The sequence below is a fragment of the Castor canadensis genome, chromosome 1 (genome assembly GCF_047511655.1).
Source record: "Castor canadensis chromosome 1, mCasCan1.hap1v2, whole genome shotgun sequence".
NCBI lineage: Eukaryota > Metazoa > Chordata > Mammalia > Rodentia > Castoridae > Castor > Castor canadensis.
The window spans coordinates 69,202,935-69,347,113 of NC_133386.1; the positions used below are offsets into that span (position 1 = coordinate 69,202,935).

A 144,179-nucleotide genomic window follows, 5' to 3' on the forward strand; every position below is an offset into this window, starting at 1 on the left:
TTCAGTGAATGTATAAATGTCCTCAAGAACTACATTCTTGCATGTTGCACAAAAGTACATTTAGTGGCTAAGTTGATCATTGCTAGTTTTCAATTAACATCACTGAATTTATTATATTTGGCAGCTTTAGGCATTTTTTTCAAAACAACTACCCTACAGAATAAATACTCGGTTCAAAATGCTGAATAGAAATTTCCTTCTCACCATTGTAGCTCATTGAAGGTATGTAGCTTAGTTGCTAAAATGTCAGATACAACCCCATAAGTGAGTTGCTTTTAGAAAATCTCCCCTATGGAGAGAAGTGGAGGGGGGAAAATAGAAAAATAAAAAAACCACTCCCCTACGGGGTTACCTTTCCTTCTACCTAGCAATTGCATTAATAGGTGCTTTTAAAAGGCAGCTAGTCCTCTCAAGATGTTGGCTTCTTTTTCAAATTCTTTTAATCATGATCTGCCTCTAATGCTCTTCATTTACTTTCTTAAGTGAAAGTATAACATGAAAGCCAACTCCAAGCCACTGGGGGAGGGGAGCGTAACTGTTCTAGGGGCTGGACAGAAACAGAGACCCAGCACTTCCTCTTTGAAGTGTGGCCACCTGTGAGGTCTTATTGATCTTGGGCAGCCAAGCTTCAAAGAGATAAGGCTGTACTTCTCCCCCACCTGGCCACTGCATGTTATAACACTTTTGAGTCGGCAGGGGCTACTTTCAAGTTGAAATTTGGATTAAAAAGCTGAATTGTGAGTGTTGAATGGCTCATAAGGTAACTTTTAAAACATAAATATGATTTGAGATCTGCTCAGCAGTATCTCCTCCACCTCATTCCTTTGCCCTCTTGTCACCCTCAGTATTTCAAAGGTCGGGCTTCTTTCAAATTAGTTTCTAAATCAGAATTTAATGAAGTCACTAACATGAAGGTGAATAGTTGATATAGCTACAGCAATCAGGAAACTGAAAAGCCACAATAGCTTCCCACCTACATCTATTGACCTTGTAATGAAAAAAGAAAGTCAGTGGAGAAACTAAACTTTTTTTTCTTTTTTCTTTTCTGTGCGTATAATAGGAATGGTGATTTATTTATAGATTTAAGATAAATTTTGAGAGGTCGCTGCATTTTGTGATTATGCATATTTACTAAAATATATATATTCAGACTGTTTTTAATGGTGTGTTATAATCTTAAAAGATTATCAACCCTTTATGGGGTCCTTTTAGTATGTGAGAGAGTCAGAGAGGGAAGAAAGCTTAGCATGAAGAGATTGTGATATTAAGGTTTAGTAGTTGGATATATTTTGCTTTGTATTATGGAGATTAAGATATAGTTAAGAATAAAAAACCTACTATCTTACATCTGTAATGATAGCATTTTCCTTTAAATTGGACTATTATGTTAAACATTTTTTAAATGTATCCACAAAGAAAATTCCCACCTTTTAAATTTTCATTTCCATTTTAATCCTCAGAAAATGACTGTCCTCATGTGATTATGATTTGAAATGATGTTTTCCTGGACAAATGCCTGAGCCACGGATGAGTAACACCAAAGTTACAACTGGCTGAGAAGAGCAAGGACAGCTTTTGGCAGTGCCAGCATGACTCTAAGATTTGGTTCAAACCAGTTTCTAGAAACATCTCTAAACTGTACTCCAGCCTTTCATCTGTCCCTAGAATTAACTTGATTTCTTATATTTTTCATTAGGAAAGTGAACAGAATTGCTCGCATATTTTTGTGTTCCACAATACATAATCTTCAATTTGGTGGAGAAAGGAATTATAATCCTAGATAAAAACATGACAGAGAAAGGAAGGAAATAGATTCAAGAAACGTGTGTAACTCTTTCAGTCACCTTAAAGGCAGTCACATCATAGAAATAAATGGCAAAGACTGACAGAAATAGTATTGACTGTTACACAATTTGGGCAATTTTCAATTACTTCGTATTTATGCATCTATAGACACAAAGTTTTCAAAGAACTTTTGAATTTTGCACATTTTTTATAACAAAATGTTAATGAGTCTGCACTTTTAGAAGGTGAAGAAACTGTCAATTTTATGCTGTAGAAGTAACATTTCATTTTTGCCAACACTAGCAAGTATAATATAAAACCCTCACTTTTTTTTTTAACATTTTAAAGTTATATGGCAATCACAGAGTTTTGCTCAGACTCTGTTAATAGAAATACTTGTGTGATGTGCACAAAGATCATTTCAAAAGTTTTATTCTGCTGCTACAATGAGTTGTTCTTGATTTTGTATTATAAAGTAAGTGACTTCCCACATCCTTCTTTTCTGTTTTAAGAAAATGTGGACAGAACAGACACATAAGAATGCCAGCCCTCTGTTTGTATTTATTTCATTTAATCCATAGCCCTCTATTGATTGGCTATTTATTTGAAGCAATTTTGACAAGAATTGCCATTGTTCTGTGTACTTTTGCCTGAATCATACATTTTTTTGGAATCACTGTTGGATGACTTTTTATTTCTTCTCTAGTTATCAAGATTTTGTTATTTGTGAAGGAAACACTGTCCAAATCAATAGGTATTTTAGTTTTCAGGAAATGAATCACAAGTGCATAAAATAATGGAAGATATAATTTATATGCTAATTTTAATAGCTCAACATTCTATTTTAAATCTTTAAAAATCTGTACTTCATTAAAAAGTTCTTTTAGAAAAAGTTCTAAGAATACTATTGAGAAAAGCATTATCATTACCCTGCTTGTTAATTATACCTTGTACTAAAGGAAAAATATTTACAAATATTTACAATATGTACAAATAAAATATTAACATTGCAAATAATAATAGACTACTAAACTCTTCTTTGACAAATGTGAACAATTCAAAGTTTCCAAGCCAAATTACTGAAACCTTCATCAAAGGTGGTTATATTTTACCTTTTGAACATATTCATTCTGTTTAGACAGAATCTTTCAGTACACATGGTCAAAAACTATTAAAACTACTTAGAAAATTAACTTAAATATTAGAGATTTAGTTAGAATTTATGAGTATGAAAGTATAGAAAAGTTATAATTAACACTTTAATGATTTTCAAGATTCTCATAAGAAAACTCACATTGTTTTATAGTCATATCTAGAATAATATTTTTTTATATTACCATAAGAGAGAATAATACATAAACTATTCAAAATTAGTGATTCTTTTTCTTCTCTCAGCAATGCCTGAGCTATAGGACATAGCTAGTTTAAAAATGAAGTCATGATTTTTAAAACAATCATTATGATTTCAAAAATATATGATATTTGACATTGTACATGAACATTTTTTACATGCACAATTTTTTTACATACATAACTTTTTACATAACTTGTGGATAATGAAAATGATATAAATTCACAGTATTATTAATTATAGTAATGATTTTTATACTATTAATGATGTATTTCATAAATCTTTGCTTTCAGAAGACAGAAAAGCAAAATAATAATACTACTACTTTACTTACTTTCATAGCTTATAAAAATTTGAGACAAATAATGGTAGTTTGATTTTTTTTCTTTATTCTTCCTAGAAATATGACTGAGTAGAAAAATGTCCCTACAGACTCTAAGAAGTCTTCGAAGGTAAGAGGAACAGATAAAAAAAACAGCTTTGCCAAATTGTAGGTATACATCACTTTTGTTGGAGAATAATGAAAAATAGTTGAGATAGTATTCACATTGCTACAATATTTCCACTTAAGTAACATAACAAAATTATAACTTCTGGATCTATAAACCAGGTGTCTTGCTCAAGGTATGGATTTCCAGTCTAGCCTTTGATCTGTTTAGTGAAATAGCAGAGATTTTAATCTGCTGTGTGTTAGACGCTAGAAAAGACCAAGATGGTTTACTGAATTAAATATAAAGGTTGGTGCACAGTAGATCGAAGCAGATTTGCAAAAATTCCATAATCCTGAGATAGAGGGTGCTAGGTAAAGTTAAATAGTTAAAAGTTAGGAAATACAAGAGTGAAAGTAGATCCCTATCATTCACCATTTTTGAAAACTAATTAAAAATAGCTTAGAGAGTTAAAAATGTAATACCTAAAACTACAAAACAGCTAGAAGAAAAAAATGAAAATGCTATACGACATTGAAATAAGTAAGGAGTTTTTGGACAAAATCCCCAAAATACAGAAAGTAAAAGCAAACAGAAATAAGATTATTTTGAAGTAAATGCATCTGCATAAGAAAGAAAGCAATCAACAGAACAAAGAGATACAACCTAGTGAAAGGGAGAAATATTTGAAAACTGTACATCTGACAAAGCATTAATAGAATATATAAGGAGCTCCAAAACCTCAGTAATAAATAAACAAATATAAGCAATTGAAAAATGGGCAACAGGTCTAAATAGACTTTTCTTAAAAGATGATATGTAAACACCTGAGAAGTATAAGAGAAAATGGTCAACATCACTAATCATCAGGGAAATGCAAATCAAAACCAAAATGATATACCACCTCACTCCAGGAAGAATGCCTACTATCAAAAAGATAAAAGATAACTAGTTCTTAGTTAGTATGTGGAGAAAAGGGAGCCCTAGTAACCTTTGGGTTACTAGCTATTGTGGGAGACAATATGGAGATTCCTCACATAAGCAAAAATATAACTCCCATGTGATCTTGCCATCCCACTACTGGGATACAAAAAAAATGGTATCAGTCTGCCAAAGTGACATCCATACTCATGTTTTTAATGCAGCATTATTCAAAATATCCACAAAATGGAAGCAATCTAAATAAGTAAGGGGCAGGGATGAATGGATAGGGAATAATTGATCAATGAGTAACTAACTTATAATTATAGGGGAGTAAGAATCTTTGGTATTCTACTGCACAATAGGGTAGCTCTAGATGATTATAACATAGTATATACTTCAAAAAGCTAGGAAAAATAATTTTGAATGTTTTCACAATAAAGAAACGGTAAGTATTTGGGGAGATAGATATATTTAACTTCATTTAAGCATTACACAATGTGTACTTATGTTGAAACATCACAGGGTACCCCCAAAATATGAACAATTTTTATGTTTTTATGCATCAGTTAAAATGAATTTTAAAATGACCATGCTAGTCTACATAAAACCATTATAAACGAAGGCATAATTCCTTAAAAATTAAAAAGTAAGAAAATAAATTATAATTAATTAAATTTCATATCATAAAATCCTTTAAACTTTCTGCAAATTGGTTGCTCATCTAACAAGCCAAAAATAGGGCATGAAGGAGAGGAAGTTTTATGATATTATTCCTTACTAAATCACGACCTCCTTTTTATGCATATGTTTATTCTTAGCTCTAACATATGGGTGGATTCTTTGAAACGTGAAAATAAAACTATCATTAAAAACAACATGACCTTTACTGTTTTCAATTCACATTTCTTGACTTCCATTACAACTATATATCTATATTCATTACCAATTACCTGGCAATAGAAGTAAGTTGTAGAAATTCAGCTCTTAAAGACAAACCTGTAAAAGATCATTAGATATGGTAGCAAACATATCTAATCTTCCATAGAAGCCAATGAAGTCTTCTTAGAGAAATTACTCCTTTACCAAAATTTGAAGTATTAATAAACCGGGAAAACTGAAAGACATATTTGAGTAGAAACCAAAGAGGGACATATGATTGTTAGGTGCATGCCTACTTGAGCACACATTGTATTTTGAATGTTTATGATGATCTTTCTTCTTCTTCTTTTTTTTTTTTTGTTACTGGGGTTTGAACTAAAGGCCTCACGCTTGCTAGACAAGCACTCACCTCTTGAGCCAATCCATCAGCCCTTGTGACGATCTTTTATTGCACTGTTGTCCTCATCGCACAGGGCTATATATAGCAAGGTGTTTAGTTAAAAAGTTCAAGAAGGATGGGTAAATGAAGGACAGAGGCAAGCAGACCAACATGTTATTCCATAAACAAAAATATTGAACAGTATTACATATCAGGTATTTGAGGGAACTACAAAGATAAGGACTATCACACTAGAAAATGAGAATGCGCTGGCAAGAGTGATGATGGCAACAGCTACAGATGGACAAAATGATTTTTACTTTATTAACTATTCTGCTTGCTTTGCTCCCCTGAGATAATATATCCACTGACTTTTATTTCTTCCAATTACCTGAACAGGACTCTTCATATTACAACATTCAGTACCCAAAAGGCTTACACAGCTCTCATTTATAAGTAAATGTGCAACACATCCCATCATGATAACATTCCAGAATTATAGCATATCTAAGTTTAAGTTATGTCTTCTCCAACTATTATTTTTATGATAGAGAATAAGAATTATTGTTAGTAGTGATAGCCATAGTGATCTGAAAGATGAAAAAAAAGGAAATTGAAATTGTTAGTAACCATAAATTTACCTTAAACTTTTAATGAAAAAAATGATAATAATTTTTCATAGGAACACATTTTACATTTGTGTGTGCTTACCACTATATCTAAGCAAACGATAAAATGTCTTGAGACTGAGAGAAGAAATATTCAGTAACCAAGAAGCAGCATTAGGTCTCCACTTCTGTGTGTTTATTTGAGATTTTTCATAATGCTGTGGCCTCAGAAGTGTTTTTCTTATCAAATTCCCTCTCCTCTTTATCAGCTTCAGAGTCCATGCACTTTGTCATACACATCATCATCCATTATCCATTTTTTTTTTTTTTGCTAGGCCAAGAAAACACTGAAGGATGAAAACACTGTGGACTGACATTGTGAGAGCTAAATAACACTCTGAAGAAGCAGTTGTTTAGGGACTTTATTTCTTCCTGGTGTGTAAATGCCTGCTGCCATGCTGTTTGGTAGATTGATAGAAAGATGAAGAGACTGAGTAGCCTATGTTCCACCAATCTTTTTCAATGGTGACAAAACCCCTAAGGCCCCGGAAAGGACATTTCTAGTTCCTCTTTCTTTCCTTTTTTATATTGCACTTTTTAAATATTAATGAAGAGAAGTGTTGGAAACATACAGTGAAATGCAAAGGTAATAGCCTTAAACTATCACATTTGGCTTAGTGTAGATAGCCTAAAATATTCAGCTTTTGGTAGGCAGAAAACAAAGTGTGGTATTTCTATGAAACATAGTCAGCTGGAGAGGATTTGGTCTAATTGAACAAGAATGCATGTAATAATCATTTGTATTTTCAGGACCTCTGTAGAATAGCACTTGAAATTAAACAAATACGTTCAAATTTACTAACATTTTTAGCCTCATTTACCTAATACTGAATAACGCAAAAACAAAATTCAATAAAGAACAACATAATTCTTAAGCCTATGTCAAGTTTGTTACGAAATATTTTATGAAAATGGAAAGTGAAAGCCTGTGCAACTTTGAAGTTCCCAGGTATTTGATGGTGATGTTTTCTTTGTGCTTCTTAGAGCACTTTGTTTGTTTTTTTTTTTTTTTTTTGCAAAATAGAGCTGGATCTGATCAAGAAAGGTATGGGAGATTTACTTTCTTCTTCAATTTATAATCATATTAAACAGTTCCCTCTTACAGAGTCAGAGGAAAGTGACTGTTTAGTATTTCTTATAGTTCCATAATAGATACTCCCCAGGAAAAAACAAAAAGACAAATCTATAGCAAAAATAGTACAAAAAAATTTCCTTTCAATATCAGGCAAAACACAAAATGCCTAAAATCTGACAGACTCTTAAGTTATTAAAGAGATTTTATGTTATGTAGTTTATATTGCATATCATTTGGATAACACTACACAATTCAAAAGTATATTCAAAGGAACAGCAAATATAATACAACATAACTTTCTGCCTGTTACTTCTGATATTAATATTAGCCAAGGTTTTCTGAGAGAACATTATTTGCTTTTCAAACTAGATAAAGGGAAGATAAATATTAGAATAAAATTTAGCTTTGTAAATAAACCTTTTAATGTTCTAATATCACTGATAAAAGGGTATTTTCTAAAATAATTTTTATGGAATCAACTAATGTCCAGTATACTTTTAAAAACCTATTTCCCACCAAAAGAATAAAACAATAGGGGAATTCAGTTTTAATATTCAGCCTAATGTCTTGGGAAAAATAAGAAATAAATGCATTTAAATAGATTTATAAATTTTGGTTTGGAAACTGGATAGGAAAGTCAGTAATCCATTTGATTCTAGACCTTTCTTTTAAATTAAAGTAATTTTAATAGATACGTAAAACTTATACATATTTATGGAGTACTGTATTATGTCATGACACATGTATACATTATGTAATTTTTAAATCCAGGTAAACATTGCTATCTTCTTCTACATATGTCCTTTCTTCTAGGTTTTTGAAGTACATAATATATTATCATTGTCTGTAGTCTCCCTGTTATGCAATAGCACACCAAAACTTTAAGTTTCTATCTAACTGTAACTTGGTATACACTGGTAAGTCTCTCCTCAATCATCCTTTTCCCTGTTCTCCCCAGTCTCTGGTAAACAGCATTCCACTCTTAATTTCTATGTGATCAACTTTTTTCAATCCCACATTTGAGTGAGAATAGGCAATACTTTTTTCTGTTCCTGTTTCATCTCTCTTAACAAAGTGATCTCTAACTGTATCCATGTTATTGCAAGTAACAGAATCTTACCCTTTTAATAGCAGAATAGTATTCTATTGTGTGTATCACATATACACAGTCCCAAGGTTAGTATAAGATAATAATAATCACTAGAGCAGATATAGACAAAACTGGAAAATAGAAAAAAATAGAGAGAGAATATCAATTCAATAAAAATGATTATTTTTTAAAAAGCAGCCAATAAAGTTGAAAATCTGAAAAAAAGAGAGAGGACTCAAGTTCGTAGATTCAGAAATTAATGTGAAGATGTTAACATATACTACACAGGATTATAAGAGACTTCTTTCATTAATATTATGCCAACAAGTTTGATAATCTAGATGAAATGGACAAATTCGTAGAAATTCAAAACCTACCATGAATAATTCACAAAGAATCAGAAAATTTGAATACATGTATAATTTGTAAGGAGAATTAATTGGCAATAATAATAAAATGTCTGATAAAGAAAAGTCCCAAACCAAATAACTTCTGTGGTGAATTATACCAAATATTTAAAGACCAACTAATGCTGGGTCCTTTCAATATTTTTCAATAAATTGAAGAGAAGTGAGCCATGTATGGTTGTGCAAGCATCTAAGTCCAGCTACTCAGGAGGTGGAGATAGGAGGCTCAAACTCTGAGGCTAATCCAGGGAAAAGTTACTGAGATCCTACTTCATTATTGATCCAGGTGTGGAGGCATATGTCTATAATCCCAGCTTCTCTGGAGCCAGAGGAAGGAGGCTCTCAGTCCAATGCAAGTGTAGGCAAAAGTGCAAGACCCTATCTGACAAACAAACTAAAAGCAAAAGTACTGGGGTCCTGGATCAAGTGGTAGAATGGCTTCCCAGTAAGCAGGAGGCTCTGAGTTCAATTACTAGTACTACAAAAAAGAAAACAAACAAATAAAAAAACTGAAGAAGAAGGAACACTTCCTAACTCTATGAGGTCAGTGCCAAAGTCAGGCAAAGACATTACAGTGAAATTACAAACCAATATCCCTATGAACATTGACACAAAAATCTCAATAAAATTCTAATGTAATAAACTCAGTAGCATGTTAAAATTTGTAATGTCAAGTCATAAATTAATTCTGGGTTGTTAATATTAATTCAGTACTGGGAAGAAATGAATGGAATTTCTCTCTGGAAGAAATTATTGGGTCGAGATGTTCTGGGAACAATTCTGAGGGGACAAATCAAGCTCTATAATACTTTGAGTGTTGCAGGTATTTACAGTTACTCAGGTTGAATTTCTTCCCTATTTCCTGGCAAAGAGATGGAGTGCTTACTTTAGGTCTTTCTGCCTCTGTCTCTCTTTCTCTCTCTCTCTCTTTCTGGAGTTTTCATTAAGGACAAATAAACCAATACATTTACTAGAAATTGGCAATCAGAGACACAGATATTTACACTGGAGCAATCCTTTTATCACTGATTTCTAATTTTATTGAAATTTGGACAAAGAGCATAACCTTTAAAAAGATATCTAAGGATGACTCTTTAAAATATATTGGAATTTTATTTATTGTCTAAACATCATTGATTTTCATGAATATTTAATTTGTTTAGTTAAAAAAAGTTCATTTGCTGTAGACAACTTCTCATTCATTTGACTGCATTTCATATGAAAAAAAGTGAGAAAATGTTCAATCATCATTTGACTTTTGCCAAAGTAAGTTTAAAGGAAAATACTCTATGATGGATCTTAGCAAAACATTTTCCATGATGATTCCTAGATAAAGCAAAACATACTATCTATTAACGTTACTGTTTATGAATTCATTCTTTTTTTTTTCAGTGAGTAGATTGTATCACAATATTACTCACAAATGAGAAAGTACTCTTTGAAAGCCTAGTATGTGTTTGCCATTTGCTAAAATATGGATCTGGAATGTCCTGCCAAACCTGTGTGTTCAAGGCTTAGTCCTCAGCATGGTGCTGCTGGGAAGTGTGAAACTGTAAGAGGTAATGCCTAGTGGGAGGTCTTTGGATCATTGGTGGCATGACCATATAATGGATGGTGGGATCTCAGTGCTTTTCTCTTACACTTTTTTGTTCTGACCCTGAGGTGAGCAGCTTTGCTTCGCCAGGGACTCCCTGACATGATGTACTTCTGCACTGCAGGCCCAAAAACAATGGAGCTGATCAACCACAGAGAGAAGCCTACAAAACTGTGAACAGAACATCTGTTTTTCCCTTTGAAAGTTTTTTACCTCAAGTATTTGTTATACTATCAGGAAGCTGGCTGACCCACTACTTTATTAGATAATGGAGGCTAGATCACAGTGAAACTATTGATACAGGTCTAATTTTTTCAGAATATTCAATTAGCAAAAAAAATCCCATGATTTCTAAAAAATTAAAGTAACACTAGATAATATAATACCTAATAATGCATAGCAATTTCAAGGATGATTTCTACAAGTTATATATGCTTCAGGAATTCAATTAACTATTGAGCATTTAGGCAAATAATTGTGGATTACGTATATGGAAAATTGAGCTTAAAAATGGATAGACTTGATGGGAACATCAGAAGACAGTAATTGGAGAGGAAGATCAAGAGTAATTTATTTTCTAAACTGCTTAAAAATGACATAATTGCTTATCTATCTAGGTGTGTCTATGAAAAGTCTCCTTCCTATATGCTAATTGAATAAAATGAATGGATTACTGAAAATGTTTTCTTTTTATCTAAAATTTGATATGCAGTAAACTTCTTTAAGAGATTACTCTTATCACTGTATTAGTTACTGAGGATCAACAATCTATTAAAATTTGTTTTAATCAAACCAATAATGCTAAGCACACAGCCACTTCTCAAATTATTTTTTAAATCTTTTATCTATTGAAGATGTTAAACTGAATATACTTTGCCATTTATTCTATACCAAGTAAATTTTGTTTAAAATATCCTTAAGGTAAAAAAATAGAGAACAAGAGAATATAGGTTGTGAGACATTAAAATTCAATCATTTGGTTCCTAATGAAAATGATAGGGACTCTCTGTAGTGCAACTAAACTAAGGAAAAAGCATTTAATTTTTTCTATCTTTCATTTAACTTATAATTTTAATGCAGGCCCAGATAAAATTACCACAAAACCACTGTTGGAAATAAAGATAGCTGTAATAGTCAACATTCAAGGTGGAGGAAGAAGTCCAAATTCTAACCTGCAGATGTTTTTTGCTTCTGCTGTGCTGGCAGTCAAGTTGAATGAAAGTGAATGAATTTTCCTTCTTTGAAAGTAACCATTTTTGGTAGGAACATTTGAGAATCTTTCAGTATTGCTCCCCTAAACTCCCCAAAATAGCAAAGCATTGAGAAAACAATAAAAGGAAAATAGTGTAACTTTTGCTTCACTTAAAAAAAAATTACAGTTAGAATTATTGTGATATATTCTTTTGATTTATAGTGGGTTTTGCTCTCTTTAATTGTCTTTCTTGAAAAATAACAATAAAGATTCAGAGAAAAATTAAGATAATAGTACAGAGTTCCCATATATCTTACACGAGGTTGCTGCTATGCTATGGTTTGTACATAGCTATACCCTTGTACACTCATGTTGTAATTTAATTGCTGTTGTGGTAGTGCTTAGAAGTGGGGCCTTTAAGTGGTGATTAAGTCTTTTAGAGAAATGAATGTCTTTATTGAAGAGTGGGCTCATTCTTATGACAGTGGATTCTTATAAACCAGTGTCTTCCTCATGGTTTGTCTTTTCTGTGTGTCCCCTTGTCATTTTGGTCTTCTGCCATGTTATGATCCAGTGTGATGCCCTAACCAAGATCAATTAGATGCTGGCACCATGTTCTAAGACTTCCTAGAATCCAAAACCATGATACAAGATAAACCTACATTCTTTATAAATCACTCAATCTCAAGTAATTTGTTATGGTAACAGAATAAATAAATAAAACATTTTATATTTTACATTAATAAAAAATGTGTCATTTTTTCACATTATGTCAACATTTCATGCAGCCAACATGATTTATCACTGTTGATGTTGGCCTTCATCCCCTGTGAGGTAATATTTGTCAGGCTTTACCACAGTAAAGTTATTAACACCCCCTTCCATACTGTATGCATTGGAAAGAAGTCACTGTGCATGCCAGACGCTTAAGGAGTGGAGAATATTATCATCTTTTTCAAACAGAGTATTTAGACAAATTACTTGGAATCTCTCTACATAGGAGACTTATAGTTTATTTATTCATTCATATGTTTATGGTAGTATAGACTAGATAGTCATGCATTATTCATTCTTTTACTTATAATCCAGTACTATTTCATATTTATCGAATTGTTCTTGCTGTGACCATCAGAGCACTTTCTTTCGGTGGACTCTCTGTCCCTTTATAATACTTCCATTTTGGGGAGGGTTTTCTGATGATTTTCTTAGTTTCGGGCTTTACAAGATGCACTAGACTTGTGTTGTATATTTATCTTGTGGACTCATCTCATGTATTCCTTACTCCTGTTCTAAAGTTAGGTAATTTCTCCAATGGCTACAGATTCCTATTATTGGAGAAGGGTATTAGAAACGAAGGCTTGTGTGCTAGGTGTGCTCACTTCTTCTTGAGTGTCATTAATTTTAGACTATCAGCTGAAAGAACAAAGAAATACATGTGTGAATATTAACCTTCATTTAGCACATATCTGTAAATATTCTGTATGTAACCATCTGCATTTATGTTAAGATAAATATAGATCCATCCTGATATCCCCAACTCTAATTATCACATGTATCATTCTAGTCTATTTCTCTTCCTTCTATGTAAACTCCCAGCATAATTGTTTACTCCATTCTACATGCATAACAATATTAGAATCGTTCACTTTACCTTAGTGAGAAACACATTATCAAATAGAAGACAGTGTTATTGTCCTTTTTGCATTCAGCCATGGATTCTTCTCTGCAGTAGTCTGAACATGTCTCTTCAAAATTCTTATGTTGAAATATGACTAACAATGTGATAGTATTAAGATGTGGGACCTTTAGAATATTGTTGAGTCATTAGGGCAAGGCATTCATAAATGAGAGTAATAAGCTTACAAAAGAGGTTCCAGGGAACTGTTTCTCCTCTTTGCCACATGAAGACACATGCTATCTCTTCTGCTATGTGAAGATACAATGTTTGTACCTTTTGTCCTCCTGCCATGTGAGGATGCAGGGTGAAGGAGCCATCTTGGAAGCACAGTGCAACACTCATTTGCAACACTGAATTTGCTGATGTCTTCTTCTTGGAACTTACCAGACTCCAGAACTGTGAGAAATAAATTTCTATTATTTATAAAGTACCCAGTATATTTTATTTGCTATAGCAGCAAGAATGGACTAAGACACTTTCATTTTTAGTTACTTAGGTCATCATCTTCCTGATCTCCCAAATTCTTTAATGGATTTCTTTCATTCATTTGTAATTAAGTAACTTCTCTAGTCACAGTCTGTACTCCTTTTCTAGAATTTTATGACATCCTAAAGTTTTTCTGCTTATTTTGTGATATATGATAGCCAATTACTTGTTTGTAAAGTTCTGACTGTTGACAAATGCAGAATGTCATGTATCTACCATAATAATACCACAGAGTATAGGTCACTACCTAAAATAAATCCTCCTTATCTTACTTATTCAATACTTCCCCATTAGATTCCAATCTTCTCATTGTTTATATAATTTGATCTTTTCCAGAATGCCATGGAATTGAAATCATACAGTATAAAATATTTTCAGATTATATGTGATTATGTTTATGTCTTTTCATGATTCACTAGTTCAATTCTTTTTAACATTGAGTAATATTCAGTTGTCTGCATGTAGCACACTTACTCATTTGCTGCTGATAGAAAGTCACTGCTTCCAATTTTGGGTAATTTTAAAGAAAACAACTGTAAAAAAAAATACATCATGTACTGGGTTTTGAGTGCACATTAGTGAACATAAATTCCAGATATTGTTTGTGACTTATAAATCCAATCCTTCTTGTATGTATATATGTGTGCAAAATTTCCTGATACATATCTTATATGTATGCTTCTCAGCCTACACAGTACATTCTGTAAATGTTTGAGGATAGAATATTCTACGATGGTCTACTGGGTCAAATTAATTGATTGTCTATTTAGGGTTTTTTTTTGTGTCCTTATTGATTTTTCTGCCTGCTTAATCTATCAGTTACTGAAAGTGAGGTTTTGCAGTCTCTTATATTAAATTTGTCTATTTTTCCTCATGCACTTTGTTGTTTTTCTATTAGCTACATACGTCTTATGGATTAAAATGCTTTTGTGGAAAGTTGAGGCCTTTACCATTTAAAATGTCCTATTTCCTCTGTTTTAATTTTCCTTGATCTAAAGTCTGCTTTGTCTGAAATAAGTATAGCTACTCAACCTTCCTTTGATCAGAATCCAAACGGCATAACTTTATACATTTACTTTGTAACATTTTCATAATCTTTAATTTATATGATATAATATTTATACTTATTTATGGGATTTAGAATTATTGCATACAATGTGTCATGGCCAAGTAAAGGTAAATAGCATTTCTATCTCCTGATACGTTACCATTTCTATGTTTTGGCAATCTTCAAATTCCTCTGTAGTTATTTTGAAATGTATAATTAGTTGTCTTTAGAGTATAGTACTCCTACTATGGTATAGAACATCAGAACTACTTTCCCCAACTGAATTTTGGCACCCAATATCCACCCTCTCTCTATTGCTTCTTCCTATTACCCTTACTAGCTCTAATGACCTCTACTTGTATGAAATCAACTTTTGTAAGTTCCACAAATGAATGAAAACATGTAATATTTTTCTTTATGTATCTGGCTCATTTCACTTAATATAAACCCAAACCAAAGTGAGTTGTTCTCTCATCCCATTGAGAATGGCTCTTATCAAAAAAAACCCAAAATAACACATTCTGGTAAGAAAGTAAATTAGGATAGCCATTATGGAAGATAGTATAGAAGTTCCTTTTTTAAAAAACTGAAAATAGGACTAACATGATCTAGCAATCCCACCACTGGTATATATTGAAAGGAAATATAATCATTACATCAAAGGAGCACCTGCATATCCTTATTTTTTGCAGCACTATTCACAATAGCCTATATGTGGAATCATTGATGGACTAGTGGATTAAAAATTGCATATATACACAGTGGAATATTATACAACCACAAAATGATGAAGTTTTGTCATTTGTGGCAGCATGGAAAGGTCTGCATTCATTTACTTTTATGCTCTCATGTCTTTATATTTAAATTGGGTTTTGTAGACAAGTCTATTAGGTCTTTTTAAAATCTACACTGAAAAGAAAATAACAACAAATTCTGGTGAGGATGTGAGGAAAAATGAACTCTTATTCACTGCTGGTGGGATGTTAACTAGTCCAGTCACTATGGAAATCAATATGTAAAGGTTCATATAAAAATTAAAATTATAACTCCCATATGATTTATACATATTACTTTTGGTTATATTTCCAAAAGAATCAAAATTATCTTACTATAGTGATACCTGTATACCACTGTTTATTGTAGCATGATTCACAATAGCCAAGTTGCAGAAGCAGTCTAGGTGCCTGTCAGTGGATGAATGGATAAAAAAAGGTATTGTATATACACAATGAAGTTTTACTTGCCATTAAAGATGAATGAAATTAAGTAGTTTGCTGAAGAATGGATGGAACTGGAGATCATCATGTTAAGTGAAATAAGAAAGTCCCATAAAGACAAGTAGCATATGTTTTTTCTCATGTTTGGAAGCTAGGTAAATATAAAACTAAAGTTATGAAACAAAAATTGGGTTACTAGGGAGGTGGAAGTGAAAGCAAAAAAGGGGGATGGAGGAAGGGTGATAATCATCGAGGGGTGAAATGATCAAGGTACAATATATGCAAGCCCAGAAATGTCACCTTGAAACCTCTTCTTTTATACAAATAATGTATGCTAATAAAATAAATTTTAAAAATCCACTCTGATAACCTCTTTTTATTGGTTTATTTAGAGCATTCATGTTTAAAGTGATCATGGATATAGCTGGATTAAAATGTAATATATTTACAACTATTTTCTATTTGATGAAATTTTGCGATTGTTCTTTGCCTCTTTTTCCTTCCCCTAAATTTTTGTCTTCTCTGGCTCCTGCCTTCCCTCCTTTTCCTTCCTTCCTTCCTTCCTTCCTTCCTTCTTTCCTTTCTTTCTTTATTGTTCCTTCTCTCTTTCTTTCTTCTTTTCTCCCTCTTCCTTCCTGCCTTCCCTTCCTCCCTCCTTTCTTCCTTCCTTCTTTCTTTCCAGTACTTTGATTTGAACTCAAGATCCTGTGCCTGCTAGGCAGGTGTTCACCACTTGAGCCATGTCCCCAGCCTTTTTTGTGTCACTTATTTTTTCTTTTCTGAGAGGATTCCATGATTTTATCTGGACCAGCCTGGACTATGATTTTTCTGTTTATGCCTCCCAAGTAGCTTGGATTACAGACACATACAACCATGCCCAACTTATTTGTTGCGTTGACGTCTAGCTAACTTCATCTAGGAGTTCACCTTGACTGGCCTCAAACAATGATCCTTCCAATCTCTGCCTCCAGTGTAACTTAGATTACTGGTATAAGCCAGCACACCCACATATTCTCTCCACGTTTAGCCTAATTAATTTGCTTTGTTTAATTATTTTATCACTTAATTATTTTATCCCTAGAATGCAAAATAGATACCCACAACTATTTTATGTCCATGTTAGAAGAATAGCATACTTTTTACTTGATAGTGCAAGCACCTTAGTTGCTGAGTATACTTTCGGGATCTGCGTTTTGGTGTCTATCATTAATTTTGGACAATGTTGAGTCACTATTATTTCTACCAATATTTCTATTGGTCTAGTCTGTCTTCTTTTTCTGATTTAGGTACCTATATGCTATATCTTCTATAATTGTTCAATTATTCTTAAATAATCTCTCTTGAGTCTTTTTCTTATGAGTTTTTATAGACAGATAAAAACCTTATTTGTTCCTTGTCTTTTCTATACTTCTCTTGAGCCTAACAAAAACATTCTTCATTTTTACATTATGCTTTCATTAGATAACATTCCCTTCTAATTATCAATTCCTATCTGTCTGTTTATATTAATGTGTTCTTACATATCATCTTTCTTTTTCTATAGGATTTCTTAGCTTATTAGTCATAGTTATTTTCAGTTCTCAGTCTGCCACTTGCTTATGCATTTTGTATGTGAGTCTGGTTGTGGTGCTAGCTTTGTCTACTCAGACTGTGTTTTTACTTGACTTTTACAATGCTTGTAATTTTTTTTGTAAGTCAGCCATAATGTACGGGTTAAAGATAGATAAATTAATCTTTAGTGTGAATTAATCCTTAGTGTGAATTAATTTTTAGTGTCAATATTGCTAGTTGCTGGACTGTGTTTAATGTTTGTTGTAGGTTTGGGCTCCAGAAGCCTCTGTTGCCTATATTAACTTTGTTTTTAATCTCGCCTGTTGTTTTTAGGGTTCTTTAAGATCTCTTCCTTAAATATAAGCTGGGCTTGCAGTTCTTTCCATTTTATTTCAGAGGTAAAACACTACAGCCCTGTGAATGTGGAGGTAGGGTAATGGAAAACGGAAACATTCTGTAATCTTATTTGTATCTTAATCTTTCAGTGCGAGCAGGTCACTGAGCTGTCATATTCACTAGTGTTTCTTAATCCATCCCCTCCCACCATTCCTATTTAGGTGAGTCAGAAAGGTTGGAGTTAAATGGAGAGAGAAAAATGCCTTTTGCCCTGTGTGGAATGAGGTTGTAATAAAGTCTTTTATCTTGGAATGTAGGCCTTTTCATGGAAAACATTCACAATAGTCACTTTTTTTTTCCCTGCCAGATTTGGGAGTTGAGACTTTTCTTGGTACCTTACCATGAGACATTTGCTGTGTTCCTCAAGTTGTGCTCACTCACACACATGGATTGTTCTCTATGACTGACCCCAGTTGTTTCTTGCTCTACTACTAGTCACAGTCGACCTCCAGCAACTTGTCAAAATTATTCTTTAAGTGTTTGCTTCATTCTATGTCTCTCATTGCTGGTAAGCAGATCTTGGCTATTATACACCTACCTTTCCAAGTTTGCAATCTGAGCCATTTGAGTCCAACAAGATTGTTAATTTTCAGTCTGCTCAGATTTTCTCTTGCTGTAAGAATAGAAGTGATAACTTTTAGGTTCCCTAGATGTTGGAGCTGAAATTGAAAATTCTTGCTTCAGTTTCGATTGATTTTCTTTTGGATATACCGTATCAGAGAAATCTATGATGTGACACCATGTGGGTGCAGGGCCAAGTGTTTGTTAATGAAACAAACTGAGTTATTAGTGATTTTCTTGGGCAATGGTTGGTCATGCAAAGGAAGATGGGCTTAAATGGTGTGAATCTTTCCAGAAGTTATTTTTTAAATTGTAACAAGTGCTGAGTTCTGGAATAATGGACCTCTGGTCTCTACTACTAAGACTGAGGCAGAAGAATGGTTTGAGCCAAGAAGATCAAGCCCAGGCTTGGCAATAAAATAAGATCTGCCTCATAAAAAATATGCTCAGAACTTGGTTTATTCAAAAGGCAATGACTAATGCAGTTCTAAATAAATAAGTTAGAATTTATAATTCTAACTAAACAATCCCTATTACATTTGTTGTTTAGCATTTTGTTACCAGGAAACTGAATGAGCAATTCTTGTCTTCCTACAGCAGTTATTAGCTTTTTCTATATCAAATCTACCAGGATTTTGTTTATGCTTTTATTACAGCACTCAAATCAATCTATGATAATTATCTTCATGTTTTTCTCCCAAATGAGAATAAGTTCTTTGAAGGGATGTATCAGATGTACAATTTACTTTTATACTTTCAGCACTTAACATATTTCCCAGGCCAATATAAGTACTCAAGTAAAGTTTCTTAATTGATTGAATGAATAAATTAATAAGTGGAAAATATTTTCTATGTCATCTTACTGTAACTGATTGTATGAAAAAATTTAATGCAAAATTCTATTATATTCATAATGTTTTGTTTTGTTTTATCTAAAAGTAGCCTACTGAAATATCAGTTTGAATATTACAGTTTCTTAATCTCATTACCTGAGCTATGTGCAAAACACAGTCTTCAAAAACAAAAAATCTGTGCTATCAAATAGCTGATTAAATTTTGGAATGCTAGGAACATTTATTTGTTGGTGTTATTACTATTGTGACTTGCTTGACATTTAACATTTGTTTTCAGTATGTAACTGCTAAATAAATTTGTCCTTGGGTTTGTGCAGGAAAGTACAATAATACTATTTAAGCACTTTCTAATTTTATTGAAAAAAAATTCTTCACTTCTCTGCAAAGATACTATAGAGGAAATGATGTTGACAGACCAAGGACTAGTACCAAAAGCAAAGATTGTACAGCTTAGTGGGTCTAAAGAGGGGGTCTACTCGTTACCTTTTGCCACAGAACAGTACATTAAGAAATAAGATATTGTTCATATCTTAAAAAGGCAGTTTTACCTTCAGTGATAGATTTCGTAAAAAAGTTTATAATGTTTGCTGTTAAAACCATAATGCCAATTTGCAAATACAAAATGGTTATCATAGCAATAAGAATTTTCTAATGAATGTATATTTAAACATTATCATTTTTGGTTTGTTTATTCACTTAGGTTTTTTTAAATCTATTTTCACTGATACATAAAAACATAAAAATTATGCAAGTTATGAGAGTATCAGGTAACGAAATCAGGTTAAACATATCTATCCCCTCAAGCATCATTCCTTTGTGATGGAAATACTTAAAGCGCTTTCTTCCAGCCTTTTGAAATTTTCAGTACATTATTTATATTCAGGTATATCAGATCTTCTTTTATCTAACTGTAAGGTAATACCCATTCATCAATTATTTCCCCATCTCTCCCTCCTGTTGCTACTGTCCACAGCCTCTGGTAATCACGGTTGTACTCTCAACTTCTTTGGGATTGACTATTTTTAGATTCCACATATAAGTGAGATCAGGTGGTACTAATCTTTCAGTATCTAGCTAGGCCATTTCACTTAATGGTTTCTAGTTCCATCCGTATTTCATGAAAGGCACAGTTTCATGTTTTTATGATTTAGTTTTATTTTATCAGATTGATGTACTGTATTTTGTTTATCCATTTGCTAGCTGATGGGACATTTCAGTTTTTTCCACTTTTTAGCTATTGTAAATACTTAAGTATTGTAAATACTTAACAATAGCATTAGTTAAGTATTATTGTGTATTACAACAAAAGAAGTATATTAGTTTTCTAGGGTTGCCGTAATGCACAAACAAAAAACTGATGGGTTAAAACAATGTAAATTCATTCCCTTATACTTACATTATCTAACATTTGCATTGGAGATATAGGTATGGCTATGGCCTCTGTGAAGGTTCTAAGAATGATCCTTTCTTGCCTCTTCTAGTATTTGGCAACCCTTTATATTTCTTGGCCTGTAAATGCATCATTACATGGTATTTTCTGTTTCTGTGTGCAAAAGAATAACAATATATTTTGAAAACATGCAAGATAATAATCAGTTTAACAAGTATTTGTTGTTCCTTATTCTAAGCAAGGTATCTTGTTGGAATCCCTGAACGGGAGAGTCATGAAAAGTTTTCAGTTTTTGTAGAAGATCCTGAGATAATTTTCATTGATGCCTATCTCCTGTATTTATACTGCTGAGTAGTCTCTTCCCACATGGTCTAGAATAAAATAATAGAGTATGGTAGAAGTAATGCTATTATTACATTTAAGATCAGGTTATAAAATACATCACGGTTTTGATCATAACTAACTTTCTCTCTCTTGCCCTCTCTCTCTTCTTCTCTCTCTCTCTTTTTCTCTCTTTCTCTCTCCTCCCCCCCTCTTTCTTTCCCTCTCACTTTCTCTCTTCCTTGGCAGTTTGTCAAAGTGAGACTATTCACCCTATTCTAAGTCTATAGTGCCCACAGATTTAGGATTCCAGCTAACAACCAATAAAGAAGTGAGACTTGACAAGAGTAATATGAGTATACTTAGGAGTATATTTTCCAAAGCAGGTGCAAACTTTAAGTTAGTAGTGTATTTATTCATTTTCCATTGAATAATGAAATACTTGAGACTGATTAGACTGTAATGAGAATACAGTTTGTGTACTGACTGGCCAGGATGCATAAGCCCCAAGGATTTAGCCTTTGGGGAGGGCCTAATGGTAGGTTGCATTGTGGCAGGAGTATGTGTGTAAGGAAAAAATCAAATGGAGAGATAGGAAGCCTAAAAGCAGGGATGAGCCAAACATGCTCTTTTATAAACACTAGCTCTCATGAATACTAACTCAGGGACCTATGACAGACAGCTCCTTGAATACTTCTGAAGTTATCACCCCAGTGATTAATGATCATGGACAAATCCCCATTTGTTAAAGATCCCAATGCCTCCCAACATTTGTATACTGGGGATCAAGCTTCCAACACACAAATACATGGAAGGCACACTGAAGTCATATATAGGTTATGGCAAGTAGAGCACTGAGTAGCAGGTCAACTGAAATCTCATGAGAGACATGAGGCAGGACAACCCCACTAATCTACTCCAGTATACCTGAACCCTAAAAACCAAGTCAGATAGTAAATATTGCTTTAGGCTGCTAAACTTCAAGATAGTTTGGTATATAGCCATAAGTAAATTATACAGTTTTCATATTAAAGGGAAGGGAGTTTTAAATGTGTACTACATTCAAACTTAACAAGATAACTATCAATGGCAGCATAAATACTAAGTTCTAAATGGACGACATGTAAAATAACTTTAAAGGAAAGAAATATGATGTTCAGCTCTACTGGTAGGGAAGGCTTTGCAGAGGAGAAAGAATTGTACCAGGTATGATTTGCATAGATCTTCTGAAAATGTGTGCATAAATCAATACACAGCAGATAGATAAGATTTTTATATATGCCTTGTGGAAACCAGTTTCATTACTTTATTGTTGATGCACAGTAATCTATGCAATTTTTCATGAATTCCCTCAGGTAATTAGTTTCCTGGAATATTGCTGGGTGGCATATTCAACTCTTGCTAGTTTGCAGTACTGTTGGAAATATGTGAATTATAGGACACATAGTTGTGTTAGAAAGTTATACTAAGAAGTTTCATTCACAGAAAATAAATAACATGTATAAGCCAACACAGAGCATATAGATTGTATACAGATACTGAAAGCTATTCAGGAGCTATCATCAGCATAACCTCTTCTCTTAATGCTTTCTTCGCTCTCCTGCAGGGATATGGGGCACTTTAGGGCTAAATGTTCCTGGAAATTTGTGGAATGTTATTGTCCATGTAGAATGTTGGAAGAGGCTGAAATTTATTGTTTAGCATTTCTTGAATGTAATTGTCACCGTTTTTCACAAATTGAGTTAATGCGGGTCCTGCCTCACAAATAACACCAGCCTGTGTTTTCTCCCAGGCCTGGAAAAGTCAGTTCAGTTGTAAAGGGTGTACTCTGCTTGTTTTATACCCAAGCCATGACGTTCCTGTGAGCAGGAAAGTCATTAAGAATTTTCATCTTTCTGCATGGTTCAGAAAGAAGACAGGGTTTGAGACAGGTAGAATGCAGTATTAATACCTTTAGTTGGCAATAGTCATCTCCTTTCTGTTCATCCCAAAGCTTGATTTCTGCTCCAATTAGATTCTTCATCCTCTGTTCTTCATGTCTTGGTGCAGTTCTATCAGACTTGTAGTAAAAGATTATGACAACGTATTGGGCTTGTAAGTAAAATCCATAATGCTTTAAAAACTTATGTTAGAAAGAATCTATGGGAAGATTCCAGGATTTATTCCCTGTATGCATGGGTTTCTCTAAACTGTAATTTATAGTAGTTGAAAAGTATATTGCCAATGAGATGGAAGATGTAATTAACAGGGGGACCTAATGTAAATATTTTGAACAAATTCTACAAAACATGGGAAATATACTTTATAAATAATAAAAATGATTTTTTCAATATATGAAATTGTTCAGTTTTGAAGGTGCATGTGTGAACAAATCATGAATATAGTGGTCTATCCTCTCCGATGCTCAGTTCATTGACTTAGTCTGTATGGCACTTGGCTTTAAGATGGAGAGAGTGAGGATGAGAAAGGGGGAAGTTGGAAAGGGAGAGAGGGTGCCTCAGATCACATGCAAGCAAAAGAATGTTGATGGGAAGATTTGATAATCTTTTAAAATAGGCATCCTATTAGCTAGTACACTATTCCACAAACTCAGTTGCGTTAGAAATCACAGAAGTAATTTAATAAATGCTCTCTTGCTTTCATAGTCATCATGTTCTTTATTGGCACTTGTTAAGAATTAATCAGTCCCATCAGTGTTGAGGAAAGAAAAAACACTGAGGTGCATTTGACATTCAGAAAAATCCTTTAGATTCTAGAGTTCTTCCACTCTCAACATATAAAAGGCAGAGGCACAAGCAGCATCTTGTTACAATTAGTAAGGGTTGCTCTTCTGCGTTCTTTTTTAGGCTTCATGCCCAGGCACTTAAAACCTTTAATCCCACTTTTGCATTCTGTGATAGATGGCATTTCAGTGCCACCACTCGGGGAATTTCCCGGGAAAGAGTCACCTAGCAAAGGGAAAAATGAGCTAATTGATCACAGTAGCATAAAAATTTCTGTTTAGAAAAATGACTGGTTGCTTTCTGCATGTTTCTAGTGGCTGTCTTGAACTTGAGTAAGGGCTTTGTGGCTGGAGCTTGTCATCTTGGCTCTTGGCCACAGTGTTCATTACCTCTATTAAACCATCCTGTATCCATCCTGGGAAATACTAATGCCCGAGCTTCTTTGTGTGCCTTTATTTGTCTGCAAAGCAGCACTCAGTAAAGAATAATTTATAGGGGATAGAGAGAAAATTCCTCCTACATCCTTCAAAAAATGAAATTAGCATACTGTGGGAGAGAAAAACATGATACTGTTCTAGTATGTATACTTGACAATTGGTCTTGTTGTAACAATAATCTAGAAGTGCTTGGGTGTGCCCTCCACTTTCCATTTTTAATTTCCTTGTTTTTCATCTGTATAATTCCTTTACCACAAATTCCTCTTTTCCTGTTACCCATCTTCTGTCTTCCAGTGAGATAATATTTTTTTCTTAAGATTGCATTTTTTTCTTTCATTTTAACAGGACTATGTCAAGAAACAAGCTCCAGAATAATTTAACTTAATGTTACAATCCAAAGAGAGACATCCTAGATTAAAAGCTCTACTTTTCAAACATTGAAGAATTTCTTCCAGGTCAATTGTGACATTCACAGTGATAGCTTCTGTTTATATATTCTTATCAAATTCTACGCAATTATAGTGACTAAATTAGGCATCCCATGTGCAAAAACACAGTCTTCATTTTTTAATGTCATGTCAACAAGAAAGGCCAAATGATATTTTAGATAACTGAAATGTCTTATTTAATTGAGATTGGGATATATGACACAAAATTTACCCTACTAGAAGCACATATGTATCAAAGAGATTGGTTGAAGCCCTTTGTACATTATATTTTACATACGTTTGGATTGAGGTCTATATACACCTTTGATTTGCTTTGACATGCAAATAATTAAATAATTTTTAAAAGTTAAATACATTTTCTGTGCAATCTATTTTAGTTGACCTTAATATGGAAGAAGATGTGTATTTTGGGGGTTCATATTTGATAACCTTCCCCAAAGTTTCTAAAAATCTGTGAAACTTCTGCTTAATAGTTGTATTATAATAATGTTAGTTGCTACTAAATATAAAGTATGTTTTATATTTGTCCTTTAGATTCTATCTTTTAGTGAGCTAGAACCAGTTTTTGAATATTTCTTCTGCAGCTTTTTATGGACAATGGATAAATATGAGAAGTAAATGATCAATAGTTGCATGCAGTTCTATTTCCATCTGTTTATTTTCCTTAGAAAAGCAAGATAAATTTATTGGCCACAGTGTATGTAATCTGTTAAACACAAAGAGGACTTGTAGAATAATTGTTTCTTTTTGTTCAGCCTTCCTGCTTCAGGATCTATAACCTCTTTATGGGTGATGAGCTGATAATTTCAAGCTTCTGTTTTTAGCTCTTCTCTTTCAGCTCCTTCAATAATTCATAATGTAAACCAAAGTCTGGATAGTTGAGTCGACAAGGATTCGAAAGTGTGTGCCTGTATCATGGACATTTCTTTGCTCTGTAGCATGTACATATTTCCCTATGAGAAATTGGATGGACTGCTAGCTTTATGTGCTTCTGAAGCCTGGCATTGTGGGCTTCTTTTGTACATAATAACTGCAGGTGCTTTCTGGCACAGAAACGATCCTGTGATCTGATAGCTGTTTTTCACATTCTGTGATCGTGGCTAGTTCACAGAATACAACAAAGGTGGAAGATTGTTGTCTTCCCCTGGGTTGCCTAAAGTTACAGTGCTGATCTTCTGACCCTTAATTTCAGCAAGTTTGATTGCTCAAGGAACCCTAGTGTGCACATTTGGAGCTGGTGTGGCATTTTGCCGTTCGGCTGATTGTTGATATCCTCACATCCTCACAGTTTTTGGAAGAAGGAAAATAGAACGTTTTCTGTAATCACCTTGCATTTTTAAATAGTTAAGCATAACCACTGTCACAAATAAATTACTTAGGTTCATTTGGGGGAATAGTTTAGGTCAATGATTCATTTAGGCAAATGATTTGGTGTGGTTAGACTGTCACTATGTTTTCTCCTCATGAAATAGAGCACTTCCCACCCCTAGGCGAGAGGGTCACAAAAGATGCAGTCAGTCTTTGTTGGAATGAAGCCAGAACATGAATTTGGATTTTTTCAAAAATGAAATTATTTTAATAAGGAATTTTTAAATAAGTAATGGAATGTGGAATTAAATGTCGCTAATCTTGCTTCATTACTAATCTTGTACCACATTAACATGAATTGGTTTTACTAAGTATTTTAATTGTTTCCCCTTCTGATTTTCATTTCCTCACTCATCATCAGCATCTCTCATCATCCAGAGTTTAAAATATTCTCTGTCCTTGTTCATCCCATGGAAATTGATCTGGAATTTAAACTATGAATTAGTTTCTCCATAATAACCAGACCTGATTCTACTTGCAAATCATTTAATTAAGACCTGTGTTAATTTTTGCCTCACTAGATGCTACCTTATTCTCATTTCCTGCTTTGTTTTTCAAAAGGTGAGTTGGTTGATGGAGTTAAATGCCGTTTCACCACTAGAGGGAAACACTAATCTGCTATGAGCAACGCAGTGTCTCCAAACGGTAAACATCCTCTTGCAACTGCGGGTCCTGTAGTTTGTTTTGTGTATATCTTTTCCCTCTGAATATTGACACCATTATAATGAGGAATCAGCAAAGGGTATGTATTGATCAAAATATTTAGTGAAGATAATTTTTATTGAATAATTTGGGACCTATTCCTTGCTGTAGCAAATTTATTTTTTAAGTGAGTAAATATCCCCAAGTCACTAAGGACATGTTTCTCCAATGCAAACATTCCTTTGCACACTAATGCTGAAAAGAAATGTTCTTTAAATGTTGATGTACTATACTCACAAGAAACATATTGAGTGAGTAAACAAGCTTTTACAGGATGTTACTTCATCATTACAGGCAAAAAAAAAATCTCTCTTGCATCAGATTCTGTTTACATCCTTTTAAAAGCATTTTACAGATTGTTCTCATTATTCTTCAGGCCCACCCATACTTTATTGAATTTATGATTTAAAAAAATTATCTGTGTTTATTATTTATACTTAGAAGTAACTAATATGGCCCCAAGCATTGTAACAATAGTCCTTGAGCGATAATGCAACTTGATTTCCTTTTCTCATAGCTTCATGAAAATTTGAAGGATGATTTTTGGGAAATTGAGGCTAGTATTAAAAGCTGAGGCTGTTGATATCAATACCCTTGGTTGATACAAGGAACCTAGAAAAAACACACAGGTGATTCTCTGTCGCTGAATGATGAAGAGATTTCAGCATTCAGGGAATCTCTGGACATCTAAGCATTATAAGTGATATTCCTAAATGTGCTAAATATGTTTTCAATGAATGGTGCAAAACATTTTGTTTTACTTTGTTTTTAATGTAAAGAAACAATGCAAGATGCTTATACAATTTTTATTAGGCTCAGATGGCTTCTGTTAGCAATGTATTTAGAAAAACATGTTATCTAAAAGATAACTCTTTGGAACACAGAGTACACTAGGTATCATTGTTTCATCTGTTCTGTGTTTTGTCATTTCCACTTCTCAGGCAAATCGAACTTCTCCTTTGATATGGTTACAAAAGAGCTTTCTTTATGTTAGAAATTATCCTCACGTTTTTGTCTACCATTAAATCAGTGCAGGCATTGGCAGCTATCCATATTGTACATGAACACAATGTGGTCAGGTTCTCCCTTAGTAATGGTGTGATAGCCACCAGACGAAGAGGGAATGAAGCAATGATGGAACTTGTAGTGCTGGAAACTTGCTTACCAGTGGTACCCTTCTATTTGCTGTAGAAGACTTGATAATCATAAATAAAATGTGCAGTTTGGTTTCAGCTTGTTTCAATTCAATTTCTCTTGCTTGTGACTGAAAGATTCCCAAATAATAATCTTGGTAAGAAGTTAACATCCACTGAGAAACTATGCTGCTGACAGACAAAGGAAAATTCCAAGACAGACAGCTATCTTTCTTGTTTAAAAAATAGAATACAGATTTCTTTTGAAAAATATTATGAGTACACTAAATATACAGCTGAAGTTTTCCCAGCTATGCAGATACTAATTTCAAGATGCTGAATCTAGAAAGGGAAGGGAATGAGAATTTATTCAGAAAGACAAACAAGTACATCACAGTTAAGTTTGGTCTCTTCAGAAATTCTTTCACCTCTTCCCACCACTCCTATAACCTCTTACACTTTAATACTGAAAATGAAACATGGATCACAGAGCACTATATTAGGAAAGACATTGACCCACTTACATGTCCTTTCCTTAATTCAATCATTATTTTTGTAGTCCTTACTGTGTGGTAGGATCTACTCTAGCAAATAGGAATATAAAGAAATCTTGATACCTAAAAGAGGAGTTTAAGAGTTATCCAGGTGACAAATTGTATGAGAAACCCTCTAGGTGTGTATTTAACTTAATAACAAGACCATAATTGGTGACCAAACTATGGAGCAAGGATGAACATTAAGTTAGGCTTCATCAGGTCCACTACAAATTTAATTTATTTTAGTATTTTTCATATGATAGTGCTAAAAATTAGAGAACTGCTCTAACTGGTATTCTTTTAGTTAAGAAAATTGAGTATAAAACTCCTGAACCTTTGGACTTCCAAGCAGGGTTACAGTCAGGTTTTTCTTCTTGAAGCAAAAATAGTGGGCAGATTATTTAACTTTCTGTCACTATAACAAAATACCCAGAATAATCAAATTGCAAAGATAAAAGATGAACTTTAGCTCATACTTTGGAAGTTCTAGTCCATGTTCAGGTGGTCTCCTTGCTTTTGGTGTGGTGCAAAGCAGTATATCATAACGAGCACATGGGCAACACTTACTTTCTGGTCAGGAAGAGAACAGTAAAAAGAAAAGAAAAAAAAATTCAAAAAAGAGAAAGAGGTTGGGGAGCCAAAATCTTCTCTAAGGTCTCCCACCCCGGTCATCTAAATATCTCCCACTAGGCCTCCATTTCTTAAAGATTCCACAACCTTCCAATAATCAACACTTGGTATCAAGTCTTTAATACACAGTCTTTTAGGAGACAATTGAAAATGCAACAAACAGCAGTGGGAATCATTTTTCAACATTCCTTTCCAGTCCCTTGTGACTTATATAATGTTTTCATCATTTGCTGTTAGACTTTATGTATAATTCAGTTCTTTTTACCAGTTGATTATTTATTTTTTCCTGAATGTGAAACTCCTGAAATAACTTCTGTAACAAACACAAACATATACACGTTGACTTGGGCATAAAATATGCTCCTTCAGCATTGATACCCATTTCTTTGAACTTGCAATAATTTTCCCTATAGTTCACATTGCAGAAATGCCTATAATTTTTTCCAACTGTAGTGTTATACAGTAGATATAATGAAAAGTAGTTGATGGTTATTTTCTCAAAACACTTTGAAAATAGTGTCCATTGTTTTTAAAAGAATCTTTTATTATTTTTTTCTTTTTGGAAACTTTAGATCTTTTTTGTCTCAGGATATCTACACTGAGACTTATCTCGTTATGATTCTTTTGAAAAAATGTGTTTATTGAAATTGATCAATAAAAATTCTATATATTTTATGTTATACAAAATTGTGTTTTTAAGAATACAATATATTGTTATAAATAAAAGTCACAGTGATGTAAAATATATCTCCTGAACTTATTATTCTTTTCTAGCTTAAATTTTAAGTTTCTATTTTCTTTATAGTACTAAATTCTACTATTCATATATTCTGAGTAATTATGTCTTTTACCAAATATTAAAAGGTTTTAGGCATTATTGTATTTAGCACATCTTCATTTAGTTTTTCTATTCAATTATTTCGAAATTCTCATTTTGTACTGGTTCCATTCCATTTTATCTTTATTATTTTTTAAAATGTTTAAAAAATAAAAGTAGTTTTTATTTCTTTTATTTTTTAAACATTTTATTGGCATCTATTAGTTGTACAGGGGGTTTCATTATGACATTTCCATATATGCTTAAAATGTGCCTTGGTTAACATCATCCCCACTATCATTTTCCTTCATCCCTTTCACCTGAACTTAAAATGATTTTGACAGGTTTCAATGTTCTTTCTTCATATATGCATATAAAGTATACAGGCCATATTCATTCTCCTTTATGCTCTCTATGCACCCTCTCCCTTATTCTTTATTTATTATGTTTCACATGATTTCTTCAGTATTCTCTCTTAGAGTACACATTCTCTTTGACTTTTGTCTAAGTGGTTCTCGACCTAATCAACTGAGTTTTACCATTTAGAAACAATTTACAGGACTTCTACTTTGGTTCTTTTAGAACCTGCCCAATTTTTAGTGTTTCTTGCTCATTGAAACAATACATTTTTTACAGATCATAATAAGCATATTGTTTTGAAATCAAGATCTAGTAATTCTAATATCTGTGGCCACGGAGTGTGGGAATATGTTTTTATTCAATTGCTTTTCCCAGCTGTCCTTTATGGTAGCTTGTTTCCTTAGATATTTCAAAATTTGAGATTGTCAATTTATGTCTGGCTAAGTTCATCTTTGGGAATTCCAAGTCTTGTTTCAAGGAAATTCCCTTCTGGGAAGAATTTGAGTTTCTTTTTTGCCAGGCACACAAAAAATCCATCAGCTAGGTTCAATTTATTTTAATTTATTCCTCTTATTTAAGACCAATATTCAGGTGGAAAATATTAGAACCTCAGATCTATATGAGAGCAAGTCTGGGATAACAATATTTCAGGGAGGCTTTCTCAGATGAAAACAAGCTTTCTTTTTCTCATGAGTGCTTTTCTTAGTTTATTTAAATGTTGTTGTAATGAAATATATAAGACTAGGTAATTTGTAAAGAATAGAAATTTATTTCTTCACAGTTCTGGAATTTAGGAAATATTAAATCAAAGAGCTGGCATCTGGTGAGGGCTTTCTTGCTGCATTATCCCATGGCTGAAAACAGAAGAGCAAGAGCAGTTGAAAGAGAGTAAAAAATGGGCCAGCTTTTCCTTTTATGATGAACATCCTCTCATGCTCACAAACTGCTCCATGGTGATGGCATTAATGAGTTCATTTTACCCTAATGGCCTAACTACCTGTCATTAGGCCCTACCTCTAAAAACTGTTGGATTAGAGATTATGTTTCCAACATACGGTTTTAGGAGGATAAATTCAGGCCACAACAGTGGTATTTTAAGTAATACTCTCTTTTCATTAATGTACATACTTTTAAGGGTCCTGACTTCATGCAGAAGTGTCTGTTATAGATCTCTAAATTATAAGTATCAAAAACATTTCCCCTAACTCCAAACAAACATTGTTATGCTTTGAATATGAAGTGCTCCCCACAGGCTTATGTGTTGAATGCTTGGTCTCCAGCTGGTCTTGCTCTTTGGGGAGATTCTGGAAAACAGGAGATGGATCCTAATTAGAAGAAGTAGATCAAAAGGAGTGTGCTTGCAAGGTTAAATGTACTCTGCAGTCCCTTTCTTGCTCTCTGCTACCTGGTTACCATAAAGTGAAGAATCTCTATGACCTTATGTACCCACCACCATGATGTTCTGCCCAAGTGCATGAAGTCAAGAAATCATGGACTAAACCCTCTGAGACCATGAGAAAAAAATCTTCCCTCATTTAAGTTGTTCTTTTAGGTATTTTCATCATAGATATACAAAAGCCACTAAAACCCAAAGCTATAAATTTTAGAAATCAGCAATCATCCCTCATCACTGTGAATTAAGAATCTACTCATTATTCTGTTTTTATGGTTGTATTTTTAGATCTTAGGGAGCTTTCTGTTTTGTGGGCTCAAATATAGAATGGCAATAACATGTTGAAAGGTTTTGCTTAGAATTTTTAGGAATTTCTAGGATTTCACAGAACATTTAAGCTAACGTCCATATTTCTTTATCTGTTTTGAAATGCATTATCTAAGTTATTTGTTGTAATCAGAGTATGTTCTCTAGATACATGCTTTTCTCTTTTCATAGATTTTCTAGTCTAATTTGATTGGATCTAATATATTATAAGTTAAGCTATCTTTGCTTTTGAAGTATGTTAACGGAGTTACATTAATTCTACAAGGGTTGACTTGCTAAGGTTAATACTTGTTATAGTCAAACAAAATTATAGGTCCTCATGGTGTTACTGAAATCAGAATGGTTAGTTATAATACACTTTATTTTCTTATATGCTTATATCAGACACTTCTATGGCTTGAATGTGTCACCCAAAAAAGTATGTGTTGGAAAGTTGATCTCCCACACAGCAGTGCTGGGGGTGGGGCCTAATGGGAGGTAGTTAGGTCACCAAGACTCTACTCTAATGATTAGATTAATTGAAAGGTCTGGAGGTTGTGAGTTTGATTTCTTGTTCTCTCACATTCCCTAATACTTACGCCTTCTGCCATGAAATGACACAGCAGGAAGACCCTTACTAGATGTAAGCCCCTTAGCTTTGGACTTCCCAGATTCTAGAGCTGTGAGAAATTAATTTCTATTCTTTATAAATTACTCAGTCTTGGGTGTTCAATTACAGCAGCACAAAACAAACTAAAACAAAAGCTATGTATTTTTAAAATATACACTGAAGAAATACTTCAACACATTGTCTACCAACCAAAAGATTGACAGTTTTCAAAATCAATATTATTATTTTATTATGTTAAAACTTTTATGTTAATGATGTCTTCAAGTAAAATAATATCAAATCAAACAAAACTAAAGCAGAACATACCATAACAATAAACAAAAAATTTTCATTATATGTATATATATACATACATGTACATGTGTATATATATCAGTTTTTGAAATACTGGAATCTGAAAACTTTTTTTTTGTTTATTTATTCACATGTGCATAACATTGTTTGGGTCATTTCTCTACCCTACCCCCTCCCTCAACCTTCTTCCCCTCCCCTCCTCAGTTTTGGGCAGGTCCCATTCTACCCTTATCACTGATATTGTTGAAGAAAGGACATATGCATAATAAGAAAGACAAAGTGTTTTTGCTAGTTAAGGATAGCTATACAGAAAGATTCCTACTATTGCTTTCATGTACCCATGTGTTACGACCCATGTTGATTCAACTCTAACTGATCTTTACCTGGGTTCCTGATCCTCTGCTCATGATAACCTGTCATTTTAAGGTTTATTAGTTCCTCTGGAGTAGGGACATCAAATGCTTTCATGCTTTGGGTTTTCTACCTATTCCTATATCTCCCGTATGTGCTCTCCCCTTTTCTTATGATCCAAGTCCAACAACATTGCTGCATTTGCTCTAGATCTAAAGTCCTCATATAAGGGAGAACAAATGATTTTTGGTCTTCTGAGCCTGGCTGACCTCGCTCAGAATGATGTTCTCCAGTTCCATCCACTTACCTGCAAATGATAAGATTTCAATTTTCTTCATGGCTGAGTAAAATTCCATTGTGTACAAGTACCACATTTTCTTGATCCATTCATCAATAGTGGGGCATCTTGGTTGTTTCCATAATTTGGCTATTGTGTTCTGCAATAAAAATGAGTGTGCAGGTGCCTCTGAAGTAACCTGTGTTGCATTCCTTTGGATATATCCCCAGGAGTAGGATTGCTGGATCTAATGGTAGGTTTATGTTTAGATTTTTAAGAAGGCTCCAAATTTTTTTCCAGAGTGGTTGCACCAGCTTGCATTCCCACTAACAGTGGATTAGGGTTCCTTTTTTTCTACATCCTCACCAGTACTTGTTGGTGGTGGTGTTTTGGATGATGGCTATTCTAACAGGGGTGAGGTGGAATCTTAATGTGGTTTTGATTTGCATTTCCTTTATGGCCAGAGATGGTGAGCATTTTTTCATGTGTTTTTTGGCCATTTGAATTTCTTCTTTTGAAAAAGTTCTGTTTAGTTCAGTTGCCCATTTCTTAATTGGTTTATTGATTTTAGAAGAGTTTAGTTTCTTAAGTTCCCTGTATATTCTGGTTATCAGTCCCTTGTCTCGCAAATATTTTCTCCCACTCTGTGGGTGGTCTTTTCAGTTTAGAGACCATTTCTTTTGTCATGCAGAAGCTTTTTAATTTTATGAAGTCCCATTTGTTTGTCCTTTCTCTTAGTTGCTGAGCAGCTGAGGTTCTATTGAGGAAGTCTTTGCCTGTACCTATTTGTTCCAGAGTGTTCCCTGCTCCTTCCTGTAGTAACTTCAGAGTTTCAGGTCTGATATTTAGGTCCTTGATTCATTTTGAGTTGATATTAGTACAGAGTGATAGACATGGATCTAGTTTCAGTTTCTTGCAGATGGATAACCACTTTTCCCAGCAACATTTGTTGAAGAAGCTGTCTTTTCTCCATCATATATTTTTGAGATCTTTGTCAAAAATGAGGTGGGTATAGTTGTGTGGGTTCATATCTAGGTCCTCTATTCTGTTCCACTGGTCTTCATGTCTGTCTTTGTGCCAGTGCCATGATGTTTTTATTGCTTTTGCTGTGTAATATTGTTTAAAATCAGATATTGTGATACCTCCAGCATTGCTCTTTTTACTGAGTATTGCTTTGGCTATTCACTATCTCTTGTGTTTTCAAATGAACTTTAGGGTAGATTTTTCAATCTCAGTGATGAAAGTCATTGGGATTTTAATGGGAATTGCATTAAACATGTAGATTGCTTTCAGTAGTATAGCTATTTTTACTATGTTCATTTTACTGATCCATGAGCACTGGAGATCTTTACATCTTCTGTAGTCTTCCTTGATCTCTTTCTTCAGGAGTTTGTAATTCTCCTTGTAGAGGTCATTCACATCCTTTGTTAAATTTGCTCCTAGGTATTTGATTTTTTTTTTTTGAGGCTATTGTGAATGGAATTGTTTGCATGTATTCCTTTTCAATTTTTTCATTGTTGGTGTATAGAAAAGCTAATGATTTTTGTAGGTTGAATTTGGATCCTTCCACCTTATTGTAGCTGTTTGTGGTGTCTAAGAGTTTTTGGATAGAGTTTTTTGGGTCTTTAAGGTACAGGATCATATCATCTGTAAATAAGGATAGTTTGACAGTTCCTTTACTTATTTGTATTCCTTTTATTTCTTCTCCTTGCCTAATTGCTCTGGCTAGAAATTCCAGTACCATGTTGAATAGGAATGGGGATAGTAGGCACCCTTGTCTCATTCCTGATTTTAGGGGAATGGTTTCAATTTTTCACCATTAAGTATGATGTTGGCTATAGGTTTGTCATATATAGTCTTTACAATGTTGAGGTACTTTCCTTCTATTCCCAGTTTTCTTAGAGCTTTTATCATGAAGTGGTGTTGGATCTTGTCAAAGGCTTTTTCTGCTTCTATTGAGATGATCAAGTGGATTTTGTCTTTACGTCTATTGATGTGCTGTAGTGCATTTATAGATTTGCATGTGTTGAACCACCCCTGCATACATGGAATGAAGTCAACTTTGTCATGGTGAATGATGTTTCTGATGTATTGTTGGATTCGGTTTGCCATTATTTTATTGAGGATTTTTGCATCGATATTCATTAGGGAAATTAGCCTATTGTTCTCCTTTTTGGAGGTGTCTTTGTCTGGTTTTGGGATGAGAGTAATGTTGGCTTCAAAAGATTTTCAAATTTATTAGAGTATAGGCTCTCAAAGTAGTCTCTGATGATTTCCCTGGTGTTTGTTGTTATCTCTGCTTTTGAATTTCTGATTTTACTGATTTCAGTTTTTTCTCTTCTCATTTTAGTCAGGTTTGCCAGGGTCTGTCAATCTTATTTATTTTTTCAAATAACCAGCTTTTTGTTTCATTGATTCTTTGGGTTTTTTGTTGTTGTTGTTGTTTCTATTTCATTGATTTCAGCCCTTATCTTATTTCTTTTCTTCTGCTTGTTTTGGGGTTTGTTTGTTCTTGTTTTTCTAGGAGTTTCAGCTGTAGCGTTAGGTCATTGATTAGAGATCTTTCTCTCCTTTTGATATATGCATAAATGGTTATAAACTTTCCTCTTAGGACTGCCTTTGCTGTGTCCAATAGGTTGTGGTATGTCATGTTTTCATTTTCATTAACTTCCGGGAACATTTTAATTCCTTCTTTTATTTCATCAGTGACCCGTTCATCATTGAGTAATGTGTTGTTCAGCTTCTAATTGTTTGCGTGTTTTTTACTGCTGTTTTTGTTGCTGATTTCTAGTTTTAATGCATTGTGGTCAGACAGAATGCATGGGATTATTTCTATTTTCTTATATTTGCTGAGGCTTGCTTTGTGCCCTAAGATATAATCAATTTTGGAAAAGGTTCCATGGGCCACTGAGAAGAATGTATATTGTGCAGAAGTTGGATAAAATATTCTGTAGACATCAGCTAGGTCCATTTTATCTATGGTGTGATTTAGTTCTAGGATTTCTTTAATGGTTTTTTGTTTGGATGACCTATCTGTTGGTGATAGGGGGGTATTAAAGTCTCCCACAACCACTGTGTTGGAGTTTATATATATGTTTGTAGACTCTGCAGAATATGTTTGATGAAATTGGGTCATTGACGTTGGGTGCATATTGTTGATAATTGTTATTTCCTTTTGGTGTATTTCCCCTTTTATCAATATGGAGTGTCCTTCCTTATCTCATTTGATCAAAGTAGGATTGAAGTCTACTTTGTCTGAGATACGTATTGCTACCCCTGCCTGTTTTTGGGGACCAGTGCCTTGGTAAATCTTCTTCCAGCCTTTCACTCTCAGCCAGTCTTATTTCTGTCAATGAGGTGGGTCTCCTGTATGCAGCAGATTGTTGGATCTTCCTTTTTAATGCAGTTTACAAATCAGTGTCTTTTGATGGAGGAATTTAGTCCATTAACTAATATTGATAAGTACGTGGTGATCCCTGTCATGTAGTTGTCTTTGTTGATTAACAGTTTGATTATGTTTAGCTGAATCAGTGTGACTCTCTGCTTTCTTACCTTTTCTGCTCCTGTGGTTTGGCACTGCCTGCCCTTTCATGGTTTTCTTGCTTTCATTTTCTGTGTGATGAATTCCTTGGAGAATCTTTTGTAGTGGTGGCTTGGTGGTCATATATTGTATTAGTTTCTGCTTATCATGGAAGACTTTTATTATTCCATCTATTTTGAATGATATTTTTGCTGGGTAGAGTATCTTAGGGTTGAAGTTATTTTCATTCAGTGCTTGGAAGACCTTACTCCATTCTTTTCTTGCTTTTAAGGTTTCCACTGAGAAATATGCTGTGATTTTTATGGGTTTGCCTTTGTATGTTATTTGTTTTTTCTCTCATACAGCCTTCAATATTCTTTCTCTAGTCTTTGTACTTGTGTTAATGGGGTAGTTCTATTTTTGTCAGGTCTGTTCAGTGTTCTGGAGGCTTCCTGTACCTGAATGGGAATAGTTTTCTCTAGATTTGGGAAGTTTTCTGTTATTATTTTGTTGAATATATTATGCATTCCTTTTGCTTGCATCTCTTCTCCTTCTTCAATGCCCATGATTCTCAGGTTTGATCTTTTGATGGAGTCAGTGAGTTCTTGCATTTTCTTTTCACTGGTCTTGAGTTGTTTAACTAATAGTTCTTCAGTTTTTCCTTTAATTGCCATTTCATCTTCAAGTTCTGAGATTCTGTCTTCTATTTGTTCTATTCTGCTGGTATGGCCTTCCATTTTGTTTTGTATTTCTGTTTCATTCTTTTTTCTGAGGTTTTCCATATTGTGGGTTACTTCCTCTTTAATATTGTCAATTTTGACCTTAATTCATTTATCTCTCTGTTGTGGTGATCTCAGTTTCAGTTTGCCATTTATTTAGGGCTTCTATTATTTCATTTGTTTGTTTCTGTGTTTTCTCATATTGTTTATTTTTGTCCTTTTGGAATTTCTTGAGTGCCTCCTGTACATTTTGGTTGACCATGTCCAGTAACATCTCTATGAAATTCTCATTAATTACTTGTAGGATTTCTTCTTTCAGGGTGTTCTCATGGGCTTCGTTGGGTACACTGGTATTGTTTATCTTTGTTTTGTTGGAGTGTGTGTCTGGGTATCCATTTTCTTCATTTTACTCTAAATCCTGTAGTACTTTATTTTTTGGGGTGGAATGGTTTCCTTCCTTTTTCTTCTTCCCATATTTCCACTAGGTAACGTTTCTATCCCTGAACTATGTATAACTTAGTATTGGCTGGATAACAATATTGATTCTAACAAAACCAAGAAAGAAGGATAAAAAAGAGAGAGAGATGGAAAGATAAAAGAAATAGAGTAGTGAGGAAAAGAGAGAAAAAAAATGGTAGAGATGGTATTTAATGAAATAGTAAACCAGGCAGCAAATCCCTTAAAAAAGGGAAAAAAATTAAAATTTAAATTTAAAAAAAAAATCATGAGTTCTGGAGCAGTAGAATTGCAGTCTTACTTGTTCTGATGTTAGTTCTTCAGCACCCAGACCTGTCTGTGTGTGTCTCTTAGGTAGGTTTGGAGCCTTCCTGTGGCAAATGGATGGTGGATGGAGTCCCACGGGCCTTCGGGTGGAAGCCTTTAGCGGAGGTGAAGTAGCAGGCCTTTGGAGTGTTGGCTTGGCATGTCTGAAAGGCACAGGCCAATGGAGTGGAGATCCTGCATGTCTATGGATCCCTGGCTTGACTGACTTGGGGAGTACAGTTCATCAGAATGGAGATCGTGTGTGTGTGTATCCCAGGTTTGGCAGGCCTTAGGGGCAAGGCTTGCAGAGTGAATATTGTGCAGGGCTGTGCAAGCCTGAGGGGGCGTGGCCTGGCAGAGATCAAAAATGTCTGTGCATCCCTGGCCTTAAAGGTTCATCCCACAGAGATCCTGCATTTCTGAGGGGTGGGAGTTTAGCATAGCACAGCCCTGCTGGGGTAAATGAACAGGCCTGGAGGATCAGAGATCCCACGTTGTATGGAGCAGTGGCTCTGTGGGCCTATGGGGCAGCACTTAGCATGCAGCGCCTGCTATTCTTTTAGTATAAGGAGGTATAATTCTTTTAGTATAACCCACGAGCTAGGAGTTCAGAGTGCTGATGTTTCAGCTCTCCCTGGTGTTTTACCTCAGTCAAGCAAGTCTCCAGCTTCCTATCAAAGTCCTTGGTTCATGGAGGTCAGAAGGTCTGTGGCTGTGTTCTGGTTGCCATCTTGGATCACAGAAAACATGTATTTTTAAATCCAGAAAATATAATGAGTGTTTTTTTTAATACTCTACTGTATGAGTAAATCAAAGACATATTCACATCCAATGATAGAATGTCCTAGAGTTTTGAGTTAAAGAGGGAGATATTCAATCTTTATTGACTGAGGATTTCCACACTTAAGACTACAGGGAAAGTATCCAGATAAGTTAATGTATTTGTTTCTCTCTTTCTCTTTCATCAGTATAAATTACTTGTAACATGCTTGTTCTATTTTTTGTAACCAGTCATAGAGCCTGGAGTCATTGTTTGTGCAGGGATCTGAGTTGAGTCCAGGATCAGGAAAGAAAACCCTGTGGCTCATAGATGAAGAACAAAGGAATGCATGAATGCTACAAGTTTGTGACTTGTGACCCTAAAAGTTGGCTTGCTCACTTTATGATAGATCTAGTTCTTCTACATCTTCTACATATTAAATTGAACAGTGAGAGTTAGGTTGGTTTTCTATATTAAAAGCTTTTAAGAGGAACCTATTTTTATACATAAACCACTTCAGCCTTGTCAAAGATTTACATAAGGCACATAGCTACACTGAATAACAGTAAGATTGAGCTCTCATGGAAATTGTTTAGTGATAGGAGAAAATTGAAAGGGTTTGGTCACTAAAATGTGGAGCATGTTGACCACTACATAGTGATCACAATTTAATTTCAAAAACAACAATTTGTTTTTCATGCCTAATCTTATATCTTTACAAACCCCAAAAAGAAAATCAAATTTAATGCTTCTGGTTAATACTAATGAGTATTAAGCCATAATTTTCTGAGACTAGTTTTAAGGTACTACTAAAGTACCTTAAATCAATATTGATCCTAAGTAGAAACTAAAGTGAAGCTTATATGCTATTGGGAAAAATAATTAAAAATCAAATTAATATTTATGCCTTTGGAGAAGACATAAATCTCTTGCACTGCTCCAGCTACTGTGAGACAATGACATGTAGGAAGATATAAATCAAGAAGGAACAATAGTAGCCAGTGCAATTTCATTTAATATAGGAGAAACAAAAATGACAATGATTATTGATTCTGGCAAATTGTATCACATCATATAGAGTACTACATGTGAATATCTTAAATTTTATTCTAAATGACAGGTGAAAGATTTAATTCATGTATTCCATAGTTATTTAGTACCTATAATGTAGTAAACACTGTGCCAGCTTCTATAACATACTGATGATTAACAAACAATTTAATCTAAAATAGTTTATATATTAATGAGGGAGACAGATGGGAACATTATGATTAAAGAAAACTAATGATGGAAACAGGTAGATTTTCTTTCTAGAGTATTCGGGTAAGCCTGGGAAAGCCAGAGAATTCTACAGCAAAAGCAATGTTCAAAGGACACTTAAAACATGAAGCAATTTCACTTAAATAGGTCAAAAAGAAAGGAATATGGTATTTTCATCATTATATAAAAAGTAGTAGAAACTGAAATTGATTTTGTCCTCATTCAACAATTAAGGGTAGGAAGTGAAGAAGAGCATGTATGAGAGAGTGAGAATGTGGAGGAAGAAGAAATGAATAGACATTAGAGAAGAATAGAAGGTGGAGAGGGAAAGAAGAGATATTTTAAGACCATATAGTTTGGGGTAATTCTGGGCTCCATGCTTGCCATTCAGAGTAGCTTGCTAATGTCAAGACTATTACTTGTAGACTTTTTCTTTTAGACCTTCAATGCAGTGAGTGCACCCATCATTTCTACTGATACACAATTTTGGATCTTCAGATTTTTCCAGCATAACAAATGCACACATCTCTTTCTCTTCATTATAGTTTAAATAATCAGAATCTATAAACTTGCTATTAAGGCTGTCCATTATTACACTGTCTCTGAAATTCTGCTTTGGACAGAGGAGCTCTGTTACTCCTTATTCTTTGTGTGGGTCTGCATGGACAGGATTTATATTTATGTCTTACCTGGGAAGTTTTCTTCAGGCCTTTACTACTCCCAGAACCCATGTGTTAGAATTTTTATATTGCCACAAATAAGTATTTCAAGTTATTTTAATTCATTGAGTTTTCATATGAGTTCATAGACAAGTAAGGGAGGTGGGAAGAAATCCCAGTAGGTTCAGAACTAAAGCTTATCAATAATTAAGATTTTCAGTATGCAACAGTAGCAATTCCCAGTCTGGAAGGAACTCAGATAACAAAGCAGAAACTGCATTAATTTGTCTTCTGAGAAGTGTGTTCCTTAGTTGAACGTCCACCATTGTCCTCTCTGTGTTTCTTTTCCTCTTGACTTTTATACTCTTTTACTGACAACATTTATCTCATTCTTGGCTCTTCTTACTCACTAAATGTGCTTATTTTTCTCTTTATTTATCTTTTTGGTTTTGCATCACATTTATCTGTGAACGCTTTCTCTGTATACCATAATAAAACTGTCCACGAGAGGAGATTTGATTAGATTCATTAATCACCACCAATATTTTAGACACCATCCTAGACCTAGGATAAACTACTGTAGCTTTGTCAACATCCAATGCTAGGAGAGGAATTATTAAAATAAATAAAATGCCTAACATGAGGAAATGTCTACCATAGTGTAGTATTTTGGAAATGGCAAGCATTCTATCTTCCTTTTAGTCTAAATTCCAAAACATTTACCATATATTTGACAAATATTGATTTGCCAAAAAAAAATTTATGGCATTAACAGTCCTCCTAATTTTAGTATAAATTTTATATTTTACTTCATTTTTCATAGCTTTGAGTTATGTTTCTCAAACTAGGATATAGAATTTTTAAGGGTAAGGAACGCTAAAATACTTGTTTGAATTTTTTTATTTTGATAGTTTTTTTATTGTGCATTTACAAAGGTTCTTATAATGTATCAACTATATCGTATTTGAGTGTACCCCCTCAACTGCTCTCTTTTATCCCCCCACCCCCTATTCCTGAAATAATTTCAGCAGGTATCATTTTTGCATTTACATACATGGCTACACAGTTTTTTGTACTGTATTCACTCTCCTATCTCCTTTCCCTGTCATCTCCCCCCTCCCACTGGAGTCAACCAGCCCTTCTTCCCCAGGCAGGAACAGTTCTGCCCTTCTGTTCTGAATTTGTAGTAGAAAAAAAGAAAATAAATGACATGTTTGCTTATGTGTTTGCTTCACACAGGGAGCTTCCTTGTGCTATTTCCATGTATGTATGTATTATAACCCTAATTGGTTGATCTCCTCTATTTTTCTTCATTCTACCTTAATCCCTTTTTTGAATTTTTTACATAGTAATTTACTTGACTTAATCTACTTTTTTATAACACTTCTTTCTTTCTCTCCTTCCCCCCTTCCCTGCCTCCTTCTCTCCTTTCCTTCTTTTTTCCTTCCTTTCTTTTCTTTTCCTTCCTTCCATCCTTCCTTCCTTCCTTCCTTCCTTCCTTCCTTCCTTCCTTCCTTCCTTCCTTCCTTCCTTCCTTTCTTTATAGTGAGGATCAAACCCAGGCCTTGCTCATGTTAAGCAAACACTCTGCCATTGAGCTATATCCCCAATTATTTTTATTTCATTTTGATGGAAGTTCTTACTAAGTTGCCTAGGCATCAATTTACAATCCTCCTGACTCAGTCACCTAAGTAGCTGGAATACAGGTGTGTGCCACCATACCTGGCTTTCTATAACACTTGTAAAGTGATTAATTGTTTGTGTATGTCATTTTATATTTCCCATAACAAGAAGTTATTCAAATTAGAAATTGCTGTTCATTATCACCTATTAACTGTGATATAAGAAATGACCAATATTAATAGAGTACAGTCATCCCAAACTTCAATGATGAAGTCCCTAATATGAAAATGGCACAGTATTTGCACATAAACTACACAATGCTCCCATGTGCTTTAAATCATATCTAGATTACATATAATATCTAATGCAATGTAAATGCTATGCCAATATTTGTTAGACTATATTGTTTAAGGAATCATGACAAGAACAAATGTCTGTACATGTTCAGATAGACAGAATTATTTCTGAGTATTTTCTAGCCACTCTTGGTTGCATCTGGGAATGTGGAACCCATGAAAACAGAGGATGAATGTGCATTTTGTTTTGCAAGACTTTATTAAATCCTTACATATAATTTCATTACAATTTTCACATATATTCTGTGAATGCCAAAACCTATGCTGGGTCTGAGATTTTTCTTTACTTGCAAATGAGTAAGTTAGCTTTCCACAGTTTAATAGATACTGGCTGTAAACATGAGACTCTTGGCTCAGAGAAAAAGGACAGTATTCTAGTCAAAGTAATTGTAGCTACCACAGTGAAACCATTTATGCCAGTTTGGTGAGCCCCAGTTCCCATAAAATGATGCACCCAGGGCCAGACGACCTTTGTATATACAGTGGATTGCATTACAGAAGGACCCCAAATTTAGGAAAATAACAGTCTTTTATTAAGGAGATGTTGGCCAATCTATCTCACCTTTACCCTCAAGGGAGACATTATCTTTATTATCCTGGACAGCAATAAAATCCTCCATCTGCCCCTCAAAAGGAAGTATCTTTTACCTTCTAATGCTCAATGCTCAAAGATTCTTGAGTAATCCAGAAGGAATGCTGCCAGTGCCTTTGCTCAAAAGATGGACAGAAATATGAGAGACCTAGGGAGAATCATCTCCCATGATGGGCATATTTTATGATGAGGAAACTATGTTTCAAAAAATTTAAGAATCATATTTCATATAAAAAAACTTGTAATTAGCAAAGCTATAATATGACCTCCTGTCCTGTAACTGCAGGCCCTTCACGTGACGGAGCTGGCTCTTACAGCGTCACTAGTCATTGCTAATGAAGTTGTTAGTCTCTCAGTCCTAGTTTCTTTCTCAATTATATAGTATATATTTGGATATCAGAAAAAAAATATCTACAGCAATTGTAGGCTCAGCCATCAAGAATTTACTGATTTTGATTGTGTTGAATTTTTTCTAAATGTCAATGTTGTATCTTAAACAAGTGAATAAAATCCTTGCATGTAGCCAACATAAACAGAGACCTAAATAAACCTTTTCATGTGCATGTAACAATAAAGAATTCTGCCTTTGTTGTTAAAAGCACACTGATTTTCTTGGGATTTTTTTTTCAAAAAGCAGACATTTGCTTTTATTCCAATTAGAACTGAAGTTTACAAGTGTTAATCCACCAATGACATAAGACCCAGGGTTCATACTGGGGAGGACTTTTGACACATGTATTTGCAGTAATTTTTCATGTAAAATATAGCAGAGTGTTTTCAGAGAAAGAAGTGTGTCTGGATTATTTCAGCAACATAATTGACTGTTTTTATGTGTGTCATGGCATTTCTTAAAACTTTGGCAGGGATTGTGGCATTTCACATCACAGAAAAGGAAATAAAGCTGTATTGTAGTTTGCTTACATCAGTACATAAAAAAAAAAATCCAATTTCAAAGGAGCAAGAGTTTTTCCTTGTGGAAAGTAGGGGTCTGGGTAGCATTTTCATTTCCTGTCTTTTTGACTTCCAGTGCTCCCCTTCAAAAAGTTCTGAATACAGAAAACAGAACTTGCCTCCAGCACAAAACCAAAGACCACTTTTATTATTGTTGTTGTTTCAGGGCTCCTGGATCTCATGCTGAACCTTAAAATCCTATTCGCAGCTCAGCTGCCAGCAAGCTGTGAGCAGAGCAGTGAAAAGTGGAAGAAATAACAGGCTTCACCATGCAATCAGTAGTTCCCTACTGAAACCATATGTCATGCATAGAATTCAGGAGACTTGAAAAGTGTTGAAAAACTGCTATGCCACTAGTGCTTCTAATGGGAATTAGTGATGGGCAAGTGCCTGTCAGAAGGGTTAGAGAAATATAAATGAGCAAAAAAACAATGGTCATGAACTAAGGAAAGTTCATGAGGACAAATCAATTGTCCTCTATGGATTTGATCATTAAGTAACTAAAACTTCTATGAAATAGCTCTTGATCCCAGAAATCAAGTTCTAAGTACCTAATACTGAAGAAGTAGCAAACATCTTTTCTAATAATATAGTGCAAGTCACAGTAACATTCAAATCATTACCAGTTACATTATAGTGAAAATCTTCCTCTTTCACCAGCTGCTATTTTTAAAATGCAAAGTATCGTGGTGGTTAAGCATACAGTCTTTGAAATCAAGGAGAACAAGGATCTCTTATTCTTCCCTCTCTAGGGAAAGCATTGTTTTGTCTCTTTGAGCCATAATATCTCATCTGTAAAATGATAATGATGATACTTGCCTACAGTTTTACTATAATGATTAAAGAAGAAAAAAAATTTATACAACATTATATCAGGTTTGGGGTACAGAACATTCAGTAAATAGTGCTATCATAAATAATAATTATTGGAAAATCACAATTTTTAAAAATTTTACATTTGCAGATTTTTTCAAAGGGGATGAAAATGTATTTGTGCTGCTTATAGCTAGTGTATTGGGTATTGATTAAATATTAGAACTTTTCCAGCTATATTTTGTATGTGATAGAGAAATAATTTATCCTTTTCCTTTATCTAAAGATAAATTAGTGATTACTTGTATGGATTTAATAGAGACAGTTACCTATATGTAGTCCTATATAGTATTAATTTTACATTTTAGGGTATTGTTAAATGTTTAGAGTGTGTGAAACTATTCTGTCATTTTCAAAGTTTTGAAAATAAAGGTCATGAAACTCTGATGTATATGACAAATTTTATTTTATGTTTTATGAATAATAATTTTAAAAATAAAAGTTGAGTACATATTTTGGACAATATTGGAAATAAAATCAAAGATATAATGGCAGCTAAAATATTATTTTAAACACATGTGCTTATTTTTATCACCATTTTTGTACAGTGATAACTGTAGAAAGTTCCCTAATACCTACACTTTGTAGAAATTTATATAAAGCAAATAAGTATTCATAATATACACCTACACATACATTTGAATTTTTGTGAAACTGAAACTACACTTCAGGCAATTGCAACCTATAATTGGATTGCATTTTAAAGAGTTATTTTGGAAATCCATTATTGGGATTTTAGGACCCATTTTCTCTTTGAAATAATGCTATAAATTGTGGTAAAACTCCCAGACCAGCTCTGAAAAAGTGTTTTAACCTATCATGTTCCTATAATATTGTAGCTGAACTATGCTGAATATACCTGATTACTGTGTAAGAATTTTTGATAGGGGAATATTTCCTAATTTCCTGCTTTAAGGATAGACTTTCTTTTTCACTTATAAAGAGAAAAAAGATGTTCTTTTTCATAGCTGTAGTTGTGGTCCCCACAGCCAGGAAGCACTGGGTAGGGGATGAAGTGAGCTAATTATATTGTATGACATGCCATGATAAGTCTTATACATTATATATATATGATACATGAAATCTGTATTTTATATATTCTATTATGTAACACGTTGAGCACATATTAGTGTGTTAATTATTTCTGCACTTATTTTTATATAGGGAAGACAACAAATGACAGTTACCTCCATGGGAAATGTTAGGGTTTCATAGACAGCCAACATTATTTCTGCCAGTCACTCATAAGAATGCAGTATAGATTTGTTTAAAATAGTCATATCAAATCAAATCCAAGCTCTTTGTACATGCTTGGTGCATCAGAGGAGGAATGACATGAATATATTATTTCAAGAAATATTTTTATATAGCATTTTATCATATCCTTATAAATAAACTGAAAAGACACAGCCTGGATGACAGTCCATGGTATGAATTTGAATAAGTGTGAGTACCAAGATTTAATAGGGGCTAGTTATGGGTCTGTTTCTACCTGAAGATTAGCTAGTAACACTGTGTTATTTCCTAATACTTTTTGACTTCGGAGAAGCACGTAGTAGTTATGTAGATAATACAAAGTTACAAAAGATGTCTGACAAAATTCATATCCAATTACCATGGAAATAAGTTTAAAAAGGGGTGAATTTTAGCTAGAATAAATATAAATTTCTTTATATAGAATCCATAAGTACTTTTTATAGGTAATAATTTTGTAACAATACAACTTAGTGGCATTACAAGTTTACAAAAAGTGATTATTTTTGTTGCTCAATCAATCTGTGGTCAGTATTACTCTAGATTGGGCCACACCTGCCTCCTCCATGCCCACTGGAGTCTAAGCCTAAGGACATAGTGGTTGCTATCTGTTCCATTGGATCATAACCTCCTTGAAGAAAAGACTGTGTTATGTTTTTTGTAATACAGAACTTGTTCAGCACATGGTAGTTTCTCAGGGCATATCTGTAATAATGAATAGAATTTATGATATGGCTGATAAAATGCTAAACCTCTTCTTAGGCCATTTTGGTTGAACATTTAGTTCTAAGCAAATTATTAGAGTTCACTAATTGCACATTTAAGTTATAATGATCAGGATGACAAGGCAACACAAATTTTTATATATTTGATGAGATGGAAGAAGTAAAGAAAAAGTTGCTGATAATGAGAAAAATGATTTCAAATATTTTAGAGATTCTCTTATAGAGTGACAGATTTATGGTGTCTACTGAGATAGACAGGTCTGTGACCTCATATGGGAAATTTTAAGTGAATACAATGGTCTACAGATAAAGTGTACTGACTCAGAGGTAGTCAATGCTTGTGTATTAGAAGTATTTAAGCAGATGACATCTGTCAGGAGTCAACAGAAGGAATTTCTCACTAAGCACAGATCTCAAAGTATTTTTCATCTCTATCTACCTGATCTTTTTTTTCTGTAATTGCTCTCAGAAGAGCCATGTCTCCTTCAAGATGTTACATCCTCAGTATCTATTGTTTGAACTAAAAGGAATTGAGAGCCTTCAGGAACAACTTCTTGTCAGTGATAGGATTGCAAGCTCACTCTTCATATGTAGATTTGATGGTTTACTTTGCACTCCTTCTTATTCCCACTAATCCTGCTTGTCACCAAATCCCCCTCCTTTTGTGTTTCTTTTAAATTGCTGTTATAGCATTGGTGGTGGTAGCAGTATTTTTGTCTTTTCAGCTCTTCCTTCTTTTTCTTAGCCCTTCCTCTCTTACTCTTTTTCTTATTAAAGATCAATTGGAGCCAGGCACCAGTGGCTCACACCTGTAATCCCAGCTACTCAGGAGACAGAGATCAGGAGGATCATGGTTTGAAGCCAGCCCGGGCAGATAATTCATAAAACTCTATCTTGAAAAAACCCATCACAAAAAACTTGCAGACCCTGAGTTCAAACCCTGATACCACACACACACACAAAAAGATCAATTGGAATAAGAAAATAGAATATTATGTCTTTTCTTAAAATATATTAGAAAGTTATTAATGAAATTGTAATAACTTTGATAAATCTGTGTGAATGAAAATACCAGCTCATGAGTTGTCAATATGGCTTTAAAATAGCAACCTGCTTTTGGTTCCTTTTTTAAAAAAACTGATGTCGAGCTGTTATGTAGCTGGGCTAACTAATATGACCGCCAGACAGCTCATGTGGTTACTGAGCACTTGAAATGTGCCTACTCTGAATACAGACGTGTTTTCATTGTAAAATAAACACAGAATTTTAAAGTTGAAATGATAAAATTTGAGCTCTATAAGGCTAAAGAAAATGTATTCTTAAAACAATTTCACCTTTTTCTTTTTTTACTTTCTTTTACATGGCTACTAAACATTTTAAAATTGCATGAGTGGCATGATTTTGTGGCTCACATTTCATTTCTCCTGAGTAATCCTGGTCTATAACAACTTGAAATAGAACTTTCACAGAAAAGATCTTAGTTTGGGATTTAGATGGAAACTAAGCTTGATTATTCATAAAATAATGATCATTCAGAGATACCAGCATAAAAGTAATAGAGGTGAAAGGGTATTAGGATTAGCATATTTACCCCAGCATGGCTCTTTTCGGTATACATTAAATATATGTACACACAATTTGTAGTGCACATACGCATGAATTCTGACTGCTTATAATAAAAGAAAATTATATACTTTACTCAGGCATATCTAGTCTATGTAATTCAATTTTTTGATGCAAAAACTTAAATTTGGCCTCTTAGAATCTGACAATACAGTATTCATTGTCTATTTCATGAGGATGGTGTAAATAAACTATCCTCTTTTTTTTACCCATATAGATTACTTTAATATCAATATATTTGTAGGGAGCCACTAACATAGTGTACATCAGCTACAATTCAGGATTTGCTCTATTTATTATCAACTCTCTTCCTAAATTGCCCTCCAACAAAAACAACAGAAATTACTGCTGGCACCAGGAATCTCTGTGCAGCCATCAGCAATCAGGTCCTGCAAAAGAGGATGACATTAAACAGAAACACCAAATCTGAGTATCCAAGTTTTGAAGAAAATTTTTACCAAACAGAATCTACACTTTTCAGATTGGTGGATACATTTTTATGGTCTCTTATCTTCTGTCTTTATTTCCCTATTCCACTCCCAAAGTGTTTTTCCACAACTTGAGTACAATTTGTAAATATTTAATGTTATTTGATTTCATGTGAAGTACTTAGGAACAAAAGTTTGAATGAGAACTTGAGGGCCTAGACTTCTTTTAAATAGCTACAGTAAAACAATAATTGAGCCATTCTGCCACCTTAGGAAACAGCCTAGAGGGAAAAGGAGTAGGAAGATCATTTTAGTGGTTATACATGAAGTCCAAAAGGAATGGTAACTTCATAAATTATTCTGTGGGTATTGCTGAGGTAATTCTTCAGAGTTAGACATTCTAGTAAGTCTATAGTTATACAGACAAAAGGAGTTGAGTATTGAGACACATATTTTATATTTTAAGCCTTTTGAAAATTTATGTTATTCAAGAAAACAGTTCCTATGATTCAAATAACAGCATTATCTATGTACCAAAACCATAAAGAAAATTGCTTCATAAAAGATAAACTCTCTTTTTTGCTTAAATTATGTATGTTATGTAGAATTGCCTCAAGCACGTTGCCTTTAGCCAAAAAATAGCAGTTAGACACTAACTAGTAACACCAAAGTACCATGAAAATCTTTTGACCAATTCATTTCATTACTAGGGATTTATCTTTTTTAAAAAAGAAGGGGCAATGGTTGCTTTTTGCAGTTTAACCCATATCTGTGTACACAGATAAGGCCTTTTCAATTATTTAAAAAACACAAATAGTGCTATTTGATACAAGAAGTTTTTAAAGAATTTATCTTTGGAAATTTCTTTTACAATCTAGAGGAAGTAGATCTACTTCTAAAGTCAATGTACTTTTTCACTAATTTTACTGCATAATCTACTAGGATATATGTTCTCTTTTACAGATCAAATATTATGCAGAATAACCTATTCATTTTTGCAAAATTGTTGCATTCCTTTGAGTAAGCTGTTTTGATCATCCAGGAGACTTAGTGTAAGTATGTTCTAAGTGCAATGTAGTATTCAAACCCACAAGAAGCTTCATATGAAAATATGCACAGAGATTTTTATTTTTAAGATGAAAACACTATGCTATGCTCCTGGAAAATCAAGTTTACTTCCACTCGTGGCATGCAGGTATTTCCAGACTTGTTTGAGGTTGGGGGATATCATATGATTAAGTTCTGGCCCCTGCAATGTGGGTGAAAATGATACATATCTCCTTCAAATCATAGGCTTTAATATCCCCATGCAACCTCCAACTTGGTTTCCATTCCTTCATCTTCTAACTGAAAAATTCAAAGGGAGATGAAAATATTCAGTGGAATGTCAGAGCCATTATGTGAAAGGAACATCTGTCCTTGAATTACCAAGTTTTCTCCTTGCTGCCAGATACAATGTTTGAATGGAAATATGAATAAAAAATCAAATCAGCAAATTGAAGAGAAACTTGCATACCTATGTTAATTCACCATTATTCACAATATCTGTGATTGGTAATCAACCTAAATTTCCATCAACAGATGAATGGATAAAGAAAATGAGTCATATATACACAATGGAATTCAAGCATTAAAACAAATGAAAATTTGTCATTTGGAACATGAATGAACCTGGAGGACATTGTGTTAAGTGAAATAAGTGAGTCACAGAAACAATACTGCATTTAGAGTCCAATACATATGGACTCTAAAGAAGTTGACCTTATTGAAACTGAGAGAAATAGTGGTTACCAGAGACTGTGGAAAACAGGTAGAATGAATGATAGGGAAAGATTCTTTGTTACTATTCAATAGAAGGAGTAAACTCTTGTGTCCCATTGCACAACAAGGAAAATATGACTATTGATAATGTTTTATATATCTCAGAACAAAATAGAGGATGTTGAATATATTCCCTATAAAGAAATTATATAAGTTTAGAGTGAATGATATAATAATTATCCTGAGTTGTTCATTAACCAATGAATCAAAACACGTTACATCTCATAATTACATCCAAATGTGTCAATAAAAATGACATCAATTTATTAATACAATTAAAAGTGAATGCATGATTTCAGTTGATGGTAAAATACTCAAAGATGTATGATGACTGAAAAATAATGATAATATAAGCCCTAGATGAGACATTGTGTATTGGAAAATCATTTATTGTGCTCTGTATTAAAGGGCTTATACTACCCTAACCAATATATCTTTTTAACAGAAACTATTCAAATTATAGATGCTTTTTCACTTGGGTGTTGCAATTGTCAAGTAGTTATCACTTAGTGGGGGAAGCCAAAAGTCATTGTGAAACTCAGAATTTCATGTACAGCATTCTGAAGGTAATCTCTGAAACAAATACCAAAATGAAAACTAAACCATGTATAGACTGAATATATCTTTTAAATCTTATGATAAATCAAAACAGATTAACATTCAGCAATCACAATGTGGAAATAATTAACATGAATAGAGGCAGATAGAAAAATGAACTATCTTTGAATTTAGAAATTAAAAGTAAACTCAATGGAATAAATGTACAATACATGAAGAAAATAATACCATAGAAAAAGAAGAAGAAGAAGAAAGGGGAAGAAGAGGAGGAGGAGAAGAAAAAAATCTAAGAATGTGGTAAAGAGAGAAAAAGAGAACTTTATAAATGTAGGTGATAGAAAGAGAAAGAATTATCTTTGGCTATGATAAAAGAAAAAAAGGAGTTGCAGAATCAAAGAGGTAATTGCTGAGAGTGTTTCCAAAATAGAAGACATTGTTTTAGATTTAAGTAGCTCAGATGAAAGCAAAACAAAGTCCAATTATTAAAGAAAAGAAAGGCATAAAAATGAAAACTACTAGAAAGGAAAAACAAACTGCTTAAAGCAAATGAAAACTAGATTTGTTAAGGCCTTGTCATCACCAACATAAGCCAATAAAAGAATAGAGACTGTTCCTAATACTTATACTAACATATGGCAACCTAGTATTGTACATCCAAAGCAATTTGATGAAGGTCTTTAGTATCTAGGGGTGTCATATTACTTTGTTTTTCATATTTCTTGTGTTCCTTTACTGAAATTTGTGTTGTCTAGTGGATCAAATATCTCTACCACTTTCATGGCATGGCCTTCTTAGTAAGTGCTTTTCTACTTTGTAATGCAATGTTAACTTTATTACTAATTGACACCCTAGTGTAGTCTCTCCATAACTTCTCAGAATACCCAAATATCCAAATACTCAAAGCAATCTTGTAAAAAAGGAACAAAGCTGGAAACATTACAATACCTGATTTCAATATAAACTATAAATCCATAGTAAGCAAAAGAGCATGAAATTTGCATAAAAAAACACAGACAATGGCAGAGATTAGAGAACCTAGAGATAAATTTATGCATCTGTTACAAACTACTTCTTGTCAAAAGTACCAAAAATGAACATTGGAAGATGGACTACCTCTTCCACAAATGGTCCTCGGAAAGCTATATATCCAAACACAGAAGATTGAAACTTGACCCTTATCTCTCACCCTGTACAAAACACAGTTCAAAACAGACCAAATATATCATATGTGATCTGAAACTATAAGAAAAAAAACATATGGGAAACACTTCAAGATGTTGATGCAAACAATGATTTTCTAGAGAACTCAAAAGCACAAAATACAAAAGCAAAAGTTGACAAATGTATTCACATAAAAGTAAAAAGCTCTTGCATGACTAAGAAAACAATGAACAGGTTGTTTCTTTAGATACCTTATACAATAAGATTAAAATATTTGTCATTTACTCATCTGACACAGGACTTCTATCCAGACTACATAAGGGCTCATAAAATTGACATAAAATCAAGTAGTCCCATTAGGAAATGGGCAACTATATTTATTCTTCAACAGAAGAAATACAAATAGTTAATAAATAAATTTTAAAAATGAACAATATCACTAGCCATTAGGGAAATTCACATGAAAATTATAATTAGAAACTGTCATACTCTAGTTAGAATGGGTATTATCAACTAACAAAAGTAATACAGGCTCATGAGGATGTAGAGAAAAACTATGTGGAAATGAATAAAAGTCTACTTGAAAATAGAATAATGATTACTAGGAACCTAGAAGGGTGCTGTGGAATGGGGGCAAGGATGGAAGTAGGGGAGCTGGATATGATCAGTGCACAGTGTAAACATATATGAACATACCACACTGAATCTCCTTACTATATGCAACTTATACATATTTATTAAAAATTTAACTGTCTTGAAATTCAATTTTTCCATTAAAACTGAGAACAATGGAATATGTACTATCTCTGTTAATATTCTAAATTTATTTTTTTATCCTCTACTTTAGGGGATAAACTTTGCAAACTTTTCTAGTTTAGGGGATAAGTTTTGCAAACTTTTTCTATAAAAGGACAGCTAATAAATATTTTAGATTGTGTGGATCATCCAAAAACTATTAGTATCAGTAACAATAGTAGCAGTACTTATGTCTACTCAAGACTACCATGGTAGCACTAAAGCAGCCATAGTCAACACATAAGTAAGTATATGTGGCAGTGTTCCAGTAAATCTTATTTATCAACTAAGTTAAGGAACTGGGTTTAGTCAGTTTGTGATTTTATTCATAGATAATGCCATTAATAAGCTATAATACAGAACTCTTTATTTATTATAGCAGCAAAACATTAAAATATCCTGGAATAAATATGAAATATATAGGAACTCTAATAAGTAAATTATAAAATTCAGTCAAGAAACTTAAAAGAATTAGGTATATGCACAAATATACAACACTTTTATGAGAGAAATCTCAGCATTGATTCATTCATTCATTCTTCATACCAACTATCTTCGTATCTCTCTGTCAGAAAATGAATTTACCTAACTGGTGTACTGAAATTCTGATGAAGTAAAATTGACCACTAAACAAGCACTGCAGAAGATAATCAAAGGAATCCTACACACAGAAGAGGAAGATAAATATAAACATGAAAATACAAGAAAAATAGATCACACCACATGAATAACAAACAAATGAAGAGTAGAAAACAATCAAATACTACCAAAGGGAAATAATCACTACATACCTTTCAACATTAAAAACTGAAGGTTATGGTCTCGATTCTCCAGTCAAAAAACTGGTGGTTTGGATTAAAAAAACAAGACCCAAGCATTTGTTGCCTACAAGAAAAAAATCTCACTAACAAAAACAAACCTTGTTTTATGTTGAAAAGGTAGAAAAAAATCTTCCAAGCAAATGGAACTTGAGAGCAGGTAGGGGTAGGTATATTCATATACAGTAAAGTAAACTTCAAACCAAAATTAGTCAGAAGAGACAAAGAGGGTCACTTCATATTAATACAGGGACTAATCAATCAAGAGGTAATAGCAATTGTTAATATATATGCTAAATATTGGTGCTCTCAAGTTGACTAAACAAGCACTACCAATACATCACAAAACAATAAAATACTCAACTATCAACAATAGATAATCTAGACAAAAAATCATTGTGTAAGATTTGTTTTTAAACTGTACAGTATCTTTTTTTGTATAGTAAACATACCACTGAATATGTCTTTAGATATCCCTGCCCTGGTGTTATTTTTAATAGTTACTAACCTTGCCTATACAGGATGGAGGTAGTAAACTGGCACCAAAATTTAAAGCAGGTTCTTGTTGGTGCACAGCACAAATTACTTATCTATGCAAAAGGTAGTTTTTTCATCTTCAGTCTTTGACTCAGCTTATACAAAACAATTGTTCTATTAACTGAATACCACTCTTGTAATTGCAAAAAAAAAAAAACCATTGCAGTTGTTTTCTTGACATTCTGAATGTTTCTAAGTAAATACAATTTTTTAATTATTAAAAATCAAATGAGCTTCATAATTAAAAGAGTCTGTGGTCTTAATAGACACACACGGTATATTTTATCCACCAGCTGAGTAGTACATATTCTTCTCATCAACCTATGGAACTTTCTCCAAAACAGATTGTATCATAGGACCTGAAGCAAGTGGTAACAAATAAAAGATATTTAAATATGTAATAACTCCCTGCATCCTATCAGATGATAGTGGAAAAAAAAGCTAGAACACAATAGCAAAAGAAACTAAAGAAAATATTCAAGCACATGGACACTGAACAACGTATGGGTGAATGACCAGTCAATGATTGAATAAATGAGAGAGGAAAGACAAAAATTCCTAGAATCTTATGAAGATGAAGAGCAGTGATAAGATGAAAATTTATAGCTATGAGCAACTACATTAAAAAAAAAAACAAAGAAACAGCAGTCTCAAGCATATAACCTAATGATGCATCTCAAGCTTATAGAAAAATCAGGACAAGATGAACTCTAGATTAGTAGATGGAAAGAAATAATAAATTCTGTCCTTAATTAATTAATTAGTGGAAATTAATAATGGAAACCTAAAAACTAAACAAAAATTCAATGAAACAAAAAGCTTTTTGAAAAGATAAGATTGATAAACCTTCAGCTTATCTGACTAAAAAGAGGAGGAAAAGACCCAAATTAATAAAAGTTAGTGATGTAAAAAGGGATATTATACCAAATACCAATGAAATCCAGATCATGAGGGAATACTTTGAAAACCTATATTCAAACAAACTAGAAAATCTAGAAGAAATGAATACATTTCTAGATTTATTTAACCTACCAAGGTTGATCCAAGAGTATATTAATTAGGTAAGCACATCTGTAACAAGCAATGAGATTGCAGCAACAATAAAGAATCTCCCCAAAAGAAAGGCCCAAAGATATGATGAATTCACTATTGAATTCCACCAGACTGTTAAAGAAGTATCACCAATACTTTTCCATGAAATATAAAGCGAAAGAACAGGGCTAAATACATTCTATGACGCTAGTATTACACTCATTCCAAAATGAATCAAGGACAAAGGAAAAAGAGAATTATATACCAATCTCTTTGATGAACATAGGTGAGAAATTTTTCAAAATACTTTCAAACCAAATTTAGCCATACATTAAAAGATCCTATAGCATGATCAAGTTGGTTTTATTCCAGTTATGTAAGGATGATTCAGCATATACTAATATGTGTACCACAGCATATAAACACAATCAAAAACAAAAATCACATGATCATCTTGATGCAAAAAAAGCCTTTGATGAAATTCAAAACTGTGTCATAATAAAAGCACTAAGGAAACTAGGAATGGAAAGAATGTTTCCCAACATAATAAAGGATATGTATATGATAACCTACAGCCAATATTAAACTAAGTGGGAAAACTTGAAATCATTTTCTCTAAAATCAGAAAGGTGACAAGTATATCCACTCTCCTCCCTCTTTTTCAATTCTTTGCCTGGAATTCCCAGCCAAAGAAGTAAGGCAAGAAAAATTTTAAAAAGGAATTCAAATAGGGATGGAAGTAGTCAAATTATCCTTATTTGCAGATGATAAGACTCTATATTTGAAAGAGCTGAAAGATACCACCAGAAAACCTCTTAAATCTGAAAAATAACGTACAAAATATGGTATATAAAATCAATACACAAAAATCAGTAGCCTTTCTATATACCAATAATGAATGGACTAAGAAAGAATTCATGAAAATAATCTCCTTCATAATAGCTTCAAACAAAAAATAGCTAGATGTAAAATAAACTTAACCAGGAGGTGAAAGATCTCTATAATGAAAGCTATATAACTTTTAAGAAAGAAATTGACGAAGACATCAGAGGAAGGAATGACTTCCAGTGTTCATGGATAGACAGAATTAATATTGTGAAAATGACAATAGTGTTGAAAGTAATCTGAAGATTCATTGCAATGTTCATCAAAATCTCAATTTGATTGTTCACAGAAATAGAAAAATTAATCCTAAAGTTCATATGGAAGCACAAAAGCCTCAGAATAGCCAAAGTTACCCTGAGGAGAAACAGCAATGCTGATGGTATCACACCAATAGACTTCAAATTATGCTATAGAACCATAGTACCAAAAACAGCATGGTACTGGCACAAAAACAGACACAAAGAAAAATGGAACCAAAGACCCAGAAACAAAACAACGCAACTACATCCATCAGCTCTTTGACAAAAGAGGTAAAGTCATACAGAGGGGGAAATACAGCTTATTTAACAAATGAAACTTGCTATCTACATATAGAAGAATTAAATTATACTATCAGTCACTCTGTACAAAAATCAACTTCAAATAGAACAAAGATATTAATGTAAGATCTAAAATGTTGAACTACTGCAGAAAAAAAAAAAGGGAAAGCCCTGGAAGATATAGGTTTATGCAATTATTTTCTGAATAAGACTTTAATTGCCCAGGACATAGAGCTAAAATTGACAAATGGGCTCCATCAAATGAAAATTTTCTGCACATCAAAAGAAACAATTATCAATCAAGAGATAACCCACAGAATGGGAGAAAAGTTTTGCCAGCTATTCAACAGATAAAGGATTAATAGCTATAACATTAAAAAGCTCAAAAATCTAAACAACAAAAGAACAAATAATCCAATTAATAAATAGGCGAACAAATTGGAGAGTTCTCAGTAGAATACAAAGTGCTAATAAATACATGAAGAAATTTTCAACATTGTTAAGTATAAAGGAAATGTAAATCAAAACTACACAATGATTCTATCTTACCCCAGTCAGATTGACAATCATCAAGAAAACAAACAATAATAAGTGCTGGCCACAATGTCTAGAAAAAGGAGCTGTTATATGTTATGCAAATCAGTATGCAGTTTCCTCAAAAACTAAAGATAGACTTACCCTATGATCCTGCCATACTCTCCTTGGGCTTGTAGCCAGAGGAGTGTAAATCTATATGTAGAAGAGAAACCTGCTTACCCATGTTTATTGCCACTCTCTTCACATTAGCCACACTGTACAAATAGCTGAGGTCACCATCAACCGATAAGTAGATAAAGAAAATGTGATAGATAGATGATAGATCGATTATATCTGTATCTATTTATCTATCATCTATCTGTCTTTCTATCTGTCTATCTATCTATCTGTCTATCTATCTATGAAAATGAATGGAACTGATGACCATCATGCTGAGCAACAGAAGGCAAGCTCTAAAAGTCAAAAATCGCATGTTCTCACTTATTTGTGAAACTATACATAAAATGATGATGATGATGACAATTATGGAACATGAATGCATATGGAGGAGTCTCTGCTGGGGGAATCAGCAGAAGGAGAATGAAAAAGGAGAGGAAATTAAGAGGTGAAAAATGATAGATGTGTGCCATATACATTTTATTTATTTATTTTTATTGTACTGGGAGACACTGGGGCATTTACAAAAACTTTTAGAATACAGCAGATATATCATAGTGGAATTCTCCTCTCAGTCATTTTCCTTTATCCTTTCTCCCCATTCCTAGAATAGTTTCCACAGGTCTCATTTTTCTATTTAATACATGTGTACACAGTATTTGTACCATATTCACCCTCCTATAGACTTCCCTCACTTCCTCCCCACTCCCACTGGTATCAATACCCCTAGATGGGACCTGTTCTGCCCTCCTGTTCTCTGATTTTTGTAAAAGAAAATAATGACATTTTTGTTTGTTTAAGATAACTATGCAGGGAGTTTCCTTGTGACATTTCCATATATATATATAATAACCTGAATTGGTTCGTCTCTTCTATTTTTCTCCTTTCTACCTTAGTCCCCTTTTTATGGTGACTTTTGACAAGTTTAAAAATTCTATATTCATTCTTGTATAGGAGGTACATTGGCCATATTCACCTTCTTAACTTCCTTCTTTATGTAAATATGAAGAAAGCATAATGAAATTTATTAAACTGTTTGAATGGGAGCAATGGAAATACAATGGAGTTGGTAAACATGTTCAAGATACACTGTAAGCATTTATGGGATTATCACAATGAAATTCCCTCATATTATTAATGTATGCTAATTAAAACAATTTTAAAAATAGTTGTCTGTTAATGATAATCATAAATTCATAAATATACACTGTATTAGGAATTTAGGTTAATTATAGCAAAGTCATAAGCATCGTAAAATCTTTTTTTCAAAATTTTAAATTCCTAGAAAGATAAAGTAGAATGATGAAGGGGGTGAATTCTACTATGATATATTGTAAGACTTCTTATAAATGTCATATTGTACCCCTAGAACAATAATATTATTTAAAAAAATTAAATTCCTAGTTGAAGGATAAAAGGAAAGGGCGAAAATGAGTGAGTATGATTAAAGTATTTCATACACATGCATGAAAGTTGAAAAACAAAACATGTTAAAAATTATTTTAAAGGCTGCAGGTGTGACTCAGGTGGAGAGTACCTGCCTAGCAAGTGTAAAGCTCTGAGTTCAAACCCCCATGCCTCCAAAAAATTTATTTTAAAAGAGAGATAGGAGGGTAATGAACATTAACAAAGGGGGTGCATTTGATCAAAATACATTGTATGTTTGTATAAAAATATCACAATGAAACCCCTTTGCATAACTAATGTAGGCTAATAAAAATGTAAAAAAAAATTAAATTAAATTCCTACCCTCCTAAAAAAAAGATTCAGGCTCTCTACAATATAATGGGCGAGTAATAACAGAGCAGCCTTGTTCACATGGGACTATAGTATGCCCCAACAGAAACTTTGTCCTACTTGTTACATAAAAGTGTAAAATTGCAGTTGGTATAAGAGCCTTCCTTGTGAGGTACTTATAAATCAGTTGCATCATGGGATGGTTGTCTAGGAGGTGAGATCAAGGAGGCCAAGACTACTTGACAATTATGTATTCTGTAAATTAGGAACTGCAAAGTTTGTTTTCTTGTGAATATAGTGTGAAATAATTGCATAAAGATGAAGCACTATAGGTAAAGGACTTGAGAGGAGCAGATGTGTGACAAAAAGGGAAGAAGAGACTAAAATAAATGGTAGAACATTCTTACTCATATTGTCTTTAAATTTAACTTATTTTTTACATTATTTCTATTTATTTTGGGATATTATCTGTATTCTAATGTTTGAAATACAATAATTATGAGCCTTATCCTGTGTGTGTGTGTGTGTGTGTGTGTTTGTGTGTGTGTGTGTGTGTGTGGTGTGTGTGTGTGCCTATGTGTCTATGTGTCTGTGTTTCCTCCATTCTACTCATTCTACTCACAATTTGATGGACAGAGTTTTTATTTTTGATGGTCCTGGGGTTTGAACTCAGGACTTTGTGCTTGCTAGGTAGAAACTCTACCACTTGACGTAGTCCATTTTTGCTTTTGATTATTTTATGAATAGGGTCTCTAGGGTCTTGCATTTTTGCCTGGGGCTGGCCTGACTGCAATCCTTCCACATTCTACAGGCAAGTAGCTCAGAATACAGTTGTGAGTCATCAGGCCCAGCTTGTTTTGTTGACATGAGTTCTCCCTCACTTTTTGCCCTGGTTGACAGTGTTTTGAGACAGGGTCTTGCTATGTATTCCAGGCTGGCTTTGAATTCACTGGTTAACTCTGACTGGCCTATAACTTGAGATCCTCCTGCCTCAACTTCCTCTGGAGTGGTGAGATTATAATCATGTGCCACCTTCCTGGCTTGATGAACAGTTTCAATCCGGAAACATGTATGCCTTTGAGTTTTAGCAAAAGATCTGTGTTCATTAATCACTAAATTTAACATCAGCTCTTTTTTTTTTCAGACACTTAAATCTGTTTTTACTTGTATCTTCTCTCTCTGTTTGCTTTCAGGTATTTATTTCTTTAAAATTTTTACTGTCTTTTTAATGGGGTTTGGGGAAGAAAGGCATTTATAGCATGTGGACAATTCCACATTCTTAATAGAAAATCTCATGATACTGATTTTACTACTCAGTATTTCTTGCCAGCATTGCTGGAAGCAATGCTGTAATTCTAAGAGGCTTGGCTATTTTAGTTTTATAAGCTATTATTTCTTTATAGAATCAGGTTTTAAAAAACCATATGCAAACTCATGTTAGAGCACTTTTATAACAAAAATATTGTCTATAGTTTTTCTTAAAGGTATGAAAAGAAAGGAAATTTATGATTCATTTATGTTTCATAGATTTACTGACCTCCTAGTAAATATTCTTCTCTCACTAACAATTGGTTTCTTGCACAAAGTAGAAAACATAGCCACTGAAGGGGTAGGAATTTCATCCTTATGTCTACCATGTGGAAAGATAGTTATACATATTGATTTTTTCTTGCATTTTTTAGATCAAAATTGAAAAATCTGAAAGAAGAATGTCATAACCTCTCTCAAGAAGTTGACTTCTTGTGGGTTGAAGTCACATATCAAATGAACGCTTACATTTGGAGAAGAAGGAAGCAGTGCTCAGATATAATAAAATGTGATTTATGGAGAAGGAAGACAGATGTTAAGTACATGATAGTAAAGAACATTTTTGTAGAACTATCCATATATTGACTTTTCCAATGAATTCATCATAACATGCTTATACTATGTTGTAATTAAAAAAACCAGCAGTGCCATAAATGCTAAAGTATTGTAGTATTACAAGGTTAAGAGAAAGACTCTTTATTAATTAACTGTCTCACTTCACAGACTCTTAGTAACTTATATGACATTCCTTTTTTTGTGGTAAACATTTATTATTTTACTGACATATTATATTTATGGGATATTAAAGTATTTTGTTCCTTAAAATGCACTGCTTCAGCTATCTGAGTTTTAAACATTATCTGCTTGTTTTGTTTTTTAAAAATCTCATTATTTTAAGCTTCTATTGACTGTTTTTAAAGTTTTAGTTAAATACAGGCTAACAAATTAGTGAAAAATTAGGAGAAAATGTTTTAAAGTAAATAAACTTAATTTCTGAATATTTGATGCATAGTTCTATTATGAGATGTTATGCTTCAAATGCTTTTTTTTGTTTTAAAAAGGGTAATTGTTTTACTGAATTTCTGGTTCTGTTGATGTTATATCTTTGTGTAGGTGATGATTAGCAATTAAAGGATATCTCTGATATTAAATAATTTGTCTTCATGAAGGATGATTAATTATTGCAAACTGTAGAATTTTTATTTTGATATTTGGATAAAATTTATTTATTTATTTACTTATTTATTTTGCAGTATTGGGGCTTGAACTTGGGGTCTACACCTAGAGCCACTCCACCAGCCTTTTTGTGATGGATGTTTTCGAGATAAGGTTTCACAAACTATTTGTCCAGGCTGGTTTCAAACCACAATCATCCTGATCTCTGCCTTCTGAGCAGATAGGATCACAGGCGTGAGCCACTGGTGCCTGGCCAGATAAAATATTTATATACTAAATATGAATTTTATTTTTAATTTACTAATTTGTGTTGGGTTTTCCTAAAAACAAAATTCTTATTGATATTGATAATCATTCCATAATTACTTTCCTTGAATTATAAAATAGTTTGATATTACTAATGACTGAATATTCACTACAACTTGGTTTGGTGGGCAAGTTACAAGGAGTGACCTATCATGGGACCATCACATTGATACAAAGTCATATATGGTTGACTCTCTGGGGTCATAAATTGCTTAGTAGTGATTGGAACATCAATTAACAGGAGCATTAAATGACATGTACTCATCATCTGTATCAAAATTTATATTTTTCTTCTTAGTATTTAGATATATTTATATTTCCTAGAAAATGCTTAAAAGTACTTTTAAATGAGTGAATCATTTCTAGTGAATAAATCTGCAGTTGCAATTTCATTTTGTCAAATTCAGTTCCCATTAATATAGGCTTTAGTAGTTCTATTTTATATAATATTTAGTGCTGCACTTAATCCCTTGTCCTTGACATACCTCTAATGTGATAATGTCCCTTGTTAAGATTCCATATCATAGGCAGTTATATAGAATATGTTCAATAAATAAATATTTTATATTGTAGTTTTATTATTATTTTTATTATTTTTATAACTAATGAAGAATTACATATTTGCATATTATTTCCAGTGATGGGTCAAACCATATACTGTCACTCACACGGATCATTGAAAATATCTAAAAATACAGTCCAAAACATTAAGATCTTTGTTTTATTTTATGTTTTTAATTTTTTTGCTGGGTGGGGATGCATTATGGTACTTACAAAAGTTCATAAAATGTAGCAAATATATTCTAATTGAATTCACTCTTTCCAATGCTCTTTTTACCTCCCCACCCCCATTTGTGGAATAGGTTCACAGATATCATTTTTGCATTTACATACATGTGTACATGGTATTTGCACCATATTCACCATCAACTCCCTTTCCCCATCTCCCTCCTCACACTGGTATCAACCTCCTCATCCCTGGGCAGGACTAGTTCCACCATCCTGTTCTCTGATTTTGTAGAAGAAAAAAAAAAAGAAAGAAATGACATTTTTGCTTATTTAAGATAAAGATAGCTATACAGGGCATTTCCTTATGATATTTCATTGTATATTAAAAATATATATATATATATATATATATACAAATGTATATATATATATATTAACCACAATTGGTTCATCTCCTCTATTTTTCTTAGTCCTTTTCTTATTGTGGTTTCAACTGGCTTAAAAATTCTATACTCATTCCTGTATAGAGAATATATCAGCCATATTCATCTTTCTGGTTTCTTTCTTTTGCCCTGCCCTTCTCATATGAGACCTCCCCTTAGTGTGACCCGTTTTTCATAACATTGCTATATTTGTATTATATCTATACTCCATACATGAGAGAAAACATATGACTTTTGGCCTTCTGAGCTTCAGTAAGCTCAAGAAGATATTATTCAGTTCTATCCAGACACCTTCAAATGACAAAATTTCATTCTTCTTTGTAGTTGAACAAATTCCATTGTATGTAAATACCACATTTTCTTAATCCATTCATCAGTATTGGATCATCTTGGTTGTTTAAATAGTTTAGTTATTGTGAATAATGGTACAATAAACATGGGTATGCAGCTGCTTTTGCTGTAACTGGACTCACATTTCTTTGGGTATATTCCAAAGTGTAGTATTGTTGTATCATATGGCAGTTCTATTTTTAGTCTTTTGAGGAGCCTCCATACTGTTTTCCTCTGTGGTTGTACTAATTTACATTCCCACCAGAAGTGTATGAGAGTTGCTTTTTGCCCATATCCTTGCCAACATTTGTTGTTGCTTGCGTTCTTGAGGGTAGGTATTCTAACAGTAGTGAGGTGGAATCTTAATGTGATTTCGATTTGCCTTTCTTTTGTGGCCAGGAATAGTGAGAATTTTTTCATGCATTTTTTAGCCATTTGGATCTTTTCCTTTGAGAAGACTGTTCAATTCATTTGCCCATTTCTTCATTGGGTCATTGATTTTTGGGGAGGTTAGTTCTTTGAGGTTCCTGTATATTCTGTTATCAGTCCCTGTCTAATATATAGCTGGCAAAGATTTCCTTCCATTCTGTGGACTGTCTCTTTAATTTTGAAACCATTTCTTCTGTTGTGCAGAAGATTTTTATGTAGTCTCATTTGTCAAATCTTCTTTGAGGTGCTGAGTTATTTGAGTTCTACTGAGGAAGTCATTGCCTATGCCTATTGCTTCCAGTATATTCCATTTATCCTGCACCAGCTTCAAAGAATCTGGTCTTACATTAAGATTCTTAATCCACTTTGAGTTGATACTTTAGCAGGGTGAAAGATGTGGATCTAGCTTCATTTTGCTGCAGGCAGATATCCAGTTTTCTCAGCAACATTTGTTGAAGAAGCTATCTTTTCTCCATTGAATGTTTTTGGCACCTTGTCAAAAATCAGGTGGGTGTAGCTGTATGAAACCAAATATGAGTCTTCTATTCTATTCCATTGGTCTTCATATCTGTTTTTGTGCCAGTATCATGCTGTTTTTATTGCTATTCATCTGTAGTATAATATTGTGATACCTCCACCAGTCTCTTTTTGCTCAGTATTTCCTGTCTTTTGTGCTTCCAAATGAAATGTAGGATTGATTTTTCAATCTCTGTGATGAATGTCATCAGAGTTTTAATGGGAATTGCATTGAACATGTAGATTGATTTTGGTAATGTACCCATTATCACTATGTTGACTTCACCAATCTAAGAGCATGGGAGATCTTTCCATCTTCTGTAGTTTTTTTCAATTTCTTTCTTCAGTGGTTTGTAGTTTTCCTTGTAGAGGACTTTCACATCCATTGCTTAGTTTATTCTTAGGTATTTTATATTTTTGAGGCTATTGTAAATGGAATTGTTTTCCTATATTGTTTCTCAATCTGTTCATTCTTGGTGTATAGAAAGGCTACTGATTTTTGTAAATTGACTGTATTCTGCTATTTGCTAAAGAGGTGTATGCTGTCTATGAGGTCTTTGGTAGAGTTTTTCAGACCTTTTAGATCATGTCATCTGCAAATAGAGATAGTTTGACTTCTTCCTTCCCTGTTTGTATTCTGTTATTTCTTCTTCCTTTCTTATGACTCTTCATAGGAATTCTAAGAGTATGTTGAATAGGAGTAGAGAGAATGGACACCATTATCTCATTCTTGACTTTAGAGGAAATGATTTCAGATTTTTCTCATTTAGTATGATGTTGGCTATAGACTTGTTATATAGGCTTTATTATGTTGAGGTACATTCTTTCTATTCCTAGTTTCATCGAGCTTTTATCAAACAAAGGTGTTGAATTTTATCTAAGGTTTTTCTGCATTTATTGATGATCAAGTGGTTTTTGTCTTTGCTTCTGGTAATATGCCATATTACATTTAATGAGTAGTGTATGTTAAACCATCCCTGCATCTCTCAGATGAAGCCCACTTTGTTGTGGTGTATGATCTTTCTGATATCCTGCTGAATTCAGTTTGCATTATTTTATTGAGAAGTTTTGCACATATGTTAATTAAAGAGCTTGGTCTGTAATTCTCTTTTTTTGCTGTGTCCTTGTCCAGTTTTGGAATGAGTGTACTACTGGCTTCATAAAATAAATTAGGCAGTGTTCCTTCCCTTTCTATTTTGTGGAAAAGCTTAAGGAGTCTTGGTATTAGTACTTTTTTAAAAGTCTGGGAGAATTTAGTAGTGAATCCATCAGGTTCTTGACTTTTCTTTTTTGGGAGGCTCTTTATTGTTGCTTCAATTTTATTGCATATCCCTTTGGTTCAGTTTTTGTGTGGTCATATGTATGTAGAAATTTGTCCATTTCTTATAGAATTCCTAGCTTATTTAAACATAGGCTTTCAAAGTAGTTCCTGATGATCCCCTGTATTTCCTTGGTTTTTGTTGTTATCTCCCCTTTTTTGTTTCTAATTTTATTATTTGGATCTTTTCTCTCTTGATTTTTGTCAGATTTGCAAGGGGTTTGTCAATCTTGTTTACTTTTTCCAAGAACCAGCTTTTTGTTTTGTTCTATTTTTTGTAGTTTTGGTCTCTACTTCCTTGATTTTCCTCCTTATTTTTATTATTTCTCTCCTTCTGCTTGTTTTGGATTTAGCTTGTTCCTGTTTTTCTAAGATTTTGATGAATAACCATTAGGTTATTTATTTGAGATCTTTCTGTGTTTTAATATAAGCACTCATGGCTATAAGCTTTCCCCTTAGGACAGCCTTTGCTGTGTCCCATAGGTTCTGATAGGTTGTGTTTTCATTTTCATTCAACTCCAGGAACTTTTGATTTCTTCCTTTATTTTTTCAATGACCCGTTTATCATGGAGCTATGTGTTGTTCAGCCTCTAGTTGTTTATTTTTTGCTGCTTCCTTTGTTGTTGAGTTCTAATTTTTTGTTGTGGTACAGATAGTGTACAGGGTGTTATTTCAATTTTCTTATACTTTTTAAGACTTTCTTTGTGACCTAACATGGTCTATTTTGGGGAAAGTTTCATGGGATACTGAGAAAATATATGTTGTGCTGTTGTAGGATGAAATACTCTCTAAGCATGTGAATTTCCTCTAGCTCTATGTTGTCATTTAATTCTACGTTTCTTTGCTGACTTTTTGTTTGGATGATCTATCTATTAGTGATAGAGGAGTAGTCAAGTCTCCCACTACCACTGTGTTGGGGGTCTACCTGTATTTTTATGTCCATTAGTATATGTTTAATGATGTAGAGGGCACTGAAATTGGGAGCATTTAAGTTAACAATTGTTATTTCCTTTTGTATTCCTCATTTTATTAGTATGAAGTGACCTTCTTTATCTCTTCTGACTAATTTAGGTTTGAAGTTTACTTTATCTGTAAGTGTTCTTTAAGTATTGCTATTTCTCCTTGTTTTTAGGGGCCATTAGTTTGTTAAAACTTCTACCCTTTCACCCTATGAGTGTTTGTTTCTGTGAATAATTTGAGTTAGTTGTAAACAAGATTGTTGGGTCTTCATTTTTAATCCAATTTGCCAAACAGTGTCTTTTGATGGGTGAGTCAAGTCCATTAATATTCAGTGTTGATATTGAGAGGTTTATGGTGATTCCTGTCATTTAGTTGTTTTGTTGGTTAATGATTTGTGTGTATTCAGCTAATTCTATGCTACTCTGATTGCTTGTCTGTTGTTCTCTTGAGGTTTATTATTTTCCTTCCTTGCATGGTTAGGTTTGTTTTTTCTTCTGTGTTCAAGATTCCTTTCAGAATCTCCTGTAGTGGTGGTTTGATGGCCATAAATTATTTCAGTTTCTGTTTATCATGGAAGACTTATTCCTCTATCTATTTTCAATAATAGCTTTGCTAGATAGAATATCTTAGGATTGAAATTGTTTTCTTTCAGTGCTCAAAATACCTTACTATTGTGTTTCTGTTGGGAAATTTGCTGTTATTTTTATGGGTTTGCCTTTATACATTATTTGATTTTTCTCTCTTAAAGGCTGCAATATTATTTCCTTATTCTCTATGCTAGTTGTTTTAGTGATAATATGCCCTAGAGAGGATCTCTTTTGGTCATGTCTGTTTGGTATCCTGGAGACTTCCTGTATTTGAATGGGAATCTCTTTCTTGAGATTTGGGAAAATTTCTGCTATTATTTTATTGAATATATTGTGTTTACCTTTGTCTTGCACTGTGGAGAGCAGACTATGAGAAGTCTATGAGGATATTAGCACAGCTGTATTCAATGTTCTATAGGCTGAGATCAGCACAGCCCTAGCCACAAAATAAGGCTAGAATAAGATGCAGAGCAGATGCTTTTCCTAAAATGTTTGTACAGGCGGAGATTGACATAGCCCCAGCCACAGAAGAGGAAAATCCAAAACAGCTGCTTTTCTTAAGTTTTTTATGTTCAGAGAGGTAGATGGCAGGTTTCTATTGTTACAATTTCATGCCCCTCCCCAAGATGTGTTGCTCCACCTCCCTGTTTACCACTGGGTATAAAGGACTTGCTGAGGGAGGACATGAGACTTTTTGGCTTTTGGCTTTTTGATGAAAGTGGGCTTTTTGGATGTGGTGGTTTCTGGGTGAAAGGAGGCTTTTGGAAGGAAGGATTGCTGGAGGGAGATTGCTGAAGAGGAAAAATGGATTGCTGAAAGGAGGACTGCTGAAAGGAAAAGGATTGCTGAAGAGAAGAGGATTGCTGAAGGAGAATTCTAAAGGGGAATTGCTAAAGACGGGTTGATAGAAAGTCTGCACCAAGAACTTTATACATAGGCTTTAGAATAGCTAAGCTAAAGAAAAGCAAAAGAGAACACAGGACAGTGCAAGCCTGAGCACCAAGGCTTTAAGAAAGCTAAAGAGAGAACATGAGACAGTACAAAGTCTGAGGGCAAAGACTTTAAGAGAGATTATGCTAAAGAAAAGCTAAGAGAAAACATGGGACAGAGCAAGTCTAAGGAAAGAGACTTCAAAGAACAGAAAAGAACACTTTAAAAGAAAGGTTTTAAGGAAAGATTTTAGAAGCAAGATTTTAAAGAACTGTAAAGGAGTAAGGCCTTAAAGAATAAAGACAAAGGTAGAAGCAGAGTAAAATGAAGAGAATAATAAAGAAAAGAAGCAATGAGGGTTGTGCATCTCCACCCAAGCACCCAACACACCTAGCCCCAACTTTCTGTCTGTCTGTCTATCCTTTGTTCTTTCTGCATCTCCCTTTGTTGCCTAGTTAGCCACAGTTAGGCTCAGTAATAACAGGAGCAAGAAAATGCTCTCTCTATTGCACCTCTTCTCCTTCTTCAATGTCCCTGATTCACATGCATGGTCCTTTAATGGAATCACATAAACCATAATAAGGAAGACAAAGCGTTTTTGGTAGTTGAGCTAAGGATAGCTATACAGAGAGATTCCTAACATTGCTTCCATGTACAAATGTGTTACATCCCAAGTTGACTCATCTCTAACTATAATCTTTTTTTAATAATCTTGTTTTCATTTTGGATTTTGTTGAAGTCCTCTCTGAGTTCATTCAGTTGTTTTTGTGCCTTCTCGAGTTTTTTATCTGTGTTACATTGGTATTCTTTGAGCTCTTTTTGTATGTTCTCATTAAGCTCCTCTGTAAGTTACTCTTTTAGCTCCTTTTTGAGAACCTTTTTGAACTTCTCATTAAGGTCATTGGACATACTTATCATCATTCTACTGGAGTCAACAAGTAGGGATTCATTTCTTTCATTTTTCACTAAACTCTCTGTTGAATTATTAGTAGTCTTTTGGGAGGTTGTATTATCCTGCTTTGTTCTTCTCCCCATGTTTCTGGCCTTGTTCCTGTGTTGTTGATTGGCTAATTGGGGGTTGTAATCACCTGTTATTTTTCCCATGACTTAATCAATGGTGTGTGACTGGCTTAATAATTAGCTAGGTTGTTGTGCTGTTTCTTTTTCCTGACCTGGAGGTATAATTTAGCAATAACAAATTCACAAATTTAATGCCAGATAAACTATTTACATAATATATAGAGAACCTCTTGTGATATTATTTATAATCAGTTGATATTGGTGGGATAAGAGTTGTTTATATAGAGATGATACTTAGGTATTTAAAAAGATAGTGTCAGATGAGGGGGAAGAAAGAGATTGGGTAAGGAAGAGAAGGGGAGTGAGGTGTAATAAGACATTAATGTGTGGTAAAGTGTAGTTCAGTTATTGTGGAGGAGGGTGCTTTTGTCAGGGATTGCAGAGGGATAGGAAGGGAGTAATGTTTATATTTGTTATAGTAGATTATTCAGTGAGTGGTGAGTGTGGAGGATGTAGGGGCAGTGAGATAAAATGTAATGGGGATGAGTAGGATAAGATGGAGAAAGGAGCAAAGAATGGTAGAACAGGGCAGAAAATATAGCTGGGGGAGATAAAGGAAAAAGGGCAAGAGAGGGCTAAGCAGGTTGGCATTTGGACAAAGAGGAACAGAGTGATATGCAACCATGTGTTGCAGCACAAAAAAAAAAAAGGAAAGAAAACAGAGAGAGTGAGAATAAAGATAAAATAATAGTAATAAAAGTAAAATACTAAATAAAAAAATGGAAAAAAAAATCAATTCCCTGAAGCTCTGGACTTTTTCCTATGACTTCAAATCAAGGTGCTAGCACTTTTGATAGGGGCTTTCTCAATGTTTCTGTCCCTTTCAAGGTTGGTATACTCAGCTGTATGGTGATGGATGTTGTTCCTTCTTATCAGGAAGCTTTAGGAGATGTCAGCTCAGGCTGTTTGAGTCTAGTGTTTCTTTGGTGTGATGGGCTGTCTGGTGCAGGTGGGATCTCTGAAGTAGTTCCAATAGGAAGCTGGTCCCTTCTGGCCACAGGGCAAGTTGCAATTGAGCTCTATGATCTCTCACTTTTTAGCTCACTACCAGATATTCCAAGGTGGTCAAATATGTTTCTGATTTCACCAGGCAGCAGCTGGGTTGCTCCACTGACACTTTGGCTCTGGCAAGTCAGCCATTCCCCCAACAAATTAGGATCTCTGCTCCCTCCTGTTAAATCAGCATTCTGACCCACATCTGCTCTGGGAGGTCAACTCAAACTTTCACCTCACCCCTGCCAGGCAGAGGTAAATTATGTTCTGTGTCTACGGCAACCAGTTTTGTTCTGGGGATGGGAGTGCAATCTGCTTACCAGCTGCACTGGACTACGTGGTTCCCTCCAGAGGGGGTGATCTGTGGTGCTCTGGCAGACTTGGTTAGGTCTGGCAGGGTGCAGGTAGTATGTGTCTGTGCAGTATGGTTCCAGGATGTCATAGCATCTGGCTCAGTTTGTTCCATACTCCTCTGCTTTTTCAAAAAAAAAAAAAGGTGGAATTCCCTTGGGCAGACCAGTGACTGTGCTGGTCCCAGCCTGCACTAAAACTTCCTCAGTTTTTAAATGCAATTTAAAGCTGTTTTAAGGGTCAGTCATTGAACTTTATGTGCACCCTTAGAGTTGCAGTAATATATTAGGCAAAAAAATCAGAATTACCCAAGTTTAGCTACCATAACTCTGAAGTATTTTTCTGATATCATGGAGCTCAGGGTTTCTGTGTCCCTCAGTTATCTGCCATCCTGGATTCCTTCCCAAAACTTTAAGACTCTTGGATGCTTCAATGAACTGATCAAAATCAAAGAATTTAGAAATTAAAAAGTTAAATGAACTCAATGTCCTAAAGAAGTAAACTGACTGACACAGAATCTGGATTTTGTGCTAGGATCCTAATAGGTGAATTTAAGTTTTTGTTTTTCTGATCATATATTGCATGGTTAATAGGATATAGAATACAATGTCCAGAGGTGTCCAAAGTCTAGTCAGAGATGCGCTTGGGCAAACCTGAGGACTAAAATTGCATGATCATCAATATATTGAGTAAATTTGAACTGAACTTATTCCCCCAAATCATAAAGAAGTAAACAATCTATTTAAAACCTTGGTAATGATTTGAATAAAAAAAAAATCACCCATCCCGAACTACACAGGAGTTCAGGTCAGCCTGGACCAAAAATTTTGTGAGGTTCCATCTCAATTGAAAAAAGCATGGTGGTTCAAATGAACATTCCAACTACTGTGGGAATCACAAGTAGGAGGAAAGCAGTCCAGGGTGAATAGGAAAAAATGAGACTTTATCTCAAAAATAACCAGAGCAAAAAAGGGCTAGAAGTATGAGTTAAGTGGTAGAGCACCATTCTAGCAAGTAAGAAATCCTGAGTTCAAAACCTCAGTATCACAAAAATATTAGCCATATGAATATATAAATCCTAATGATGGTAGTAGTGCCTTCTGCTCTGTTTTCCTATGACCCCAAGTTTCATATCTGTTAATTTGGTTTAGAGCTAGGTATTCCTCCTGACTGATGCTACCAGTAGACAGGCAAAAGAAAATTCTGAAAATCTTCACTGCAGAAATCTGCTTTAAAAACGCTCAAATTATTTTGGCTCATGGAATTATAAGAAATGTATACATAACAGAACAAGGGACCAGGATCTCCAGCCAAGAGAGAAAAACAGAATTATTAGAAGTAATAACTAATATTAGAATTAGCAGATATGAAACATAATTAGATTAGTTTAAGGAAGTAAATTAAAAATATGAGCAAAAAACCACACAGTGATGTGAAATAGCTAATTAGATTTGAAGAAAAATCACTGGAATTCTGTTAGTAATACATAATACATGAAATTTAAAATAATTAAATGATGATGAGGTTATATAGTACATTATTTAATTAAAAGATCTAAACAGAATTTCCTGAATGTACTAGGAAGTGTATGATAAATAGGGGCTATTAAGACACAAATATAGAATGAAAAGGTTTAATTCATGTGTTAGAATCCTGAGACTGAAGAGAGGATGAATGGGCCAGAGACATTATCTAAGCATATAATGAATTATAATTATGAAACAATGCATTGATTCATCCCATAAGCCTACAATAGTACTGACTATATAGCACTAAATAAAACAATTACAAATCTCTACTATGTTGGAATTATATTCTAGTCAGCAGTGGAATATTGCAACGGACAGTGGAGCTGCCAGATGATCCAGGGATGCATTTACAAATGTTTCATTAGTTTCTTGGTCTGTTGCTGTAGCAAAACTAATAGTGCATCCTTTCTTTTCTGCTTTACTTGCTCAGTTAGTCCTTCTTATTCTTTGGAATCACATTTCCATATAAACTACTCTGACACATGCGAATTTACATTCTCTGATGATTAGAGTTTGGAAAATTTTGACTGTCACTTCCACAAGTAATCCTAAAAATCAAACCTCAGGATGGGATTCAGACCCAAATCATTTATAGATTAAATAACAGTAAGGGACAAATAGTAATGGAAAAGGGCTAATGATTACTGTTTGTGTGTAGTGATGTCATGGTTATTAATTTTTTACCTGTGGTCAATTGGAATGGGGGTGCAAGTGGACAGTGAAAGATTGGGTGATGATATCACTGTCATTTGAATAGAATATGAGTTATGATGAATGTAAAAAATGTGGTTGTAATGATTTTTGTTAATTTTATTGTCAGTGTTGAAAGTCCTCATTATTTCTTTCCAAGATATTATATAATGCCATGGGTAACCTGTGGGAACCCCTTGACCCTTCTGAATGTAGAACATGGAAGCTTAAGGGAATTTAATTCCTGTAAAGCAACATTTGATCTATGTGGATGGGAGTTGATGGATGGTTGTCCCCAAGTAGATGGTCCTGAGGTATGTTTTTTATAAGGTTCTTCATACAGGTTTAAGAAAAGTGAGCCCTATAGTGGTCAATTTGATTCAAAATGGAACTTTTTCTTTTCTTGCTTGTCTAGACTTCTTTCTTCCTAGCATTACAAATGAACTATTTAGGAACAACTGACTATTTCTGACTGTACATTGAGTGGAATCCAGTCAGGGACACCAAGTAAATTATACTTTGATGTCATTTAAAAATGATATTTCTAACTTTTTTCTGCTTTGCTTAAGTTGATTTCCTTTTTGTATTGTTTAGATTTTCTAGGAATGGTGTTTAACTTTTTAATGCTTTAATAATTTTAAAATTAAAACAAAATTAAAATTTTGTTGATGGAGGGGATAAATTCAATTGTGACATATTTCTATATTGTAAGAACTTTTGTAAATGCCAAAGTGTACCCCCAGCCCAACAATAAAAATGTAAATAAAAAAACTTGTGACAATAACTTTTGATAACTTATTTTTAATCATTGAATTTTTTAAACTATGAAATTTGTGTTTTGTCAATAATTATAAAATATCATTGAAATAAAATGGGAAGTGCAGAAACCAATGAAAAGACAAACCATGTTCACATGTTATGATAAAGATGATAGCTCCCAAAATTAATACGAGATCAATACAATTCTCATCAAAATCACAGTAGTCATTTTTTGTCTGGAATTTGACAAGCAAGTTTTAAAATTTATGTGAAATTCCAAGATATTTCAAGATACTTAGAAAAAGAAAAAAACAAAAAATGGAAAGGGACAGACCTTATCAGCCACCAAGACCTATCATAAACCTATGTAGACAGTATACTACTACAGGGATCCACAAATTACTTGCAACAGGAGTAAGTCCAGAGTGAGATTTATACTTACCTGAAAGTTTGATATACCACGTGATTGATATTGTAAATAAACAAATTAAGGGTGAACAAATGCAAGCTTTTCTGCCTTTCTTGGTCAATAAATGGTAATGGAAGAAGTGATTAATCATATGAAACTACATGAAATATAAAAATATATAAAAATAATGAAAATTTAAAAAAGAAGAAAGGTTAAAAATTTTAAAAACTAAAAATACACAATAATCTGAGGAAAACATTTGCTATTATATAAATTGTAAAGAATTAGCATGCAAAGTTTACAAGTCAGTAAGTCTAAAATTATGCAGTAGAAAGAGTCTTAATAGTTCTTTCAAATAAGATGATGTTTAAATAGAGCATAAGTTTATGAAAAGATATTTGTTTCAATTAATATTTAGGAATAGGCAAGATAAGATCACAATCAGATTTAGTTTCATTGTTACTATATTAAGAAGATATTGCAAAATATTAAATATTCGAGAATATCAAATGTAGGAAAAATATGGAACAATGAGAAATCTCATATAAATCTTAGTGTAAAAATTATTACATTTTACAAAATAATTGGAAATTATATAATGTGAAGATGGGATGACTCTAAAGACATCAATTCCATTTCTGAATACATATATATTTATCTCTTTCTCTGTATATATATATATAATATATATATATATGTATATATATATGTATATGATATAGCTCTAAAGAAAAACCCAAGGACTCACAAAATTCACGAACATGTCTAGAATAAGAACTGGGTACAATTTTGGGGCAAGAAATGCATGTCATATAAATGGTAATGGTAATGTTCTTTTCCTTAAAGTTGGTGATGAGTCCATGGCTTTTTGTGATATTTGGTCAGATGTCTATGCAGACAGACAGACAGACAGACACACACACACACACATACTCTTACATACTTTTGTCAAATCACTTGTTCATTAAATATATATTTTAAAATGAAGCATATTTTCATTTAAGAAATGTTTCTTCTCTTAGGCCTAATATCTTTGCTCCATGATTTTTTATCTCTCATGCATAAATTGCTTTAACAAGAATTTTCATAGCAACTTAAGAAAATGAAACTATAGAGACCTTGGTAGTGGCATATAGTTGCTTCAACACAATCAATAGTGCCCCAGGTGGCTACATGACCTAATTATATTTCCTAAAGTAACTCAATGAAGGGAAAAGTTAAAGTTTTAAAATGACAGTAAACAAACCTGGAAAATTCATTTTAAGGTAGTTTTTTAAAAAAATACATTTGGATAAGGTTGGGCTAAATAAATTAGCATAGAAAAGGAAAAACTGTGCTGCTATTTTAGAAGCTTGATTTTTCTTTCATATTTTAGGCATCAATGATTAATCATAGATGATGAAGATCACTAAGTTTATTATTACAATTTTCCAATGAATAATAGATAATTTTGAAATGACTAATAGTCTGTTAATCAAGTTAATGGACCATATACGTAAGAAATACAGTTGGGTCAGAATTATGCAAAAATAACTGTTTGTTTTACTCTTTGAAACAGGCCACTTATCTGTTTAATTTGAACAGGAATCAATGAGTTGACCTCTTTATGAATTCTAGAATGTAGAAAGTTTATCTGACCTCATGTGTGGTAAAACTAATTTTAAATTTCCTCTTAAATCAGGTAAATGTATTATACTGAAATTGAAGATGTATCTATGTTTCTTTTTAAAGACTGAATTCAACATTAAAAAAAGGAATTAAATTGAATTCTGAGCTGGGTACTGGAAGAAGGTCTTTTGTAGTATGAAGAGTTATTGGGGAAACTCTTTCATGAAGGACCAAGAAAAGTGGAAATTCTTCTCTCCTAGCAACCTTTTCTTAACTATTTCTTACAGGATTAAATTATTTCTCTGTTAAAAATATTAAATCTAGAGCCACACTTGCATGGGGTTTCCATAAGTACCTAATCTATATGACATTTTATTGCTGATCAAACAAATAAAAAAACATTTGCTATTCAAATGTTCATCTCTTTTTTCACGTTTTCTTCACCCTGGCAGATAAATTAATATTACATTTTACTTTCAATAAACTGAATTTATTATTTTCCCTAGACAGTATAACTTTGCTTCATACTGTCATTGAAAAAAAGTGGTTATGGAGAATTATATGGAACATATTTTAGGAGAAATAGCTTCATTTAGAGACAGATATAAAATATGTGGATAAAGGTATTACAAGAAGTATCTATTGTTTTAAAATTTTTAATTAGGGTTTATTCATTGTATGGGTGAATTTATTGTGACAATTGCAAATACCTCATATTGTACATTGGTTAGATTGCTCCCACTTTTTCCTCCTTGCTTACCTCCAGTTTCACTTCAAGCAATTGCAAGAGGTTTCATTACTCTACTTCACATATTTATATGAAATCCATCAACCACATTTCTTCATCTCAGACTCCTTCATTCACCCTCCCCCCTCCCTCCTCTACCCCTCCCCTTGCACACTATCATACTATTTTCCTTTCCCCCTTCCTGGAGTTCCATATAGCAGTTCCACTATTACAAACATGTTCTACATATGAGTTTGCATATGATCATGTTTGTTTTTTGTGTATATATTTATCTTTTGGATCTTTCTTCCACGTGTGGGAGAAAACGTGGCATTTGTCTTTCGGAACTTGGCTTACTTCACTTAACATGATGTCCTCTAATTTTATCCATTTACTTTCAAACCACATGGTGTCATTCTTCCTTATGGCTAAGTAAAACTCATATGTGTGTGAGTGTGTGTGTGTATGTGTGTGTGTGTGTGCGTGTTTTGTGTGTGTGTGTTAATCATTGTCTTGATCCATTCATCATTTCTAGATTTCTAGAGCATTTGGGTTGTCTCCATAGCTTGGCTATTATGAATAGTGCTGAGATAAACATTGGTGTGTAAGTGTCTCTATTGTATTGCGACTTACACTCCTTTGGATATATGCCCAGGAGTGATATCACTGGACCATATGGAAGTTCTATCTATAGCTTTTAAAGAAATCTCTGTACTGCTTTCCATAGTGGTTGTACTAATTTGCATTCTCATCTACAGTGTACAAGCATTCATGCTTGTAAGTTTTCAAAGCATTTCCTAATGTTCCTCTAGATTTCATTAGTATTTGTGGTTATGTCCACTTTCTCATCTTTGATTTTATTAAGTTTGGTATTTTCCCTCCTTTTCATGTTGGCTAAGGGTCTGTCAATTGTGTTACTCTTTTCAAAGAACCAACTTTTGGTTTCATTGATACTTTGAATAGTTATTTTGGTCGCGATCTCATTGATCTTCACCACAATCTTTATTACTTCTCTCCATCTGCTAGTTTTGGGTTTGGTTTGTTATTGTTTTATTGAAAGCTTAGGATATATCATTAGTTTGTTTATTTTAGATGTGTCTGTTTTATTTTAACGTAGGCACTTATAGCTACAATCTTTTCCTTAGCACAGCCTTTGCTTTGTCCCACAGATTCTGGTAGGTTGTATTTTCATTTACAATAGACTCTAGGAACTTTTTGATTTCTTCTCTTATTTCTTCCATGACCCACTGGTCATTCAACAATGTGCTGTTCAATGTCCATGTGTTTGAATATTTTCTGTTGTTTCTTTTGTTGTTGAGTTCTAGTTTTATCTCTTGTGACCTGATATGATACAGGGGTAATTTCAATTTTTTTAAATTTGTTGAGACTTGCTTTGTGTCCTAAAATATGATCTATTTTGGCGAAAGTTCCAAGAGCTGCAGAAAAGAATGTATATTACATGGTTGTTGGGTAAAATACTATGTAGGTGTCAATTATGTCCTTTTGTTCTAATATATGCATTAGTTCTGAAGTTTCTTTGTTGATCATTTGCTTGGATGACCTCTCTACTAGTGACAGTGGGATATTTAGGTCTCTCACTATCATTGTGTTAGGTTCTATCTGTGCTTTTATGTCCATTAGAGCTTTTTAAATGTAGTGTGTGTCTCTATGTTTGGTACATATGTGTTAAGAATTGACATTTCCTTTTGATTAATTGTTCCTTTAATTAATATAAAGTGATCATCATTGTCTCTTTTGAGTAATTTTATTCTGAAGTCTAGTTTGTCAGAAATAAGCATAGCTACTTCTGCCTGCTTATGGGGTCCATAAAGGTTTGCTTGGAAAACTTTTTTCCACTTTTTGATTCTAAGTCAATATTTTTTTTTTCAGTGAGATGTATCTTTTGTAACCAACATATAGTTGTGTCTTTTTTTTTTAAGTAAATTTGCTTTTCTATGTCTTTTGATTTGGTAATTTAAGGCATTGATATTCAGTGCTATTATTGAGAGATGTGTGATGTTTTCCAGTCATTTTATTTCCCTGGTGTGTACTTTTTATCTATTCCTGTTGACTGATCTGCTTGGTGAAAAGGTTTTATTCTTTTTTTGTATCTTCCTTTCTCACTCTAATTTCTTCTTCTGTATGAAAGAGTCTTTAAGTGTTTTCTAAAGTGCTGGTTTTGTGGTCATGACTCTTTTAGGTTTTGCTTGTTGTGGAAGGTTTTAATTTCTCCTTCAATTGGAAGGATAGTTTTGCTGGATAGACTAGTCTAGGTTTGTAGTTGTTTTCTTTCAAGGCCTTAAATATGTCTTTCCATCACTTTCTTGAGTTTAGAATTTGTGTTGAGAAATCTGCTGTTATTCTAATGGGTTTGCCTGTATATGTGACTCATCGTTTCTTGCTTGCAGCATTCTTTCTTTCTTTGTTCTGTATAATGAGTGTTTTGATTATTAGATGTCTGGGGCTCTTTCTTTTATGATAGAAGCAGTTTTGTGTTCTGTAAGTTTCATGTACCTGAATGTCCCTCTTTTTCTCAAATTCGGGGAAGTTTTCAACTATTATTTTATTCAATAAGTTATCTATACTTTCAGTTTGTATCTCTTCTTCTGTACCTATGATTCATACATTTGGTCTTTTGATGGTGTACCGGTGGTCTTGTATGTTCCATTCATATTTTCTTAGCATTTTTTAATGTTCTTTGACTTCTGATGTAATTCCTCCACTTCATCTTCAGTTCCTGATATTCTGTTTTCAACTTGTTCCACTCTGTTCACCAAGCTTTTGATTGATATTTTTACTTGGGATTTTTGAGCTATTGATTTCGGATTGATTATTTTTTAGGATTTTTATATCTTTATTGATTTCTTCTTTCATATCCTGCATAGTCTTCTTATTTTTATTCATTTTCTTGTTTGAATTCTCTTTGAGCTCTTTTAGTTGTTTATTCATATCTTCTTTGAGTTCAGACACTAGCTTTTATGTCTCTTCTTTGAGCTCATTAATCATTCTTACTATTATTTTTTGGAATTCAAGATTTGTTATTTCCTCCTCTTTGCTGTTGTTTAGATCCTTAGTGGGTAAGTTGACTTTTAAGGGAAGTTGTTGCCTTGCTGATACACAAAGATATAGGCATCTGGGGTTGTTTTGGGTTTGGGATTCCAATCCCTTTAGCCCCTGCAGTTAGGGCTTTTTGAAAGATTATACAGAACTTGACAGTAGTTGAACTCTGCTATGTTTCTTGTCTGTAGATGGGGGTGGGGGAGGTAGAAGCTAGATAGTGCTCCCTTCTGCTTCTTATTCTTATGGTGTTGGATTCTAACCCCTGTTCCACTTAGGACAAGGAGACTTAATTATTATAGCTGTTACAGTGTGATGGGAGTGGAACAGAGGGAATGCTTAAGTGTGTTATATGAGGTGAAAATTTTATGGGGGTTGTAGCTTAGGTATTAGATTAGATTATGATTAAGCAGGTTGGGATGTAGCAAAGAGAGTCAGTAAATATAGCAATGAGTGAAAATGGGGAGAGAACAATGAAGAAAGCTGCACAGGTGGACAAACTGGTAAGAGCACAAGAAAATTGCAAAAAATAATCTAGGAATTTGTTTAACCATGAATAGTATTGGTAGTAAAGGAGGATTGTGGGTAGGTGAACAGTAAAAGGGGAAACCAAGAGCTAGGGAGAAGTTCTGGTTGTTAGGTGAAATATGTGAGTTGGGGAGGGTGATAGAAAGGACGAGAAGAAGAAATGGTTTAATGTTAAAAACTGAAATGTGGGTTATAGGGCTCTTCTATGATAATCCCTCAGAATGAGAAGGGTGGACAGAAGGGAGAGAATTGGGAGGGAGGCAAGAATGCCAAGCTGTTGTTGAAGTATACAACACAAGAATATATAGGTAGATGAATATAAAACCTACTTCACAGTCTTAACAGTGGCAAACACAAATTTTACGTTAAGAAATTGAGAGTTTTCTAGTGTTCTTGAGAGCAACTTATCTTCCACACTCCTTCATTACTGATTCTTTTAGTCCACTAGATGGCAGTCTAATTGGATACCTGGCTCTTTAGGGGAGGAGGAGGTGTCTGGAGATCTAAGCAGGTCTCTTGTCAATTTACCAGTCTCATGCTATCACCTGTAGCTTTCTTCTCTTCTGGCTCCCCAGTGCTTACAGTCTATAGTTACGCTCACAGGCAGACCTTTTGCCAGATGTCCTCATTGGCAGAAGTCTCTGGTACCAGTAGTTCCATGGAGCCGACCCTGTGCTTGCCCAGTCCAGAGAAGTTCTTTGTTTAAAGGCAACTACCTGATCCACCTCAGCTTTTGTTCAGCTTATACTAATGGGGTTTCAGCAGCTTACTTCAGGGAGAAGCATGCTGGAAACCTTGCACAGCACACCATGTGTGGTTCTTGTGGTGAAGAGTACAGCTTTCCTTCCCCCACTGGAGGGGCTAGTGTTCCTATTCTGTGGTGAGAGAGCAGATATTCTCCAGCAGGTTCAGTGAAAAACACTGAACTTCTGTGTATGTAGGAAAGCAGATCACCTGGTACCAGTAGAAAAGGGGAGCATGGAATTTGCTTGTTTACGGCAGTGGGCTTCCTGGTGCTGACAAAGTACCTATTATTAAGTTGCTAACTGGGCAACCTTCACCATCATCCTTCAGTAATATTTGGCATTGTGATATTGGAAAATTAGAATAAGGAAGCATTTTAAAATATTTTCCTCAGTAATTATTAGATTACAGGGAAGAACCTGAATTTTATAGTAATATTTTTTCAAAAAAACTTTATTTCATTTTTCTTCATGGCTGAATAAAACTCTATTGTGTATAAGTACCACATTTTCTTAATCCATTCTTCAGTAGTGGGGCATCTTGGCTTTTTCCATAACTTGGCTACTGTGAATAGTGCTGCAATAAACATTGGTGTGCAAGGGCCTCTGGATCTTATCATTCTCAAGTAAATGCATGGAACCGGAGAACATCATTCTGAGCAAGGCTAGCCAGGCTCAGAAGACCAAAAATCATGTGTTCTCCCTCATATGTGGACTTTAGATCTAAGACTTGGGTCACATGCTAAGGGCACAGCACATATGGGAGGTATGGGAATAAGTAGGAAACCCAAAACATGAAAGTGTTTGATGTCTCCACTGCAGAGGAACTAATATAGAAACCTTAAAGCAATAGAGGTCAATACGGGAAGGTGATCGGGAACTAGTGAAAAGGTCAGGTAGAGATGGATCAATTTGGGTTGTTACACACTTGTACATGGAAGCAATGCTAGGAATCTCTCTGTATAGCTATCTTTATCTCAATTAGCAAGAACGCTTTGCCTTTGTTATTGCTTATGTCTTCTCTTCAACAAAATTGGAGAAAAGGGCAGAACAGGTTCTGCCTGGAAGTGAGGGGGGAATGGGAGGGAGAGGGAGGGGGCAGGAGGCAGGCGGGAAAATTGCCTAAAACAATGTATGCACATATGAATAAATGAATATAAATAAATAAATAAATAAAACTTTATTCAGTGATTATGTTATGAAATATTTTTCCTGGGAAATATTTCAAATTCTTTAATACACATTAGTCCAATTTTAAGTGCTGGTCTGATTGGCATTACAGATATATCAGTTTTTGGCTTTCTTATTAGTTTTAAACTAGTAGTTTAAAAAGTTCCTCTGAAAGTAAAGTAGTGATAAAATCATCAATTTTTTGCTTCTAGTTTTGCATTATTTGATTTTTAGATAAAAATCCAAATTCAAATGAATTATGAAAAACCTGGTTATCAGATAATGTAATTAAAAAATCAAATATTTTTCAATTGAGAATATGCTAGGTGTCTACAAGGCTGATTAGAGAAGTTTTCAAAGCTTGATTAATCTTGTCCCACTTTCAGAACTATGTTTGATTTGTTATATTTGTTAAATAATGTTCATGGTTGTTAATTAAAATACTGCATTAGTCATGCATGTGTTTACCACTGGAAAGAGTGATATTAAATCTTTGACCTTTCCCCTGTTCTACTTTAGTTAGATGAACTACTATAATTAGATTTAGATTTCTACTGAACATATTCTGTAATGTACTCTAATACTTGAGACCGTTAGATAAACTTTAAATAATGCTTTTATACATGATTTACTGCTGACTAGCTGGTGAGTTAAAAGCCACTCTGCAGTATATTCTTTTTCATTCTAGTTCAAGATTTTGAAACAAGAAGTATTGTATTATTTTCCTTTTATTTTAAGTTATGAAGCCACAATTTTTTAAAGACTTTCAGTTGTGAGTAGTTAACATTCAACTCTTGAGGCTAATGGGAAGATTGTTTGTCCTGGGCAAATTTGTTTTGCTGGGATTACATCAGTTTAATAATTACTCTTTACAGCTCATCCCACTTTTTCTTTGAATGTCAGGCAATGAGTTAAATAATCTGCTTAATCTGCCACATTGCTCATGCAAAATATTTATACATGGTAGCAGATTCTCTTTTACTTACACAACAAGATATTAAGTGATAATCATGTAAAAAATGAATAAATTTAATCAAGGAAAATATGTATTGGAAAGCTCTTAAAGACTACGTTATACATATGAATGTATATATAAATCATTTATTACCTCTTAAGATTTCAAAAATGTGTAACTGATAGATAATTTTTACACAACCATATCTAACAAAAAGTATTCTTAAATAAATTAGGGTATAAGTAATAGAATTGTAGTGGAAGAAAGTAAATCAGGTGATTCGCAGGACTGTGATGTTTCTTATACTTTAATCTGCTTTCTAAATTCCCTAAAAATTTTTTCTTTTAATTTTTTTACCATGACCAAATAAGACTCTGAGCTTCTTAAATTCCAAATATAAGGCTACTTCTAGCAGTAACAAGACTTTTCTCATTTAATTGATATACATTTCCTTTTCTGGAAAGTATATTTAATGTACTAAAAATGAACTTCAATTCAGACACTTTTGTCTAGAAGATCCTGTTTATATAGTAGAGTCCAACAAATTGAAATAAGAGAAAATATTAAAATAAAAGAGACATGTGGAAATTAATTTTGTCTTGAAATATTGTTGCTCAGCATTGAAGGTACACTATGAACAGATTAAAATACCTTTGATTTCATTTTAAAAAGGGATGATTTTTTTGTTCACCAGATAGAAAAAGTATGGTCACTAATATATGTTACCAAAATTATTAACTGGAAAGTATCTTTAAATGATCTATCATCTCTTTATTACATTAAGACACATGTTAATATATGCATGGATATGTAAATGAATGCTATTTTGTGAAAGTCAGTAAGTGGTTCTATAGTTCAAATAGCTTAAAAATTGTTCTGCTCTTCACAGAGCTCAATGACAGATAAAATCTTTGTAGCTCCCAAGAGATTTGCAAATTTTCATATAAACTGATAACTAATCCTTTCTGTTTATGCCCTTACTTTCCTCAGAAAAATCTTGCACTGAAATATAGGCTATATAGCAATAACAAAGTATTCACTGAACAGTCTCAAACTTTTGTTGTCTCCATCAAATTCCTTATTTAAATGGATAATTTCCTAAAAGTAAGGAGACTAAGATTCATATAATTTGTCAGTTAATAAGAAGAACTTGCTACATTCAAATGTAGGCTGGGTTTCCCTTTCTTTACGTGTCTAATTCACATATCTTCACAAAACAATCCAGTATGAAATATAGCTTCTGTGAGGAAGATCACTGGATTCAAAATGGGAGTTTTATTCTGTTAATGTTTATTAAGTGAATTGTGATGGTTTGTACCACTTACGGGAAGATCATTGTCTACATCAATGTAAATGCAGTATCTATGCATTTACTTGGATCACAGGCAAGAATCTAAGGGAAATAATAATAAATACAAGTCTCTATTTAAATGTACCTGACCAGGTTGAGGAAATGGCCTGACTCCAAGCCACAATAAGGTTGGGAGATGTTTATTATATCACAGGACATAGATTTGTAGCTTTCTTTTACCATCTACAGGGGCATCCCAAAGCCAGAAATTAGAATTGTTCTATGCAACCATCAAGGAGTCATATTCCAGTAAACAGATTCTATTAATTAATTCTATTAATTAATTGGCTTTGATGTAAAGAGACATTTCTAATTTTTAGAACAAAGAAGATCAAGCAAGTTTTTAGAACTACTCATTTATTCCACCTAAGAACTATTCAATTCAGAATTTTGGACACAAATTGGTGAGGATAAGAAGTTGTACATAATAGTTAAAGTACATTATTATTCTAAAATTGATGATTCTATATTTTATTTTATTCCAGAAAATTAGCATATTTTTTGCATGCCATCTGAAAGAATTAGGAAAATTTTCTCTGGTTTACTAAGCAAAATGGCATCAAAATTGATCATTCATCAGAATTATGCAGACTTTTTCATTACACATGGATTAGCAAGAAATTTTGAGGAAATTAATGACTTTTGTTTGACACTGAAGATCACTACTATTTGAAGCCAGCAATTGGATTAAACAAAATGCATAATCACAGAAGGTTCAGATGTTGTCACATCATGAATGTAGAACTGAGGAAAACTATGTAAACCTATATCCTCAATTTTGAGATCCATAGCTTATTTGTATCCAGTAGGGAGAATAGCTTAGAAGAGTGAGATCAACTCCTTCTCTAAAGCACAGGAAGTCTGTCTTTCCATTGTAACTGTGACTCATATAATCCATCTCTCATATTTTTTGAAAATCTAATAGGTATTTTTTAATGAAAATGTTTATAACAACCATAGTTTAACCATTCCTCTTAAATAAGATTCTGTGCTAAAATGGAAATGACTAAGGGATATATATTAAGTAAAATATTCCTCTTAGTATTCCCACTCCACTTACCTAGAGAGTTATGTTTCTGAGTGAAAAGCAGTTTTTTAATTTTCTTGAACCTCTATGGTGGGTGTGGTTAAAGAATACATCCCCCTTGCAGAAAATTCATTCCTCGTACTTAGAATCTGTGCATATGTATGCTACAGCAATGAGGGGTTAAGGGTACCAATCAAGTGACTTTAAGAAAATTATCTTTAAAGAAAAAAAAAAAGAAAATTATCTTTGATCATTTGGGTGATGCAACAGTCCTTGTGAATGGAAGAGGGAAGTAGGACAGTCAGTTTTAGAGTGAAACAATGTGAGAAAGACTCAGTTGTTCATTGCTGGGTTTGAAGGTAAACAAAGAGATCCATGAGCCAAAGAAGGCAAAAAAAGGTGGGAGAAAAAAAAAGTATTCTGTTTAGAACTTCGACCAAGAATGTAGATCTGCTGACAGTGATTTTAGTTCTGAGAGATTCACACCAAATTCCTGACCTCCAAACTGTAAGATAACAAATGCATGTTGTTTTAAGGCACAACAAGTTGTGAAGATTTGTTATAGGGACCAGAGGAAACTGATACAATGGGTGATAGGAGAAGAGCGATGTAATCCGCCTTTTTTTCCCAACACACTGATTTCTTCTCTAAGAGACTGAAGTATTTGCCATAGCCTTTTTATGAATGATTCACTTGACAGCAAGAGAATGTTTTACAGTATGGATTGTCTACTAAACAACCTAATCAAAATATTATTAAACAATTACACTGCAGTAGGCTACTTAATGAAGTGTTTTCAGTGTGGTTTGAGCACTAATAGCAATAGTGTTAAGCTGCTTTGTGCTGTGTATATCAAAGAGCTTATAGTAGTGTGAGTCGACTAAAAGCCGAATAAATCCTGAAGCACCTTTGACAGACAATATGCTTGTGCTAGTCTAACTCTTGTCCTGTTTTGTTATTGTGCATGAAAATGGGAGAAAACATAAAGACTATTGAGAGTTTCCACATGCTGTGGATCATGTTATAATCTCTGCTAACTGGATACTCTCTCACATTCCTCCCATCAGATGATATGTTTATTGGATTCAACTGAACTTGAATCTCAGAATAAATTCAAAACTGTATAATCTAAATTTAACTCTTGAATGACCATCTACATCAGTACCTCCTTGTGAAACAGTGGTACCAATGGTGAATAAAAAAAGTAGAATTGAAGAGGAAACAAAGTACAACATGAATAATCAAGTAAATATAAATATGATGAATGGAGATCTCCCCAGAGGCATTCTTACACTGTGCTTTGACTGTGTTTCAAGTGGAAATTTTCCATCCAGCAATTATATTTTCTTTCTTTTGAGATTCTTCTTTGGTACAGTGTGCCACATTAGAATGTTTCAGTATTATACTTTATTCACCAGAAGCCAACTATTAAGTAAAGAACAAAAATAATACTACACATTAATGATAGTTAAAAAAAATGGAAAAAAGAAATAAAGTTCATGAAATTGTTTTGAAATTACAGAGAAAAGTTCTTACAAGCAGAAAAATAAATCACTTCCAATGGATATATACTTTTCTTTGTCTTGTTGTTTTCTAAAGGAGTGAATCTTTAAGGGGGTGATAATGTAGGGGTACAGTTTGAAAGAGATAATTAAATAATACATTTCAGAAAGTCGCAACTTACTCTAGTCATGACTTGGCATATCCTGTAAGATGGAATAGTAAGTCATGATTTCCCTCTACCCTGCTGAGCCTCATGATATTCCTAGGCCCCTCTTAAGAGATCTGTATCTATTACATTCATTGCACTCACTAATTCCCAAACAGAAGAGCTGTATGCCACACCCACTTCTTGCTATTTATCTGCTATATGAAAGGAATAGGAAATTATTTCTTGGAGGGCTGTCAGTTTTCACTATTTGGCTCTCTCCATCATTGTCTTATGAGATATTAGCATCCTCTCAGCTGCTCTCAGTGCTTTCACTCCTGCCGATCACTGTCTCTGTTTCTACTGCCATCATTTGTCATCTTAATGTTGAGGTATTTTGACAAGTGGATGAATTCCTATTAACTGTGATTATCAGAAGTGGACAAGAGAAGCTGAGGGCAGTGGATGACATACTATTTCACATTTTATTTTTATCTAATTCGTTTCTATCAAGCAGATCTGAGAGTGTTATCCACTCAGCATTCTCCTAATTGGATTATTTTCCCTAATAGTTTCAGTTCTGCTGATGTTTCTTTAAGTCTAGATGACTATTGATGAATGGGCCTTCAGCTGTTACTGTGTGAGACCTTTCCACTTTCAGAGTAGTGGAGGAAAGGTTTTTTTTGTTTATTTTTCAAATCAGATGGAAAGCTCTTCCTATAATTCCCCATAACTGTCAGGCTCAACTTTACTTTTCAAAGTAAATGTTAAATTATAAATTCAATATCAACTTAGTAACATTTTAATTACAGAAATAGTATTAGAGGGATCACACATTATTCATTTATGCTTTTGAAGTTTTCAGAGAAAAAAACACAACTTATTAATGTGGGAATTTAAGATATCTACCTAAATACATTGAATGGTTTAATCTTTCTAGAAGAAAATCAAATTAAACCAGTGAGTTTATTTTTAAATGAATAATAAATAAATGAGTATTATTTTACCTTAACAGATGGCAAGGTCTGAAATATTTTCTTAAGATTTAAAAATATTTATTGTTGCTCTAAGGGATTCAATATTTGAAGTTCCTAAAATATATAATTTCAAACATGAGGAATGACAAAATCCTAATTTATATTTTATATATACATTACCTAAACACAATTAGGACTTGTGTTCTATTTAAGCCACCCTCCACCCTTTCTTAGAATTTGGAACTCCCTGAAATCCCAGTGAACAAAAAAGCTTCCTGATTTCTGAACAAACCTTTAACTTTTTAATGTTTTCCATATCTACCTATCTATCCATCTCTCTATCCGTCTATCTACAATTTCCTAAAGTTTGTTTATAATTTTCTTATGTACTTGTTCTCTTGAAGATCCAAAGTCCTAACCTTTATTTTCTTATGCTCTCATTTTTTAGTTTGTATACACCAATTCCATGTTCTTTTAATAAAATTGACACTTTGATGATGGTCGAACTATAGATAGCGTGTTTCCTAATGGTCTTAAGAGGTTTCAATAGGGAAGTAACTAATTGTTTAGCTTAAAAAATGGTACTGCCTTTTTAGTTGGGCCTGAGGACAACTGCACAAACTCTATTATTTGTATCTTAGCATTCTCAAAATTTATAGCATATTTTATCTTAAAAGCTCTAAATCCACAATTGGCATATCCCAAAAATTATACTCTATGTTGAACCTGTGATTGTAAATGTTAGTTATTTTTAAATGCCCCTGAAAATGACTATACACTACAAAGGGGATAAAGGCAATATTTTTTTCCAGGTTTTGAAATATGAACTTGTTATTGCATATCAATAATTTCTTCTCAATATCATAAGTGCTATTGAGATAGCATCTATAGACCAATAGACTACGAATGGTCTTCAAGGATAACATTCCTTGTAGCTTTTTAGAAGGGTTAGAAGTTTTATGCATTTTTCATAGCTTTACTTTAAATAATCTTAATTTTAGTAAATAAAAAAGAATATGTTCAACTATTGCCATGATAAATTTGAAAAGTAATCTTTATTCCCTGTGGCATTAGAAGATTTGTGAACTTTGCAATTTATATGACCAAATCCAAAATTCTTCAGAAAATTCACAGATACTTCTTATAAAGTTGTCAAGATGGTTTTAATCTACATATAGTGTTGTTTGGCAAAGGAAAATGTGGTACCTCAGAGAAATAGCTCAGGACCAGAACTGAAATCTAGTATAATCTTCTACATAGTTGAAGGGAATTTTCTTTAATTTGTGATGTTTAAAATTTTCAAGTGTATGTCACATGCTGTATTAAAAAATTTTAAACCATTAATTAAATTCCAACTATAGAAAAACAGTGAGAAATTTCCTTGCACTTTGCCACTGATCTTCTACTATGTAAGAATTATTACTCATGAAGTATAATTACTTTCTTCAATGAAACTTATAAGCAAGAACACAAACAAGGTGTTTTCCTAAAGTTATTTATAAAAGCTCACAGCATATTAAAGAAAATACTCTTTTGTGAGTACTGTGTCACTGATTGGTTCTTTTACTCTTCTCATGGATCTGATTTTATGGTGAAGAAAATTTAATTCCTATTGATAATAATGAAATGCAAGTACAGAAGTGTGATCTCTTTGTTCCTAAAATTATTTTGGGGTTTATGTTTGTTTTCATAGGTTTTTCTATAAACTAGCCAGATTTTCTGTTTCAAGTATAGCAGTATTTATTTTTATCTTTATCATTTATGATTGATTGGGTAAATAATTTCTTTTTACTCAGAGTTATTCTAGGAGCCTTTTTTATCATATTGAGATACTTGTCATTGTAAATTCCAGTTCAGAGTTTCTGGTTTTCTCTTTCTATAAATGTCTCATGGAATCCCAGATGTCAGAGGAGATCACATTCACCCCCTCAGTTGCCAAAGAGGTAGCAAAGTCTGGAGATGATAATTTGCTGGTTTCATATTACACAGTTGATGAGTGACAGAGTTGGAAGAGAGCCAGGATCAGAATTCCAGAATTGTAATAAAGAGTCTGTCCCACCACACTGTTTCCATCATTGAGGAACCTTGTTTCCAATGCATTAAATGTCTAACAGTTTTTGTCAGTGTTTTACCTTAAGTGTGCAATGTGCATTGTTCTTTTGAATACTCAGCTGAAGCTGCATTGACATTGATGATTTTGAAGATGTGATGAACTGCTCTGGGAATGAACACCTGAATTTCTTTGTGAGTAAACTCACACTCTTTTTAATGTGGCTTGGAACAGTGCTGCAACATTTTTCTAAATAAACTGACCAAAATTCAGTGTGTTGGGCAGTACTGGGATTTGAACACAGGACTTCATAGTTGCGAGGAAGGCATTCTGAAATTTTAGCTATACCTCCAGCTCCAAAGTATGTTCAGGATATCTCCCAACTACTTCCTTTTATCATTTTCCTGTAGACTCATCTCAGCCTTGAACCTGTATTTGGGAAAGAATATGAATATCAGTAAACTCATTTTTACATGTATGGTGAAAATATGAAATAAGTGACCTATAGAACAGTTATTTGCATTTTGCAAGAATACAGAAAAACTAGAGAGTTTTAAATAAGAATTTTGTAGGAGAGAGGCTCCATTTACTCCCAATGCACATCCTAAATAAATGCTTGGGACAGACAAGCAGGAGGGTCTGAATCCCTGACGGAATGTGTTATACTATTAGCTTTTCACCCTGCTCTCAAAGTAGGACTTTTTTGGTATAATAGAGAGGACTGTTAGTAAAGGAATTTGATATAATAACAGTTTTGAAGAAGAAAAACTCAGATGCATTTTTATTAGTTTTTTGTAGGTATGTTAAAACCATCCTGTTTCTGAAAAAGGTTTGTGTTTGAATATCTTTATTGGTTTTGTTTAGTTAGGTTATGTTTTCACAAAGGAAATTCAATTACTTAAAAATGAAGAAAATTGAATGAATTAGCCCTACAAATAATTTAAAATACTTAATGATAAACACTTAACATGGGTTTATCATTGGACAAGCAGACTGAGTTTCATTTAAAAATTCTACATAATTGTATTTTATTGTTTAGTGTGGGAAGAAATAAATAATTTTATGGATATTCTCTTTTCACACACTCTTTCTACATGAAAAAATTATGAAGAATTGTGACAGAAATTTTGGTGTATATATATATATGGAATTTCACAGTGAAGAAAGAACCAACAACTTTGAAATTATAAGTCATCTTAGTCAATGATGAAATGGTACATTTTGAAATCAGAGTTTTTAAAATATAAAACAGCTGATAGAGAATAGCAAAACTGCCTTTAGTTTCATATCAAGAAAGACTCTAAAAATTTCCCACAGTTTCTACAAGCTCTATGAAAGAATAAAGACATTTGTAAAAGAATTTATAAAAAGATAAGAGGTAGAAATAGTAAAATAAAAAATGAGAATAAAGAAATGAATGCATGCATTGTGCGTACACACATTTATACACACACAGACATATATATATATATATTACATTTTTTTTGTGATGCTAGGGATTGAACCCAGGTCCTTTCACATGCTAGGCAAGTGCTCTCCCAGTGAGATACATCCCCAGCCCCTGGTTTTCTGAGATAGGGTCTTACTGCATAGCCCATGTTAGCCTGGAAACTCACAGTCTTCCTGCCCCAGCCTCCCAAGATCTGGGATTATGGGCCTTTTCCACCATGCTTGGACATATTGTAATATCTGAATTGTGTACTTAACCTCTCTTTTAAACTGGGCTTATTCATAATTATGACTTTATATGCTGTTTTATTGCTAAATTAAAATGAGTGAAAATCTAAAACTAAATACAGAATTGCTTCAGTATTTTTCTGTTAAAATGACCTATGTTAAAATGTCTTTCTCCATTTTGAGGAAGACATAGCAGTTCTGATGGTAGAACAGATTACCCAGCTTCATGGACTATAGGTTCAGGAAGTCTTCTTTAAGATAAATTCTTAATGACTACTCTTTTTATCTCACTATCTTGGTCACAACATTAGATTCAAGATCCTTTGATGAAATACATGAATATAAATGGTTGAGCTTGTACTTCTTTTAATACCACATATTTAAAGAAATAAAAATAAGCTTTGCTAGAAAAACTGTGGGAAAACATTTATGAAGGCAAAGATGCTACTGAATTTCACATTTTGTTCAGTTATATACAGTTATTTTAAAAGTGCTCTTTTGTGTGTACTCTAAAACCACTTCTCTTATGTTTATGCAACACTCAATACATGTGTCTATTTCTAAGAGGCATTGGTGATACTGATGATAACTACAGTTAGTAAGCAATGAACATGTAGCATGTAGCAAGTATGGTGACAAATGCTTTGTGTTGTGAAGTGCTTTACTTAAAATTAACTGGTTTAAGTACTAAGGTCATTCTGTTTTTATGAATGAATAATTGAGACTTGGAGAAATAAAACACTTTCACCTTTGTGACCCAGACAGCATACAGGCTATTTTTGAAGTGAAGTAGATTTTCCATGGCTTTATGAAAATGACAGTAATTTTTAAAACTAAAGAAGTGATCATACTGTAATGAAATTTCATGGATATATCATTTAAACCTGGCTCTGAAGTAAAAATCCATGAAAACTGAATAAATATATTTGAAACTTAGTTTATTTCTCTAATTATGGGCATAAAATTTGTCATTTTTCTATGTCACATTTAGCCAGAACATTCTAATAGTTTTGCTAAAGAAAATTAGAGATATACCAATGATATTTTGGTATGTCTTAACAAAAAAAGAGAGCTAAATCATTTCCTGAAATACATACTTGCTATTATTTGGTAATTTTAGGTGCATTTGTTCATTAGGATACAATTCCAAATGTAAAAGTCAATAAATCACCTCAAACGTTGTATATTTTAGATTGAGTTCTTTATAATATCATGTAATGAAATATTATGGAAATGAATAATTACTATCAACATTGCAGAGTCAGTGTTAAATTCAACATTCTAAAAATGGCTTAGATTAACTTGGGTAATAAAGCTTCTATGCAATTAAAATCTTGTTTGGGGCTTCATAAATCTTGTTACATCCTTACCTTTATATTGTGAAAATTTGTTTTAGTTTGTGAAGGCTGGAGCTAAAACTTTTCTTAATGTACTCTGCTACAAAATCAACATATCTCAATTTTGTCTCTTTCTATGTGTCTATCTGCTTTTAGCATACAAGTTTAGTAACGCTTTTAATTTACAGACCTCTTTGAGAAATCACAAGTTTTCTTAATGAATTTATAGATTTTCTTTCTCAGCTCTCTCTGGAATCACACAGCCTATTAATCTTAGGTGATTTTAGTATCCATATTGACAACATTGAAGATGGGTTTGGTGTAAATGTTATTTCCCTTTTTAATTCTCTTGGCTTCAATTGGCCCATCTCTCAAATGACTCTATTCTGGGAAGAAAGAACCATTTCCAACATAGCATTGACTCTCAGATTTCTATTTGCAAGTAAGATCCTACTGATTATTCTGCATGATCTTTTAGTCTTAGGTATTTTATTCATCTTTGTACTTTCACAAACGATTATTTCTTTAGCACCAGATACTTAATACTCATTTGATTTCAAAATAATCCATCTTTATTATTGACCAAATAATACATATATAATATATATCCAAAATAATTGTTGACTTCCTGTGTCATGTACCACTGAATTATCCATTATAATTTCCATCATACATTCTATAAGGGATGGACTATTTCTACTACAAGTATCCTCTGCTTTGGGAACAAAAAACCTTTTAAGTCACCTCTGACATTACAAGCACATATTTAGCTATGTATTTGAAGTTTACCTCCTCCCTTTTCCTACTGTAGTCAAATAGTGAAAATGTTTTATTGACATTCAAATTTACAAATTTGAATTTGTTTTTTTTTTATTTTCATTTTTCTTTTATTATTCATATGTGCATACAAGGCTTGGTTCATTTCTCCCCCCTGCCCCCACCCCCTCCCTTACCACCCACTCCACCCCCTCCCACTCCCCCCCCCTCAATACCCAGCAGAAACTATTTTGCCCTTATCTCTAATTTTTTTTTTTTTAGGTTTTTTTTTTCTAATTATTATTTTTTTATTGTGAAAGATAACATACATTTAGAAGATAAAAACATATGTACTGCTTTACCAGAATCCACAGTGAATACTTGTGCAAGGGTTTTTTCCTTCAAAGTACCATGACTCATGTGAGCATTATATGTAATGTAACTTTATGTTCTAGGATTTCTTTTTTTTTTTTTTTCATTTTTCTTTTATTATTCATGTGTGCATACAAGGCTTGGTTCATTTCTCCCCCCTGCCCCCACCCCCTCCCTTACCACCCACTCCACCCCCTCCCGCTCCCCCCCCCCAATACCCAGCAGAAACTATTTTGCCCTTATCTCTAATTTTGTTGTAGAGAGAGTATAAGCAATAATAGGAAGGAACAAGGGGTTTTGCTGGTTGAGATAAGGATAGCTATACAGAGCATTGACTCACATTGATTTCCTGTGCATGGGTGTTACCTTCTAGGTTAATTCTTTTTGATCTAACCTTTTCTCTAGTACCTGTTCCCCTTTTCCTATTGGCCTCAGTTGCTTTAAGGTATCTGCTTTAGTTTCTCTGCATTAAGGGCAACAAATGCTAGCTAGTTTTTTAGGTGTCTTACCTATCCTCACCCCTCCCTTGTGTGCTCTTGCTTTTATCATGTGCTCATAGTCCAATCCCCTTGTTGTGTTTGCCCTTGATCTAATGTCCACATATGAGGGAGAACATACGATTTTTGGTCTTTTGGGCCAGGCTCAAATTTACAAATTTGAATTTGTAAATGCCACATTTATTACAAATTTGGCATTTCAATTTTTTGATACAGTAGGAAAGATGTCCTGCATGTTTCTCTACAATTTCATTTGTCTTACAGTCAGAAGATATTGGAATATTTTATATGTTTTTTAAAATCACAATATGCTTTTTCTACACAGGTAAATTATAAGTATTCATCATGTTTTTGTGTGTATGTATATGTTTATGCATTTATTTGCAGCCTGCCATTATGAATACAAGTTTATAGAATTTTAGTAATTTTCCTCAAAATCCACAATAAATAAGTCCAGATGGGGATGAGAACATGATTTATTGAGTGACTATTACTCATTTTCTGGGGTAAAAGTCCTGATATTAATATGAGGTCATCAACAGGGCAGAATTTAATTCTTTCCTCAGTGTATATGGGAAACAATAGTCACTAATTATTGTTAAGTAATTTGTCCCAATTCTACTTTCTTTTAAATAATATGTCTAGCTATCATTTTCCTTCTATTTCTTTTCTTATTTTATTTTAAGGTTCATCCTAAGAAACAGGTAGCAGATACCTATATCAAGTAATTTTCCTTTATTGAAGTCATCTAATATTGCAAATGAAAAATTCAGGATGTTCATGCTTGGAGCTAGCTTTTCCTATTAGTGCAGTCTTTATTGTAATAGTACTGTGGAAGTGCTTGATTTTTATTTGATATGAAGTGTTAAATCATTTATATATATTTGAATAATGTGATAATACTTTCTACTTATGTAAAAACATTTCTCCCTAGAGACTGAAGAACCAATTTCTAATATTTTTTCATTTACCTTTACAACATCTCATTGATGTTACGGACTAATTGGTATTATCTCTATTGATTGGAAAACATTGTGCTTATTATTACTAATATTATTGTGTATAGAAAAAAAAAGACTTTTTAACCATACATAAGCAGACCTTTGGGACTGAAACCAAATCATGAACTGCAAATGCAAAAGATGTGCATTACGTTTGTTTAGATAAATACAGCCAACAAAATATATGTAAATAATCCAGGTTAAAGATTGGCTTGGGTCTAGATGGTAGTGGTAAAGATAATTTGATAGTTGTAGGAGAGAGAGAAAGACAGACAGAGAGACAGAGACAGAGAGATCAGCAAATCCAAAATCTGTAAAGTAGGCTGGTAAGTAGAAATAAAAATAGAATTAATTCAGTCTTGAGTCTGGGTTCTTCAGGGCAGCAGACTGGAAGTGAGGTAGAGTTCCTATATTGTATTCTTGAGGCACATTTCTGTTTTGTCAGGAAACCTCAGTCTTTGTTTTAATGCCTTAAACCAATTGAATGAGACCATATAATGTTAAGGGATAGTCCTGTTTCCTCAAAATATACTGATTGTAAAATATAAATTAACAAAGTATTTACAGCAACGTCTATCCTTTTTGGAAGATATTTTTTAGTTTTTGGTGAAACCAAAACTGTATACCATTGCCCAGGCAAATTGACACATAAAAATAAGTATGAAGGCATGATATGTTAGGAATGATTTTCTAATCCTGACGACATGTTTGGTATATTCACCAATCTGTATGGTTGATTGAAAAATGTTCTTCAGTGCCTGGAGCTGAATGTATCTTCATATCTGTGCTGTATTACTGTGAATTTATGCTTAAAACTCATGTTCTTTGTGAATGTGTAAGTTCCAGTTTATCAGATAAGAACATACAATTGCCATTTTGTCAGTCACATTCATTTATCTTTTGAATATTAAATATTATTCAAGTCATTAGAGAAATTATAGTTAGTAAAATAGATGCAGTCCTGCATGAATTTTACTGCTTAGTCTACATTCCAATTCAGAGTAGTTAGTTACATAAATATGCCTGTGACTGACTCCTAGACACGCTAAAAAATTAATTCAGCAGATTACAATGTATGTTCTTTTTATCATGTATAACATGATACTTTGAAATTTATCATTTCAGAATGATTAAATCAAGATAATTAACAAGTGTATTTCTTCACATGGAAACTTTTTTGAAGACTGGTCACATTCTCAAAGTAATGATTGTGATAGGCTCATGTATGACTTGTGTTTAATGTTTTAACATTGCATTAAAAGCTGCATGGAGAAAGGAGTAGATATACTTATTTAACAAATAACTAGAATTTGCATATCATAGCTGTAGCTTTCTTAATCAGCAGACTTTTATTAGAAATGTTTTAACCAAGGATAATTAGAGACAAAACATCTTTCTAATCTTTATCATTTGTTTATTTTCTCCTGTATCTTAGCCCTAAGTTATCTTTTTGTTGGAACATATACTAATCCTTGCTCACTTGTCACTGATAATGTGTGAACTCCTCTGAATTTTCTCTGATAGCCATCCTGACTACATAAATACACCAGGATTGATGATTACCTCTGCATTTAGTGTCCTAATCCTGCCTTTCCTGGCTTCTGAATGTTTCTGTGGAGCACCATTTATAATTCAGATAATTTCCCATGTGTTCTTACTCACTATGCTTTCAGGTATGCACTTACACTGCTGGACCTAGGAAATGTTTCACACCTATGGTCTTCTTCAGAATCTATTGCCAAGGTATCTTGGAATCGCTGATCTCAGGGGCTGGATTTCTTTTCTATTCTTTTCTGTACTACACAATCTAGATTCTTGTACTGAGAATAATAACAAAAATCTCACTTATGTCAGACATGGATGTGCATGCTTGTAATCAAACACTTGGAAGCATGAGGCATAAGGGTCATGTATTTGAAGTCAGCCTTGGCTGAACAACTAGTGAGGTCATCCTGGACCACGTAACAGTACTCTATCTCAAAAACAAAAGAAAACATAAGAAAATACAAATGAGCAAACAAAAAAATCTCACTAATGGTTATATTTTTCCAGAATAACTGACCCTTTCAGAGGTCCCTGGCATTCATGGCCAGACTAGTGTTGTTTTCAGCACCTGTTTCTGTGTTTTAGACCCAAAGAACTAATTTTCAGGTATGTGTTATCATTATTAACACAAAGGCCTCAGAACAAAAGCAATTAATGGACTGCTTTATGCATTGTCCCTCAGTATTACCCTTCTAAACTATATTGACTACTGCATTCACAGTCAAGAAAGACACAGAATATAAAACTAAAATAGTATAACTACTATTTTGGTCATACCAAATAAGAACCAAAAAAGTGGATTTCAATTAATTTGGGAGCAAATTGTATTACCAGTATGAGAGATGGTCATCAACATCATTAGCTAATATGGGGATGAGGAAAAGGGTAGAGAAGAGTGGAGAGGGGGTTAGACTGATTAAAGTAAAATATATTTACATGTAAAATACCAAGACAAAACCCACGGAGCACTGAGCAGACAAATAGTGAAAGACAGAATGTAAGTGGCCGGCACTACTGCAAGGGGGAGAGTAAATGAAAAGGGTAAAGGAGGGTGAATATGGTTGCTGTGTTTTCTACACATGTATAAATATGGAACATTGAAACCTGTTGAAGTCATTTTAAGAAGGGGAGGTGGGAGAGGGAGAATAATGGAGGGAATGAACCAAATCAAAATAGTTTGTATGCATAAATGGAAATATAATGAATCCACCTGTGAAACTATTATACCCTAATAAAACATTAAAAAAAGAAATCAAATACATAATTAAACCACAATATTACACAACTTCCCAGCTATAATCAAGAGAATGAAGAGCAGAAATTGAAGCCCTCATACTCTGGCAGTGAGAATGTAAAATGGTGCTCCCCCTTTGGGAAACCATCAAGCAGTTCCTCCAAAGGTTAAAAAGTTTTCACATAACCAACTAATTCTAATCATATGTATATATTCAAGAGAATCATGGATATGTAATACTTGTGCACAAATGTTCATAGCAGTATTATTCATCAGAGCTAAAAACCAAAACAATCTACATGCTTATCAATTGATGAGTGTATAAATAAATATGGTATATCCATACAAAATAAGTGGAATTGTGTGATAGAGCCATATAATTTGACAATAAAAACTAATGTAGTACCAGTACCTGGCAGGACATGGATGGAATTTGAAAACATTATAATAAGTTACAGAAACTCATTACAAAATATCAGATGTGTATTTCCATTTACATTAAATGTTGGACAAAGGAAAAATAGAGACAGAAAGTAGATTGCTTATCTAGAGATTAGGAGGGAAGGAGAAATAGAGAGTGAACAGTAATTAGTATGTGGATTCTTTTGGTGGTGATAAAACATTATAAAACTCATTTTGATGATTGTTGCAGAATTCTATAGCAAAAGATATCAAATTGTAAATGTTAAATATGTCAACCACATGACATGAATTATGTATCAATAATCTATGCTAAAAGGAAATATTAATAGTAGTATAATTCAATTTCTCTACAAGTAAGCTTGTGATATTATTGTCATATATTTAATTTTACATATAATGCATATATGCATTTAATAAAAGAAGCAATTAAAGGAATAAATAAGATGTTATATATAGACAGATTTTATTTTATTCCTAACCAATTTCTTGTTATCTATTAGAAACTACACAGACACACAATTTTTTGAAAGCCCCTTAATTTTCTCTGTGTTTTTTTTCTTCATACATCATTGGAATCCAGGTATTCATAAAACTAAATTTCTGTGGGCATTCATTTGGTCATAAGAACTGTGAAAGGTACTCCTGGTACAGAATGAGGTTGCTTGTGTCTCCCAGGACAGTGATGAACAACCAAATCATATAACTAACAGAGCTAAAAGTATATTATTGAAGTAACATTGAGTAGGATTTAGAAGAACTGACTCTTTTCTGCTTTTCTTTTCTATGCTTGACAGTGTAATGCTTGGCCAAATCATTCAAATTCTGTTGGCTTCTATTTCCTGACAACCAACTAAGTAATCTACAAGTTTCCTTTAAACCTAACATTCTTTGATATTTTACCTTGACATCTTTCTACTCTTGATAACTTGGATAGTGTTTATTCTTGAGTCATTGGTAGGACTGTATTTTTATGCTTCATGATTGACTTTTGGACTTTACCAAATATTGCCATGTGATAAGAATTCTTTCTAAATTTAGCTTTAAAATGGGTTTAATACATAGAAATATTTGAACTGTATCTTCACATAATAGGTTTAAGATATTCACATATTATCTCAAACCTAATAACTTCCCTCCAATTTTACTGCCAACACTTTAGGATCAGCATTATTTTCAATTGCTTACAAAGAGCAAAATGATAAACATTACTCATTTTGATTTATTAACTAACACTTGGAAGAATAAACAAATTCCTAAGACATAATTAAATCTGTGAGAACATTCCATTTTTAGTTCAAGTGAACCATATCCATTTTTACTTTCTGTCCTCTTTTTAAGGCAGTCACAAACATGACCATGATAGAATTTTAATTCATAAAAATATTTAAAAATAAAGTTTTAGATTATATTCAGACCAATTTCCACGTATAGTGAAAACTTTTGCCTTGTGACAGTGGTTCAACAGTAGAATGATTTCTTGTACCTTTACTTCTGTCATTTGGGTTATAGTTTTCTGACTTGTTTACAATGATGAGATTGGCATAAATACTTAGAATGGTTCCTAGAGAGAAAAAATGGTAACATTTGATTATATCTTTTATTCAATTATTAGTTGCATAGTTTAAATTAGTCAGACAAAAGTCTTTTCATTGAAGCTATTGAAGAAAACCTAGGTGACTGATCGGAACCTTCTTACTGAACCAACAGATCCCAGACAGTTCTTTTCCTCATGTTCCGAGGTTCATCAGACCATCTGTCCATTACTGGCTAGTTCCCAAGTGGACATTTACACAATCATTATCATCATCATCACAGTCATAATAATCACCACCACCATCACCATCATCATCTCCTCCATTACTGAGCATTAATGTAGGAAGTTATTATGGCAATGCATTGAAATCTGTATATAAATTAAGTAGGTCTTAGTCACTCAATATTTACCCTGTTAATAATGGTTGAATAAAGTCCAATGAAACAAGTGTATAACCAAATGAAATTTTAAGTCACAATGTATTAAATTGTTCCTCTAGCAACTTAAATTTGTTCCCAAATCCTATAAAATTGATATGTTTACATATATAATTATGATAGTGGTTATCTGTACAAGGAAAAAATCTTGATTTTTTTCACAATTTTCTGTTGATAACAGTTGAAAAAAAAGGTTTTATTCCAACTAAGAGATATAGCCAAAATGAAAATAACAGCTCAAATACAGTAAGTATGAATGTGACTTACCTCATTAAAAAATTTTTAAACTTTAGGCTTATAATACATAGTAAAGACCCTGGATCAGTAAGTAAAATGCCCTTATTCAAACTCTTCCTTATGAAGCTTTCAAGTTACTTAATTTCTTCAAGACATAGTTATATATTTATAAATAGGGAACAATAATACAATCTAACTTTTTGGAATTTTTATTAATCAAACTGAATTGAGATGCTATGTATATCTTGCCCAAACTATATACTTTACATATGCTAGTGATTGATTTTTAATGAACGCTTTTGTTAGGATGCAAATATCAAGGAAAAAACATCCCTTTATTTAACAAAAGTCAAGTCCGTACAGGAGAGAATACACATGTGGCTGCATGTGATTAGCATTTAATAGGTGGTTAACATTTACTAAATCACTGAGAGTGCTGTCTCAGGCAGTGTTTGGCTCACAGCATGTGTTAGGTTTTCTTGAATTAATATAGAAGAGTTAGCTGTCTTTCTGGAAATAACAATATCTGTATTGTAAAAATGATATCAATTTATGTTCTTAAAATCTTAGTGATAAATGATATCATATTTATATTATTATTATGATTTCAGTTTTCAGAGGCATGGTATAAGTTTCAAAGAGTAAAAGGAAATTAAAAATGCAGCAAATTGTCTAGAATAATATTCTGAATTAATTTTCTTAGTTTCTTCTGTTTTTTATAATGTAATATAATCATTCACCCATAAATGCATGTAATGAAACTTGTTTATACTAGTCCTGCATTTTTAAGACCCTATTTGAGTATTCAAATTATGGTATTGGTAATTTTATTCACAATATTATGAGTAAAAAACATATTTCTCATATATCAAGAACTGGTATAGAAATTATAAATCCTACCAAATATCAATTAAAATTGCTTAGCTTCCTAAAATGATAATTTCCTGATGGGAAGTTTCCATGAGGAACATTTAAGTGAATCTGCAAAGAACTACCTATTATGTTATTCAGTGAGCTTCTACATAGTATGTCCTTAAACATTCCCTATAGAAATATCTGATTCTCCAGAGAAACTTATAGGTTTTGTTATACATTTTCACAGAGCTCAACATATCCAATCTCATTATCTCCAAATTATTAATAACTGGTTAGAGATATGGACTGAGCTGTACTCTCTACTCCTAAACTCATATTTATATCCTAATATAAAATATGACTGTATTTGGAGATTTGTTTTTTAGGCATATAATTAGGTTAGTAAGATATCACAAGGGCAGGGTCCTAATCACCTATGTCATATGCCTGGTATTTTCAAAGCTGAAGAAAAGACACAAAGCATTCTCTCTCTATCAATGCACATAGGAAAAAAATGCCATGTATGGACACAACAATAAGATGGGTGTCTATAAGCCAGGAGGAGAATTCTCACCAGGAACCAAATCATCCAGGATTGTGATCTGGGACTACTAGCCTTCAGAATAATTATATAACATTCTGTCATAAGTGATCCAATCTATGGTTATTTTGTTATGGCAGCTTTAGGTAACTGATACAGATGGGGGCATTAAAGAGAATTTTGATACTACCTACTATTCTCAGCACCATGATGTCTTCTTCCCTCCTTTTTCACTGTTCTCCATCACATTTTACATTGAAAAATACATATTTTTAAAAGTGCCCTTTAAAATGGAATGTTTGAATGGTGTAAGACAATTAGTAGGGATGGACACCAAATTTTGTGTATCCCTGGATCTTCCTCTGCTATCCTGGATAAGTAATAGCAGTTTTCAGATTATTGGGTGCTTGTGAGACTAGTGATCATATAAAGAACTTAGTGCCTGAGACATGTAAATTACACACTATGTTGATATTATTAGCTATTGTTACTTGGTGAAAATAATCCAATTACCTCATGTATTCATTCTTAATAACTTCTGTGATTGCATTTATCATATAAAGATATGTTGGTAGGGAAACTCTATTCTGGACTTTCTGTTGTTTTTGTTTTTTTCTCTGATTTTTCCTGCACTATGGCCACTCTTACTATAAGCAATGTAGATAATATCATTCCTCTTCTAAAAACACACATTGCACCTTAATGCTTAGGCAGATGAACGACATTGTTAAAATCATGGACTTTAGAGCCAGAACATCTAGGTTTGAAACCCATGTCTGCTACATGCTAGCTGTGTGAGCTTGGATTGCTTAATTTCTTGGTTCTCATATTTTTTAGTCCATAAAACAAAGGTGAAAATATTACTGACTTCTTTGAAAAGAGTAAATAAATTAGCACATTTAACAAACTTTGAATCATGACTAAAGTATAAGAAATATAAATATTAGTTACTATTTGCAGGGAAAAGTCCTCATGCTTTCTTATATGACTGCTTTGGAAAGCATTTTGTTAATTTACTTCTGCCTAAATCTCATTAAATTTATTGAATAACACACTTTTTTAAAAAATGTGATAGTTCCACTTTATAGGAGTTACTGACTAAATGTAATTATTTAAGAAAAAGGAGAAAATAAAAAAATTAATTTTATTCTAATTCATATCTATGATATTGCCAAGTTATAATGTTTGCTAATGAATTATTCCAGAATAATGGAAAATACACAGCAAGAGCCTTAGTCTTTGCCAAATTCTCAGGGAAAGCAATTTGAGTTCTCTCTGCTCTGTGAAAGTATTTAGGATAAGGGCCTTTGCCCTGTATAACCTCAATTGAGGCTCTGCTCAAGTGCATTTTCTAAGCATGATCTATGTTGGCCTTCCTTGATTATGTTAAATGAATTCCAGTCATCCCTCTGGCCTTAATGTTACTTATTGAAAAGAAAGTGACCTAATGGTCATTGTGAATTGTGTTTAATTGCATTTATTACAGCTTGTATATAATTTGCAATTATTTGGGGTTTTTATTGTTGTTATTACTATTGTTGCTTAGAGTAATTTAAGGAACAGGCTCTGCCATGTGAAATGACATAAAATCACCCAGATGTTATTTTCTGTCCTAGGGGAAAATGATAGGAGGTAGGAAAAGGTGAGGGAGAGGGGAAGAAGGTTTACTACACAGTAAGAGGAAACAAATTAATTGGTAAAAAACTAAGCTTCATTAAGATTTCTTATAGTAAAACAAAGTTGGTTAAGAATGATACTTATTTGAGGAAAAGGAAAAAGGTAAAGTAAAGCATTGATGGCTCAATATTAGTCAAGTGGGATGGGAAATATAATATAGTTTTTCCTACCTGCACATGAAATTAAGAGAAAATCACTATGCATAACATCCTATTTTAAAATATTACATTTTAAAATGTTTTAAGTTTTTAATAATAAAAGCTTTTAGTAACTATATAGTCATCATTTCTATCACATCTTGTTCATTGCTACCATCATTTGTTTAATTTTCTATTTCATGAAGAAGTGAAATAACTGTTAAATTTATAGGAAAACAGGAAGCACACTGATGGAATATCATTACTCTTATGAGAGTTTTGGGTATCAGTCACAGGCTTTCTTAGGTGAAAGGGTCAGTTATGTGCACAATATGACTGAAAGACAAAGGAAGAAAACTTGCCCACAAATAACTTCAACTTTTTAAATAATCTGTGTACTGTAAGGTAGGGCTAGTTCTATTATGTTGAATTGAGTACTATGAAATACCAAAAGTTAATAGTCATTTAAAAGCCTGTGCATTGTACAAGGTCTATTCCTTTTAAGAGAATCTCTCAAAGATTATCCAGATATGCTGACATTACCATTAAGATTAACTTTATGCTGTTTTGCTTGTGATTATCTATACATTGAATAATTCAGCTTTGCAAAACTCAAATTTTATCTACAATTAAATTTTCAGTCAAATGTAGTAAACAAAGAACATGAAGTTTGAGTAGTGAACAACCATTTTGTTAAAACATGACTTGAATTTTAGAATATTATTATGCTGAACTTCAGATTAACTAAATTTGCTATTGAATTCACCACTTTAATCATTGACCAAACATTTCTAATGGTTTTGATGTTCTACTCTCAATGGATAATAGATAATCATGACAATATATAGAATTTCAGAGTAAATTAAATAATATAAAAGTTACTAATAATTTCATCATTAATCAATTAGTACATTTTTACTATTGTTGTGCCTGGGATACATTGCGACTCTTCAATTATTTCTTGACAGTTTTATGATTTTACTGTTATCAAAGAAAATGCAATTTTGAAAACACATAAAAATTGAAATAGACAGGATAGACTGTCTATATCCTGCTTTTTTTACCCAATACACATTGTGTATATTGCTTCATGTTAGCTATTTTTTCCCCAGATGCCATGTGATAGGCTGTAACATTTGATCATATGTACATTATTATTTTATTCAACTCTACATACATTGATAAATATCAATTTTATAAATGAGTAAGTGCTATTATGAATAATGTTTTGATGAGCATTATTTCATATATATTATTATTATCTTCTTAGGGTAGAATTATATGAATGAACACAAATGTTTTGAAATATTGTGAAAAAATATTTTTAATGACTAAAATGTATTTGATGCAGGAATGTAGCTCAGAACTGTGTAGTTCAATGTGGATTTTTTTCCAAATAGACACTGTATGAATTCTTGCAGTATAGATCCCATAAATACCCCATCTTGGTGACCTATGTTGGCAGCATATCTTCCATTCTGCAAATTACAGTCTCCTTATTTTCATTCATGTAATTGTTTATGTTAAATTTAATATGCTTCAAAATGTCAAAGAATGTTCACCAACCCTTATTGCTTGGTAATATTTATCTTCTGCACCATCCTCCATTTATGGGAAAACATCACTTTTTATCTAACTTAACTAACATGAAAATTTATAGATTTACACATGCTGTTTGTTTATTTGCGCTACCTATTTCTGTTTTATGAGTCAATATGAGAGAAAAGGAAGTAAATATCAGGTGAAAGTCTATAATGAATTAAATGTCACAAATTTTAGGTAACAGTCAACTCAGGAGAGATAAATATAGAGTACTATGGGCAGTAACATTTATGGTGGTTCTACTACTCACAGAACAAAAGTGTACAGTGCTAACTCTTACCAGCTCAGAGCTTGAAGTAGCACCCAAAGCATGACAATAAATATACCTTATAATTTTGTTCCTAATGATGCAAGTACATTCTTTTATCCACCTATACATAGTCATAGTCACATGTCTCTACTTATATCTATCTGTTACCCTTTAAGGAAACTACTTCTGAAATAAATGATTACAAATTCATATTGTGAAGTTCATTTATGAACAGAGTATGCTTGCAAAAATATTTGACTGAAAGTACCAATAACATATGAGGGCTCATCCCACTGAACTCTTGAAAGAATTATTTTTTATAACCAGTTAGTTTTGTTGTATTTATTTGGTTCAACTTGAGATACAAAAACAATAAAAGTCAAAAAGTATTTTCCTAGTGACTGCTGCTGGGATTGAGAGTTTTTTGTGTTTATTAGCTATTGACATGCATGATTGGTGTGATTGTGGCTTTACTCTTTGCTCATGTGGTAATTAAGGTTTTGCTAAAATGTATGGTATAAAGCTCATCCACAGTTAAGAATGGTCACTTGTACATTTGCAAATCTCATTTAAAAATTGTTCATAATATAGAAATAAATAATGCTATGGATTGCGTTTAGTTAAATTTATGGAATTTTTAATGTTATTAAATGTTAGAAGAATCTTTTGCAAGCCTAAGAATAAATCTAGATCTCACCAACTTGGTTTATTTTTCTTGCTTCTAAGTTGAAATTTTTGACTCTTCCCACTCAGTAGTCAACGAGACATTCTTCACACCTGAAAGTTGCTTAGATATTAGCTTTGTGTTCAAGGAGTTACACATTTTTTCTTTTTCAAATAGGAATTCTCAACGACAATCAAGAGGTCACTTATAAATCATTAATACAAAATATTGTGGTGCTGGGTGTGGTGGCTGACACTTCTAATTCCAGATACTTGGGAGTTGGAGACAGGGAGATTGCTATTCAAGGCGAACCAGGGTAAAGAAAAAGTTAGTGACATCTAATTACAAGCCTGGTATGGTGGTACATGCCTGTCATCCAAACTACTTGGGAGGCAGAGGCAGTAGGTTCATGGTCCAAGGCTAGACAGGAGAAAAAAAGCACAAGACTGTATCTTAAAAAATAACTAAAAGCAAAAAGGACCTGAGTAATGACCCAAGTGATAGAATGCTTGGCTAGTGATCACAAGGCCCTGAATTGAAATCTTAGTCCTACCAAAGAAAGAAAGAAAAAAAGAAAAAGATTGTGGGTTTGATTATCATTGCTTATAATTTTTTTAAAATAAGAGGTTTGAATGGTTCTCTAAAGTAATTAAAATACAGATTAAATTTCTTAAATTTTAGTGGTAATAATATGGTTGAACTCACTAAATTCAGTCTCCTTTGCATTTGTTCTACAATTTCTTTTTAAAAAGTCCCAACAGTACTCTATGGATTTTAATTTTGCATTTTCCCCATAGAAGAATAACTCTTATGTTACTAGATTCTTTGTTTTTAAATTTAGATATATATTCTGGCAAATAAAAAGCTATAACCATAGAAAATTTCAGTTAAGTTATATCTCTCTAGATTCTATATTCAGAAAAATTAGCTACCTTTAGAAAAACATAGGAACAGAAAAGTGGTCAGAAGGACACTTACCATTACACATTAAAATTTTCTCTATCATATACCGTTACAGCAAAGGAATGTTGTCAGGAGTGACCTCTAATTACATAGTAGTGGGAATTGTTCTGAATAAATTAAATAAATGTACAGAACTTCTACTTCCATGTGTTTCCTATTTAGCATTTTACCTTTCCTTCAAAAAGAACTGTTTTAAACTTATTTCATACTTGAAAATAACAAATTTTCAATAGACTTGGTGGCCTATACCTGTCATCCGAACACTGGGAAGGCATAAGCAAGAGCATCCTGAGTTTGAGGTTACATAACAAAACTCTGTCTCAACAAAACAACCAACCAGACAAAGAAAACAACAACAAAAACAGCAAAAGTTTCAAAACTTCAAAAACATAAAGTCTGAAGTCATAAAATACCATCTTTGACATATCTTTTACACACACACACACCCCACATACACAAACACACACACACACACACACACACACACTACTGAGCACTTCCGACCAAAGGTAAAAAGAATGAAGAAACCATAGTACTTTATGACTTTAACACATTTGTGTTTAGGTTGAAAATATTGTGCTTACTTTTTAAGCTTAGTGCCATTTAAGCATGAAAACACTATTGAAAGAAATGGGGGAATCCATATATTTGTAGGAAGGAAGCAAGAAAAAAATAATCTGCATGTTAGTGGTGTAGTTGCCTTCAATGTCATTTGATAAATGATTTTTTTCAACTTTCTTGTTGCTTTTTGTATTGTTGAATTAGAGAATGGGGTAGTGGTGTGTATACAGTTTGAAGTAAGAGAAACCTGGTAATTGAGACAATTTTAGCAGGCTACCTCACCAATGTTGGAAAAATCCCAGTGTCTCAGGTTTATATACTAGTACCAATATCACCTCTTCAGCAGTCTTGGGTTCAGGACCTCCCCTCCTCACCCCACAGGGGATTTAAGCTAAAGTCTCTGATCCTTACAAAGATGCCTTCCTCTAGGTTACTGCAGCACAGTTGATTGCACTCTCCTTAAGGGTGTCTTTTAATTCAGGGTCTCTGGAACTCTTCTTCTTGAAAGCTTACATATGCATTTTAAAAACATTTCTTATATTTTACTCAACTCTTCTAGAATTCACTTTATTTTATTTAAGTCTCATCTTATTTTTGTACCCCACAGACTTGAATCTTTTTGTAACATTTTCAGAAAAGAAATTATCTTGGTCTTTTGGCCACTACTTTCATCCACCCATCCATTTAGAATATGAGGAGCATTGGTTTGGTCACATCATTTCCATTAGAACAAAAGTTCAAATTTAGTTTGTGAATCTGCTTTGAGCAACAACATAGAATGCCTACAAACCAGGTGTTTACTAGAGAATAAAACTTTTTGCCTACTTGGAAGAAACAATGTTTAAGACAAATGCATAAAAAGTAATTCAATGTTTTAAAAAATTCAAAACTTTGCCTAAAGAATCTTAGACAATCAGCAAGTACAAATTTGAAACTCATTATTTTAACTCTATTGCTTTTACTGCATTTGATTTGAGATCAGTCTCTTGAATTGCACTGACAGATACTATAACAACAGCTGCATGGAATTATTTATTTGAATTATAGGAAGGATGCTGAGGCTATTTTCTATAGGATGACTCTGTTTGCCTTTTATGAATATGCAAGAGAAGTGCTGCTCAGAACTCTGTGCCAAGATAATTTTCACTTTTGCTGAGTAACTTGTTTATTGTTTCTCACAGATTATTAATCTTATAAGTGATTAGGAGATTATTAATCTTATAAGTGATTAGGTTTTCCTTACAGAAGGCAAGTCCATAAAGAAGTCAAACTTTAATTTTTAGACTTTGTAAAATGCATTTCTTCACTACAAAAATCTCCGTATATTTTGAATGCATGTTTTATTTAAACAATGTATTATTCTCTTAATATTTACAAATACTTCAACTACTGCATGAAATAGAGCATATGGAAATAAAACAAAAAATTTGAGTATATTGAGGAAGTCTTATTTTAATCAATGTACATGTCTAAGTTTATCGACTATGTTTCTGCATTAAATCTCTCTCATTTTTTTTTCTCTGTACCCATCTCAGCTAAGTATAAGAATGAGAGTAACTTGATTAGAAAACTTAAAATGTATATATGAATTGCTAAAAAATAATCTAAAATCCTCCTAGACATACTTTTATTTTCTTTTGTTTTTATTGTTTTACTGGGGGGGTACATTGTGACATTTACAAGAGTTCTTAGGATATATCGTAGTGGAATTCACCCCCTCCATCATTCTCCTTTATCCCTCCTCCCCCATTCTTGGAATAGTTTCAATTTTCCATTTACATGCATACATAATAATTCCAACTCAATGTTTCTTATATCAACCATGTACTCAAAGTTTAAAAATTTACCAAGCACATAATTCAAGATGAGCATCAGAATATGTTTACCATGCTGTGACTTTACTGTGAAGATATACTGGGTCATTTGGTGGTTTAAATAGGAATAAGTTTGTCTAAGAAATTCTTGAATTTTGTGGCTTAAGGCAAATGGTTTTTCACCTCCCATGTCCCTGGAAACACACTTTTTTGCTCAGGGTTTTTTCATTGCTGCTCCAAAGGAGAAGAAACAAGACTAGTGCAGCAGACCTGGTAGAGCAAGCAGAGCAGCATGGTTTGTTTCTAGAGTGCTTCTTGGTATATTATTGGAAATGAATGACTCCTCTGAGAGAAAATGGGGAAAATCAAGAGGAAACACTGTGAATCTTTCTTCAGAAAAATTAAAAATAGTTTATTTTCTGTCAAAATTAATTTAATTGAAAAGTAGAAAACACGATTCTTCAATTCCACTTTAGATTACAAAAAAAAATGGTAACTGGTTTCCTTTGTAATTGTCTTTATTACTCATGCTGCAGTTAGTTTAGCCTAATCCACCTCTCCCTTATTACAAGAACACATATTGCAAAGCAGAGAAAAAAGAATGCTCATGTGTTGAAAAATTATTACATATGAAATTACCCATGGTCTACACCTAAATACTTTTTTGTTTTAATTAAAAAAAAAAGACAAAGGGTTTCTTTATTTGCAAGGAAAAGAAAAGATGCTCCTGAGTTTTGGAAGGCATCTCAGACTTTATTTCCTTGACGATTAAAAATATTGTTGTGGGTGAAGAACCATGATAATAACTGTCTTTTCTCTTTCAGGTTAGAAAATGAAGCAATTAGTGCAAGGTAATGAAGGATAAGGTTTCCACCTCATTCATTCAACAGCACAGTTTTTCGCACATCTTAGATGTGATGTGATGAAAATTGAGTTGTACCTTAAATTTTATAGTTTTATTTTGCATAGTTGTCATTGAAAATGATACATTATATGTCTTTTTATCTACCTTAGAATTAGCCATTTTGATATGTAAAGTGCAAAAGTATATTTCCTAGTTACTTAGTTACTATCTTATTTAAAACTTTTTTTAGGGTCCTTTAAGAAGGTAAACTTGAAAATAAATACAGGAAAAAATTCATACACATGCACGAATTTTTATCTCTAAAGGTTGTGTGAAATTTTATAAAATTTGCAGTGATTCTTTAAAAAATTTCTGACATGTTGTTTATGTAATTCAAGAAAAAGTAGTTTTTTGCCTGTTTCCATACCTAAAACAATTTTATGTCTATTAATTAATTAATTATAATATGATAAAAATAATAATAAGAGCTCTTCTGATGAGCCAAGCATAGCATATAGAGCCTTTTCTACATATCTTGATATGCAGCACTTTGAAGTGGATGTCATCTGTGTTCACAGATAATAAAAGCTCTGCATAGGGTGACTGAGTCATTTAAACCAGTGGCCCAGGTAGAAAGGAACAAAGCTTAGATTTAGTCTTTTCAGTTAATTTCAAGGCCATCGTGTATTATTTCCTAGGAACTAGATCACCCAACATACACCTGTATATTTTTCTTCCAAGGAAGAAATATTATTAAAGAGGCCAAAGTAGGAAGAATACAGGTTGAAGTAAATTAGTATGGAAACTGGGGAGGAGGGTTTGAAGTTTATGTACTATGTTGTCAGTATGCTATGGAAAATGTTCACCTTACTCTATAACTTATTTAAAGGAACAGACAGAATATGTGAATAGATAAGCATTCATTCATTCCTGTTTCATTCATACAGATGCAATTGTCGGCATGTCCAAAGAACTGCATCTCAGAGGCACAGAGAGGTGAATGGGCATCATGGACACTGGTGACAAGGAGTTTGAACACATGCATCCTTCTCCACTGTTCCTCTGAATTTTATAGAAAAGAGATTATCTATATGTGTTGTAATACATATATGCATGGAAACAACACTAGGAATCTCTCTGTATAGCTATATGAATCCCAAATGAGCAAAAAACACTGTTTTTCTTATTATAGCTTATGTTTTCTCTTCAACAAAATTGCAGAACAAAAGGGCTGAACAAGTTTTTCCTGGAAGCAGAGGTGGGGAGGAGGTGGCCCAAATAATGTATACACATGTAAGTAAATGTAAAAACAATAAAATTAAATTAAAAGAAAAAGATACAGAAATAGGAGTTTTGTATCAATATATTTCCATAAGGAATTTTTTTATATTAAGAAATCTGGAGGATCCAAATGGCAACTAGGATATGGAAGCAGAAAGCCTAATCTCTGTGACTCCAAAACCTCCCTGAGAAGTTGAAGCCACACTTGGGTGACTCTGACTGCCTCTAGTCAAAATAATAACCACCATCACACTAGGTGCAGGAAAAAATTCAAAGACTGACCCACAAAACAGCCTTTAGATGCACCTATACCTGCAACCCACTGCATAGCCAGCAAGGGGGGTCCAGCCCTTGGGAAACCCTCCTTTTCTTTTTTCTTTCCTTCTCTTCTCCTCCTACATCAAGTGGAAATAAAGCACCAACCAGAATCAAACCTTTGACCCCCTGGACCCCAAGACACATTACACTTCAAAAATTTGGGGGTTACTACTACCACCGCTGCTGCAGCTACTGCTGCTGACTCCAAACCTGACTGCAAGACATTTGACAGAAGAAACATGTGAGCACCACACGTCACAAGAAATTCCCCCAGCCAACCCCAGGATAAACCAGAACAGCCCCTGGGCAGACTGACCTCCCCTCAAAAAAAAAAACCCTGAATAACAGCAAAATGTAATCTAGCACAATAGCAGAGGGAGTGGGAATGCTGAATGTGCACCAGAGAAAGACGGAAGGGCAGGGAGCTAATCTCAGCATGAACTATCAGTAAACAAAAACTGGAAAGTCAAGAAGGTGGAGAGTGGGTAAGCGATAAGCCACTCTCCAAAGCAGGACAGGTAGTGGATCACAGAGCTCATCTCCTGAGACAGTTAGCAGCACCCAAAGCCAAACTGTCACACAAAACTGAAAAACAAACAGCGAACTATCATTACACACTGACAGCAGAGAGGAATGATGGAACACTGAACCTGTCCCAGAGAAAGTGGGTGGGAAAAAGAAATAAACCACCAGCACAGAATTCCCAATAAACAAGCACAGTGAAAAGCCACCTCCAAAGCAGGGCAACTAGTGGGCTACAGAGCTGATCTTCTGAACCTGAAGGCAGCATTCAAATTTGAACGGCCCCACCTCACTGGGGAATGAGCTAACCAAGCACCTGCAGCTGAAGGGTAACAACACAGCTATCATCTGGGGAAATCAACAGCTCTGACTGCCCTTCATGATATGGTGACACTACCTCACTGCACAATTTCAATTTAACTGATAGACAGAAGAACAAAACACTATTCACAAGCCAATGACCTGGTGAGAGCACAACAGAGCTTCTGCTTATATGCCAATACTAGGACTGGATACAGGAGGAGTAATGCCAGAACTTAAACTAAGACTGAGATTCTATTATTCCTGATCCTGGTATATTTCTTTTTTTCTTTTTAATTATTTTTCTGCTTGTTTGTTTTTGATTCTGTTTTTTTGTTTGTTCACTTTCTCCTGATGATTTTTTTGTTGTTTTTTTGCTTGTTTGTTTTGTTATTATGGGTTTTCTATTTTCATTTCTTTTCCTACTATCTTTTTTCTTTCTATACTATCAACTTTACCATCATCATTTTCTCATCCCTACTGTCACCCCCTTCACTCTCCCTCCTTCTCCTGGGCTAAAATCTGTTGCTCTCTTTCTCAACAACTCATTCTACCCCTTCTTACTCACTCTCTCCCCCTGCCCTCACCTTCTTCTCCCTTTCTCCCCCAACCTGTCACTCATCACACTCATCACCCATTGACCAACCTGCAATACCAACTTTACACAATCCCAGACTCCTGGAATCCCTGACACAAGCACCCTCCATTACTACAACAGAAATATACCCAAACCCACACAAGGACCACAAAAACTAGGAGCCCCCATGCTGCTTCCCCCACTCAACAACCCCACTTCCCATCTCCCCCTTTAGTGCCACCCTATCCAACTCCCCAAATTTCTATAGCTAGCCTAACAAATGTTAACCCCCAACTCCCACTGCTTATAGATGTTACAACCAAGGTGTCTTCTGTATAACATACAAACTATTGGTCAGGCATTAAACCTTTTAATTAGTTATTACTAAATTACACCAATACCAGGAACAGAAATAGCACACCAACTTAGCTAAAAACCCAAGAGAGCCACAAAACAAAAAATAAATCAAGAGAAAGAAAACAGGTGAATAAAACCACCAACTAGCCTATCAAGAACATAGTTGCATAGTACCAAGTAGAGAAATGGGAAGAAGAAAAAGAGATGGAAACCATTCTCCCCCCAAAAATAATTTAATTCAGGATTCAGAGGGAAATGAAGAAAATGGATACCCAGGTCCTGACTCCAACAAAACAAAGATAAATGACACCAAGTTACCCAGCAATGCCCACAAAAACAATGTGAAAGAAGAAATCCTGCAAATAATCACTGAGAATTTCATAGAGATGTTACTAGACATGATCAACCAAAACGTACAGGAGGCACTCAAGAAATTCCAAGACAACAAAAATAAAGATTCTGAGATGACACCGAAACAAATAAATGAACTCATAGGAGCCATAAATTAATACCAAAGTGAAACAGAGAACACCATAGATAGAGAGATAAATGAGTTAAAGCTGAAAATAGAAAATATTAAAGAGGAAGTGACCCATGATATGGAAAACCTCAGAAAAAAGAATCAGAAAGAAACACAAAACAGTCCAGCAGACTAGAACAGGTGGAAAACAGAATCTCAGAACTTCAAGATATAATAGAAATTAAAGGAAAAACTGAAGAACCATTGGTCAAACAACTCAAGACCTGCAAAAGGAATATATAAGAATTCACCAACTCCATCAAAAGACCAAACCTGAGAATCATGGGCATTGAAGAAGGAGAATAGGTCAAGCAAAAGGGATCCATAATATATTCAGTAAAATAATAACACAAAATTTCCCAAATCTCAAGAATGTTATACTCATTCAGTTTCAGGAAGCTTCCAGGACACTAAATAGACTTGACCAAAATAGAACTTTCCCACAACATATCATCATTAAAAACAACAAGTACAGAGAATAGACAAAGAATACTGAAGGCTGTAAGAGAGAAAAATGAAATAACATATAAAGGTAAGCCCATCAAAATCACAGCAGATTTCTCAATGGAAACCTTAAAAGCAAGAAGGACATGGAGTAAGATATTTTGAGCACTGAATGAAAATAACTTGAAACCCAGGATACTCTACCCAGCAAAACTATCATTCAAAATAGATGGAGCAATAAAAAAAGTCTTCCATGATAAGCAGAAACTAAAACAATATATGACTACCAAGCCAACACTACAAAAGTTTTTCCAAGGAATTCTTCACACAAAAAATGAAAGCAAACAAAATCATAAGAAGACAGGCAATACCAAACCACAGAAGAAAAGACAAGGAATCGGAGAGTAATATTGATTCAGCTGCACATAATCAAACCTTTAAACAACAAAAAGAACTAAATGGCAGGAATCACCACATGCCTATCAATATTAATACTGAACATCAGTGGACTCAACTCCCCCATCAAAAGACATGATTTGGCAAATGGAATTTAAAAGGAAAACCTAACAATCTGTTGTTTTCAGGAGACCCATCTCATTGACAGAAACAAACACTGGCTTAGGGTGAAAGGCTGGAAGACTTACCAAGCCAATGGCTCCCAAAAACTGGCAGGAGTAGCAATACTTATCTCAGACAAAGTAGACTTTAAACTTATGTTGATCAAATGAGATAAAGAAGGACACTTCATACTAATAAAAGGAGACACACCAAAAGGAAATAAAAAATTATCAGCCTATATGCACCCAATCTCAGTGCACCCAATTTCATCAAGCGTACTTTAAAGGACTTAAAAGCACATGTAGACTCCAACACAGTGTTAGTGAAAGATGTTAATGCCCCCCATCACCAATAGTTAGGTCATCCAAACAAAAAAATCAATAAAGAAATTCTAGAACTAAATCACACCATTGATCAAATGGACCTAGCTGATATCTACAGAATAGTTCATCAAACTTCCACACAATATACATTCTTCTCAGCAGACATGGAACTTTCTGCAAAATTGATCATATCTACAAAGCAAGCCTCAGCAAATATAAGAAAGTAGAAATAATCCCATGCATTCTGTCTGATCACAATGCATTAAAACTAGAAATCAGCAACAAAAACTGCAGTAAAAAAACATGCAAACAATTGAAAGCTGAACAAAACATTGCTCAATGACAAATGGGTCATTGATGAAATAAAAGAAAATTAAAAGGTTCCTGGAAGTTAATGAAAATGAAAACATAATCTATCAGAACTTATTTAACACAGCAAAGTCACTCCTAAGAGGAAAGTTTATAGCCATGAATGCATATATTAAAAGGACAGAAAGATCTCAAATCAATGACTAATGCTACATCTCAAACTCATAGAAAAACATGAATAAGCAAAACCCAAAACAAGCAGAAGGAGAGAAATAATAAAAATAAGGGCTGAAATTAATGAAATAGAGACCAAAAAAGCCTTCCAAAGAATCAATGAAACAAAAAGCTGGTTCTTTGAAAAAGTAAACAAGATTGACAGACTCCTGGCAAATATGACTAATATGAGGAGGGAAAAAACCCAAATCAGTAAAATCAGGAACACAAAAGGGGAGATAACAACAAACACCACAGAAATCCAGAGAATCATCAGAAACTACTTTGAGAAACTATATTCCAATAAATTTGAAAATCTTGAAGAAATGGACAAATTTCTAGATACTTATGACCATCCAAAACTGAACCAAGTGGATATTTACCACCTAAATAGATATAAAACAGGAAATGAAATTGAAGCAGCAATAAAGAGTCTCCCAGAAAAGAAAAGTCTCAGACCTGATGAATTCTTTACTGAATTCTATCAGACCTTTAGAGAAGAACTAAAACTAATACCAACTCTCCTTAAACTTTTACACAAAATAAAAAGGGAAGGAACAATGCCTAACTCATTCTATGAAACCAATATTTCTCTCATCACCAAAACAGACAAAGACACATCCAAAAAGGAGAACTATAGGCCAATCTCCTTAATGAGCATTAATACAAAAATCCTCAATAAAATAATGGCAAACAGAATCCAACAACATATCAGAAAAATTATTTACCATGACTTGGTCAGCTTCATCCCAGGGATGCAGGGTTTATTCAACATACACAAATCTATAGATGTAATACAGCACATTAATAGAAACAAAGACAAAAACCACTTGATCATCTTGATAGATGCAGAAAAAGCCTTTGATAGGATTCAACACTATTTCATCATAAAAGCTCTAAGAAAGCTAAGAATAAAAGGAATGTACCTCAACATTATAAAGGCTCTCTAGACAAACCTTTAGCCAGCATCATACTTAGTGGAGAAAAATTGAAACCATTTCCCCTAAAATTAGGAATGAGCAAGGGTGCCCACTCTCCCCACTACTATTCAACATAGTCCTGGAATTCCTAGCCAGAGCAATAAGGCAAGAAGAAGAAATAAAAGTAATATAAATAGGTAAAGAAACTGTTAAAATATCCCTATTTGCAGACAATATGATTCTGTACCTAAAAGACTCAAAAAATCTCTACCCAAAGACTCCTACTCACCGTAAACAGCTTCAGGAATGTGGCAGAATACAAAATCAACTTACAAAAATTATTAGTTTTTCCATACACTAACAATGAACAAACTGAGGAAGACTATATGAAAACAACTCCATTTACAATAGCCTCAAAAAAAAAAAAAAGCACATACCTAGGAGTAAACTTAACAAAGGATGTGAATGACCTCTATAAGGAGAACTACAAACCCCTGAAGAAGGAGATTGAGGAAGACTACAGAAGATTGCAAGATCTCCCGTGCTCGTGGATTGGTAGAATCAACATAGTAAAAATGACCATACTGCCAAAAGCAATCTACATGTTTAATGCAATTCCCATCAAAATCCCAGTGACTTTCATCACAGAGATTGAAAAATCTACCCTAAAGTTCATTTGGAAACACAAGAGACCATGAATAGCCAAGGCAATACTCAGCAAAAAGAGCAATGCTGGAGGTATCACAATACTTGACTTCAAACAATATTACTAAGCAATAGCAATAAAAACAGCATGGTACTGGCAAAAACACAGACAAGAAGACCAGTGGAACAGAATAAATTGATCCAGATATGAATACACACAGCTATGCCCACCTGATTTTTGACAAAGATGCCAAAAACATAAGATGAAAAATAGATAGCCTCTTTAATAAATGTTGCTGGGAAAAGTGGTTATCTGCCTGCAGAAAACTGAAACAAGATCCATGTTTATCATCCTGTACTAGCATCAATTCAAAATAGATCAAGGACCTTAATATCAGACCTGAAACTCTGAAGCTAGTACAGAAAAGAGCAAGGAATACCCTGGAAGCAATAGGTATAGGGAAGGACTTCTTCAATAGAACCCCAGCAGCTCAGCAACTAAGAGAAAGGATGGACAAACCTGACTACATGAAATTAAAAAGCTTCTGCACAACAAAAGAAATGGTCTCTAAACTGAAGAGACCACCCACAGAGTGGGAGAAAACATTTTCTAGAAATACATCAGAAAAAGGACTGATAACAAGAATATACAGGGAGCTCAAAAATCATATGTTCTCCCTCATATGTGGACTTTAGACCTAAAACAAATGCATTAATATTATTGGACTTGGGTCACACACTAAGGGAAGAATGAGTACAGGAGGAATAGGAAAATGGAAGGAAACCTAAAACTTGAAAGTGTTTGATGTGGCCACTTGTAGAAGAGCTAATATAGTAACCTTAAACTGACAGAGGTCACTATGGGAAGGTAACGGGGAAGTAGTGAAAAGGTCAGGTAGACATGAATCAACATGGGTTGTAACACATTTGTACATGGAAGCAATGCTAGGAATCTCTCTGTATAGCTATCTTTATCTCAAACTAGCAAAAATGCTTTGTCTTTCTTATTATTGCTTATGTCTTCTCTTCAACAAAATTGGTAAAGGCAGAACAGGTTCTGCCTGGAAGTGAGGTGTCGGGGGGAGAGGGAGGAGGCTGGGGCTAGGTGAAGAGATGGCCCAAACAATGTATGCACATATGAATAAATGAATAAATAAACCAAAAAAAAAAAAAGAAATCTGTACATAAACTAAAAGCTCATTGAAATCAGGAAAATAAGTAAATTACAAGTCATTTATATGATGGAAACTGCATAGCTATTATAATTATATTTCCAGATAATTTTAATAGTAAAACAGTAAAAATGAATTCTCAGTAGATTCTTAATTCTGACAAACTGCATATGTAGTATGTATTTATATGTGTAAAACCAGGAGAAAACATAGAAAATATGAAACAATTATTTACTGTAGAATTGAAAATTCTTTTTAAAAATATTTCTCTCTCATATATGTTTTCCACCACAAGCAAGGGTCACTTATCAAGAACAAAATTAAGTGCAATTTTAAAAGAGAATTATATTGAAATGTCAATTTAAAACAATTAAACAGCATTACTTCAGTTCTTTTGAAAATTTTTCTAGTTAAATATATACTTTAATTCTCATAAATAGCAAGTATAAGCAAATCACTCCAATAATTTTCACTAACTAATGAAAATTAGTTATCAATAGGTATATCAATAGGTATAGCATCTGCCTACAATGTGCAAATCACTATTAATACTATAGGGATAAAATTAGAGAGATCATTTAAAAATGTATCAAATAATGCATAAAATCATAAAAATTGCATATATCAAAGGAATACCATGCAAATTTTGATATATGTATACACCTATAATTTAAAGTCAGGTTAAATCATATTACTTATCTTTTTTGAGCATTTATGTTTCTTTTTATTAATGGGGTCTCTATGTATCTAAGGCTGGTCTCAAATCTGCAATGCTCCTGCCTTAGCTTTCCACATTCTGGATTGAAAGCATGCACAACATGGTTGGCTAAAAGTAAATGCCCATGCTAAGATTTGTTTTGTTTTTGTTTTTGCAGTTCTGAGGATTAAACCCAGGGCTCAGGCCCTCTGGGCAAGTGCTCATACACTGAGCTACAACCTGAGTCCTATCATTTCTTTGTGGTGAAAATTTTCATAATCTCTTCTTCTAGATTTTTGAAGTAGGTAGTGTATGATTTTAGGTATGTATACCATACTGTGCAAAAGTACATTGCTGCTTCTTGCTCCCATTGAACTGTGAGTCACAGAGAAGGATTTTGCACTTGAACAGTGCTGCTCAGTAAGAATAGAGGGAGAGACAGATGAACAGAGGGCAGTGAAATGAAGGAAGGAAAAGAAGCAATGAGAGAAGCAGGGAGGGAAGGAAAATGTAATCTGGAGTTTAAAGCACAACCAAGAATATTTAGGTAGAAGGCAATAGATGCTATAGTTGAAATATAAGCAAAATTGCTATTTTTATTACTTTTTTTATTATAGTTAGTAGTCAGGTAATTTTTATGGCAGACCAGAATAATAGGTGCAATTTTATTAGATAAAAATATTGAGTGTTTCAGCCAACCAAATTGGAGAGCACACTACTAACAGCACTATTTGAAACATTGAAACATTACATAGTTTTTTCTGTCTCTCTCTCTCTTTTTTTTTTTTTTTTTTTTTGGTATTGCTATTGGACCCAGGGCCTTACACTTGCTAGGCAAATGCTCTACCACTTGAGTTACACCCCCAGCCCTTTTGCTTTTTCCTTATTTATTTTATTTTTTCTTTGTATTGTTGTGCTGGGTGGGGGGTATTGTGGCATTTACAAATGTTCTTATAATATATCATGCTTGAATTCACCCCCTCCATCATTCTCCTTTATCCCCCTTCCATTTCTGGAATAGTTTCAACAGGTATCATTTTCCCATTTACATATATGTGTGCACAATATTTGCACTATATTCACCTTCCCACACCCTTTCCCAACCTCCTCCCTCCTACACTTATACCAATCCTTCCAGACAGGACCTGTTTTACCCTCCTGTTCTCTGACTTTGTAAAAGAAAAAATATGACATATTTGTTTGTTTAAGATAGCTACAAAGGGAGTTTCCTTATAACATTTCTATATATACATATATAACTTGAATTGGTTCATTTCCTCTATTTTACCTCTTTCTATCTTAGTCTCCTTTTATGGTGACTTTGACAGGTTTAAATATTTTATATTCATTCTTGTATAGAGAGTGTACTCTTCCACATACTTTCATATCAGAATGGATAATTTTTAAACATAAGGTGCTATTTCCTTCCAGATAGTACTTCAAAAGCATGCTTTTCAATAGTATGAAAAACAGGTCACGGCAAGGGAAGGTCACATATGAGAAAGAGAGGGTAAAAGAAGGAAGTTAAGATGGTGAGTGTGATTAATGTACTTCCTATACAAGAACAAACAGCTGATTCAAAGATTATTACTGCCTGTCTTTACAATTAGACATGAAGCTTCATAAAGGTGGATCACTGTCTAACTCAACATTCAGTTCAATTCTCTCACATAGTAGGGGCTCAAATATTTGAATATCATTTGAACACTGTTTAAAGAATGATGAATTGCAGGAAGTATTTTTAGACATCAGCCTCCTAAATAATTCAACTTCTTATTAGAAAAGGAAAGTGGGAATTGAAATAATAGAGAAGATTTCAGAGAAGCCACCAACATAATATCCAGAAGACTGAACAATGATTGCCAGAAAAAGAAAATGCAGAGATTACACTCCTGGTCACATGAAAATGGAAATGTTTCCATCTGTAATAAAGACAGAGATTACAGGAAGATGAGCAGACCTAACCTATGAAGATGATGGTTGCCTTTCTCTTTTATGCCACAACTGAAATTCCAGCAAAAAATCCAGAAAGATATATCCACAGGTGTTTAGAATTAGGAATCAGGTGCTCAGGAAAGATGTTAAATTAGAGAAAAATTCGATATTAAGTGTTAAACTAGGAAAAAACCCATAAAGGTAGTTATTATAGTGTAATGGAACTTGATTAGGGTTTAAGAAATACTACCCAATGAGTTGAATGTAACTGTAGGCTTATAATGTTTTCAGTTGACTCAGACATACATGATATAAGTGATGTGTTAATGTGTATACTTTTAAAAACATCACTCTTTTAAAATTACTTTTTGCATGTGCTTTGGCAGGACATTTGGGGAAGCCAAAATGTTTATGTTAGCTATTCCTAAAATTTTAGGCTTCAGTTATAGGATTTGATTTAATGCCATATATGTCCTTCTCATTTCCTTTTACCAACCTACGGATAAATGTGTTACTGTTCAATACTGTTTAAAAACTGAAAATATCACTTGCCAAAGTAATATATGAAGCCAAATGACTAAAGATGTTAGCAAGTATATTAGTTACAAAGAAGAGATATACATTAATATTAAAATTAGTAAAATACAGGCACCAAAGTTTAGCATATTTAGGTTAACAAAATATGTTAATATGGTAAAAATCTCTGTGATTTCTGGCTTGTGAAGAACATCAAGTTCAAGAAAAATTTATGCATTTTCAATGTTCTTACAACTCAGCAACATCCTGTTTCTTGCATAGCAAAGTTCTGAATCCTGTTAGCACATGTTTATAGATAGATAGGTCCCAGTAAGAGCAGTTTAAGGAGGAAATTGCAGGAAGAAAAGGAGGATAATGAAGGACTGGGCATTTGTGGAAGGCCACTTAGTTCATTGTTAATCCATTTATACAAATTTTGGTCAAAAAATAGATGCATCATATGTATTTGATATGCATGGAGAAGTGATGTTTGTGTGTTTTTCCTAAAACTAATTTTGGCTGAGCCAGGTGCTGTAGGGCACCTGTTCAAACTTATTAATAGCAAGTCACTCACTCATTTGGATTGAGAGAAAACAACATTTTTCCTTCTTTCCTATTTAGAATTGTGAATGCAGGTCCAGAGGAATGATCTTGTTTAAATTCTGTACTTGCTGATATGCATGAACAGTCCACATACTACATTCATCTTCTACCTGACTTTTTTTAATATACAAAACTGGGTTAAGAAAATGTTGTTTGTTTGCCCTTTCTTATTATTGTGAAGTCCTTTCTGCTATGAGACTGTTAAAATATTTTTTCTTAATGATTATTCCCTAGTATAACTAGTATATTTCTCCTGAGTTCCTGAATACCTTCATTTCTTTTCCCTTTGAACTTGCAACTCTAAGGGCTGGACCATAGCTGAACTCCATTAAAGGCCATATTTTCTTTACCCTTTCATGTATTATATCTGATAGCTATTCTGTGAGGCAATGTGAAGCACCCTGAAAACTATTGTTTAACCGTAAATTAAGATATAGGTATCATTTTTCTTGTGCTCTACTATTCTTTGCTTCATTTTCTCTATTCTGCTTTTGCCTTTATTTTAATTACTTATTTTTCTTGGAGATTAAAATTATTTCTTATCAGGAAGATTGAAATCTTTGGGAATCTATATCTTTAAAATTGTTATGCTCTTAAATTGTCCAAGCATTAGAATCAAAGCAAATTCCATCCTAGCTAACCCTTGAGAAGGGAAACAAAATATTTTGCTTGGTTTGATGGTTGTTTTATATTTAGAAATGCATTGATAAATAGGCCTATTTGGAAGAATTTAAATGTAATCAATGAATTAAACTTTCTAAATTTGTTTAGCCCACAATGAGTTATATCCCTCATAAACAGGTTCTAAGATATCTCATGACACACAATGTAAGCATGTATGAGCTATGAAGAAATCTAGAATTAGGTATGTAGACCTTTTGCTGGGACTAATAGTCCAATGGATTTCACATTGTTATTATAATAAATGTTGTGCTGTATTTTCATTTTTCAATTCAATTCCTTTCTACAATTGTTCTGCTTTCTCACCATTTTATTGTCACATTATTTTTCCACAGTTAAGTTCCTGGACAAATAAATGTGGTGGATTTATGCAGTTGTGCTTTGGAGCAAGACTGGCCATTTTGGCTATGGCTACACTTGCTCATCCTCCTGTGGGAAATAGCATGTTCTTTGGCAGAGTTTTCTGAGGTTGTGTGATTCATCACTTTGACTCAGTATGGTCTTCATCACCCTGATGTTTTCTGAAGCTATATAATGTTGAAATGGAGAAAGACATGGATAACTAGAAAAAAAGATAAATTATGAAAGCCTATACATAAACCTTATGATTACGATACTCTCTCATTTATTGTCATTCATTTATGGATATTTTAGTAATAAAAAGATCTTTTAAATGAGATGTCAGTTGAAAAATGCTTTCAGCACTTTGAGAAATCTTTGGCCTTATCATTACTTAATGAAAAATTAGGCAGGCCATGGATTTAAGAGATAAAATATATTCCATTTACATGTTCTAAAGATGAAACATCTGCAATATCCTTTTTTTAGTTTTCCTGAATATAATAACTTGAAGCCCTACCAAGCTTTAAAGCAAGTTGTCTTTAAGATAGAAGGAGCTTAGCTTCTCAGAAAGAAAATGGGGTACATCACTTTAAAAAAACAATTTTTTTTTCTTTTCAAAGCTATTATCCCTTATTATGAATTTGTTTTGATTTTTATCTGGTAGAAAGAACGATTTAGTCATGAAGCTAGACAGCTTTCAAAATATTGCAAAGTAGTTCTTCATTCTCCATGTAGACCTGGGAACATATGTGTCACTGGAGCCCTGATTGTGACAGTTTGCACTGTAGGAAAAGATTAATGACACCAGCACCCGCCAGCAGGGTGCTTACCAGGCATTTTCTGTATTAAGGGACAAACAATTTGTTTTCCCTTTTTCATTACTCTCTCCTTTTTGACTTAGTTGGCTGCATAACAGAAACAAGTTTTAAGTGAATGATCTGACTACTGTTCATCCTTCTCATAACTGATGTCCAGTAAAACATAGAATCCTCTCTTAAAAGAAATAAAATCATTTTTGATCCCAGGGATTGTTAAGAATGTACCTTTTTAATCATCACTTATAAACCAGAGTTAGGTAATCTCTAAAGCAGAATTTTAAATCACAGGAAAAAATGAGAGTAGCTCTATACTAAAATGCTGGACCTATTCTAGCTTTTAAAAGATGGGATGAAATGGGTTGTATCCTGAAGAGAATTCCTATGTGAAGTAGGTTTTTCAGTGCTACCCTCAAAATAGTATAATCTAGAAAGGATTTAATAGGAACAGATGAGCGCTGGAAAGAAACATGGAATTTTGAATTGTGCCCAATGATGTTGCAGGAAATACTCTTTAAAACATTCCGGTTACTGGCTGCATTCATGTCTAAAACAAACACAGGTCCATTTAGTCACATGTTTGCACTTGTAATGGATTTAGTGAGCAAAACACCATTCCATCTGTATAAACTGAATAGCTTGACAAAACACTGCACACTTGTCACTAACCACTCTTCAGAATTGTAATCAGGAGGGGAGGTTGTAAAACCGACATGACTTTAGATGTCTTAACAGCCAGAGAAGATGACTGTGACACACTTTATAATAAAGTGTCATCTTCCAAGATACATAAAAATCAGTTGTATTTACTGTGCACCAGATCTTTTTTTAGAGCCAACTAAATGACAGTGTCATGCCAGTACTGCTGCATATATAATTCAAATCATTTTTCACAACCTGTTTCTCTAGTCAGCCCAAGGTGGGTGGTCCCTCAGGGAGCTCTGCTCTCTCTTTGACCTTGGTCATGAATTACCTATCAAAGGTGAGACTAGATATTTCAGCAGTGATTATGTAAGATTCTCCACAAATAAGATCTGGGGAAATCGAAACCATACTTTTGCATTTCTAAAGCTTTCTGTAAATTGAATGTGGAATTAATCAAAAGAATCATCAGAGCTCCAAGAGATAAACAAGAGAATGCTGTGCTCTGGGAATTTTTAACACTTATTTGAATCATACTGAGTATCATTGGCCTGTACAGCTGTAGAAAAGAAAATTGGAAAGGAATCAAGCTTACCTTAAAATTATTCTGCTCATTTCCTTACCCTTTTCCTTGGTCAAAAAACGAAGTGTAAAATGAAATTAAGCAATGCTAAATCAACAGCTTGATGCAAATAATATTCTTCTACTATCAAAGACTACTGCATAAAACAAAAGATTTTCATTGGCATTCTTTATAGCATTTTTTTACTTTTTGAAATAATATTCTTGTTTGCAGGAATTCATGGTAAAGATTCTTTATTGTTGCTGAGTGTTAGAGTGATGATTATACATAAACACTTAATACCAGATATTCTACAGGTAAGAGGTCCAAAGGTACCTGCCTTGTTACAGGTTTTAAGTTGTTATTATTTGTACTAACAGGTTAATCTGTGTTTTAAAAATGTGAACACAGAAGTTTAAACATTCATTTTTAAGTCAAAAGAATTGTGTCTTAATTTTTCCTTGAAATTATTACAATTTAGATTTCTCAACAAGATAGGTTGAATATAAATTCTAAGTATTTATAAAGAGTTATGATGTGTTTCCTTAAATAATACTATTAAAAGTCATTGCATGTATACAAACCTATGGTGACTGACATATGCTTTGCTGCTAATGTTTACACATTCCATTATTAATATGGGATGGAAAATAGGCATACGGATTAAATAATTTAAGACTTATGTTTCTATGGGTAACAAATTGGGTTTCAATAAAGTGGAGTTTAAAAGTTTACTTTTGTGCTGAACTTTTCATATGAAAGTTTGCGCAACCTCACAGGTTATAATTTCCTTTATGAAAATTTAAAGAAATTTTTCCCTTGTGAGTTTTGTAAGATAGGTAAAACAATTGTAGCAATACTAACTTTTGGTAACTATTTGGGATGAGTGTATCTTTCATGGTGTTGGTAGAATTGTAGCTTTGAAAAGGACATTTAGAGAGTAGATTGAAAGATTCATAAACTTAAAACTCTATTAACTACTTAACTAATAACAATTCTACTTACAGATAGATAGCCTAGAAAAATGCTCATATGTTTGCACAAGGAAATTTATACAAGTGTATTTAATGGAGTAATGTTTGTAGTACAAAACTGTTAGAAGCAGTCTAAATTTGCTTTTCATCAATGTGTAAAGTGAAATACTGAATGATGTTTTTTTATAAAGGACAATAATGCACTACACAAATAGATCTCAAAAATATTGAACCAAGTGGCAGAATATTGGTCGCTATTTAGGCATACCTAAGACAAAATAAAATACTAACCTACATTGCTTATGGGTATATGTATTTTTATTTAAAAGCCATCTTACTTCTGTGGGAGATAAATAACAACAGTAATATGATCATTGTGTATCTTTCTTGACCTTCTACTATGGACTTAAACGTGTGTTTATAAATGTGTTTCGGTTCCATATTGCATGCATTTTTTTAAAAAAATGAAATTTATTTAAACTGATAAATAAAAATGCAAAGATTGTACAAGTCATTGAGCAATCATGTGATATTTTGGTATGTGTACACATTGTATAATCAGGGTATGCATATTTAGCCTTAGCACACTAGAATTTCTTACTCAGATCTAACTGCAGTGTAGTACCCATTGATCAATGTTCTTAATCCTTCCCAGTCCCCTGCTTTTCCTAGTAACCATAATTCTCCTCTCAACTTTTATGAGATCCACTAGTGTAGATCCCATATGAGTGAGATTATGCAATACTTGACTTTTTGCACCTTGTTTATTTCACTTAGTGATCTCCAGTTCCATCCATATTTTCACAAATGACAGAATTTCATTATTTTTTATGGCAGAGTAGAGTTTTATTACATATATGTCTCATTGTCTTTTTCTTTGGAGGAGGGACTGGGGTGAACTCAGGGCTTTGTGCTTGCAAAGCACCACATTTTCTATATCTACTCATCAGCTGATGGGCACTTTGTTTCCATTTCTTGGCTATTGTGAATAGTGCTGCAATGAACATAGGGAGACAGATGTCTCTTCCCCATATGGATTTCAATTTCTTAAGGTATATACCCAGTAGAAGGACAGTTAGATTATATGGTAGTTATATTTGTATTTTTTTTTTAGCTTTTCTGTGCTGTTTTCTATTATGCTTATACCAATTTACATTCCCACCAATAGGTTACAAGTTTTCTCCACATTCTTTCCAACACTTTTTAAAATTCTGTGGTTTTATTTATTTATTTTTTTTGTGGTACTGGGGTTTGAACTCAGGGCCTACAACTTGAGTCACTCCACCATCTCTTTTTCATGATGGGTGTTTTTGAGTTAGGGTCTTGCAAACTATTTGCCTGGGCTGGCTTCAAATCACTATCCTCCTGATCTCTGCCTCTTGAGTAACTAGGATTACAGGCGTGGCCATTAGTGTCCATCACTGTTTTACTGTTTGTTTGTTTTTTATAGTAGCCATTTTTACTGGAGTGAGGTGATTTCTCACTGTGGTTTTAATTTCAGTTTCCCTGATGATTAGTGATGTTGAACATGGTTTTGGTATAACTGTTGGTCATTTGTATATCTTCTTTTATGAAATATCTGTTTAATGCTATTGTCTCTTTTTAAATTAGTTTACCTTCTTTTTTCCACATAGTATTTGCAGAGGGGGAATATATTCTAACATTTACATATGTGCTTACAATGTATCTGAGTTAGATTTTCCCCCTCCATTGTTCTCCCTCATCCCTCATAGAACTTCTTAGAACAACTTCAACAGATTTCATTGTTCTATTTTCATAGAATATGAAATACACCCGCCATATTCGCTGTCCTCCAATCTTCCCTTGTATTTTCCCACACCTCACTAATACCCATGCCTGCAAAGACTTATTTTACCCTCCTGTCATTCATTATTTTTAATGTATATTGATAGGTCTAGAGGGTTTTTCCCTTGGTATTTTACATGCTTTAATTAGATTAACACCCACCCCCCATTACTTACTCTTTCTCTTTCACCATGCTCCCCTAACATTCAACAGCTTACAGTGCATTGCATTATGTTACCTTCATACACAGAGGCAAGGTTTCAATATTTTTCATTCTCTAATATTCTTTTCCCTCCCCTCATCCCCTTAGACCCACTAATGTAACAATGTTCTGGCTTTTCCTTTCTCCCGGGGAAAACTTGTGAACTTTGATCTTTTGAGCCTAGCTTAGTTTATTTAACATGATCCAGTTCCACCTATTTACCTCCAAAATATATAATTTCACTTTTCTTTATGGGTGAATAATTCTCCTTTGTGTATATATACCACATTTTCTTAATCCATTAATTACTGCGGGGTACCTGAACAGTTTTCAAAGTTTGGATATTGTGAATAGTGTTGCAATAAGCATGGTTGTGCAAGTAGCTCTGTTGTATGCACTGCTTTCCATAGCACTTGTACTAATTTACATTCCCACCAACAATGTGTAAGTGTTACTCTTTCCCCTTCATCATTGGCAGCATTTGTTGTGTGTGTTACTGATGATAGCCATTCTGATGGAAGTATGGTGAATTCTCAAGGTCATTTTGGTTTGCATTTCCTTTATGGTCAAGGACATTGAGCATTTCTTCATGTGTTTATTGGTCATTTATACCTCTTCTTTTGAGAATGGTCTGTTCAGCTCATTTGACTATTTATTCAGCAAGTGGTTAACTCTTTGCAGGGTTAGAGTTTTGAACTTGTATATTCTGGTTATTAAATCCTTGTCAGATTTATAGCTGGCAAAGATTTTTTCCCATTTTCAGGCTGTCTCTTCAGTCTAGTGGCTGTTTCCTTTCCTCTGTAGAAATACTTTCATGTGGTCCCATTTGCCAGTCCTTTCTCTTAATTGTTAAGTAATTGGAGTTCTGTTCATAAGGTTTTTATGTATGGCTGTATGATTCAGTGTATTCTCTATTTCTTTCCTAAAGTAATTTCACCATTTCAAATCTTACATTAAAGGAGAAAAATAGAAAGGATGAACCAATGTTCTACGTTACAATACATAGAAATGTCTCAATGAAATACCCTGTATAGTTATCTTAAACAAATAAAAATGTCATTTTTCTGTTTCAAAAATGCAGAATAGGAAGGCAAAACAGTTCCTGTCTGGAAGGTTGGTACCAGTGAGAAGGGAGAGGATATAAGGAAAGGGTATGGAGAGGGTAAATATGGTAGAAGGATTATGTATACAGGGATGCAAGTGAAAAATGAAATCTGTTGAACATATTACAGGAATGGGTGGATGGAGGATAAAGAAGAATGATAGAGAGGGTGAATTCAACTCTGATATATGGTAAAAACTTTTGTGAATGTCACAATGTACCCCAAGTAGAACAACAATAAATAAAAATATAAAAATAATTAAATGTGAACCAAGTCCACCCTAGAGCAGAAGTGGTTAGGAAGGCCATTTAGATGGTAAGTAGAGTAGTCTTTAAGTCTAGTCCTTTGTCTGCAGAATGAATATTTTTTTATGTTTAAATAAAAATAAAATAAAACCAGAAAAAAATCTCTGATCCACTTTAATTGATATTAGTACAAGATGAGAGACTGGGATCTAGTTTTACATATCTGCAGCTGGAAATCCAGTTTTCCCAGCAACATTTGTTGAAGAGACTATCTTTTCTCCAACACATATTTTGAGAGCTTTTGTCAAAATCAGGTAAGCATAGCTGCATGGATTAATATCTGGGTCTTCTATTCTGTTTCATGGATCTTCATGTCGGTTTTCTGTGCCAGTAGCAGGTTGTGTTTTATTTCTATGGCTCTGTGGTATAGTTTGATGTCAGGTATTGTGATACCTCCAGCGTTGCTCTTTTTACTCAAAATTGCTTTGGCTATTGGAAGTCTTTTGTGCTTCCATATGAACTTTAGGATTGACTTTTCTATCCCGGAGAAGATGTCATTGGAATTTTGATAGAGACTGCATTGAATGTAGAGATTGGTTTCAGTAGTGTAACCATTTTCATAATACTTGGTTCTGCTGATCCATGAACATGAGATGTCCTGTCTTTTAATGTCCTCATTGATTTCTTTCTTTGTGATTTATAATTTTTATTGCATAACTTTTTTACCTCCTTCATTAAATTTATTCCTAGGTATTTTAATTTTTTGAAACTATTGTTAATGGCATTGCTTTGCTGAGTTTTTCTCAGACTGCTCATTTTTTATGTATAGAAATGCTACTGATTTTTGTGTACTGACTTTGTATCCTTTGCTAAAGGTGTTTATGAGATACAAGAGTTTTTAAAATAAAGTCATATCTTCTATAAATCGATATATTTTGACTTCTTCCTTCCCTATTTGTATACTTTTTAATTCTTCCTTCTGTTTCATTGTCCAAACTAGGAATTCTAGTACTATCTTGAACTCTAGTACTATCTTGATCCCTTTGCTCTGTTACTGATTTTAGAGGAAGTGTTTCATTTTTTCCTCATTTAGTTTGATGTTGGCTGTAGTTTCATCATATACAGTTTTTATGATGTTGACATATGTTCTAGTTTCTTCTATTCTTAGTTTCTTCAGAGTTTTTATTATAAAAGGATTTTGAATTTTATTGAAAGCTTTTTCTAAATCTATTGATATGATGATGTGTTTTTTGTTCTTGATTCTGTTTATGTTTTGTATTATATTTATTGATTTGTGTATGTTGCACCATCCTTGCATCACTGAAATGAAACCTACTTAATCATAGAATATGATCATTTTAATGTGTCATTGGATTCTCTTAGTAAGTATTTTACTCAGGATTTCTGCATCTATGTTCATCAAGGAAAGAAGCTTGTATTTTTCCTTTTTTGTGTTTTAACCTGGCTTTGCTCTTAGTGTAATACTGGTTTCAATGAGTTCGTCAGTATTCCTTCCTTTTGTATTTTATGGAATAGATTGAGAAGCATTTGTGTTATGTCTTCTTTAAAGATCCAGAGAATTCTGCAGTGAATCCATCTGAACTTTGGCTTTTCTGTTTTCAGAGTTTCTTTATAACTATCTCAGTCCCTTTGCTTGCTATAGCTCTGTTTAAGTTGTTACTGTGCTCTTGGTTCAATTTGTGCAATTGCTGGGTCATATATGTTAGGAAATTTATCTATTTCTTCTTCATTTTCCAGTTTGCCGGAATATAGATTTTTTTCAAAATATTTCCATATGATCTTCAGAATTTCATTGTTGTCATGTCCCCTTTTTCATCACTTATCTTATTAATTAGATTTTTTTTCCTTTCTTCTTTTAGTTAATGTGGCTAAAGTCTTGTCGATTTTATTTATTTTTTCAAAGAACCAACTTTTTGTTTCGTTGATTCATTCTATCATTCTTTTTGTCTCCAAATCATTGATTTCTGCCCTGGTTTTTTAAATTTCTTTTCATCGATTATATTTTTAAATTGTCTTATTCTTGTTTGTCTGAGAGTTTGAGGTACATTCTCAGATGATTTATTTGAGATCTCCCTAATTTTCTGATGTGGTTCTCATGGTTATAAACTTCTCTCTTAAGACTACCTCTGCTGTGTATCACAGTTTCTAGTAAATTGTGGCTTTATTTTCATTTGAATCTAGGTATTCCTTAATTTCTTTCCTGATTTCTTCAATTGCTCATTGATCATTTAAAACTGTGCTGTTAAATCTCTGTGAGTTTGAATGATTTTTATGGTTTTCCTTGCTATTGATTTCTAATTTTCTTCTGTTATGCACTGTTAGGATACGGGAGATTCTTTCTTTCTTTTTTCTTTCATCTGTTGAGATTTCCTTTATGACCCATTATGTTATCTAGCTTGTAGAAAATTCCATAGGCCATTGAGAAGATGTGTATTCTGTTGCCATAGGATGAAATATTCTATAAATGTCTATAGTCTGTAAATGAAATACTCTATAAATTTCACAGAGGGAATTATTTATATCTAGGATATCTTTGTTAATTTTTTTGTCTGGATGTTCTGTCTATTAATATGGGGTCTTGAGATCTCCCACTATTATTTTATCTGGATCTATCTGTTCCTTTAAGCTCAAAAGTATTTGTTTTATGAATTTGGGGGCACTGATATTTGCTTCATATATATTTAGAATTGTTGTATCTTCTTGTTGGATTGTTCTCTTTACTATGTAGTAACTTTCTTTATCTCTTCTGATTGATTTTTGTGTAAAGTCTGCTTTGTCTAATATCAGAATAACTATTCCTATTTTCTGTTTCCACATATAAGTGTTTTTCTAACCTTTCAGTTTAAATTTGTGTGTGTTGTTGGTCGTGAGGTGTGTTTCTTGTACAACAGATTATTGGATCTTGTTTTTTGATCGAATTTGACAATCTGTGTCTTTTCATTGGAGAGTTCAGTTCATTTATAATTAGAATTATGATTGAGAGGTATTTACTTATTCCTGTGTTTGCATTACTTTTTTCCCAGATTGAGTCTTTACTTTGGCTTTGTTCATCTTTGGGTTTTGTTGTTTTACTGAGTTGATCATGCTTGCTATTTTCCTAGCTCTCATGTGTTCGTCAATTCCCTTTTGAGTTTTTTCTTTCCTGCCCATTCATGTTTGTGATTGTTTTTCATTCTCTTCTGCATGAATTATTCCCTTGGGTATCTTTTGTAATGTAGCTTTGGTAGATATGAACTGCTTTACCTTACACTTGTCTTGGAAGGTCCTTATTTCTCCTTCAAGATTGAAGGACAAATCTGCTGTATGTAGTTTTCTTGGTTAGCAGTTATTCTCTTTTAGAGGTTGAATTCTATTGCCCATGTTTTTTCCTGGCTTTTGGGGCTTGTGTTGAGAGGATTAAGGTGATTCTTATATGTTTACCTTTGTATGTAAGTTGGGATTTTTCTCTTGCAGATTTCAGTATCCATTCTTTTTTCTATAGTTGTAGCATTTTAGTTATGATATGACCTGGGGTTGTTCATTTCTGATCATTTAATCATATCTCAGAGTTCTTATTTGTTGTATTCATGGGTATTCATTGTTTTTTGGTTTTGATTGCTTGTGTGAAATAACTCCTTGATCATGCAGTCTGTTTCTCATATTCTTTCTTCTGGTTGGTCTTGTCTGCTCATATTATCCACTGTGTTTCTTATTTGATTTATCGAGGTTTTCATTTTTGACATTTCTATTTTTGTTCAGAATTTTCATTTTCTTGCTGAATTTCTCTTCCATGTTGCTGACTTTCGTCTCTGAGTCATAGATTGATTTCTTAACCTCATTTATTTGAATCCTCTTTGAAGTCACTGATTTTTTTTAACAGTGTGTTTCTGAATTCTCTTTCAGACATTTTGGCCAATTTATTATCTTTGGATTAAGATATTGAGTTGTTGTGGTAGAAGTTTGGAGGTCAGATATTGGTTCTTCATATTTAAATTTCTATGCTGTGATTTGAGCATCTGTTGGTTTAAAGTTTCCTTTTTCTTCCTTATATAAGAAGGGAACCTACTACAGTAACAAAGTTAACCATTCAGAAATAATTCAAATATTTGGATGAATAAGTAAAAATTGATCTTTTACCTGTCTTCCCAGTAAGTTGTACAGAAGAAAAACTCCAGTTTTGAGGAGAATGATATGGGAATTTAACTGTGGTTGAAAGGCATAAGAATTGGAAATTGAGTATTATGCAGGGTGGCATGGGGAAGGGAGGCAAGTAGACAATGACAAGAAGAGGAAGTAAGTGTAGGAGATAATAGCATGAGTAAGCTCTATATATTTATAATGGAAAAATAGAGAAAGGCTTATGGGATAGGGAGGAAAAAGGAGAAAATGAAAAAATGATCCCAACAATAAGAAACTAAATTTAAAAGAAGAGAAAAAAATAATTAAATAGAAGGGAAAAACAAAAGGAAGAGAAAAGAAACAGTCAAATGAAAACAAATTGTATAAGGGAATAAAACCACACAAAGAAACAAAAGCAAAGCAAAACAAAATCAAACAAACAACAACAATTAAAAATAAAACAAAACAAAAAAAACCATATTTCTTGTTGGAGAAAATGTCATTGGTATGCATTGTGGTTTTCCAGGTTAGTCCTTCTAACCCTGGATGTTATGGTAATAACTTGAGCAGGACTGAGTTGCACTTCTAGCTTGGGGTGGGGCAGGGGCCTCTGTGTTGGGAAGTTTGGACAGAAGGCTAACATTTTCCAGGCCTAATCTCTTAAAGAGCTATGCTCTCTGAGTTGTTTTGGGTCTGTGCCCCTAGATAGAGGGATGAGACTTCCTGTTGAAATGTAGAGAGATCTGAGCAGGCAAGGCTACTTGTTCTTTGAGGGGGGCACAGTTAGCTTAAAAGGGCAGGACCACTGACCTTTAGGGTTTTTTCTGCTTTTCAGATTGCTTTGTCAAACCCTCATACTCTCCTTGTTTGCCTCTGGTGGTATTTTCCCACACAGACATTGTGGTTCTGAGACCTGGAACTCCCCAGGCTTCTCAGTTTGAAGCTAGCTCTTTGTTTGCAGTCAAGCAGCTGCTCTAATTTAAGTTTTCTGTTGGTGGGGTCTTGGTGTTTTGTTTTTTAAGTTGACCATATTCAATGGAGCTGCTGTGGTGGATTTGTGTGGGGCCTTTTACCTCTCAGTAGTTTTGTTAATGTCCTAGCTCCTGATTCCCTCACTAAGTTTGCATCCTGTGGCAGATTCCCATGCAGACACTGTGGCTGGGAGTCCCAAACTCTCTGAGATTGATTATTCGAGTTCCCTGAATTCCTCAGTCTCAAAGCTTGCCTGCCTGCAAGTAGTTTCTTTTTTTTTTTGTCCATGATTTGCAGTTTGTCTGTAATAGGCTTATGCATTAATTTTTTTTCTTTTACTATTCATATGTGCATACAAGGCTTGGTTCATTTCTCCCCCCTGCCCCCACCCCCTCCCTTACCACCCACTCCACCCACTCCCTCTCCTCCCCACCCTCTCAATACCCAGCAGAAACTATTTTGCCCTTATTTCTAATTTTGTTGTAGAGAGAGTATAAGCAATAATAGGAAGGAACAGGGTTTTTGCTGGTTGAGATAAGGATAGCTATACAGGGCATTGACTCACATTGATTTCCTGTGCGTGGGTGTTACCTTCTAGGTTAATTCTTTTTGATCTAACCTTTTCTCTAGTTCCTGTTCCCCTTTTCCTATTGGCCTCAGTTGCTTTTAAGGTATCTGCTTTAGTGTCAGATATCTGAGCTCTCTGCCAGTGATGGTGAGGTGCTTTGTTTTGGAAAGTTTCCACTGGCAGTTACCCCAGCTCTTTTTAACTTCTCAGTTTGCTTCAAGTCAAAGTTTCTTCCTGACCAGGAGCCCCATTGTGGCTATCTTTCTGATACACTGCAGCCACTTGTCTCAAGACACTGAGCAGTGAATGATCCTTGTTTTCAAGATCCCCTAAATACCATGACTGGAACAGGAGGTCCTTTTTCAAGATGGCACTTGTCACAGTCCCCTGAGTTATGGGAAATGAGGCATTGTCTTGCCTGTTATGCAGGGGAAATTATTGTTCCATCATATGCCCTCACTAGTGTTAGGGTTTGTGTGTGGTGTAGTTATAATACCAGAGCTAGGCCTGCCAGCCTGTAGTGGCAGCTTCCTGGCTTACCTTGAAGTAGAGGTTCTAGCTTCCCTTTCAGTCACGGGTGCTGGGGCAGAATCCAGGGCTAGAAACACAAACTGTTTTCTTGATTTACTCTGTCATCTTTTTGGTTTGTCATTTTGTTTCCGCTATCCTGTCATTATTTTGTGTTTCTCCATTTCTCCCTCTGTTTGTCTCATACAGAGACTTTTCTGTATGAAGTCTCTTCTTTGTTATCCAAACTCATGCGGTCTGATGGAGAAAGTTTCTACTCCTTGCCATCTTGCTTCTTTTCCTTATTTATTTTCTATTGATGCTTAACACTTACTTGTACATCTTGGATATAAACAACTTGTCAATTGTATAGTTTGAAAATATTTTCTCCCCTTTCTGTAGTTTGCCCCTTCAGTCTGATAAGTATTTCCCTTCATGGGGTCTTGTTTGGAAAATTCTTGCCCATTCCAATGTCCTGAAGTCTGTCCTCTGTATTTTCTTCCAGGAGTTTTATAGTTTTTGATCTTACATTTCATCTTTTATAAATTTCAAATTGATTTTTATAGTTGACAAGACATAAGGTTCTAGTTTAAATCTGCTGCATGTAGAGATCCAATTTTCCTAGCATCATTTCTTGAAAAGACTATCCTTTCTCTAAGGCAATATTCTTAGCATGTTTGTCAAACATTCATGGGTAGTACATATATGGGCTTACTTTTAGCTTGTCTATTCTGTTTCATTGGTCTTTGTGCCTGTTTTTATGCCAACTCCATGCTGTTTTGATGTCTACAGCTTTGTAGTATATTTTGAAGTGCAATTGTGCAATGTCTCCTGCTTCATTCTTTTTGCTTAAGATGGCTTTGGCTATTATGAGATTTTTGTGCTTTTTCTAAATTTTAGAATTGTTTTTTCTAGTTCTATAAAGAGTGATATTGATATTTTGATAGGGCTTGCACTGAATCTGTAGATTGTCTTGGGTAGCATGGACATTTTAAGAATGTTGGTTCTTTCAATCAAAAAACACATGCTGTTTTTCTGTTTTTATGTCCTCTTTGATTTCTTTCACCAATGTTTTATAATTTTAATTGTAGATATCTTTAATCTCTCTTTTTAAATTTATTCATCAGTATTTTTTTGTGGTGCTGGGGGTAGAACATACGGTCTCACACATGCTAAGTACCCACTGTTGTTAAGCTAGACCCCTAGTCTTAGTCCTAGGTATTTTAATTTTTATAACTAATGAAATAGGATTAGTTTGTTATTTCTATTTTAAATAATTTGTTAGTTGTATATGCCAGGGCCACTTATGCTTGCATATTGATTTGCAGCTTTGCTAAATTCATTTGTAAGTTCTAATAGGTTTTTAGTGGAATCTTTGGAGTTGAAAGTAAAAGATTATGCCAATTGCAAAAAATAACATCTTGATTTCCTCTTTTCTAGTATGGATGCCCTTTGTTTCTTTCTTGCCTCATTGCTCTCACTAGGTCTTTCTGGATGTTGGTGCTGAATGTTACAAATTTCCTTCTTCACATTCTCCTATGGTATCCCAGAGGTTTTAATTTGCTGTGTCTCCATCTTCATTTTTTTTTAAACTATTTCCTTCCCAGTTTCCTCCTGCACTATTGACTGTTCTGCTTTTTTTGTTGTTGATAAAGAATAACACATCTTATATCTATATTAATATAAAAATATACACTGCTTCCTTAAACATCCCATGACACTATGGTGCAAAAATATAGTTTACTGTTATCTAATTAATGCATACTGTTGACAATTATTTGAAATTACATAAAACACTTTTGTATGTACCATTGTGGTTATAAACAGATCTCTCCCAAGGTCCCCAAGGAACCTAAAACTAAATATAATTACTAAGTCAAAGGATATATACATTTTGACAATATCTGAATTGCTGTGAGTTGAGGCCATGTGTTCTGTCCACAGCACTACAAAAAAGTGAAAATTCTTATGAATAAATTTAACCAAAGAGATTAAATATACCTACAACTAAATTTATAAAATGATGAAAAAAATTTAAGAGAACATAAAAAGTAAAGATGTTAACTAATTGTTTTTCATTTATTTTATTTCATATATCAGTTGCCATGTAGAGATGCTCACAAGTTATATGTGGCTGCTTATAATATCTTTGTAATACTTATCATACTTTTCTGCCAACTTAATTTTCTTATATTCATATTTAGATGCAGGATGCATTTAAAGGGTATACCACCATCAGAAGTTACATATGTTTATTATTATTATTACTGTTAATGCTAATAATTGATATTCACATTTTCATTTGAAAGTAATCATATATCATAATTCTATATTTTCCCATGAGTTGCTATAAAATCCAATTTATATGCAAGGTAATTAAAATGTTACATATTTTTCTAATATTTATGACTTTCAGGTCATATTTAGTCTGTGATTTTTGCTTTCATTAACAGTTGTGTTGATGTATAATTGATAAAATAATAGGCATATAATTGAAGTACATAATTTACAATTAGAGTGTATATGCCTATGAATATCATCAAAATCAAAATAATAATAATAGTATACATAATCCTCAGAAATGTCTCTGTGCTCCATTTTAAACCTGCATTTCCATTCTGTCTTAATATACTAGTTGACATTTTCTAGAATTTTGTATGGCTGGAAGATTACAGTATATTTTGCTCTCTCTCTCTCTTTTTCTTTTGTCCAGGTTCTTTTATTCAGAATAATTATTTTGAGATTCATCAATATTAAAGTGTGTAACATTAGCTGATTTCTTATCATTTGCTATTTATTAATATTTTTAATTGGCACATAAAATTATATGTAGTTTCAGAATGCCATGTGAGGTTTTGATACCTATATGCACTGAATAATGACAAAATAAGGGTAAGCATATTTATCTCCTTAAACATTTATCATTTATTTATGGTGAATATATTTTAATCTCTTCTCCTAGATTTTTTTAAATGTACAATATATGATCATTATCTATAGTCACCATGCTATGCAATAGTAAAATAAAACTTATCTCTCCTCTGTGACTGCAACTTTGTATCCATTGACCAGACTCTCTTCATTCCTACCCAACTCTACCCTTCACAACCTCTGATAACAACAATTTTACTCTTGACTTTATTGTATTATTATTATTTTTTTTATGTGAGAACTATATTTCATTGCATGATGCATCACTCTGTTTACTCATTCAAATACTGAGGAGCAGTTGGGTTGTTACCAACTTTAAGCTATTACACATAAATCTACAACCAATAGTTACAAACAAGTCTTTCTTTGAGCATATGCTTTTATTTCTCTTGACAAATACCTAGCAGTGAAATGGCAGAATTAAATGGTAGGTAAGTGTTCATCTTTTTGTGAAACTGCTAAACTCTGTTCCAAAGTGAATGTACCCTCTTTGCCACACTTTGAGTTTTGGTTTCTTCAGATCCACACTAACACTTCCTATGATCAGCCTTTGTCTGTAAGCATTTATAATAGTTTTTATTCACATATTTCGTTTTTTTCTTTATTCATTTATTCATATGTGCATACATGTTTGGGTCATTTCTCCCGACCCTTCCCTATCCCCACCCCACTTCCAGGCAGAATCTGTTCTGCCTTTTTCTCCAATTTTGTTGAAGAGAAGACATAAGCAGTAATAAGAAAGACAAAGTGTTTTTGATAGTTGAGATAAAGATAGCTACACAGAGAGATTCCTAGCATTGTTTCTACACACAAGTGTTTTACAACCCGAATTGGTTCACCACTACCAGACCTCTTCACTATTTCCCAGTCACCTTCCCATAGTGGACTCTGTCAGTTTAAGATTACTTTATTAGCTCCTTTGTAGTGGCCACATCAACTACTTTCAAGTTTCAGGTTTCCTTCCCCTTCCCTATTCATCCTATATATGTTCTCCCCTTAACATATGACCCATGTCCAATAATCTTACTGCATTTGTTTTAGGTAAAGTCCACATATGAGGGAGAACATATGACTTTTGGCCTTCTATGCCTGGCTAACTTCACTTAAGATAATATTCTCCAGTTCTAAGCATTTACTTGCAAATGACAAAATTTAATTCTTCTTTGTAGCTGAATAAAATTCCATTATGTATAAATATTTTTAATTTAAAGATAAACACGTCGATTTCTTTTTCAGGTTAGATAGAGTTAAAAATGGGGGAAATGTATGTCTACTCCATCATTCCAGAAGTGAATTCTTATTAATTTTATTCTATATTCTCTCTGAGTTTTAAATATTTTTTTATCTATTTGTTTTTTGGCAGTACTGCAGTTTGAACTTTGTGCTTCACACTTGCTAGGCAGTCACTCTACCACTGGAGATACTCCACCAGCCCTGTTTTGTGTCAGATATTTTCAAGATAGGGTATTGGGAAGTATCTGTATAGAGTTGGTTTTGAATCATGATCCTCCTGATTTCTGACTCATGAGTAGCAAATCTTATAGTCATGAGCCACTGGCTCCTGGTTCTCTGTTTTTTTATTTTTGATAATTTCTATAGTTATGTAATCAAGTTGAATAGTCTTCTGTTTTGCAATGTAAAATATCCTGTTTTTCCCACCTAGTATATTTTTCAATTAATACAATGTAGCTTGCATCTCTAAAGATTGTTGTGGGTCTTTGTTAAATTTCTTGAATGTCTCTCATCACTTTTTGACTGTGACATACAGTTACAGTCACTGTTTTATTGTATCCTTTTCTGCTATTTTCTTTTTTAGCATGTGTCACTTCAATTCTATGACAATTGATTTATTTCTTTAAATTCTTGGTAATTTTCACTAGATGCCAGATATTACAAATTTTATTTTCAGTACTGAATATTTTTGTGTGCTAATAAAAATTCTTGAAATTTTTCTAAGTTTCATTTAAGTTACTTTGAAACAATGATAATTTGGGTTCTTGTTTTAATTTTTAACTGCTAGAACTAATACTGTGTCTACTAACCATTTAATTATTCTCCACTACTAAGTCACCATCTTCAGAGTAGTCTGCCTAATTATAGTTGCCAGGAAGAAACATTGTTCTTAGCCCTTGTTGATCTGGGTGAATTTTAGGACATTTGAGATTTAGATACAGGTGATTTAAAAGTATATATGGTTGAAGTCATTGTTACATGGGAATATGGATATTATTCTGTGCTGGATAAAGTTGATTTGTAAAATTAATATGAAGGCAAATTTTCTTTGCAGTTGATTTTAAACAAGTAAGACTGAATTATATTTATAGTGACTTATGTACAGTGGGATTCACCAATTTGTGTTTCCTAGAAGTTACAATTCCAATGGCTTAAGGTTTTAAGAAAACTGTGTTGACATGATAAGGTGAGAGCACACACGAGAGGTATAAGGATAGGTGAGAAACCCAAAAAACATGATAGCATTTGATGTCCTCAGTGCTAAGGAACTAATGCAGAAACTTTAAGGCGACAGAGGTCAATAGGAGAACGGGACCAGGAACTAGAGAAAAGGTTAGTTCGAGAAAAATCAGCTTAGAATGTAACACATTTGTACGTGGAAGCAATGCTTCGAATCTCCCTGTATAGCTATCCTTATCTCAACTAGCAAAAATGCTTTGTCTTTCTTATTATTGTTTATACTCTCTCTTCAACAAAATTAGAGATAAGGGCAGAACAATTTCTTCCTGGAAGAGAGGGGGTGGGGGGGAGAGGGAGGGGGCAAAGGAGAGGGAGAGGATGGGGAGTGGGGGCGAAGTGGGGAGAAATGACCCAAACATTGTACTCACATATGAATACATGAAAAAAAAACTATTGAAAATGAATACGTACATATATATGTACATATATAAATGTGAGTGTGATCTGATATGAATATATTTCCATATTAAAAGGGGATATATATGATTTCACATACTCGAGCAATATTTTTTCAATCTTTGACAATATTTTAAAGAGTATTTCATTTTTAAAGTAATTATTATGTAAAAATTTTCAAGTAATATAAAGATCCTACCAATTTATTGGAAGATTACTGTGTTTTATTGAGACAGTTTCTGATAATCACCTTAATTTTACCTTAATTTTTTTTCAAGAACATTATTCTACCTTTAATAACATAAATCATTCTGCTCCCTGATGAGCACTTATGTCTCCAATATAAGGAGAAATTTATATCTCTTCTTTGTTTTAGCAAAGCTAGTATGGAGCTCCTTTACACTGAAATGAAAGTCTAGTGCCTTATTTGCCTTAATATATGTCATGTGGCAATCCAGGTGATGATTCACATGCCATCTGCTACAGTTGTTTATGTCTCTATTTTGAGAAAGGTGAAATATTAAAATTTTAATTGCTACTCGATTTATTTATAAACCCAAAAGTTAATTTTGATTTTGTAAGCCATGTATATAAGGATTTCAGTGTTGTGTATGAAATTGAGTTTTCT

General features: G+C 33.4%; 1 long non-coding RNA gene across 1 annotated transcript; it reads left to right on the forward strand.

The window, feature by feature from the left end:
• Positions 1 to 13,654: 13,654 nt before the first annotated feature.
• Positions 13,655 to 113,339, forward strand: LOC141420757 (uncharacterized). Its single transcript, XR_012445326.1, has 4 exons — positions 13,655 to 13,848; positions 26,813 to 26,896; positions 111,985 to 112,011; positions 112,952 to 113,339. It is a non-coding gene; the product is annotated as an uncharacterized lncRNA (long non-coding RNA).
• Positions 113,340 to 144,179: the final 30,840 nt, after the last annotated feature.